Genomic DNA, 144,179 nt, shown 5'->3' on the forward strand with positions numbered 1-144,179 from the left:
AAAGGGCCATCATGGAGTTATAGCTCAATTTAGTGCCATCCAGGCAGTTGAAACTAAGTCTCAGCCGATTCATCCTGAGATGCAACAAATTTTAAATAACCATCTGTCGGTCTTTGACAAGCCTCATGAGCTTCTACCCTCGAGAGGGGAACATGATCATAGCATCACCCTGGTTCCAGGGGCCCAACCCCCAAATGTGCGCCCATACAGATATCCGTTCACCCAAAAGAATGAAATAGAAAAAATAATCAAGGACCTTTTGGAAGCAGGTGTCATTCATCCCAGCATTAGTCCTTATTCATCACCGGTGGTCATGGTGCTCAAGAAAGATGGGGAGTGGCGGATGTGTCCAGACTTTAGGGCCCTCAATAAGTTGAAAGTCAAAGATAAATTTCCCATCCCAGTGGTTGACGATTTGCTGGATGAACTCAATGGGGTTCAATTCTTCACTAAGCTGGATCTTCGCTCAGGCTACCACCAAATTCACATGAAGGAAGTTGACATTCCAAAGACTGCTTTCCGAACTCATGAAGGCCATTATGAGTTCCTGGTCATGCCATTCGATCTTTGGAATTCCTCATCTACTTTTCAGAGCCTTATGAACCACCTTCTCAAACCATATCTCAGGAAATTTTTCCTTGTCTTCTTCGATGACATCCTCATCTATAGTTGCACTTGGGCTGCACATCTTCAGCATGTAGATCTACTCTTGCAACTGCTCCACAAGCATAAATTATTTGTCAAGATGTCCAAGTGTTAGTTTGGCATGGAAGAAGTTGAGTATTTGGGCCACATTGTGGGGCGTGAAGGTGTCAAGGTGGACCCCAAAAAGATCCAGGCAATGCAAGATTGGCCTCAACCTAAGACCTTGAAGAGCCTGAGAGGATTTTTGGGTCTCACAGGCTATTATCGCAAATTTGTTCGCAATTATGGTCGCATAACGAAGCCCCTCACTCAACGCCTGAAGAAAAATTCATTCTTCTGGAATGAGGACGCACAACAGGCATTTACAGCTCTAAAAAATTCCATGTGTTCCACTCCAGTCTTAGCACTACCTGACTTCACCAAATCTTTTGTCATTGAATGTGATGCTTCGGGTACGGGTATTGGGGCGGTCTTAATACAGGAAGGGCGACCTTTGGCCTTCACAAGCCAACAACTAAGTGGGAAGAATCTGGGCCAATCTACCTATGAGAAGGAAATGATGGCCATTTTACATGCAGTAGAGACCTGGCGACCTTACTTATTGGGGCGACGTTTACAAATCCGCACAGACCATCATAGTCTTAAATATTTTTTGGAGCAACGCCTATCCTCCCCACAACAAAATAAATGGCTCGCCAAAATGCTGGGATATGATTATGAGATCATTTACAAGAAAGGGCAAGAAAATAGTGTAGCAGATGCATTATCTCGCCAATTTGAGGAGGGAAGTACCCTGCTAGCAATTTCCCTTCCCATTCCAGAATGGATTGAAGAAGCTCGTAGGGAATGGTTTTCACATCCCGGGCTCTCCCAACTCATTTCTCAATTGCAGGTGGATCCAAATTCCACCAAGGGCTACTCGTGGTAGGATGAGATTCTTCGCTACAGGGACAGAGTCGTAATATCACCAACGTCCACCCTCAAAAGTCGCATTTTGGCGGAATTGCACTCATCCCCCATTACAGGACATTTAGGCTTTCAGAAGACATATGCTCGCACCAGAAGATCATTTTTTTGGACAGACATGAAAAAGGACATCCTCACTTTAGTAGCAGAATGCGATGTCTGTCAACACCACAAAGGGGAGACTGTCAAAGCACTAGGCACATTACAACCGTTGCCCATCCTGGCAGCAATATGGATGGAGGTTTCTATGGATTTCATTACAGGTCTTCCAAAGTCAGGAAACAAGTCAGTCATCATGGTGGTTGTGGACAAACTTGCGAAGTATGCTCATTTCTGCGCCTTACCCCACCCGTTTACACCGACTTTGGTCGCTCAATCTTTCATGGATCAGATCTTCAAATTGCATGGCATGCCCACTTCTATTATGTCCGATTGCGACCCGATCTTCACCAGTAATTTTTGGCAAGAACTCTTCAGGCTACAAGGCACCCAACTAAAAATCAGTACTTCTTATCATCCACAAACGGATGGTCAAACGGAAGGCATCAACAAATGTCTGGAAACCTACCTTAGGTGTTTCACTTCAGAAAAGTAACATCTTTGGGTACAATGGTTACCTCTGGCTGAATGGTGGTATAACACCAACTATCATGCCACCACCAAAATGACTCCCTAAGAAGCAGTATATGGTCAACTCCCTCCTTCCCCTACTTCTTATATCAAGGGGGGCTCAAAGGTACAAGCAGTGGATCAACTCCTACAAAACTGCGCAACCATGCTCGCCCATCTTAGAGAGAATCTTCATCAAGCTCAAAACCGCATGAAGCAACAGGTAGACCAGCATCGCTTAGAGCGCCAATTTCAAGAAGGGGATCAGGTCTTTGTTGAGGCTGCAACCATATAAGCAAACATCACTCAAAGACAAGGGTTGTCAGAAACTATCTCCAAAATTCTACGGACCATATCAAGTACTTCAGCGCATTAGAGAAGTAGCCTACAAGCTGGCTTTGCCGCCTACTGCAAAAATCCATCCAGTTTTCCATGTCTCATGCCTCAAGAAAGTGATTGGGAACAATTGCAGAATTCAAACCAGTCTACCTGAATTGCATGAGGAAGGGTCAATCTGCCTCCAACCTGAATAGGTCCTAGACACACAAGAAAGGCATCTACGTGGCCGCATGATTAGGGAAGTTCTCGTCAAGTGGAAAGACACCTCTCTGGAAGATGCAACTTGGGAACTAGCCACTATTCTTCAGTAGTTTCTGCAGCTTCAGCTTTGAGGACAAGGCTATTCTTAAGGGGGAGGGCATGTTAGGGTCCCACCCTAACCCCCTTATTTATGTAGTGGGATCGAGTCATAGTAAAGAGTCAATAAAGCCCATATTAATAATTATAAGTAGTTAACCCGCAGTTAATGACGAGACCACAGTTAGTTGCAAATGGGCCATGGTATTAGATAGATGGTATTAATAAAACCCATCGTATTGATCCATGGTATTGCATGTATGAGTCATATATAAAGGATAGAGACTCCCTGGAGGAGCATCATGTCTTATTTTTGTATCGAGATTTGCTCTATTGGAGGTTGCCCCCTTGAAGAGGCCAATGAACATTGCTTTCTGAATAATAAAATATTTGTTGTTGTCTCTCACTATTCTATGTTCTGGGTATCTTTCTTCGCATATTCTGTATTTGGGTATCTTTTGCAGGTTAAGAGCATAACATGCCATGCATAGAGACTATTGAATAGATCCTGCAAAATATTGATACAGATTCGTGGACGGTCAGAGACCACAAATGGGCATCCTTGGTTGCAATCTCCCCTATAGACATTGCCCCTACTACAAACTCCTGAAGAAACATGAGACCTTCAATACCAAGTGGCTCTCAGGTTTTGTAACCCCAGTCAAAGATATCCTGAGGGAATGGTGGCAGGACCCGTCAAAGTTCCGAGTTAGATCAAATCAGACATACAAGACAGAGGGGTTACAAAATGTATTCCAATTAATTTCCACTATGATGTGCCGCTTGTATGGTAAGGCAGACTGCGATGTATTCTATGGCACCTGGGTACCTCTCATGCACATTGTCGCCACTCGGGGAACTATTTTCAATTGGGAAAACATCCTGGCCTCATCTTTGAAAACAAACATAGTTGCAACTAAGCACCCACAACTAGAACAACCTCCAAAATTTTACATGGCTTCGTACCTCCTAGACGTTGTTTGCGCAAGATTCAATTTGAGGGCTAGAGCAATACCTGGGATACATCAGCAACCGACCCTGTGCATTGCCACTATAAGGTTTTATGGGGCACTGCCTACAGAGGTATATTAGATGTAATTTTAGAATCCTTTATCACCCGCTATACCAGCTGCTATTTGGTGACGAACCACCATGAATGTCAAAGAGGGCTATGGAGACAATGGTCAAGGTGGCACATTGGTTCCCCATCTAGGACGAAACTTTCATCAAAGGGTTCGGTACCCATAAGGACCCCCATTCCCTACCTAGTTTCATCATGGACAGGACACTCCTATGAGAATTCTGCTACCAAATATCAAAGGTACTGAACCAAGGAAAGAAGAAACCATGGCCTTCCTTTCCTCTCACCATTAGAGCATATGTCGTGGAAAACATCAAACAAGTGGAAACAGAGGTTGAAGCATTGAAGGGCAACCATTTTGTAAGTCTCAACTGCTAGATGTACGATCCCGAGAGAGTCATGGCCACCCACTGTAAGATAAAAAATTTTAGCTAGTCATATTCGCACACCAGACAAGATCATCAAGACGGAGTGAAATTTTTTTATAACGTCGCAAGGGAACTTAGTTTGAGTGAGTAGCAAGCTAGGGATGAGAAGCTCCTCAAGGATTCCTAGGAAAATGTTAATCTTAAAGAAAGAGCCTCCACTATCAAGAAAAAATAGTAGGAGACACAGAGCGGCACCGGGGAATCCGACAAGCAAAAGGGGAAAGAGGTTGAAGATATTTTGAGCGACCTCGAAGAGGAAGACATCAATGAAACACTGGAACAAAGAAATGCCACCTTGGCAAGGAAAAATCAAGAGCTTAAGAGAAGAAGAGAGATAGAGATCAAACAGTCTCAAGATTCCAGCAACCAAGGCCAACTCGAGAAGAGGAGGCGACAAGAAGAGCAGGAAAAGGAGAAACAACTACAAGAAAAGTTGTAGGAGGAAAGAAGGGCTCAAGAAGAGGCAGAGAAGAAAAAATAGGAGGAGGAGTGCAAGGCTAGGGAAGAAGAGGAGAAAAGGAGATTAGTGCAGGAGCTAAAAAATATGGAAGATGAGCTCAAGAGGCAACAAGCGCTCGTAGAGCAAGAAAGAAAGCAGAAGGAGGAAGAACTAAGGAAGAGAAAAGAAAAGGAAACCAGGGAAATTGAGTGAGGAGAGGCTAGTAAAATAGCTGAACTATATAAAAGAATAGTGAGTTTCCCCCATTGGATGTGCCTCCTTCTACTCCCCTCACTAGCAGACACCTTCCCTTGAAAGAACTGGGTTTCTTGGAAGGACAAGAAGAGGAAGTCCTAGATTTCACAAGGCTCACCTTCAATGAAGTCAACGTCAAAATTGTGTAAGAAAGGAAAAGGTATTGTGCCAAGAATCCAACTGAGCCCTTATCCGTCACTCCGGCCAAGGAGATTATGAAAAACATCACTGTGAACCTAGAAATGATTGCCTCGGTTGCGACAACTTTCGTTGTTGCTACGAAACACAATGTGGCCTGGATGAGCAAGTGGATTATAGAACTTCAGAATAGGCTTTATACGTCTTAGCAAAGGCCCAGCACTACAGAGCAAGAGAGAAAGAGAATAGAGGAAGAGAACACAGCTCTTTGCTTAGTTCACTCAAGCACATCAAAATTTCAAGCAATGATCAAAGGAGAGGCCAAGACCCTTGGGGAATCCATGGCGATGGTCTACGAAGAGATGTCTAAACTACATCACACAGTGGCCCCAATATTGGAAATACAAGCTCACACAAAGGAAAGAGTCGCAATGCTAAAGGAGGCTGTGATTGCTCTAGATAAAATACATGAATGGTTCGTTAAGTACCTGGGAGCACCAACAGTGGTCCCTAAGAAAGATTGGATCACCATGCAGAACACCAAGGTTCAACTCTGCATCAAGATTCAATCGAAAGACAAATTAACCAAAGATGTGGATAGGGTATTAGCTTCCTACAAACATCTTTTCAGCGGCCTAGAATCTATGATCCAACTTCATGGGGTCCCTTCTATCAGAGAAGTTGGGCAAGTGAGGAGGCAGGAGGATATCTCAAAGGAAGTACATGTTTTTGTGGATACATATAAACAAGTAGCCCATGCAGAGGACATGCTGGTCACCAAAGAAAATATCACATGTTATGTGGTAGAACTAGTAAGGATTTACACCAAACTGGTGACCTTGAATAACTAGGTGAATGCCAAACAAACCACCCTCATCCTAGACGCACTCGAGTGCCTGCACATACATGATGAATATCAGTCACAGATCACTTCTATCGCAGCTTAGTACAACCTATGGTGCACCTATTTGACATAACAACTCAATCTGGACATTCCGGAACTTGCTATTGTTAAGTTGATGAATTAGGTTAATAGCTTATTTCTGTGATGTATGTACTTCGGTAGGATAAGACATTATGGAATGCGAAAGGTCAGAAGGGAGACCAAGGGTCATCAGGTAGATGAAGAGTCATGAGGAAGTTCAAGAGTCAAGGGTAGGCCATGAGTCACCCTCACTCTATAAATACACCCTCATGACACATTTGTAAAGGCCTTTTGGCTGAGGACATTTTGAGATATATGTCTTAGGAAAACTTATGCTCTTCTAATTGATACAAGGAGTGATTGTAATATTCCACTAATGGATTTCTCAAATCTTTTATGTCATAATACCACGAGTATTTTCTTCGCTTGATGGATCAAATGTTCCTAAGATTGCTTTTATGTGCGGTCTTTTCATGTTTTGTCTCATACTTTGAACTTTGTGTTGCTTCGCATGGTCGGTATATGAATCACTAACTCTAGGCTTGTGCTGATGAATTGTTTCATTGGTATTGGTAAAATCTATTATAGACTATACATTTACTTATGCTCATAGATGTTTTATTATTGTGAACTACTTTATAGTTGTTAAATGCCTTATCCTGTAAAACATGAATCTTATTTGAAGTCTGCTAATAGTTAATTTATGTAAGGTTTATATCGTTAATAGTCTCACTATTCATGGTATGCATGTTATAAGATATGTGTCAATTATTTCCTTGTGTTTATTGAATTTCATGCTTTCAATTGAGCCCATTTTCCACCTTCATCTGAAGGAATATCAACACAGCTGAACGATAGTCGGGCCTAAATACCAGAAGGAATTGTCATGTGGAAAGAGTCAATTTTGCGGACAAAACCGACCTCCCTAGAAGCTAAGGCTTTCTAGTGACAAACAAGACAAGTAAGCACTACCTTTCTCTAAATATGCATTTAGAATACAAGTAATCAGGTGTTTATAACATACCTTTAGTCCAACGCTTTGTAGTAGTCCAACCTCGTCGATTCGGATGAGCTCCTCCTTCTCTTCGAAACCTGCATTCACTAACAAGCCAAAAGATTAAATAGCACCTGAATAACTTATAAAGTAAAACATATTCATCATACAGACCAAGGAGTATATGAAACAAATCATGTATAACAATCTGTTGAGAAAAGTGAGCTTATTTGTATTAAGTGGAAACAAAAGAAACCATTACAACCTGAGCCTTGGTGTTGTGCAGGTCCCTCCTAGGGTCCAGCAAGATTTTTCCTTTACTTTGATTAGCTCACCCACTTCCAAATAAGGCTATGAAAGGATGGGAATCTCTCCTCTCAAGCTCTATAGGGGAGTCCTAATTCCAGCAGCATCTACCCTTAGGAATGTTCAGCTTTCAACCTCCCCTCCCTCTGGCCCAATGCCTGTATTTATAGTGCTTTAGAGGAAGTTAATCAGGTCCACCATCAATGGGATAAGCCCCTCTTTGAATGGGATAGCTCCCCTCTTGATGGGATAAGTTCCTCTTTCATAGGGATACATGAACCATCTTGAGGCGCTCAATACACGTCAAACAAGCTTCTAGAATGCTCTAAAAATGACCACAAGTAACTTTTTTGAAGTGAAACTTGCACCTTTTGACCTTTACAGGAGTACGCGCCCACCCCTTTACAGACAGAGCGTACAAGTACGCAGGTATTGTGAACTTGAGGTGCGTACACGCAGGTAAGGCTAAGAGAAATTGTGTACCCAGAGATATATAGATTTTTAAAGACTTTCTCTCTTTCTTGGAGTTTGACATGAAGAGCAGAGGTATAAGACTTGCCAAGGAGGATAGTATGACAGTTGATGGAGCCATACTAACTGCAAATAGTCATGGTGAAAAATTTTAGTGTAACAGATTGCCCCCTAAAGTGCGAAGCCTGTAGTAGATTAGGGTTTCATATCATCTAGGAAGGGTGAAGTACTTTATCATTTCAAGGATTATCTTGTGGAGAGCCCGGTCGGAACCTGCAAATATTCAACACAAAATACATATATAAGATCATATCATCGCTGAGGTAGGCATTCCCATACTCAGATTGAAAACTTTAACTAACAAACTAACTACTACTCTGATACAGGAATGATTTCGCAGTACATCATAATCATAGACTCTTGTAGACACAGTATGGACGCAACCATCTGTTTATGATTAGTCTACTGTATAATGAGTACAAAACTCCTCGCAGCCTGGATGGCGGAAACTAGATCCAGGGTCTTCATTTCTACTTCCCGAAAAGGTACGATTCTATCCATGTGAATAAATGAGTTGATGTCGAACATGGTAGAAACCACTTGATTACCAGTCAATGATGTAAACTGTTAACAAGTGTGAGAGAGACCACCAGTGATGTCAATGGTTCTCAAAGTACCTAGTACAATCCATGACAATGGACCCAATAGTTAATACCCGGAACCGGTTTGAAGATTTTCAATGTGGTTTGATTCAACTGTTAGGCAAAGGATTTCCGAACCCAGGTGAATGAAAAGTGTCGTGTTCAAGAGTGGTGATAAGGCTTCTTCTGAGACAAAGGATAACAAATAGGCTCATTTTCCTCTCTTTTCCCCCACCATTTCTGGCAAGTACCTCTTTATTTTTTACAAGCTTGAGGAGGATAACATATGCTTGATTATAAGCTCATCCTTCGGATGAGTCCAACTTAGTTTTGATTCGAACCCTAAGAAGGAGTGGTCTGTTCCTGTTTGTAATCGAACAAGTCCTTTACTGTGAAATTTTAACGAGTCCAGTATAGGAGAAACTCGACATTTTTCAATTTTAGAGAGTCTGAAAAAACGTAAGAAAACTCCAGGTTTGAACTTTTTCGTAAATTTGTGTCTCCCAAGCCCGAAAAAGTATAAAATAATATTTGAGAGAACCGCTTGATCTTGCGACCAAGGAGTACTTTCATGATTAGTGTCTTTGACCTAAAAAGTAAAAAGCGATCAAGGACACGTCGTTTTATTTCCAGTATCGAATTTGAAACGACAAAAATCCGGCAATCTTTTCCTGTTTTTACGGTCAGAAAAGGGATATAAGGGGACCGTCTTTTAATTCCGTTTTAACGAGTGTAAAAGAAACACTCGGCAATCTTTTCATGTTTTAGGAGTCTGAAAAGGGCTTAAAAGAGAACTCCAAGGTTTCACTTTTTCGTAAGTTTTAACGAGTTCGAAAAAATGATAAAAATGTACTCATGGTTTTCACTTTTTCGTAAGCTTTAATGAGTTTGAAAAAATGATAAAAATGTACTCATATGGCCGACTTTCAATTTAATTTACGAGCAGGAAAAGACAGAAAGAACTCGGCATTTTCATTTGTTTTACGAGAATGAAAGATAGCAAAATAATCTCGGTATTTTCATGAGTTTAACAAGTCTTGAAAATAACTGAAATTGACTCGAGATAAGTTTCATTTTTACAAAAGCTTGAAACAGAGAAAAACTATGCTTCAAAGTAGTTTCATTTTTAACACAAGCTTGAAATAGAGAGAAAACTGTGCTTGATGCCCCCTAAGCATAACTGCTAGAGCACATGCCCCCTAGCTTCATTTCATTCAACCATTTGGATGAAATGAAGGTTCAGTTACGAGATCATTTGAAAGACTCGACCTAAAATTGTAAGAAAATTATGCAAAAAACTAACCTAAATATACAACTTAACATTTATGAGATCTATTCAAATTATCGACTTAATTAGAGGAGGATTTGTTTCATTTTTTAACGATCTTGACACAGGAAAAGAACTATGCTCGGATTCCGTTTCATGTTTACGCAAGCTTGAAACGAAAAACATGCTTGTTATAAGTTCACATGCCCCCAACACAATGACGCAAAACGAGGTACATGCCCCCCAAGCTTCATTGCATTCAACGAGGTGGATGGAATGAAGCTTTACTTTCAAGATCTTGGAAAGACTTGTGGGAGTTGTTTCATTTTTTAGTGATCTTGACACAGGAAAAGAACTATGCTCATAACTACTCTCTACAATCTACCTAACTAAAACTTTACTCTAAAAACCTTGATTCATTTTTTAACGAGCTTGACACAAGACAAGGAACTATGCTCTAAAATCCTTGATTTATTTTTTAATGAGCTTGACACAAGACAAGGAAATATGCTCTAAAAACCTTGATTCATTTTTAACGAGCTTGACACAAGACAAGGAACTATGCTCATGACAGCCTGTTTCATTTTTTAACAAGGTTGATACAGGAAAAAAATATCCTCGTTACAGCCTGTTTCATTTTTTAACGAGGTTGATACAGGAAAAAACTATCCTCGCAGAGACCTGTTTCATTTTTTAACGAGGTTGGCACAGGAAAAGGAACTATCCTCGCTTAACTGATTCATTTTTTAACGAGGTTGACATAGGAAAAGAACTATCCTCATAGCAGTCTGTTTCATTTTTTAACGAGGTTGATACAGGAAAAAACTATCCTCGTGCTAGCCTGTTTCATTTTTTAATGAGGTTGATACAGGAAAAAACTATCCTCACACTCACTGATCATGGCTTCCAACTGGAAGAAAGACATGTCAATGGACACACCTTGATCATGGCTTCCAAGAGATCTTCATCAGAAGGAAGAATAGTTCTCTGGAAGGAACACATGTCAAGGGACTCAAAAGGGATAAGAACATCGCGTTCAAGTAATCCCATAGAGTTTTCCATGTCAATTACCGGATCTAAATCAAAGGAAGATGAGCAAATAGTGAGAGGCTCACTTACATCGGTAACTGAAAACATGGGACCAGTTGCCACATAATTAACCCGTGGCAGGGTAGATACCACTTGGGAATCAGGAACATTTAGGGCTGTCATATTATTGGTAGTTGAGACAAGACTAGGGAACGAAAGTTGGTCTACAGTCACAATACTGCCATTGTGAGGGAAAGACATCACGCGAAAGAGTGTCGATACGACAGCTTTCATTGTATAAACATAGTCTCGCCCAAGGAGTAAATTGAAATCCAAGGGACCTCGAACTACCATAAGATCAATACAGACAGTTTTACCTTCCAAGGTAATAGAAAACTTAGGAAGGATCCCTAAAGGTTCACTAATGGTTCTGTTAAAAGCTTTCAGATTCTGCGTAATAGGCGCAAGCTGAGGGGAACCCAAAGCTTTCCAAACAGTTGAGGATAAAATACTAACAGAAGCACCTTCATCTACCTGAGTACGATGTATGTCCCTACCACCAGCCTTGAGAATGATTTGGAAAGGGATGGAGGAAGGAAGACGAGGTTCTGTCAGTCTATTCCAATCAAAGGAAAAGACCTCAGTGCTTGGAGGGGGTTCTGTAGAAACAGGTGAAATGCCCCCTGGCATAGAAGAATCTGATGTAACAAGAAGAACCTGAGTCGCCATTTTGTCATGCGGAAAGAGTCAATTTTGCGGACAAAACCGACCTCCCTAGAAGCTAAGGCTTTCTAGTGACAAACAAGACAAGTAAACACTACCTTTCTCTAAATATGCATTTAGAATACAAGTAATCAGGTGTTTATAACATACCTTTAGTCCAACGCTTTGTAGTAGTCCAGCCTCGCCGATCCGGATGAGCTCCTCCTTCTCTTCGAAACCTGCATTCACTAACAAGCCAAAAGATTAAATAGCACCTGAATAACTTATAAAATAAAACATATTCATCATACAGACCAAGGAGTATATGAAACAAATCATGTATAACAATCTGTTGAGAAAAGTGAGCTTATTTGTATTAAGTGGAAACAAAAGAAACCATTACAACCCGAGCCTTGGTGTTGTGCAGGTCCCTCCTAGGGTCCAGCAAGAGTTTTCCTTTACTTTGATCAGCTCACCCACTTCCAAATAAGGCTATGAAAGGATGGAATCTCTCCTCTCAAGCTCTATAGGGGAGTCCTAATTCCAGTAGCATCTACCCTTAGGAATGTTCAACTTTCAACCTCCCCTCCCTCTGGCCCAATGCCTGTATTTATAGTGCTTTAGAGGAAGTTAATCAGGTCCACCATCAATGGGATAAGCCCCTCTTTGAATGGGATAGCTCCCCTCTTGATGGGATAAGTTCCTCTTTCATAGGGATACATGAACCATCTGGAGGCGCTCAATACACGTCAAACAAGCTTCTAGAATGCTCTAGAAATGACCACAAGTAACTTTTTTGAAGTGAAACTTGCGCCTTTTGACCTTTACAGGAGTATGCACCCACCCCTTTACAGACAGAGCGTACAAGTATGCAGGTATTGTGAACTTGAGGTGCGTACACGCAGGTAAGGCTAAAAGAAACTGCGTACCCAGAGATATATAGATTTTTAAAGACTTTCTCTCTTTCTTGGAGTTTGACATGAAGAGCAAAGGTATAAGACTTGCCAAGGAGGATAGTATGACAGTTGATGGAGCCATACTAACTGCAAATAGTCATGGTGACAAATTTTAGTGTAACAAGAATCCCTAAAGAAAATGGTGCAGACTCTAGTTGGGAACCTACACCAGGGAAATCCCCTTTGCTGTTGGCGGAAAATTACAGCTCGTCAACAGATTTGGTGCTAGAAGGATGGCCATGGAAAGTACAAATCCACACCCTCTCACTGAAACTTCTCATCAAGCTAGTAACCAACCCCATCCTCCCACGCCTCCTGAGATACCATACATTCTCCCTTAAGGCCCGGTTTCATGATTCCGCATCAAGAAGAGTCCCAACTTCCCCCTCCTGAAGATTCCCCAGAAGGAGAAGAACTTTCCCTGTTAAAAGTCACCAACGAACAACTTAGGGCCATGCGCCCTATTAATCAACAGTTCACCAGGGGTTTGAAATTCATTCCCACTACTAACTCCCTATCCAACCCATGCACATCCATGCCTCATCACACACGTCAAGACATCCTCGTTAAATCCACATCGCAGTTAATCGACATAACACTTGATGACTATGCAGATGTTGTTGAGAGGTTGTCCATCGAGGGTTTGGACAGTTATCCTGAAGATGAGAGAGGTGACCCTAAGAATAACTTCACCAGCGAAAAGAATCAGTCACAATGGAGAGAGACACATGGAAATGATCGATGCCTCACATAGGATACCCCAATCAACAATCAACCTCTAACGGGAAATACAGAGGGGACCTTGGGCAGGGAACTGAGGAATACCTTAGAGATCGTATAAACTTTTAAAAAAATTAGCTTGTCACTTGTTCCCTCACACTCTCGAGAATAAGGCAACCACCTGGTATCGGTCATTGCCCGTTGCCTCCATCCGAACTTGGGATGAGTTCCAGAAAACCTTTCTCGATAAGTTTTCAGAAAACAAGACACCTTCTATGCTCCTTACCGAGCTTAGCCCACTGAAGTGTCACAAGAAGGAGAAGGTGAAAGATTTTAACCAATGATTCACCACCATTTTGAATAAGTTCCTGATGGACATGGCCCTTGATGATTCCATCACGATTGATTATTACACTAGGGCCTTGCCATGGGATATTGTTGTGTTCGTTAAACATGAAGCAAAACTCACCCTGGTAGAGAACTTTGCTACACCACTCGAGGTCGAAAAGGATCTTCTTTCCACCAGTGCCCTAGGGCATGAGTCCCGCGAGGAGGCAAAACCCACTGATAAGAAAAATCAAGCCTCATCAAGTAAAACTGCGAATAAAGACAAAGATTCCTTCGATTTCGAAGGATTGGCCAAATCTGTAAAGAAATTGACTAACGAAGTATTCGAATTGAAGGGAAAGACCAGTGATATTTCAGGAGGAGGAAATCCCGTTGAACCCTTTTTCTGGAAAAATAACAATCCCCCCCTAGAGCATCACAGGCATCGAGTTCGTACTTCAATGTGGAAGAGCTAGGAAAGGATAACTTCTGCACTTTCCATCATGCTTCTCACTATGAGAATACCTATCCACGATGGCTCCATAACATGACCACCGTAGTCATCCAAATTTTAGAAGACCAGGCCATAAGAGAGGGTGAAGAAGAAACTAATGACCCAGAAGAGGACAACTCCCCTCTGAGCGATGATGCTCCATCTGCCATGTTAACTTTCAAAGTCATCCGTGGGGGGGAGGTATTGACCGCTCAAGAGGCTATTGTAGGAGATTCTCCCCCCAAAACCCCAAAAATCTACAACCTTAGGAGTAAAGGTCTCATGTTGGATGCTACACTGGAAGATAAAAAAGGGCTTTGTTAAGAAGGATTATACCACCCACTAATACCAGCCAACCATCCATCCCCTCCCCCAATGGGACGAATGATAAAATCTCTAAGGAGTCCCCAACTGGCGCGAGAGGTGACTCATCCACACCCAAAAGTTTGACCAAAGGAGTGACAACTAAAACTACCTCGTTAACGCAACACTCGATGCAAGAAGCTTCATCCATTGACTTGGATTGCAATATCGTCGAGGACATGAAGAAGACTTGAGCTAATATTTCATTGTACGAGTTACGCAAGTTGACCAGTCAACATGAGTTGATTGTCAAAACCTTTGTCACCTCTCCTGCTCTTTCAAAAACCTCCTCATTGAGTAGGACGAACTCCTCAAGCCGATCCCTAGCCTTGATTGACCTTCAAGCCATAGTAAATGCCGCAAACGCAAAATCAAGAGGTTCGACACCTCCTTTCCTCTTAAGCTTCAAGATATTAAAATATAATGTACACAAATGCCTCGTCGACTCTGGTGCGTCAACCAACGTCATGCCATGGTCAGTATGCAAAAAGATAAAAATCCAACCAGAGAAAACTAACGCTAAAATTATCCAACCTGATAGATCCCAAGTTTCGGTTGTGGGAGAGTTAAATAAGGTTATTATTCGGTTGTCTTTTGATTCTCGGGTTCATCAATGCATTGAACTAATTGTCATAGACATTCCAGAAGCCTATGGTTTACTCCTTAGTAGAGATTGGTCTTACAAGCTTCAAGGCTACTTCTCCATAGACTGGTCCCACTTATGGTTTCCCTACAAGGGAAGGAATAACCAGATTAGGGTTAATAGTGAGCCCTACATGAAACACACCATAAGCAACCTTAAGGGCTCTAATGAACCAATCAGCTATACCCAACAACAACTACGGGTGTGTCTCCTCGAGACCCTGTTTGGTTGCTATTAGCCTCAGACATCAACCATTCCCCCGGATACCCAGTTGGAACTTCCAATGCAAACCCCAAGCCATAATAATGAAATCTGTGCCTTAAACTTGCATACTCCAGATCCCCCTTCCCTTAGTGCGGTGATATGGACGTTATACTATGATAGATCCAAGACTCATGATGGAGCTGGAGCAGGTTGTGTCTTGCTAGACCCCAAAGGAAATAGATTCTTGATTTCTTGCAGATTAGAGTTCCAATGCACCAACAACACTGCAGAGTATGAGGCATTGGTCCTCGACCTCAAAAAATCCATCGATCTAAAAGTAGATTGTCTGAAGGTAATTAGGGATTCTGAAATCATTACGAGGCAAGTACGTAATACAATTCACTGTTTGTCCCCTCACCTCAAGAATTACCAGCAAGAGGTATGGTGTTTGATAAACTCGTTTAAAGCTTTCAATATCATTTATGTTCCTAGATTTAATAATGTCACTGATAACACTTTAGCTAATGCAATAGATAGATTCACACTCCTTAGGGACGGATTTTCTATTGAAATTATGTCCGGCAATACACGATAACATAACTAACTTGCGAGTTTTCAATGATGACCAACAGATTCTAGTGTTCATCACAAGTGCGGAAGTGTTTAAAGGCGTAGTCATTGATGAAGAAGAAAATGAGAGGTCCCTATAAGAAGAAGTAGACTAGCAGAAAGGAAACTCGATACCTAAAGAGGTGGTCATGTTAGAGAAGTTGTTAGACCTACATAACCGTTTCTGAGCCCTGCCAAACACAAAGACTCATAGTTCCACTCTCTCGCATGAACAGATCAATCTTGGGACCGAAGCTAACCCCAAGTGTGTCAACATTGGGCTAGGATGCACCCTTGAAGAAAGGAAGGGACTCATCAGCCTATTCAAAAGATATCATGACATTTTCGCTTGGACATATGATGACCTGAAAACATATGATACTCAAATTATCCAACATGTCATCCCAACAAAAGAAGAGGCCAAACCATTTAAACAAAAATTGAGGAAAGTGCATCCCGCATTAGAACCCCTCATCCAAAAGGAACTCAAGAAACTCTTAGATGCTCACATCATCTTCAAGGTCAAACACTCTACTTGGGTATCCATTCTGGTTCCAATACAAAAGAAGTCCAGAGAAATACGTTTGTGCTTTGCTTTCTAGAACCTCAATCGGGCATCAGATAAAGAGAACTACCCGATTCCCTCCATGGAGTAGATTCTCCGGTCCATCTCAGGATTGGAAGTCTTCTCCTTGTTAGATGGCTTCTCTGGCTACAATCAAGTCGTGGTACCTGAACCTAATAGGATCAAAGCAACTTTCCGAACAAAGTGGGGCACAATTTCATTTCGCTGTATGCCCTTCAGACTGATAAATGCTAGGGCAACATTCCAAAGAGTAATGGATATCACATTTCGAGTTTTAATGGGTCAGTGCATATTTTTCTACCTTGACGATGTCACCGTTTTCTCGAAGAAAAGGGTTGACCACCTTCACCATTTGAAACATATTTTCGAACGATGCCAGAAATATGGAATCTCTCTCAACCCAAAAAATAGCATATTCGTGGTTTTCGAGGGCCATCTCAGACACATTATCACCAAAGATGGAATCACCGTATACCTCAAACGCGTGAAAGCTATAACACAGATTCCTCAGCCAAGCACCAAAAAAGGTATGCAATCTTTCCTTCGTAAAATTAATTTTATTCATAAATTTATTTCAGATTTTGTGAAAATTGTCAAGCCTTTACAAAATATGATAAAGACATATGAAGTGTTCAAATGGAATTAAGAAGAAAAAGAATATTTTTACCGCATCAAAGGAGCGATCACTGAGACCCCTTCCCTTTTTAGCCTATATTTAAGTAGGGACTTCATCTTATACACTTTCTCCTCAGACTCATCCTTGGTCGCGGTCCTCACACAAAAGGTTGTGACCACGATGAATGTCCTATATCATTCATGAGTACAGGGATACAAGGCATAGAACTAAATTACCTTGACATCGATAAGAAGACATATGCAGTCTATAAAGTGATGAAACGCTTTAGACCATACATCCTAAAAAACCGCGTCACGGTAATGGTCCGACACCCGGTCATCAAATCACTCTTTCTCCAACAGGAGTTGGGTGAGAAGGCATGGGCTCTGTAAAATAACCGCCAAGGCGGTAGATCAACAGGTTCCAGAGGTAGATCAACTGGTTTTGGAGGTAGAAGTTTGGGAACAAGAGATTGAAATGTACCAGAACGAACTACTCGGATCACATGACTCCTCTTCTTGGTACTCCAACTTGAGGAAATATCTAGTGTTAGTCTCTCTAGCCGAGACCATGTCCGCCAAGCAGAAGAGATTCGTCAGGCTTAAGGCTGCCTCATATCAAATGGTTCAGGGAAACCTTTTCAGAAAGCACCACATCGACATAATACTAAGATGTTTGGAATATGATGAGGCTCAGCAAGTGCTGAAAGATCTACATGATGGACCCGTAGGAGGTCATTATGCGGGTGACACCACTGCCCATAAGATCATGTGGGCAAGTTTCTATTGGCCCACACTGTTCAAGGAAGGGCACGCCTAAGCCTGAAAATGTCACATCTGCTAGAAGCACACGGGAAAACAGGCGAGATCATCCACTCCACTCCAACCCATAGCAGTGGAAGATCCTTTCCAGCAATGGGGGTTGGATGTCATACTCATCTAAACAACACAAGTACATACTCATGACTATCGAATATTTCATTATGTGGGTAGAATCAATTCCGTCATTGAAATTAAACGATGATGAGGTAATATATTTCATTAATCAGTACATCATAGCCAAGTTTGGTGTCCCAACCTCACTTGTCTTTGATAATGCTACATATTTTTCATCTTTAAAATTGTATGATTTTGCTTTGGAAAACAATATAGTGTTAAAGCATTCAACCAACTACTACCCTTAGGGGAATGGCCTAGCAGAATCTACCAATAAAAACCTTATATGCATCCTTAAGAAAACCCTGCTTTCTCGTCAAAGGAACTGGCACAATGCACTCAGCAACACCCTATGGGCTGACTGGGTTACCCCCAAACCATCCATTGGCACATCCCCTTACTTACTGGTTTATGGGAAGGAAACCATATTTCCACCTAACCTATACCTCCCAACCCTCAAACTAGCTCAAGAGTCACAAGGCTCCCCGTTCCTTGCCATTCAGAGCTGTATTCACACACTTATAGGATTGGAAGAGGAGAGACTAAAGACCAATGCGAAATTTGTCGTTCAACAAGCCCATATTAAAAGGTGGTTTGACAAGAAGTCTCTAGGGATTTTTGAAATTAGTGTGGGGAATTTGGTTCTCAAATGGGATCAAGGCCACGAGGATAGGGGAAAACACACCAAGTTCCAAGTTTTGTGGATTGGACCTTTCCAAATCAAAGAGAAAATTGGCCAGCACACCTTTAAGTTGCAAACCCTAGGAGGGCAAGTTGAAACCCTCCCTGTGAATGACCAAGACCTGAAGTTCTATTTTACCTAGCAGCTCCAAGGTTGCTAGTCTCTTCTTCTACGATAGCTTCCTTGTTGTTTTCTTATATAGTTGTCACTATGTTTTCCATATAGTTTGATGTTCATTTCCTTTCAGAATAAAAGTTTGGGATGGCATGGAGAGGCTAGAACGACCCTACACATTGGCTTCTGCGGATGCTCTACAGAACCATTTGATGATTGAACCTTAAGCCATGGCCAAGATATAGTATGCAAGATTGGCAGTAATGGGGAACTCAATGACACACGTGACCTCCTTTCTTGTTCGAATCGGTCTATCCAAGCTGCTTGCATGGCTGATGAGTTTGAATTGTTTTAGCTCACTTGTGGTTCTAGGAATGAAGGGGGGGACTAAAGAAACCTTTTGAGCATACAAACATTTTGGGAAAACAATAAGGTCTCTGAAAAACCAGAAACAACCTCTTTTCAAGTCAAATAAGTTGGGATCCCTCGTCTGCCCAAGCTTTAAGCCACCATCAAATAAGTGCACATAAGCATAGACAAATAAGTGCCAATGAGCACATCCAACTACTCATAATAAGGGCTAAAGGACGAGAAAGGATTCTTGCGCAAAGAGGTAAGGCAACGACTCCATCAGGGTACTGACCAGGCTCACTGGCAGTGGAGAAACGTTGATGATGTCTAGGCAGTGACTCCGTCGGGGTGTTATTCAGGCTCGCTGGCAGTGGAACAACACCAGAGTACCATGACCATTATATTGGAAAAAAATTTAAGCTCATATCATAACTTCAGTTTCCCTTTTCCTTCCTAGGAAAGCAGGAGGTAGCACCTTACTTTGTGAGATAAACGTTGATTTTGATAGATTAGGACAGTCGACCAATTTGAAGGAGAGGCCCGAGTACCATTAGCGGGAACCACAACTCAACATCGAGATCAAATCTGACCCCAAGTGTGTCAATATTGGGTTGGGATGCACCCCTGAAGAAAGGCAGACACTCGTCAACCTATTCAAAATATATCGTGACATTTTCGCTTGGACATATGATGACCTAAAAACATATGATACTCGAATTATCCAACATGTCATCCATACAAAAGAAGGGGCTAAACCATTTCAACAAAAACTGAGGAAATTGCATCTTGCATTAGAACCCCTCATCCAAAAGGAACTCAAGAAACCCGTAGATGCTCGCATCATCTTCAAGGTCAAACACTCTACTCCAGTATCCAATTTGGTTCCAATACAAAAGAAGTCTGGAGAAATACATCTGTGTGTCAATTTTTGGAACCTCAATCGGGCATCAGATAAAGACAACTACCTGATTCCCTCCATGGAGCAGATTCTCTAAACCGTCTCGAGATCGAAAGTCTTCTCCTTGTTAGATGGCTTCTTTGGCTACAATCAAGTCATGGTCGCTGAATCTGATAGGATCAAAACATCTTTCCAAAAAAAGTGAGGAATGTTTGCATTTTAGTGTATGCCCTTCGCACTGATAAATGTTGGCACAACATTCGAGAGAACAATGGATATCGCATTTTGAGGTTTAATGGGTCAGAGCGTAGTTGTCTACCTTGACGATGTCACCATTTTCTTGAAGAAAAGGATTGACCACCTTCGAAAATATGGAATCTCTCTCAACCCCAAAAAGAGCATATTCGTGATTTCCGAGGGCAACCTGCTCATACACATTATCACCAAAGACGGAATCATCGTAGACCCCGACCGCGTGAAAGCTATAGCACAGATTCCTCAGCCAAGCACCAAAAAAGGTATGCAATCTTTCCTTGGTAAAATTAATTTTCTTCATAAATTTATTTTAGATTTTGCGCAAATTTTCAAAACTTTACAGAATATGATAAAGAAAGATGTTGTGTTCAAATGCAATTAAGAAGAAAAAGAATATTTTGATCGCATAAAAGTAGCGGTCGTTTATGCCCCTTCCCTTTTTAGCCCAGATTTCAGTAAGGACTTCATCTTATATACTTTCACCTTAGACTCGTCCTTGGCCGCGGTCCTCACACAACAGGATTGTGACCACGATGAACATCCTATATCTTTCATGACTACAGGGATATAAGGCACGAAACTAAATTACGGGGACATCAATAAGCATGCATATGCAGTCTATAAAGCAGTGAAACAATTTAGACCATACATCCTAAAAAACTGCATCACAGTAATGGTCCCACACCCGACCGTTAGATCACTCTTCGTCCAACATGAGCTGGGTGAGAGGAGAGACAACTAGATGACCTCCATCCAAGAGTATGATTTGGATTTCAAACCCTCTCACATCGTGAAAGGACACGGGATCTGTAAAATAACCACTAAGGCGACAGATCAACAGGTTCCGGAGGAAGATCAACTAGTTTCGGAGGCAGAAGTTTGGGAACATGAGATTGAAATGTACTAGAACAAACTACTCGGATCATATGACTCCTCTTCGTGGTACTCCAACTTGAGGCAATACTTAGTGCTAGGATATCTACCCTAGATCATGTCCACCAAGAAGAAGAGAGTCGTCAGGCTTAAGGCTGGCTCATATCAAATGGTTCAGGGAAACCTTTTCAGAAAGCACCAACTTGGCATACTATTAAGATGTTTGGAATATGATGAGGCTCAGCGAGTGTTAAAAGATCTACATGATGGACCCGTAGGAGGTCATTATGCGGGTGACACCACTCCCCACAAGATCATGCAGGCAAGTTTCAACTAACCCACACTGTTCAAGGACATGCACGCCTATTCCCAGAAATGTCTCATCTGGCTGAAGCACGCAAGAAGGCAAGTGAGATCATCCACTCCACTCCAACTTATAGAAGTGGAAGAGCCTTTCCAGCAATGGGGGTTTGATTTCATAGGTGAGATCATGCCAAACTCATCTAAACATCACACGTACATACTCACGGCCATCGACTATTTCACTAGGTACGTAGAAGTAATTTCGTTATGGAAAGTCAATGATGATGAGGTAATATCTTTCATTAATCAGTACATCTTAGCCAAGTTTGGTGTCCCAACCTCACTTGTCTTTGATAATGCTACGTATTTTTCATCTTTAAAATTGTATGATTTTGCTTTGGAAAACTATATCGTGTTAAAGCATTCCAACTAATACCCTTAGGGGAATGGCCTAATAGAATCTACCAATAAAAATCTCATCCACATCCTTAATAAAACCCTACTTTCTAATCAAAAGAACTGACACAACACACTCAGCAACGCCCTATGGTCTAACCAGGTTACCCCCGAACCATCCATTGGCACATCCCCCTACTTCCCGGTTTATGGGAAAGAAGCCATATTGGCACCTAACCTGTACCTATTGGCCCTCAAAATAGCTTAAGAGTCACAAGTCTCCCCATGTCCTGCCATTCAGAGTCATATTCACACACTTATGGGATTGGAAGAGGAGAGACTAAAGACCAAGGAGAAATTTATCGTTCACCAAGCCCGAATTAAAAGGTGGTTTGACAAGAAGTCTCTAGGGACTAGTGAATTTAGTGTGGGGGATTTGGTTCTCAAATGGGATCAAGCCCACGAGGATAGGGGAAAACACACCAAGTTCCATGCTTTGTGGATTGGCCCTTTCCAAATCAAAGAGAAAATTGGCTAGCACACCTTTAAGTTGCAAACCCTAGGAGGACGAGTTGAACCCCTCCCTGTGAATGACCAAGACCTGAAGTTCTATTTTACCTAGCAGCCCCAAGGTTGCTAGCCCCTTCTTGTATAATAGCTTCCTTGTTGTTTCCTTATATAGTCATCACTATGTTTTCTATATAGTTTGATGTTCATTTCCTTTCAGAATAAAAGTTTGGGATGACAGGTAGAGGCTAGAACGAGCTTGCACATTGGCTTCCGGGAATGCTCTACATAACCATTTTCTGACTAAACCTTAAGCCACAACCAAGAGATAGTATGAAATATTGGAAGTAGCGGGGAACTCAATGGCACACATGACCTCCTTTCCTATTTGCATCGGTCTGTCCCAACTGCTTGCATGGCCAATGAGTTTGAATTGTTTTAGCTCACCTATGGTTCTGGGAATGAAGGGGGGGACTAAAGAAACCTTTTTATCATACATACATTTTTGGAAAACAATAAGGTCTCTGAAAAACCAAAAACAACCTCTTTTCATGTCAAATAAGGCTTCTATGGGAACAACAGGAGAAAAGGATACAGAGAAATATGGGTCTAGATTAGGTATGTAGGATATGGGGGCATTTAACAAATTTATTCTTTTTGAAATGGGTTGTGCTCATACAGGTTACATGATGGAATATTATCACTATAGTTCCCAAGCCACTTATTAGATTTATCTCATATTATTAGAATTGTTTTAAGGCTTAGTACTTATCCATATGAGAAAGAAGTTGTTGAGCTGATTTTTTTTATAATTACATATATAACAAAATATCAAGATTATTACTACTTTTGTTTGAAATATGCACACTCCTACATTTGTTTGCATTCTTTCTCATTCCCCATGTCCCACCAAAGTACATTAATTCATTCTTGTTTACATAAGTGCATATCCCTTAGCGTTTTGTCTTTTTCTAGGGCCTTGAATTGAGAGATTTCCTTGATATTTCGTTTTGACATAATGGAAGCATCCCCTCTATCATTAACTGATAACCTCGATAAAATTTGTGCGCCTATGATTCTACCAGGTTTATAATTGTAGGACCTCTTTGATGATGCCTCAAACTTCTCTATTTGGTTTGATTAAGGGAAAAAAGTGTGAAGTCTCACATTATTTTCCAAGTGTGAATTTTTTGAAAGCATACTGTTGCATTCTTATTGACCAAAATTTGACTAAATATCTATTTTGGGGTTATCACTAGCATGCTTACATGTTTAAGCATGAAGCAACTCATGGGGTATAGAAAGGGAGCTTGAAAATGGTTGATGGTATGACTCTTAAAATTGATGGTCACAAAATTACTATCAATTCTATAATGTATGCCCCTTAACATTAACTAATGTGTAAATAAACTGTGATAATTATGATTTCAAATATATGAATATCTTGGATTTTATAAGTTTTTCATTTTTCCTTTGAACATCTAATGCAAGTGATTTTTTTTGTCTTTGAGGTTTCTGCAAGTTTCTTCATTCTGGAACCATCGTTGTTGGTTCGAAACATCGACTATAAACAAACTGAATGCGATGTATCTGGAAGATATGCTATAGAAGCAAGTGAATTTGATGTATTTTGTTATCTTGGTTGTTTGAAATAGGACAATTTACATGTGTGAATTCATGGGTAATGCCATAATTTTTCTTAACAATTCCTAATGTCAACTTCTTGTAATTTCATCTCTAATTGTGCATTATGAGATCACTCTGTGTCCACTTTTGCAATTGCATCTCTAGTAAAATTGCATTTTACTTTCGAATATCTAATGCTAGCGAATTTGATGTATTTTGTTGCCTTGGCTATAAAAAATATGGCAACTTACTTGTGTGAATTCATGGGAATTCCTAATGTCAACTATCTGCAATTGCATCTCTAATGGTGCATTCTGAGATCACTATGTGTCACTTGCGCACACACCTTTTTGTTACTATAGCACCTTGGTATATCATGCAACTACCATTGTCTACTTTACCCATGCGACAATGTACATGTACATCTTTTAGATTAAATTGGTTGATCCCATGATGGTGCCCTATTTCTTTGAAGTTTTTAAGCTAATTTACTATCAACTTTTCCTCTGTTCCAGAATTTATTCAGTTGCTGACGTACCTAATTAATTACTACTCAAAAATTTTATTTTGTTGTTTAACAAGTAGTTCTTTAATATTTATTTTAACATTTTTTCTTAACTCGCATCACACACAATATTTCTCTATGTGCTAGTCTCTTATCATTACCTTCCTTTATAGGTATTGGGTCAACAAAAAACCATAATTCATCAATTATCTACCACAACATATATCTCATAATTTAAAGTTTCTATGTTTTGTGTAGTTGTATTAGCTAAATAATTCATGCCCTTTGACATTAACATCTAATTTATAGATAATTTATTTGTTCTTCCTTTTTCATTATCTTGAAGGGACCATAGTACAGAGCCTTGATTTTCTTACTAGGGCTCTGTAGCATCTCCTTGTTCAACTGTAATTATACTTTATCTCCTATCTTGAGTGAATTCTATTATGTGATGATCATGCATGGCCTTATTCTTTTACTGTGAATTTTGCAGTGTCTGCAATACTTGTGTATGGATTTTCCTGTTTTTTTCTATAAATCTTTCTACCCTTAAGGCATCTTTTATAAGATCTGCCTCACTCCTCCTTGTTGCCCATATGCATTATCTAAAGGTGAAGGTGGAAAATATCTAAAATAAGTTTCAAATGGGGACTTACTAGTAGAAGTGTGGTCTTCTCTATTATAAAAGTTTTGCATATATACTATATTTTCATCCTAGGTATTTATATGCTTCTGGTCGTAACCCATCAAAAGCTACAACGAAGTCTTGTTGACTACTCTTGTCTACCCATTTGTCTTTAGATGGAATGTTGTAGACCTCTTATACATTGATGGAAAATATTGACCATGACCAATATTAAGGAAATCACCTGTTAGGGCCCCAATTAGACCCTTCTCTATTTGGAATGGTGATTTTGACTGATTATGGGCCCGATTGCCTCAACCTAAAACTAAGCTAAGCTAAAATCCTAATCTAACCTAAAATTAATATAAGTACACAAATCTAATTCTAACCCTAACTTTTACTTACTGGTGTATGTTGTTATTTGTTGGTATTAACAAGAAAAGGAAAGATTTTCCCTTTTGTGGCCACTTGAAAGAGGAAGTCTCTTAAATGGGCTGAAATAAGGGCTCAACTAGGCCACTGAGAAGCTTGCTTCTGCATAAGGAAATTTTTATTTAAAATGAAAATCAAATCCAAAGCTAAATGTAGTGCTAAATAATAATGCAAAAGACAAATAAAACTATTCTAACTTGGAAAATAGGAAGCATATCCTAGATACCAAATGTAATGGTTTAAAAATTAGGATTAAACATGTGATTTATGATTAATATAGAATTACAAAAACAGATATGACAACTAATATTATTTAATCTCATTCATGCTTTGTTTGAAGAACTATTATAACATGGAAATGATCAAAAAATTGGGATTAAACATATGATTTACAATTAATATATAATTACAAAAATAAATATGACAACTAATATTATTTAATCTCATTCATGCTTGATTTGAAGAACTATTATAACATGGAAATGATCAAGAATGAATCATTAAATTTGAGAAATAGTTCTCATAATAAAATGATTTTTAAACCAATGTATATAAGTAAATATCCAAGTAAACAATTACCAGACATTCAATTACATACATGATCACATTCAAGAATAATTGACAAACTTCTTCAAGCATACACACAAATAGACAATTGTATAAAAGACATCCATATAATTCACAATAGTGTGAAAACGTACAAGTTCCAAAAGAAACTAGTCAACACCAAAAGTCTATGATTGCATTCAAACAAATATAGCATTCATATTTAAATACATTACATAAACCCTTCTACTTTGAGTGTTTCTTTAGGCTGGAAATTCTTTAGAAAATTCTTACTAGACTCTACAACTTTTCCATCTGAACAGATGGATCTACAATAATGCTCAATCTCTATCCTCTCATCTAGTAATTAAAAGTCCAAAAGGCAATCCACAAAACTCAGATTTGAGCCTAACATATTGTATAGAAGATATTTCCCTTTACAATAGTGCAAAGAGTATTATCTTTTGTAGAGAAATGGAACCCCTAGCTCATTTATAGAGCTCTCTTTTAAAATTATACAATTCATATCTAGGCAATTCCCCTTTCTCTTTGTAGCTCTGTAGTAGATGTAACTTGCAAATATATGATAATAGAAATATGCTAAAAATAACAAGATCTGAATATAGAAATGCTTCTCTTTATTAATCAAAACCCTTAAGGTAGGGTAACACCATACAATCACTCCTGAAGGAAGGAGAACATTCCACAATCCATATGCTTGCCAATACAATAATCCTTGACATTTTTCAATGGAGAGTCTCTAGCCTCTATATAGGATTCATATATACAATACGAGGGGTCATTACCATGGTTCTCTCAATACCATATATCTAATACAATGAGCTTTTCACATTATTGCTAACTACTTATGGTCCTTTACATGATGTGTGTTAACCACTTTATTTATTAACTATGCCCCATCACATTATTACAATATTCCCTTGGGTACCTCCCTCCATACCCCATAATATCCCAAGGTATACTAGAAACTCCAATCCCAAAAATTTCAGACTCTTGGTCATGATTTCGTTCAACAACTCTACAAATATTAACAATATTGTTATTTAAAAAATATCAAAGTTGCAAACAAAACCATAATCAAAACATTTGAAACAAACATTATAATAAAAATATAATTTAATTAATTAATAAAAACTAAATCTAACCTTCTCATTACTTCGTATTATGACATTCCCAACCAACAGTGAATCTGGAAATGAAATCTCAACAAAAAAAAATGTTATGGCTATTAAATTTTTCCAAAAACCGCTTAAAATACTCAATCATTGATAATTTCACAACCTTTTTTCTTCTAAATTTTTGGAGTGTTTCATTCCCATATTTGGTTAAATTGATGACTCCATATTATTTTCCTTTGAATTACCTTTCCTATAAGTCCTCCTGGGTCTAATTTTGTGCCCTAAGTCTCCAGATATGACTCTTTAAACTATAGCCATTTAAGTATATATGGGAAATGGTATGGGCTTGTTTTTGGGTTAATTAATTACAAACTAAAAATAATAACTCTGGATATAGGTGAATACAGAGCATTATATTCATTGAAGATTTAATAGATATTAAAAATTAAGTCTACCAGCCACTCTACGGTTGATAAGCCATATCTTGTCTCCCATCCATAATATGCCATAAGGCATGAATCAATTTTTTTTTTTAATTAAATTTAGGTCGGATTTTTTACGACATAGGATTTATAGGAAGAATTAAAAAAATTAAAGGATGCTTTTATTCAATTATTTCAAAATATTTTCATTTTAGATAATTTTGTTTATATTTTAACATATCATCTCATGATGATGATGATGGTGGTGGTTAACGTTTACTCAAAAATAATTTATTGAAATCTTTATATAAAATTGAGTGTTTTTAGTTTGTAATTGAGTATATATATCATATTGTTCTATAGAGTGTTTCATTGTAGTTTAGGGGATTGTTCTTTTTCTAGAAAGCTATATAAATTCTTGCTATATTTTGATTAAATCTTGTAGAGATTTTTGTACATCCAAGTTATAGTTGTCAAAATTCAAGACTTTAGGTATTCCAAAAGTTTTTGATCGTGCTGAATCTATTTCCACCATCAAAAACATGATTCAAACACTTTCTCTACAAGATTTTTTGAAATTTTTTTGCTCGGATTCCGACCACTTTTAGCCGTCTGGGCAATTCCTCCGCCTCCGTAGAGGATTCGTGTTTTTAGTTTGTAATTGAATATTTATGTCATATTTGTTATAGATAGTAGGAATTTGACTTGGATTTTACATTATATATTATAGAAATTGATGTAATTGTAAGTGAATATCGAGTGAACTTTACATTGACATTTATATTAAAATTTCATTATTTAAATAGAAATATTTCATTTTGAACTGTAATCTTTATTTTATATATATATATATATATATATTGGATTGATATATATATATATATATATATATATATCAATAGTTGGATTGAAGGGCTACTTAGTATAGAACTCAAGGGACTCAAGGGAGGTAAGGTTTCATGAAAGGGTGAGGCTAATAGGGTTTTTACATGTAGTTTCATAAACCCTATTACATGTAGTTTCATAAAGAGATGTCTATTGTGTATGGATTTCTCAAGAAGCATAAGAAACCCTACAATTATATAGGGATGAGAAGAAAAAAATTGTTTTGAGTGACCGTAGAGGGTGATTAAATGATGCTAGATTACGCTATGTGCGGTTACATTTGTGGGTGAAAACCCTTTTATTCAAAGATGGGGCTTAAGGTAAATGAAGTATGGGGAAAGTTTGTTTCTTAGAAGTTTAAAATATTTTGTTTTAAGAGGTCTTTTTTCCTCTTTTATTCTCAAAATATTAGAGGATTGTTAAGTCATTTTAAGTTAAGGTCCTTGGTGCTATGATAATGTTGATTTGGTTGTATTTCCTTGTTTGGAACATTTTGGTTCTTTGGCGGTGAAACAATTTCAATTATTATGGGTGTGTTCTATGTGTTTGTTTCACAAGTTTGGTGTTGCGAAGTCTTGAGGGATATTAAGGACTCATTGATCAAATTTTAGAAAGCTATTCTAGAAACCATCAATCCTAAATAGGGAAGCGATTTCCATTATTCGAGTTCTATTGAAATCGAATGGTGGATTACTAGAAAAATAATCTCTAAAGTATTGGAAGAACAAATAGAATTTAGAACTAGACTACGAGATCATTCCATTTATATGTATATTTTGTCACATAGCTAGTCATATTTTGTGGGATTTCTTGAGGAGGTCTTTAGCGACAAAAGGTGGATGGCAGTTAGTTTTGTTCCCTCCTCTCTTTCACAAAAGGAAATAATGAGAGTATTTTAGTCTCTTTAATGCTATGAGGGATGCTACTAAAAACTCTTGGGGTGTGGGATTATCTACTGGTCATAAGCACAATGATTTTCTAGGCATGGGTATAGATCCATCCTCAAACATGACCATTCTCCATCCAAAAGTCATTGTCGCATTTTAATTCCTAGAGTGAATACTCTAGTTGTCAATTTTTTTGGTGGATCTATCTTAGACCATTTCCATTCCTTATCCTTTTCATTTATTATCTAAGATTATAGAGGATTTTGAAATAATACTAAAGCTATGGTTTGACACTATGTTGGTTTCATTGATGACTAGAGAGGGTTCTCCTTTAGGATTTTATGTGCTCTGCAAGGGCATGCTCATGGTAATTACGTATTTTCTTTAATGGAAGGACAAATTTAAGATGGATAAAGGGGTGTGGGTGGATGGCCCCTTTTCTAGTACTTTAGCTAAATTTTCAAGTGGATTGGATTTTCAATCAACTGAGGGTTGTCTTTAGGTTGTACTGTCAACATCGTTGGTGTCCATGCAGAAGATTGAGGAAATATGGGTCCTAAAATTAACTATGTTCCTCCATTCGATGGAGGTTTTAATTTTAGGATACATGTTTAAATGCTTTAACATTCACCCATTGAGCATTGGGGTTTGATGAGACCTTTTGCCATTTTTGTATCCTCTCTTTATAAGGACTATTTACTATGTCAATTACGATAGGTTTCTCAATGAAAATATGTTTTCTACTATGTTAAGGTAACAAAAAAAGATACATTAATCTCCTGGGACATTTTCCTTTCATCCTCATAGCTCAGATTTTGTACCGTTAACTAGTGCATTTATTAATTCTTAGTGGAATATGAAGTTACATAGTTTTTTTTTAAACATATATTATAAATTGACATAATACTTTTGTTTTTAATTATAAAATGCATATTTCTTTTTGCATCATAGAATAAGATGATTATATTGACTAGTAGTTAGTTTTTGAAGTATGTCATTTTTCTTTAATTGTTTTTAGAAAAAGAATGTTCTTGTCTTGCTCCAATATTATTATTAGTTTTTTCTATTTTATTTAAATTTTTATCATTTATAAATATCATTAATATTTGTATCATTTATAAGTACCATTAATTTGATAATAAGATTCTTATATAAAAAAATGTACCCTCCACATGTTTAATTCACACTTTCATATTTTATTAAAAAAATTGTATCAAAAATAATAATAATAATAATTTTTTGTTATCACATTTCCTTGAAATTTCCTCACTGTATAACATATAATCTCATTTAATATTTTTTAAGAAAACATATAAAAACTAAATTATACTAACTTAATAATGAATAATATATTATAATATATTAAAATAAATAAATAATATATCCAATAAAATACTTTTTTCTTGCATATGATTATTTACAAATTTGAATATCCATATTCTTCACAAATTCACAACATCATTTCAAAAAATGTCCATAATAATTTTCATATATATAAAAGGTAACAAAATTTGAATATCCACATGCCTCCCAAATTCAAAGCATCATTTCAAAATATTTCAATAATATTTTTCTTTTAAGAACTAACCCTTTAGAATGACTATTAAGATTGGTAAAACCCTATTCGTGAGGTTTATTTGTAAGTATTTAGATGTGCTAAATAGCTATTACAAATAAGCATGATGTTGGTATCAAATCTCTCCTTTATAAAAGAAGAGATTTAGATCATATGCTTAGATCACATATACCTGATAAAGATGGCTTTCCATGTTCTGTCGAGTTGGTATGGACTTGAATCTGATATCTCTGAAACTGCTGGTATATGTTGGTATTATATATATATATATATATATATATATATATGTTATGTATTATTTTGGAATTTGAATATAATGTTTTTTTCAAATTGGAAAAAAAAAATATAAATGTTTTTATAGTTTTTTTATTAAGGTGAAATTTTTTAATTAAAAATATTATTTATATTATTTATTATTTTTGTATTATATATATATATATATATATATATATATATTCAAAATTATTGATATTTTTAAATCAACATTATTATAAATATTAATATTATTTATTTTTGTGAAAATGGAGCATTGCTATTTTTTTAAGAAAATGATTGATATTTATAAATGAACAAACTTTTTCAAATAACACAACAAAGTATAAATGTTATAATGTTAATATATAAGGACAATGCATGCATGTTTCTAGTTTCCCATAACTTGAGAGAGTCTTTTTTATAGCTATTTGATGGTTTAATATTCTAAGGATAAAATATAAAAAATTAAGGATGGAATCAAGGTTTTTCATTTATGCAAAAAGATTATATTAATGAGTCGGTGGCATGGTGGGAAATCTCTTTGAGAATCTCATGTCCACATTCATTCGCCCCATCGGGAAATCTCCATTACTCTCTAGAATTCTATATAACTAATATGACCAATTGAAATGGATTTATTGAGACCACGAAGAGGTGAAGTTTAGATCACATTCTTGGCTTCCAAAGTTTGCTAACAGAAAAATATAGTTGATATCGATAGAAACTGGCACTATGTTCTAAATTGTTTCTTGTCACACAATATGTCTAATCAAATCCACGAAAAATCCTAGAAGTATACATTTTACAACATCCCTTTGCACCATGGAGGAAATTTGGTAGTGTATTCCTTTTTTGACGATTGTTAGGATGGCCCTAGTTGCCACCACCACCTCTTATTGCAATGACTAATGTAACGCTAGGGCATATTAAGAATTTTGTTGTATGAATGGTATAATATTATTCTACATACCAATACTTATATATATTTACAATGTGTATCACTAAACTACATATGAGTTACTTTAACAATATTCCACTTCAACCATGGTGATTTTAATTTTAAAATATATGATGGTTGTTAAGACAATTTATATGAGTAGGATTGCCAATATTTAGCATGGTGTGAGCACCTCCATTTGTGAGTGGAGCATCGTACTCACTAAGGACATAACTTAGGGTAGATTCCTAGCCTATACAATATCTAGCACAATAATAAAACTATATGGCTAAATGACCTCAACCTAAATAATGCACCATGTACAAGGAGGGAGGGTTGTTGGAGACAAATAACTTGCATTTCTACCACAAATAATTGAGGGAGATGATCACAAGAAGATGTGTCTTAGTGTTAGAGAATGGAATGAGAGAAATATGAACTTTTATAGTAGAGTCATCAAGAATTCCCCTTGAAAAGGTATACAATCTGAGCCATTTTTTGGTGTTAGTTGTGTTTTGTATTCATAGTGTATTATTATTTCTACATGGGAAACAAAGTACATAGATAAAGTCCCTCTATTTAAACTTGGATTGAGGGAAGTTATATCTGTGTCCTAATCATTTGAACTTAGACATAGTATTGAAGTGAGTTTTCAAGGGGTATCTAGTGAACAATGGCTTGAGGGAAGGTATTGGACTTCCATTCCTAGCTTGAGGGAGGATATAAGAGATATTATATTTCCCTTGTACTTATCAGTGATGCCTTGCATATAGAGAAGAATAACCTCATTTAAGCTCATTATTTTATCATGATAACAGAACCTTGGTTGATAACATATATTGGAGAAGGATTTACCAATATACCCATTGGTCTCTTATAACCATTTGGAGATGCTCTCTTTTTTTATTTATGTGTTTAGCACCCAAGATGATGGAATCCCTTGAGTGTTAAGGATTCCAAACTTCCAAAAGAGGTAACCTTGGGATTTTGCACTAGGCTCTTCTATATATAGAACCAATGGCCAAGGTATCCATCCAATTTATGATAAATTGATACATATTGAAATGATACATGTTTTTCTTCTCATACATTCATGGTGAACTTCACATGATTTGACTAAGAGTTGTGATGTTCATCGAATTTATTTATGTTTGACTTTCCATGTGGAAAATTAATGCTATGTCATGCATGTATCTAAATAATGGTTTATGTTTCATAGGGTAACCCTGATGACCCTATGGAAACACCACTTTCCCCTATCATAAATAAATTGATACAAACTAAGGAATATATGTTTTACAAAATATCTAAAACATGACCTAAAATATGAGACCACTAAGCACTAAGGTGCATACAAATATATTTTTAGCATCATTTTAAGACCGTATATTCCTCTGGATGAAAACCAAAGCATAACCAAGGGGCCCAAAACTTGTAATATGAGATTAAAATGCAAACTCAAATAATCCTGAGTACTTTGAGAATGAAGATAGATTTTGACATTTCACTCTATGATTTATGGTTCTAACTGTTCAAAAAAGAATCATTAATATTTTCTAGGTTTATAATGTGATGGTGCAACTACTAATTATGTGATGATTGTGATGGTGATTTTGCTTATATATGCATGTGTATATTAGATTATCTTGGCTTTTTTTTTTTTTAAATGCATTGAATTATAATTAACAACAATTTTTAACCTAGCTCTTAATTATTGGGACACCATAATGAATTCCCTAGGAAATTTGTTGAGATTCAATTAAAAAAATAAAACTCACCAAGTGTGTTTCCTCCTTATTAATAACTTTGACTATCAAGTAGTCTCTCCTTACAGTCTCATAGAGAAACCATTGGTTTAGATGGTGGTGTAAGAAATCATAATGGAAACATGTAATGCTGAGCTCATAAACATTGAATTGAGCATGAAGGTGTCATTAAGGGATATAATTTAATCCTATATAGGTAGCATCGGTCATGTTTATAAATGGAAAGGTATAGAAAAATATCAGGCTCATGAATAATTCAATGAGATTAGAAAGTGCCTATAACCTATCTAAAAATAAACATCAATTTAAAAGAGGGAATATGTGTGGAATTTAAGATGGGAGTGTGTTGGAAATCAAATGAGGTGGACAATAGGGGCACAATAATAATAATAATAATAATAAGTGGTACAATGACAATAGTAATGGGGGAATTACTAGTATTATAAGGACCTAACATGCCCCTCTCCTTCAAAAAAGTGTTTTCCTCAATGCTTGAGTAGTTATGTATGCTTCTGTATAACATTATCATCCTCCCATGTGGAATCTTCAGTAGGTAAGTTCTTCCACTTGATGAGTTACTCTGAAATTGATCGATTTTGGAGTTGTCACGTTATTGTTTATGTGACTACTTCAGCTTCCAATACAATTTTTCCTTCCTCGTCAAGTTCTGAAAATATTGTTTTAACTAGGAGCTTGTCACCTATAACCATTTTTAAACATGAAACATTGAAAACTGGTTGCAATTGAGAAGCTGTAGGAAGCTCCAATTTGTATGCCATAGTACCAATATTTTTCAACAACTTGTATGGACCATAATACTTTGGTGATAATTTATTATCCTTATTAGCTTGCTTGAGGGACATTTGTCTATATGGTTGTAGTCGTAGGAATACCAAGTCACCTACATCAAAACTTCTTTCGCTACGATGTTGATATGCCTGTTGTTTCATTGTATTATGTGCCAAACTGAGGTTATCCTTTGAGAGTTAGAGAACTTGTTATTGATGCTCGATGTGATCTTCCACTGCTTGAACCTTAGAATTTTCTCTTAAATATGATGTGATGGATGGTGGATGATATCCATAAAGTGCCATAAATGGGGTCATTTTTTCTGCAGTATGGAAGGAAGTGTTATACCACCATTCAGCCAGAGGCAACCACTTGACCCATTGTGCCTGTTTATCAAAGACAAAGAAATGAAGATATCCTTCCAAACATTTGTTTACTATCTCAGTTTTCCCATCAGATTGAGGATGATAAGATGAGTTATGAGCTAACTGAGTACCGAGACAAGAAAATAATTATGTCCAAAAATTTCCAGTGAAAATGGGATCTCTGTCGCTTACAATAATCTTTGGGTTTCCATGTAGCTTTTGAATTGTTTCCATGTAGCTTTTGAATTGTTTCCATAAATGTAGTAGAAACTGTACTGACTTTAAATGGATGAGATAATACACAAAAATGTACATACTTGGTAAGTCTGTCAACTACCACCATGATGACACTCTTTCCTTCGAACTTGGGTAAACATGTGACAAAATACATTGAAACCTCCTCCCAATGTTGGATTGGAATGGATAAAGGTTGCAATAGACCAAGGGTCTTAATTGTTTCAACTTTATCTTTTTGGAAAACCAAACATTCTGCCACAAACTTTTGAATATCCGATTTAAGGCCATCCCAAAAAAAATCCTTCTTAGCCTCGCGGTAAGTTTTTTAAAATATTGAGTGCCCTCCTAAGGGAGAAGTGTGCATTCCATAAGAATCTTTTGTTTGAGTTGGGAATTCTTACATAGGTATAAGCGATCTTTATACCATAACGAATCATTTTTTCAGCTAAATGTATCAGATTTACTGGGATCTTGTTTTAACTTTTGAATGAGTGCCTACACTTCTTCGTCATTCTTCCATTCATCCTTTGCTTCGTTTATCCAATCTAGTTGGATAATGGAAATGGTGCAAAACAATGCTTCCACATCCTCATCCTTTCTTGAGAGTGCATCTGCCAAAACATTTTGGTTCCCTTTTTGTAGATGATTTCAAAGTCATAACCCAACATCTTTGTGACCCATTTTTTCTGCTCTTATGAAGATATTTTTTTTTCTAAAAAGTATTTAAGACTATCATGATCAGTTTTTACCTTGAAGTGTCTTCCCATTAGGCATGGTCGCCATTTCTTAAGTGCATGTAGTATTGCAAACATTTTCTTTTCATAAATAGCTTTGTATAAATAATTTCCTTTGATTGGACGACTTTCGAAAGCAATGGGTCTTTCTTCTTGCATTAAAACAACATCAATTCCATTTCCCGAGGCATCACATTCCACAATAAAGGTTTTTGTAAAGTCTGGCGTAGCTAAGACCAACGCTTGACACATTGCCTCTTTAAGATTTTCAAAGGCCTTTGTTACTTTTGGAGACCATGAAAATTCATCTTTCTTCAATAATGTTGTTAGAAGTGCTACTATTCTCCCATAATTCTTAACAAACTTGAAATAATACCTTGTCAACCCGAGAAATCCTCAAAGATGCTTATGGATGTGGGGATTTTCCATTCCTTAATGGCTTTCATTTTGCTAGGGTCTACCTTAACACCTTCATGAGATACAATATGACCCAGATATTCCACGTCTTGTACTCCAAAGAAACATTTGGAGCTTTTTGCATATAATTATTTCTCCTCCAATAGTTTGAGCACCCTGTCGACATGTTGAACATGATCCTTCCAAGACTTACTGTAGATTAGTATATCATCAAAAAATACTAACACAAATTTTGTAAGGAAGGGTTTGAAAATAGAATTCATCAAACATTGAAATGTAGAAGGTGCATTGGTAAGGCCAAAAGGCATGACCAAAAATTCATAATGACCCTCATGAGTTCTAAATGTTGTTTTTGGAATGTTAATGGAATTGATGTTAATTCATCCAATAATTCATCAATGACAAGAATGGGAAATTTATCTTTAATAGTGAGTTTGTTGAGCTCCCTATAATCCAGACACATGTACCATGATTCATCCTTCTTGTGCACCAATACTGCTGGAGCAAAGAAATAACTTTGACTAAGTTGAATTATACCATCCTCTATCATTTCGGCAACCATATGTTAAATTTCACTCTTTTGGGCATAGGGATATTTGTAAGGCCTGATTTTTTGAGGAACACTTATTGGAATCAAATGAATAACATGATCATGATCACGAATAGGTGGGAGGCCTTTGGGAGTCTCAAATACCTTTGAATGATTGTCTAAGACTTTTTGGAGATCTGGAGAAATAGATTATTTCGATGTGGGAACCTCTAGCGAACATAATTATGCAAATACACCTCATTGTTCTTTCTTTAGAAGATTTTCCATTCTGTTAGATCTGATTATCTTTCCCGGTTTCCCTGCGATACCCCTTAATTCAACTTCCTTTCCTTCTGAACAAAATTTCATGAAAAGTTATTGAAAATTAAAAGCTGTTGTACTCAAGGATTGTAGCCATTGGACTCCTAATACAACATCAACACCACCCATTGGAATGGAAAGTATTGGGCTATTCAATACATATTCTCCCATGGATAGCTTTATATTATGGCACTTTCTAGAGCAATTTATGGTTCCTCCACTTGAAACCATCACTTGACACTATGGTGCTGGATATAGGAAGCAATTCAATTCCTTGGCTATCTTACAATGAATAAAATTATGGGTACTGCCCAAATAAATCAACACTATTACCTTTTTCTTCTTGATATGTCCTTCTATCTTGATAGTTCGAGGAGTGCAAATTCCAGCTAATGCATTACAAGATATGGTTGAATTCATTTCTTCTTTATCTAGGGTTTGTTCTTGGTGTATATTGTCTTCTTTTGACTTTTATTTTTCCTTTTATTCCTCCTCTTCACAATCTATGTCAAATAATTTCTTTTCATCACACTTATGACCTTTAGTGTATTTGTTATCACAACTATAACAAAGCCCTTTTTCTCTTTTTCCTTCCAATTTTTGTGGTATCATCCTTGTAGGTTGTGGAAGGCTAGGGGCAACAACACTTCCATCTTTATAGTTGGGAGTGGTAGGCTTCGTGGTTTCCATAATTTTTCTTTCCATTTTTCTTGCCAACCTGAATGCCTTCTCCAATGAATCAAGTTCCCAAAGGCAAACCTCATGTTGGATGTTATCATTTGAAGTCCCTATGAACACATCAATCCTATGCTCCTCTGGAATATATTTTACCCTTATATTCAATTTTTGGAATTCCTCAATGTGCTTCATCATTGAACCCTTTTGTTTGATATTTATCAGTTGGCTAAAAAAGGTGTTTCTTTTTGTATCCTCATAATGTACTATCATTTCTTCCATAAAAATTTCCCAAGTGACAATTTGTTTACGAGAGAAAAGCCATCAATACTGTTGAAAATAGCGATAAGAAATGCTAAATATAAAAGTGATAAATTTAGAACTGCTATGAATAGCATTTTGGGATACTTTCCTATTTTAGTTAGTCCCTGAATTAAAATAGAGAAGTAAAAATTCGAATTTGATCTTAGCGACTGTTTGTAAAATAAGTCATTAATTCATCTTGAGTTAATTAGTTGTAGAAAATCAAACATGAAGTCTATGTGAAGACATGCAACAGTTTCTCTATTGATTGAGGAATTTATCCATCAGTTAAAGAGATAAGGATGAATTGTAATATTGAGTTGTAATTAGTTGGCTCAGTTAACTGAGTCAAGTCTAGTTAGATTAGTTCAAATAGTTTGTTGAACTAATTGTGAGTTCAGTTAGTTAATGCATGCATGCATGTAACTGCTACACTTCAGATAACTGAATATTCTCTCATAAATAACTCATGCATGTCAGTTCAGAAAGAGACCCAGTTGAGATGAGATGATGGGACAGTGTACTATCAGTTGTAGGAATATTCCTTGGAGGATATCTCTTGCATGTAGAAGGAATTCATTCCTTGGAGATTGCACAATTACTTCGTCAGTTTAGTGAGTGTGTGATGAGGTCAATCACACAAGTGGCATCATTGGACCCCAAGAAAAACTGTGAAAGGAAATAGGAGGCTTGGAGGGCTAAGGGAAGGCATATCTAGTGTCTATTCAGTTTGTGAGCTGTATTGTTTGATTACAGAGAGAGCAGGATAGCTTGTGAGCTGATTCTTTTTGTAATAATGAACATATTTCCACTTGTATGATAATACAGAGATTGGGGTTTTAGGTTGAGGCTTTCCTTGGGTTATTCTTCTATGTGCACGTGTGATTGAATTCTCACTCTCGGTTATATGTGTTCTATTTGATCTTGCTCATATTCGATTAAGCTTCCACAAGTTTGTTGTAGAAGTAGATCTTGTATTTTGCTTTAGTATATTGCATAATCTGTTGATCTATAGCCAAAATTTCTACATGGTATCAGAGCAAAGGTATCAAAGGTGAAGAACATTATACAAGGAGGGAGAAGTTTGAAGTTTAAGGTTCCTGAATATAGAAATCGAGTTCTTATCACATCTCAATTTCACCAACGACGTTCAATGGTTTAAGACTCGAGTATGCCCTTGATGGCAGCTCGAATTATATAGCCTGGAAGGATCGCATGGAAGCAGTATTAGAGGATAACTGTCTAAAGGACTTCATTGATCAAGAATTCCCCAAGCCCGCAACATCTGATGCTACAGAATTGGCGGAATGGAAGAAATTTGTGGCTAGAGCAAGGAAAATCCTCCTGGAGGGAGTTTGAGATCACATAGTCTCGAGCCTCCATGGGAAGGAGACACCGTTTTTGATGTGGAAAACATTGAAAGATCTATATCAGAACAACAACGATCAGAGGAAGCTGGTGCTGAAAGACAAGCTTTGGAAATTCAAGTGTGAAAAGGGCAACACGATCTCTACATATCTGAACAAGCTCACGAGTTGCAGGGATGAGCTTGGAAGTGTATGGATCATGACAGTTGATGATGGCATGGTGTGTCTTGCACTCCTCGGTCTTCCTAAGAGTTGGCATAACTACCAAGACTTGGTTAATTGAAGAGAAAAACTGCTATATTGGGAACAACATTGGTAGGATTTGATGCAGGAGGAGATAAGAAGAAACACCAAAGATGGATCCTCATCAAAGCAATATGATGAGGAAAACCATATAACCTTAGAAAGTAAGGCAAAGAAGGGGAAAGGGAAGGCATCCCATTCCAAATCTATTTCTTCCCATGGTTGGAAGAAGTTTGAAAAATCGAAAGTGCGATGCTTTCATTGTCATGAAGTGGGCCATTATGCTAAGAATTGTCCACAGAAGAAATCCAAGAAGGGATCTGATGGTGAGGCACTGGCCTCACAGTTTGAGTTGGATTTCTCTCTTATCGCATGCATGGTTTCATCCATGGTGGGATGTGTGTGGTACCTAGACAGTGGAGCTTCATTCCACGTGTCAGGTGACAAGAATCTCTTCAGTACCTTGGAGGAGAAGGATCTCCAGATGTGGATCAAGATGGGCGATGATGGAAAGTATCATGTTTCAGGTGAAGGTATGGTTGTGTTTCAGAGGGAGCATGGAGATCCTCTTGCCCTGACTGATGTAAAGTATGTACCAGGTCTGAAGAAGAATCTTGTGTCTGTTGCTATGCTAGAAGATAAAGGCTATGATGTAGTCTTTAGTAAAGGAATGGTATTCCTGAGGCATATGGGCACTGGACAGACCAAGCGAATTGGGATTCGAGTAAAGAATCTCTACAAGCTGGAGGTAGATGACTATGATGCATTGAGTTCCGAAGATGAGATGGTGTAGAGCCAAGATGTTAGTGAGCTATGTCATAGAAGATTGGGCCACTTGCACCATGGAGCCTTGAAGATCATGCAATAGATTTCTACTAGACTTCCCAAGGGAAAATTTGAGTATAAAAATACATGAAAAGGTTGTACCTTAGGTAATTATGTGAAATCTTCCTTTCCGAATCAAGACAGTAGAGCTGGAGCAATCCGGGAGTGAGTTCACTCAAATGTTTGTGGACCATTCTCTACAGCCTCCAGTGCTAAACAAAGATAATATATTATTTTTATTGATGATTTTTCTCGTAGATATTAGATCTACTTTATGCAAAAGAATGATTAGACCTTCTTGAGGTTTTGTGAGTTTAAAGCCTTGGTAGAGAAAGAATATAAAAAGAAAATAAAAGCCTTGCATAGCGACAATGGTGGAGAGTATGTCTCCCAAAATTTTAAGGACTTTTGCGCTACAAAAGGAATTAAATGGGAGTTGACTGCACCCCATAACCCACAACAGAATGGGGTGGCCGAAAGGAAGAACAGATCGATTGTGGGAGCAACTTGAGCGATGTTGCATGACCAAAGCCTACCACTGCATTTGTGGGTTGAGGCATGCAATACAATAGTATATTTGCAGAACAGAAGTCTGCACCATATACAAGGAATGGAGGCCTTTTCCGGGAAGTGACCAGATGTGAGTCACTTCTGAATCTTTGGATCATCAGTTTACTGTCATGTGACCAAAGATGCCGGAAGAAGCTAGATCCAACAACTGAGTTGGGAATACTTGCGGGGTACATGGATACACCCCACAACTATCAGGTGTACTTGCCTACCAGTCAAAAGACAGTGGCACGTAGGGATCTGAAGTTCGACGAGAAGAAATCCATGCGAATATAACTTGAGAGGGATCTCAAGTTACATACAGAGGAGGAACTTTCAGTTCCTAAGGAGGAGGAGCCTCAGATTGATGCGGAGCAGCCGCATGCAGAGGATCTGAGAGTGGATACATCCACTCATGCTAAAACTTCCAGAGATGGGCTGAAACGCTCAAGGGAAGCTGACAGGTTGATGCTAGATGCGCGGGAGAATTTGGGACAACCATTTTCTCAACGCAGATAGAGGAGGTCGCCGGAGCAGTACACTGGGTACATGGCCCTAGTTGGGCATTGTATAGTGTCTGAACCTTCTTCATTCGAGGAGGCAGTGCAACAACAAATCTGGGTTGATGCAATGGTAGAGGAGTACGACTCTATCATTCGGAACAGTGTGTGGGATGTTGTCCCAAGACCTCAGGGCAAGTTAGTGGTGAGTTCCAGATGGCTTTACAAGGTAAAGCAGGCAGTTGATGGAAATGTTGAGAAACATAAGGTAAGGTTTGTTGTCCGAGGTTTCTCACAAGTCGAGGGGATCAACTACGATGAAACCTTTGCTCTTGTAGCAAGGTACTCATCTATCAGATCGATGTTGGCACTATCAGTTCAGATGGGTTGGAAGATCCATCAGATGGATGTGAAGACAACATTCCTCAATGGGAAGATTGAGGAGGAGGTGTACATTGAGTAGCCAAAGGGTTTCAAGACCTTCGATCGTGAGTCAGATGTGTGTCGACTCAAGAGGGCTCTGTATGGGCTGAAGCAAGAACCCCGTGCTTGGTACACTAGGATCGACAACTATTTCACCAGGTTGGGCTTCACTAAGAGTGAAGCAGATGCGAATCTTTACCACGTCATGGTAGAAGGTAAGCCATTGATCATTATTCTTTATGTCGATGATTTGATTTTGATAGGTGATGATTAGTTGATCTAGTCTTGCAAGGAGGACCTTGCAAGAGAGTTCAAAATGAAAGACATGGGTCTTATGCACTACTTTCTAGGCATGGAGGTGTGGCAGAAAGATGGTGAAGTATTTGTGTCTCAGGAAAGTATGCGAATGAGATACTTAGGCGCTTTCACATGGAGAAGTGCAAGCCCATGCAGACTCCTCTAGCTGGGAACTGGAGGAAGGAGGATGCTACTTTAGGTGAGCTAGTAGCTGCTACTATTTATCGGCAACTGGTGGGTTCACTTATGTATCTGGTGAACAAACGACCCGACTTATGCTTTGCGGTGAACCAGCTGAGTCAAGCTATGGTTCAACCTAGTAAGCTGTTTTGGAAGGCAGAGAAGCAAGTGCTGAGATACCTTAGAGGCACATCTCAGTTTGGATTGTGGTATAGACAGACAGAGGGAGTGAAGCTTCAGGGCTTCACAGATGCGGATTGGGCAGGGAGTCCATCAGACTAGAAGAGCACTTTTGGAGGAATCTTCAACCTTGGTTCAACTACACTTTCTTGGTATAGCAGGAAACATAGATCAGTTGCACTTAGCTCAATAGAGGCTAAATACATGGATGCTAGTCAGTCTACATGTAAGGCCATGTGGATGCGGAAGATTCTAGTGGGATTGTTTGGTCAGAGGATGGATCTAACTGTGATCTACTACAATAATCAGAGTTGTATCAAACTCTATGAGAATCCAGTTTTTCATGACAGGTCCAAGCACATTGATATCTGGTATCACCATCTTCGAGACTGTGTGGTTAAAGGATCATGTTGTTGTTGTATGTTTCGACTGAGGAACAGGATGTAGATATTTTGATGAAGGCATTGTCAAAATGGAAGTTTGAGTTCCACAGAGACAAGATTGGGGTTACTGACAATCCATTTCTTGTTGAGAGGGAGTGTTGAAAATAGCAGCAAGAAATGCTAAATATAGAAGTGCTAAATTTTGCACTACTATAAATAGCATTTCGGGATACCTTCCTATTTTAGTTAGTCCCTGAACTAAAATAGAGAAGTAAAAATTCAAATTTGATCTTAACAGTTGTTTGTAAAATAATTAATTAATTCATCTCGAGTTAATTAGTTGTAGAAAATCAAACATGAAGTCTATGTGAAGTAATGCAACGATTTCTCCATTGATTGAGGAATTTATCCATCAGTTAAAAAGATAAGGATGAGTTGTAATATTGAGTTGTAATTAGTTGGCTCAGTTAACTGAGTCGAGTCTAGTTAGATTAGTTCAAATAGTTTGTTGAACTAATTGTGAGTTCAGTTAGTTAATGCATGCATGCATGTAACTGCTACACTTCAGATAACTGAATATTCTCTCATAAATAACTCATGCATGTCAGTTTAGATAGAGACGCAGTTGAGATCAGATGATGGGATAATGTACTATCAATTGCACGAATATTCCTTGGAGGATATCTCTTGCATGCAGAAGAAATTCATTCCTTGGAGATTGCGCAATTACTTCTTCAGTTTAGTGAGTGTGCGATGAGTCCAATCACACAAGTGACATCATTGGACCCCAAGAAAAACTATGCATGGAAATAGGAGGCTTGGAGGGCTAAGAGAAGGCATATCTAGTGTCTATTCAGTGTGTGAGTTGTATTGTTTGATTGCAGAGAGAGCATGATAGCTTGTGAGTTGATTCTCTTTGTAATACTGAACATATTTCCACTTGTATGATAATACAGAGATTGGGGTTTTAGGCTGAGGCTTTCCCTGGGTTATTTTTTTGTGTTCATGTGTGATTGAATTCTCATTCTTAGTTATATGTGTTCTATTTGATCTTGCTCATATTCGATTAAGCTTCTGCAAGTTTGTTGTAGAAGTAGATCTTGTATTTTACTTTAGTATATTGCATAATCTGTTGATCTATAATGGGAATTTATACAAATACCATATAAACTGATTTGGTTCCAAATATAAAGTTGCAATGCGTACCTTTTGTGTGTTTTACACATTATGGAGATCGAAATATTGCTCCATCTGTAGTATCCATGTTACGTGATCCTTGCCATCAAAATTCCTCATATTGATCTTTGGAACATGGTGGGTCTTCAATCCAACGTTAGAGTCTATGAAATCATGATTAACATTTCTTTTGTTCTCATCATGAGTTTATTTTACTACCCCTTCACCATTAGTAAACATTTCTTGTAGCAACTTTGTCAAATCTGTCTTTAGATCTTCAATTTTTCCTTCCATCTTAGCTTCCACTTCATTCATCTTAGCTTCCACACCTTTATTTAAACCATCCATCTTAGCTTCCACATCATTCATCTTAGATTCCATGCCTTTTTTTAAACCATCCATCTTAGCTTCCATGCCTTTCTTTAAACCATCAATCTTAGATTCTGTTACTTTTTGTGAGAGTGAATTTTGGTGCAATTGGTCTCGTAATTTTGATATATCATGTTGCATTTCTTCCTTTTCTTCATGAATCATGCTAGAGCTTTCAAGTTTCTTACTAGGTGTTTCCATTTTCTTTCTTCGGGGCATCACTTAATGATAATTATGCTTCAATATTCCCTTTGAATTCCTTCAAACTAATTTTTAAAACCAAACTTATGCATAATTTAAAAAAAACTGCACACCTTTTTTCACTTTGTAGGATCTTGATATTGAACCTGATGTATCTCTGAGATTTCAGATCTCCTAGGTCTGAAATTGTGAACTGTGGTATCCCTCTGAGTCCACTTTACAACGCCACCAGTTTATCGAATTGGATTCTCCAATTTTGATATAGTTGTGCCCAATCTCCCAAGATGACCTAATTATACACTTTTTCAGTAGAGCGGACTTGTACGAAGTGCCACATGTCATTGTTTCAACCTTCGGACCTAAAAATGGTGCACGGAAAACTATAATTTGTCCTCTTTATGTAACTTCTTCCTTCCTTAGATCATATCTCCAAAAATATAGCGAGACAAGCTCTGAAATTCAAACCCGAGGATCCTCGAGATTTCGTCTCAAATGGGGTTTTTTAGCTTTTGAAACATCGCAGAAAAATATTTATAGCGAAAAGGCCACAATGAACTGTTTAGAGCAGCGAAACCCTAGAATCCAAAGCTATGATACCAAATGTTATGAACAAGCTCACAAAAATATAGAAAAGATAGATCAAGGACTTCAAAATCAGCCTCTTCGAGGGGGAAACCTCCTTCACATTACACAAATTAAAAATTCTTGGCTGATACAAATGACTAAACCTTCTTTCTATATATAGGAGTCTAAGGGGTCACAATATAATCAAAGCCGACATAACAGTAATATAAGGGCACAACAATAACAATAGTGGGCTTCTATGGGGGACACTAATAATAATATGGGCACAATAATAACAATAAGGGCTACAATGACAATAGTAATGGGGGAATCACTATTATTATAGGGACCTAACAATGCGCATATACGGAAGATATGCACATGTATGGAAGATATTTTCATATATATAGAAGAAGTACATATATGGAAGATATGTGCATATGCAAAAGTTGTGCATATACAGAAGACATGCACATATATGAAAAATGTTCTTATATGGAAGTAGATGCACATATATAGAATTTGTGCATAAATGGGAGATATGCATATATACAATTTATGCACAACTTCAACCATTGTATATGTGCAACATCTATATATGCGCAATTTCTGTATATGCACAATTTTTGTATAATTTGTGCATATATAGAATATATGCACATATAGGAAAGTTGCACATATACAGAGGTTAAAATTCTGCACAAATTCTCTATATGCACAACTTTTGTATATGCACATATCTTCCATATATGGGCATATCTTCCATATATGCGTATATCTTCCTTATATGCGCATATCTTTCGTATATGTGCAACTTCCTTATATGCACATATCTTCTATATATGAGCAACTTTTGTATATGCACATATATAGAAGCTACACATATACAGAAGATATGCACATATACAAAAGATGCACATATACAGAAGATATCTGCATACACGAAAGTTGTGCATATATGAAATATATGCACATATATGAAATATGTGCATACACGGAAATCACACAACTTCTATACATGTGCATATTTTGTATCACATATCTTCTGTATATGCGTATATCTTCCGTATGTATGAAACTTTTGTATGTGTATATACAGAAGTGCACATATGGAAGATATGTGCTTATATGGAGGTTGAAGTTGTGCATAGGTATGTGCATATACGAAAGATATCTTAATATATGGAATTTGCACATATTCGGAAGATATGCACATATACAAAAGTTGCGCGTATACGGAAGATATGCACATATACGAAATATGTGCATATATGGAAGTCACACAACTTTTATATATGTGTGTCTTCTATATTTCATATTGTCCATATATGCACAACTTTTGTATATGTGCATATATGAAAATTTCACATATATGAAAGATGTGTGCATATACGGAAGATATGCGCAGATACAAAATTTGTGAACATACGAAATATTTACACGCAAATTGTATATGAAATTAATTGAATCACATAACCTTCTCTACTCTTTGAGCACCGAGTCACTTTCAGTGTTAGGGGTGTTACTAAGAACATATAGTAAGAGAGGCCTGTCCAAAATTTCCCTCTATGGCTCTTAATGTAGCAGGAATGTCTTCCATGTGAAACATGTAGATGGAACATACTACATATTAAAAATGTGGACATGCAGTTGACATTATGGCATTGATTAATATGTCAACTCCAAGTCCACATGTTTAATATGTAGGATGTTCCATCTACATGTCTCACATGGAAGACGTTCCTTCTATGTTAAGAGCCACAAAGGGAAAGTTTGGATAGACCTCTCTTACCATATGTTCTTAGTAACACCCATAGCACTAAAAGTGACTCAGTGCTCAAAGAGTATAGAAGGAGATGTGATTCAAATAATTTCATACATGATTTGGAAGTACATATTTTATATATTCGCAACATATGTATATGCACATATCTTTCGTATATGCACATATATTTCATATATGCACAATTTATAGAACAAAATTCTTAATATGCCCTAGTGTTACATGGTCATTGCAATAAGAAGTGATGATGGTGACTAAGACCATCCTAATAATCATCGAAAAATGAATACACTACCAAATTTCCTCCATGGTGCAAAGGAGTGTTATTAAAATGCATGGTTTTATGACTTTTTATGGATTTGATTAGACATATTGTGTGACAAGAAACAATCTAGAACATAGTGTTATTTTCTATCGATATCAATTATCTTTTTCTGTTAGCAAACTTGGGAAGCCAAGAATGTCATCTAAACTTCACCTCTTCCCGGTCTCTGCAAATCCACTTCAATTGGTCATATTAGTTATATAGAATTCTAGAGAGTAATGGATCTTCCCCGATGGGGGTGAATGAATGTGGACATGAGGGCCTTGGGGAGGTTTCCAGCCACCCCACCAACTCCTCGATGTAATATTTTCACGTAAATGAAAAACCTTGATTCCATCCTTAATTTTTTATATTCCACCCTTAAAATTTTAAACCATTAAATAGCTATAAAAAACTCTCTCAAGTTATGGGAAACTAGAAACATATATGTCTATATAATTAAAGGCATGCATTATCCTTATATATATAAGGTTATAACATCTATACTTTGTTGTGTTAGTTTAAAGAGTTTATTCATATGTAAATATCAATCATTTCTTTAAGAATATTATAAATATTATAAATAAAAATATTAATATTTATAATAATGTTGATTTAAAAATATTAACCATTTTGAAAATAAGACACAAGAAAAAATATTATATTTTCAGATAATTAAAAAAAATAAATTTAAAAATGTAAAAATAAAATAATAAATAATATAAAAAATAATTTTAATAAAAAAATTCAATATTAATAAAAAACTATAAAAACATTTATAAATAAGTGTTTTGATACCAAAATCATGCTTATTAGTCCCTGTTGTTGCAGGACTATAGCGATCGATAGATGTTTGACCACACATAAATTTCGAGTTTGACTGCACATTTTATGGTCTTGTCGAATGTTTAACCTAACAAAATATTATTTCACATTTTTATAATTAAAAAAATGTGTTATTACAAATCTGATTGGACAATGATATTGGAGGTCTTAATGTGGGCTTTGAATTTTTTAATGCAAATTTTGCTTCTAAAGTTTGGATAAGAGAAAGTTTGGCAAACCGTCCGAAAAATGATATCGTAAAACTTCGCATAAGAGAGTTTGCCAACCCGGGCAAACCTTGGATAAGAGAAAGTTTGGCAAATGGTAGGAAAATTGATATGGTAAAACTTTGCATAAGATAGTTTGCCAACTCGGGCAAGCTAATAGGGGGAACTTTGCATTAAAAAAGTGTGAACCCTGACGAACCGATACTGTCACAATATTATATCTTTCATGGATATATTCCATGCAAAGTTTGAATTAAAAAAAAGTTGGGAAAAGCAACATAAGTATGAATTAAAACAATGTTCAACAACTTTTGGTTTTAAAAGTCTGGTCAACAGCTTGGGCATTGCCACATGGCTTCCTCTACTCTCAACACTGCTTCTTTTACTCTTCTATATACTCGACACCGCTTCTTCTACTCTTCTTTGCACAACGTCCTACTCCTCTACACAGCTTCCTGTGCTCCTCTTCTTCACTCTTCTCTTCTACCTTTCTTTGCAAAAATATTTATTTTACTCTATTGTATAGACATAATTCATAGAGATACATCTGATTGGCAATTAAGAAGAGGGACTATGTTTCAAAAACTACCGTAAAACAACAACTGGTAAGTGAGCTTTGAACTGCTCTGATTTTTCTAAATAAATATTTCTTGTTAATTCTCTAAAATCCTCTGATTTTGAGCTCTAAACTACTCTGATTTTTCTAAATGAAGATTTCTTGTTAATTCTCTAAAATCTTCTAATTTTCTAGTTATAGACTTTTTGATAATGCTCCTCCTAGCAATTCCCCTGAATGTGAGTCCTTTGTTCTTTCTTCCAGTTGTAAAAGAAGGCAAAGCCAACCTAGCTTCTCAACCTAACTAGCTTTTCATGGTTGTTGGCAAGTGGGAGTGAGCTACACTTTCCCTGGGTGGGTGGGGGGGATTTGATCCCATCAAAAAATCCATAAACACCAACACCAACGCCAAACCTTAGCCAATAATCTCAGGTGCCCTGCTTGTGGTAGCAAGATTCCAATATCCATCCCCCGACTCGCTATATCTGGATGAGACAGTTCATCAGCATGCCATGGAACTTTGCATTGAGCATAATGCCCAATATAAAAAAAAATTACACTGATAGGGATTTAGGAAATCCTTCCTATTTCTGGAAATTGCTCTTGAAGAAGCTTTACACCTGATACATGTTTGAGAGAATCCCGGTTGGTTGGTTCCTCTATGCTGATGACTAGTTCAAAGGCTGGTGTGAAAGACCACTGCCTGCTTATGCAGACCATATGGATTGCACATGACATTCCACTATCCACCCACCAAGGAAGAATTACAAATTACAACACAAATCTATAACAAAGACACAGGTAGAAACACCAGCAAAACGTGAGACAAAGCTCACATGAATTCATCAATTAATTTGCTCAATTACATCACACTTATATATGAAACTCACAACTAATTCTGGCAACCAATTCCTAACTAATTCATAACTAATTCTGTTCAACCAATTCATAACTAATTCTATTTCTGCATTATTCTCACATCCTCCCTTAATGGAGAAATGGATTTTCTACAATACCTAACTGACTTCTAAAAACTTCAAATTTGATTTTACCAAGGGGCTTAGTAAATATATCAGCCACATTATCCTTGGTGTTACAAAATATCAATCCAATTTCTTTTGACTCAATTTTCTCACGTACAAAGTGGTACTGTAACTCAACGTGTTTTGTTCTAGCATGGTAAACTGGATTATGTGCTAACTTGATAGCACTCTGATTATCACAATTGATACATGTTGCACCACTTTGCGCTTCTTCAAGATCAGCAAGAACTCTCCGCAACCAAATAGCTTCACAGGTGGCATTGGTCAAAGCTTTGTACTCTGATTCTGTTGATGATAAAGAAACAGTTGGCTGTTTCTTACTGCTCCAAGATACGACCCCTGATCCAATATGGAATGCATAGCCAGAGGTAGATCGTCTGTCATCTGGATTTCCTGCCCAATCTGAATCAGAAAAACCTGTCAGTGAAACATCAGATTCATCAGTATACAAAATACCAAGATTCACTGTTCCCTTTAAGTATCGGAGAACTTTCTTTGCAGCATTCCAGTGATTTCCTGAAGGCTTAGCCATGAACTGACTAAGGATACTGACTGAGTATGCAATGTCTGGCCTCGTAGTGGTGAGATAGTTCAAACTTCCCACTAACTGACGATATAATGTTCCATCTGCCTCTTTCGAACCATCTTCTTTGTACAACTTTGCATTCTGTTCTAAGGGAGTTGACATAGCTTTACAATCTGTCATATTGAACTTTTTAAGAATCTCCTTTGTATATTTGCTTTGAGTGATCAATGTTTTACCAGTTTCTCTCCATACCTCAATGCCTAAACAGTAATGCATTTCACCCAAATCTTTCATTTCAAAAACCTGTGACAACTGAACTTTAATTTCTTCAATTAACTTATGAGCACTGCCTGTTATAATGAGATCATCCACATATAAAGATATTAAAGCAACATTTCCTTTTTCATCTTTCTTAACATACAAGTTAGGATCATTTTTGCTTTTCACAAACTCATTCTGAAGAAAGAAAGTATCAATCTTTACATACCATGATCTTGGTGCCTCTTTCAAACCATACAATGCCTTTCTTAACCTGCAAACCAAATGCTCCTGTCCCTGTTTGACAAACCCTTCAGGTTGAACCAAATAAACTTCTTCCTGTAAATCACCATTTAGAAAAGCAGATTTGACATCCATTTTGATAGATAGCAGCTTTGTTTTTAAAAATAAAATACGGTTTGCATTAGAAGTTTCATACAAACCTTTGAGAGTGTCCCATGTTGCCTTTGAAGTTTCACAGTCCCGAATGTGTGGAATAATATTGTCCTTCACTGACATGCGTAGCAGCACCCTTGCTTTTATTTCACGCTTCTCCCAATCTTGAGTGTTAGTAGGAGGTTGAGGCTTGGTCTCGTCACCTTTTACAATCGGCCAGAGATTGTATGCCTCCAGTACTGTGATGATCTTAAATTTCAAATTTACATAGTTTTCTCCATCAAGTTTTGAAGACTCATTTAAATATGAATCTGCAAGGGGATTAGCCATTTCTCCACCAATGACCAAATTCAATCCAACAGAAAAATAAAACTCTGTCTATCTTTTAAAAACTGAACAACCTCTGCTATCAAGTAATTACAAGATTCGGCAAACCCTTTCAGAATTAAAAAAAAAACGATACCGATTCTGTGGTAATAATGTGCCCTCGGGTCAATAATGTCCGGGTTACTTATGCCCTCGACCTGGGTTCTTGTTTGTAATCACTAGAGACTATAACACTTGTATTCCCATTCGATAATAGGCTCTAGTTAACAAGGGATGTTAATTAAATGATTAATTACACCAGTTCTTTGTGGCTGTAAGGTTCGGCTTTTGCCGTGACTGTTATAATTATAAATTCAGTCAAAACACAAAACTTTTACAACAGTTCCCTTTTTGTTTTAAAAATACCCAGAACAACTTGCTCCAAAAACCCAACCGAAGCGATTTATGACAAAAACGTGGAAGGAGACCTTCCAAAAAAAACAAACCACAAGTCTGTTCAAAAGAACAAACCTACCGAAGCAATCACAAGTCTTTTCAACAAAACCAACCGAACCGCGTGTGAATCTTTTGGGGCTGCAGAAGAATAGAGTAAGAATGCTTCCTTCAGCAGTGAAAGAGCCAGTTTCCCTTTTACAGCGTTGCTGTGCAAGAAGTCGCATAAAACACAGAACCGATCACGTATCAGCACGCTCACCGCATCAACAGTTTAAAAACCGGCTCCACGCAACCTTTCTTGAGGTCTCTTCACGCACCCGCTTAAGCTCCAGTGCACACTCTAATGGCAGAGTCACTCACTGCCCACGAAGAGAAGAGAGGCGCAAACAAAAGAGCTCTGTGCTCTGATACCAAATTACAAATTACAACACAAATCTATAACAAAGACATAGGTAGAAACACCAGCAAAACGTGAGACAAAGCTCACATGACTTCATCAATTAATTTGCTCAATTACATCACACTTATATATGAAACTCACAACTAATTCTGGCAACCAATTCCTAACTAATTCATAACTAATTCTGTTCAACCAATTCATAACTAATTCTATTTCTGCATTATTCTCACAGGAAGAACCCTAGGAAAATTTAGTTATACATGCCTAACCCAGGACTTTGAAGCAGCAACAGATTCATAATTTAATTGAACTGATGAAATCAGCCAACATGTCCTTAGTAAGCCACTTACCTAATGAAAAATGCACAACAGATACCATGGTGGATGGAATATGACTCGACCCATTACAACAACGTGTTTGATAGCCCTAAAATCGCATTTCAGACACTTTTCCTAATTCCACTAAGAACCCAACCTCCATGGTATCAATTGCTTGATCAGATCAGGGAGGGCTGGACAGGGAGGGAAAGCTGGATGGATTTTCGAGTAGTAGAGGATCTTTTTGTTATATCATGCTTCCATCAGGATGATTCACCTGAGAGCCCATGTTTGAGAGCTCTTCAATTGCAATTTGATACGTTTTTTGGATTGACCGGAACCACCCGACCTGGATGCTTTCATACAGAACCTAAAATTAGGCACAAGATTTCACAAGCCCTATTTAAGTGTCGAAATTCATAAAGTAAGTTTGAGATAAAATAATGTGGGTTCCATACCCAGCCGTGGATTACTATTACTCAGAACCCTGTGAAATTCTCTTTATTAGAACATCAAGCAAAAGATTTTTCAAAGTTACGGAACAACCCAACCTGGGTGCCCTAAACCTAGTTCCTTTATATGGAGCCCCCAATATGGTATGACATGCATGCTGTTAACAGGCCCGAAAGCATGATGAATTTCCCTCGAATATTCGTAGGTGAATGATTGTTTCTCCATTGTTGCTGTGAACAGGCCCAAATGCAGGACGACTTTCCCTCGAATATTTGTAGGTGAATGATGGTTTTTCCATCATTGCTAGGCTCTGTGAAATGCACATTAATGACAGAGAGGGCAGGAAAATGACTAAAAATCTAATAAAGTATATGTCATTAGGCCTGGATTATGGTAAGGAGGCGATTGTTGGACCTTCTCTTGGACCTATCAAGAGCATTTGATAAGAGGCAGATGTAATACATGCATGAATGATGCATGTTATATTTGAATGACAAGTATAAAGTCATCAATCAACTTGTATATTTTATTTAATTTAATTAAATATCAATCACCAATACAACTCTGTGGGCCCACATTTTTACCACTTGTTTATCTTTCCATAACTCCAAAATGCATGTCAAATTTTAGATAATCATGTTATGGTGGATGCATAATTTAATTATGCAGATAGGCGACGGAAGAACTTTTCTTATGACTTGTTTATCTTGCTATAACTCCAAAATGCATGTCAAATTTCAGATAATCGTGAATCCTGTGGATGCATAATTTACTTATGCAGGTCGGCCATTGCATGATTTTTTCTCTAGATTTTGGTTAGTAAGTCAATATCAGTTTTCACTCTGAATTCATGATTCAATTATCCTATGAGCTCAAGCTGAAAATATATGCCTATCTACTTTCAATGTTCACTCTAAATTTATGTTAGGATAATGCTGAAAACACATGCCAAGCTGTTTTCAATGTATATATCCTTTGACATTTTTGTTGATTCATAATTTAATTAATGTCCTCAATATTAATTTATGTTGTTATTTAGGATTGATTTAGCTTTACCATTTTGATTGCCAAACACTTTCATGGATTAATGTATTTCATACCATTAACATACAAAAGGTTGAACACAAGTTGAATAGGCGCTCCGGTAGTTACTTGATACAAAAGGTTGAACACAAGTTGAACAGGCACTCCAGTTTGTTGAGGTTGTTACTTGATACAAGAGGTTAAACATAAGTTGAACAGGCACTCCAGTTTGCTAAGGCTGTTACTTGATACAAAAGGTTGAACACAAGTTGAACAAGCGCTCTAGTTTGCGAAGGTTGTTACTTGATATAGCTTTGTTTATGCTGAATGACAGTAATACTTCATTTTATTATTCTAATTTTGTTTTTCCCTTTGAATATTTTAGTTTGTGTTGTTTCTACAGATTAATTTTCACAATCTTTTAACATTTCTATTTTATTTTCTGAAAACATAGAATTTTACAAGGAAATGATATACACTTGCGAAGTTGTGAAGTTAGATTTAGAATAAAAAATGATATTGGCTTTTTATTCGCTAAAACATTTTCCTTTGAAATTTCAAAAGTTTCTTTAATATTCCCATGTTTGGTCATTGTCTCCCACATCATGTACTTGTCACTTGAGCTTGGATATTCTTGACTCTGTTGTTTTTAGTCCTCATCATCAGATTGACCTTGGCCTCAAAGGTCAGGTAGGAATTATAAATACCATGGACATTTTCTTTCTTGTACAAGAAGCTAGAAGATTTCCTCACAAGCTAGAAGATGTCCTCCATTGTGGCATCTTGACTACAATATCCTCTTATTATTTCTTCCCTTTTGGTACTCCAGCCTCCTCCTGTACCTGTCGAGTCAATTTAGCTCCCAATTTTTTTTACGAGGTTACCAACCAGGAACCAAAATTTGGCTTATTGTAGCACTAGAAAAAATGTGTTTCTATCAATGGATTACTTGCATGTCTTTCACATGTACACCAACAAACAAACATGTGCTAAATATATTAAATATTAAATGGATATGTTGCACGTGCACACGGTAGTCAGTCTTTTTATCTCCTTGTTTCCATGGCATTAGTATTAATACATATTTGCTTGAATCTACTCTGCTATGTGGATCTCTAGTGAAAGCAATTTTCAATATCCACAACATAAGATTATGTGAACTGTGCAAATGGTCAATCGTCATCTAGACTAATTCATTGAGATTGTAGTTAAAAGGAATTCTGAATAACAATACTAGTGTGAATTCCAGGAACTATGAGCTACCCCAGATATTTGTATTTCACCAACCAGTTCATGCATTTAGCTTCCCAAAAACTTCTTCTGCTGTTGGGGTTTTATTTGTATCTATTTCTGGGTATGGATCTGTCAGGTCAAGATTTGGGTCTCTATCTGGATCATAAGGTTGTCATTTCAATTCTGTAATCTCCACCCCCAAAAGAAATCCTACTAGGATATTGTGATTTTGCTTCCAGCCCAATACCCCATTTTTCACAGGGCGGGTGCAACTGTTGGCTGGATGGGCCAGGCAACAAATTACACTTTCAGAATTTATAAAATACGGGTAGCTGAGAAATTCGCTAATGAAAACCTGGTGCTAAATTAAAGAGTAAGAAAGTGGCGTATTGAGATGATAGAGAGTTATGGGAAATAGAGAGTTCTGGGAAAGAGTACAGATAAATGAGCCTCATAATGTTTGTCGCCTGAGGAAAGAGGGCGGAGTCTGTCCATTTTCCACTTTGCAACATGCATACCATCTTAGGCCAATCAAAATGAGCCTTAGGGAATGTGTGTCCCCTAGAGAAGGAGAGGGGAGGTTGTTGTCCTCTAAAGCAACTCTCCTACCATCCAAGGCTAAAGCAAAGAAACTATAAATAAAATATTGGCTAATTAGCAGCAATAGAATAAGAGATGGAACACATAAACACACTTACAATGACAAGTAGGAAACACACCATCAACACAATAATCCACAAGAATCCACAATGATGTCTGCAAAACCGTGGCCTTCCTTTTTCTCAAATTGCAGAGATACAAGTAAAATATACAATAGGAGCTTCTCCCTCAAGAGTCCAACCATGAAAATGATCAAGAGAAGGCATAATATAGATCATCTAACTCCTTTCCCCACCTCTAGGGGTCGAGCTCAGCTTCCTAGGAGCAGTTTGAACTAATTCTAAACTGAGCACTAGATAATAGGCAGTCAAAACAACTTGCCTCTAAAACTTAGGTAACCCATCCATGCATTTAATATTCACTATTTACATCAAGGAAACTTCTAGAAGTGTTAAAGGAGAGTAAATGTATCCATGTGCCATGAAAATTACCCAACAATCCATCATTTACATACATCAAAAGTCAACCAAAGTAAAAACAGTGTTTTGCAGGCCGAAATAGTCAAAATGGTGAAATTTCCCTGAGTGGTCGCGCCCCTCCCTTGGAGTGGTCACGCACATTGGAAGCTATGTTTGAAGGCCTTCCTGGTGTCCAAATCAGGTGCAAGATAGCTTGTTGGAAAGGTATATGAGTCTAATTTCCCACCCCACTGGAATTTCTGAATTTGGAGTTGATTTGACCCCTCAAAAGTCATTTCTCCCAAGGCAGCTTTCTGCAACTCAAAAAAGGGGCAGAAAGTCAAAATTTGCATGTATTTTGAGCTTTTGGAAGTCCAAATCTCCATAAAATTTTAATTCCATCCATAGGAAAGTGTATTTTTGCATGGAAATTCCAAAAATGTAGAGTTTTCCCCGTTCTGAGCTGTCCCCATGAGTGGTCGCGCGCGGGGTGAGACCACTCCAATGGCCAAAACCTGTAAAATTCTCAAAAATGCCAAAAATGCCTCAAAATTCTCAAAATTTCTTGAGTTTGCTGCCAGGAGGAGGCTAATGAGTATCATGGTGAGTAAGAGAGGCCTCGGCCAAGATACGGAGTGGGTTGGTCTTCTTTTTCCGTTTTTTGTCCCTTGGCCAAACTCCTTGGATCCAGCGATTGTAGTTTTGGCATTTCTCTAAAAATATGACACCTGTGCAAAAAGTGAAAGAGGTTTTTCTTCTTTGGAATGTTCTAGACAAAAACCTCTCTCAGTTTTCCAAAATTCATCTTTTATTGCTCTGAAACATCATTTGAGTGCGACTTGTCCCGATGTGTGAAACAAGGAATTTTGCCGAAATGAAGCGAAATGAAGGGGATAAGGGGCTTCTAAATTCTTGGGGAAATTTTTGGAAGTAGGGAGGGATGTTAGGAAGTAGGGGAAAGTGGAATCTCAGATATTGAGTGAGGGGAAGGGGTCCAAAAGGGCAAAACACAGGCCAAACCTAGAAAATTGCCAGATTGTAGCTAGAAACTAGGGTTTGTGCAAAAATGAGCAATTTGGCAGATCTAAGGGATGGGAAGTGTTTTATAAGGTACTTTAAGGATAGGGGAAGGTGTATGAACATTAGGATATGAGTTTTGCCGATTATTTAGCCACCCAAGAGAAATTGGCTTCAAAACCCTAGGAGAGGGAAATGACCTTGCCTAGGTGCAACTGAAGCATGAACAAGGTGTGAAATGACTCATTAGACACTAACATAATAATGAAAACCCTATGAATGATGATAAAATCAGCTGAATGGTGACATGGACTGACATTTGGGCAAACCTTAGACCTAATGCCTAGTGACCAAATTTTGCTTGAAGACTCACTGAAATGACAAAATTTGACCTTGACACTTCAAAATCACTTTGTAAGAGCATATTTGATCACTGGAGGAAGGCTGGAAAGACTGACACTAACAGGACCTATATTTCCTCATTATGTTCCCTCTAGTCCAAGAACTTGGAGGAGATAGATTCAAAGGAAAATTCCTCGCATCATTACCTTTACACAAACAAGATGCCACCTTGTGAAGCTTCAAGCCAACCATACCTTTAAAGATATTTTTCTCAAAAATAGAACTAACTATGAAGGATAGAAATGAATCCACAACAATTAAGTGAGTGAGTGATAAGATCTCATATTTAGAGAAATCTACAAGCAATCTACTACCATCCCAAAAAGTACATTAATCCTGCATTATATGAGAAAGATATAGATCATTAGAAGAAGTATAGTCAATCTTCTCCATTGACACCAACGATGTGGACAATGAAACCTAAAGACAACCCTCAGTTGATTGACAATCCAATCCACTTGAATATTTAGCTAAAGCTAGAAAAGGGGCCATCCACCCACACCCCTTGATCCATTTTAAAGTTATCCTTCCACTAAAGAAAATACAAAATGACCATGAGCATACCCTGTTGAGAGCACATAAAATCCTAAAGTAGAACCCTCTCTAGTCATCAATGACACCAAAATAGTGTCAAACCATAGCTTTAGTATTATTTCAAAATCCTCTATAATCTTAGGTAATAAAGGAAAATGATAAGGGAAATGGTCTAACAGATATCCACTAAAAAATTGACAACTAGAGTATTCACTCTAGGAATTAAAATTCCACAATGACTTTTGGATGGAGAATGGTCATGTTTGGGGATGGATCTATACCCATGCCTAGAAAATCATTGTGCTTATGACCAATAGATAATCCCACACAACAAGAGTTTTTAGTAACATCCCTCAGAGCATTAAAGAGACTAAAATACGCTCATTATTTCCTTTTGTGGAAGCGTGGAGGAAACAAAACTAACTTCCATCCACCTTTTGTCGCTAAAGACCTCCTTAAGAAATCCCACAAAATATGACTAGCTACATGAAAAAATATACATATAAATGGAATGATCACGTAGTCTAGTTATAAAGTCTATTCATTCTTCCAATAATTTAGGGATATTTTTTCTAGTAATCCACCACTCAATTTCAATAGAAATCGAATATTTGAAACCTCTTCCCTATTTAGGATTGATGGCTTCTAGAATAACATTCTAAAATTTAATCATCCCTCAATACTTCTCAACATTGAAGGTGTGAAACAAACACATCGAACACACCCATAATCACTGAAAATGTGTCACCGCAAAAGAACCAAAATGTTCCAAATAAGGAAAGGAAACCAAATAAACATTACAAAACCGCCAACGACCTTAAGTTAAAATGACTTTACAATCCTCTAATATTTTGAAAATAAAAGAGGAAAAAATCCCTCTTGAAACAAAATATTTTAAACTTCATAGAAACAAACTTTCCCCGTACTTCATTTACTTTAAGCCCCATCTTTGAGTAAAAGAGTTTTCACCCACAAATGTAATCACACATAGTGTAGTATAACATCATTTAATCACCCTCTATGTTCACTCAAAACAAGTTTTTTATCATCCCTATATGATTGCAGGGTTTCTTATACTTCTATAGAAATCTATACACCATAGACATATCGTTGTGACACCACATGTAGAAACCCTATTAGCGTCACCCTTCAATCCAACTATATATATATATATATATACATATATATATATATATATATATATCTGACCTACCAGACATGTTTTCTTGTATTGCGTAGACCATGTAAAGGTTTGGTACCATAATGTAGTTTCAAGATGTGCAATTTTAGCATATTTGTCTACAATCTAATTCACTCCCTATATTTCGTTATAGGTGAAATAGTGTTGTTTTCTGTCATCCTTCCCAATCCCATGGAATATTGGGAATCTAAGGTACCATCTCACTTTATTGTAGGAAATTTTATGTTTGATCCACTTATTAGTTGTCCACAAAATACCTATTTTCTTCCTGGATGAACCTTCTTGTCCCTAAGTTGCTTTGAAATATCAAATTCTATTCATGTGTTAGTCTTAGTTTTCCCTAAACTCTCACCTAACTCCTCAAATATTCTACCCTCTAAATGATTTTATTTTTCACCTCCTACTTTATTATATGCTTTATGTTGAAAATTTTCTCATGCTAGAATGCATAGGGGTGATTCCAGGGTCACTTTATCCATCTTGATATTCCATATTTATGAATCCAAAATATCCTCCAAAACTTAACTACACAAGCCTTCTAAATTTTATCAAGGTCCATTAATTTTATGTATTTAGTTCTCCTTCGTTACTTCCTGTATTATGATCCCTACTTTCCTCGTTTTCTACCTCATCAAACTCCATCCACTTTCTTAATTTCCATTGAAATTCCATAGCTACATTCCATTCCTTTTTTCCATCTCTACAAGCTTCATATAAGGGTCTATTTCCTGCTCCAAATATTTTGAATAACCTCTCCTCTCCCACTGAGATGTAAACAATCGTGGATGTTCTAATGGACATTTCATCACAACCAATCTACTTAAATATATTACAAAATATGAAATCTATAATATGAAGGTTAATTTCTCCTTATATTTTTGTTAATTTATTTTTGCATATGCATGAAAATTAAAATAATATAGAAAAAATAAAAATATAATCACTCATACCCATAATAACACAAGAAATGACATATGAAAACTTTTTGGGAAAAACCTAGTTGGAAGGTGACATTTCTCTGCTCTTTCTTTCTCTAAATGAAAATGGATGCAAGTAAAAGTGAGTGAGACTTGTGGCCCATGGGATGCTACAACATGTAAACTATCTATGTTTTCTCTCCTATATCCACTATCAACCCATTTTCCTTATAGTGGGCATGTTATAACACAAATTGATAGCCTGCTAGTGGTTAAGTTTGTCTCCTTCAACTCTCAATTATAGTTACAATATGCACCCTTCTCAAGCATCTTCATCATGATCACATGGCTAGCCACAATTCCCTGAATAATGGGGAAAGACATGGTATCCTCTCCAATCATGGTGGAAACAATAAGAAGGTCAAATTTTGGGTGGCATAACATTTACATATGGACTCTGATTGTGGTAATTATTGGAGGATCCATGTCTATAATAGTGCTATTGTGTACCACCCTTAAGTGAAAAAGTCTTATTGCTATAAAAAATTATTTTATTCCTAAAAGCGCTTCCAAAAGTTTTTAGGCCCTAATTTGGAAAATAGGGACCCACCAATAAAAATGGTCACGTGAGTTGATTCCTCCACACTTTCCACTCTAAAAGCATAAATATGGATGCAAGATAATATAATTATCCAATCTAGATCATACCCCCTCATTTTGGGAGGAGTTTGATCCCCAAAAAAATTTACTAAGTGAGGTGAGAAAATTTTTCCTCTACCTTCTCTGTGGAGTACAATTTATCCTTGCATGGAAGTTGTCTTCCTAATTTTCCAAATGTTGTGCTACCCCTATCTTTTAGTTTTGGATCTATTCTACAAAATTGTACATATCACTTTTCAACTCTACTTGAATATACAAAATGAGGGCTTATTAGGGGATTAATACCATACCACGTGCATTCAAATTGGAGGATATATACTGATGAAAAAATGAAATATATAATTTGAGCATATAACATGGGATAAAGGGTTTTTTAATTGGTAGGTATAAAAAATGGATTTCAAAGTTAATGAAAAAATATAATGGAGTATAAAAACGTTAATGCAAAAATGGATACCTATAATATCTAGTGAAAGTAAGGGTTTTTAAATTGGTAAGGTGTATTGGGTCCGTATTGGTATGGGGTTAAATAGTGTGATTTTTATAGGTATTTTCCAATATGTAGTCAAATTAAGGCTATTGTTTAGTATGCCATGAATGCACGTGTTATGTCAAAGGTTCATTGAGTGAAGCCCCCGTGGCATCTAGTGCCAAATCCTCTATAGAAGGTAAGACATTTTCTTCTTATTGATCTAACATAGAAGGCTCATAGAGTTTTAGATTCTCTGCATTCACCATTGAGTAAATGTGCATGTACGGGGGTAGACTAAGTCTATAGGTGTTAACTCCCACCTTTTATAGCATCGCAAATGGACCATATCATAGATTTTTGATATTCTTACCAAGAGCCTGTAGGTTTTACTTATTCAACTATAACCATACTTTGTCTCCCACCTTGAATTGATTCTCTATTTTGTGTTGATGATGCCTGAACCTATATTTTTTTGTGACTCATACAATGTCTCATGTACTTGTAGATGGATTTTCCTAATATTCTCAACATTTTTTTCTTCCCATAAGGAATCCCCTATAATATCCTCCCTTACACCTCATTGCTTCCCATTTGTAATGTCCAAAGGTGATGGTGTAAAATATCCAAAAAAGGTTTCAAATGGCAACTTACTAGTAGAAGTGTGACTGCTATGCTATAAGAGTGATGTATGTATACCCATTTTTCACCTCAATTCTTTGAATGCTTCTAATTTTAACCCCTCAAAAGCTACACCAAAGTATTATTGACTAGTTCTATTTTCCCATATGTTTGTGGATGAAATGTTGTATACCTCAGATTTGTGTCCATCTTCTCCCACAACCTAGTCCAAAATGCACTGAGAAATATTGTGTCCCTATATAAAATAATGCTCCTTGGTATTCCAAAGTGCACCCAAATTTGTCCAAAGAAAAAGTTTGATACTTATTTTGATACATATTTATGAAATAACAAAATGAAATATAGATGAAATACAGATTTAAATATAAACATAGATCTACAACAAAAACTCAACTTCAATTCATTGATAACAAATTAAAGAACATTGTTTACATGGAAAATGGAAATAAACTAGCTCAGGTGATGGTAGTTTATCTCTGAGAAGAGATGTGGCAGCTACTGCCTCTGAAATGTGTCACAATGACGCTAAAAGGCCTATTTATTATTGATAAACAATGGAAAGCCCCTAAAAATCCAAAAGCCTAACCCTAGGAGATGAAGTTCTAAACGTTTGTGGGCCCCATTGGGGTAAATTGGTATATCAACTTACCGAGGTCATAACTTTGGCATACGATACCTATTTGACGTGTAAAATACATCGTTAGAAATATCTATCTTAGGAATACAACTTTTGATTGCAAAAACTTGTCATAGCCTATGGGTTTTCTCATTTTCTAAAAGAAATGCCATTGATGGCCTCAAAATGACTTCAGAAGTTTAGGACCTAAAAAACTACATAGTAAATTGTGCTACAATTAAGGAAACTGAAAGAACAATGGTGGAGGTCCAAGTGGAATAGCGTTGGTGGCCACTAATGTCCACCTTGATCATTTTTTCTGTTGATGGTATTTTTACAGGGCATTAGAACACACATATCATTGAATCTATCAACTACCATGAATAGGTAGTCATCATGTACCTTCTTAGTTGTTGGTAAACCCCCCACAAAGTCCATGGAAATGTTTTCCCAAGGGTGACTCAGTACAAGAAAGGTATGATAGTGACCCTCTCTCCTATTACTAGGTTTTCTAGTACAGCAAAGCATGGATCCTCTTATGTACCTATCTACCTCTTCTTGCATCCTAAACCAATACATATACCTATACAAGTTGGACATTGACTTCCCTATACCAAATTTCCCTACAACCTTGGAGATGTGAGCCCCTTTGATCCACCAAATTCACTCATCTTTAGGAGTACATATCTTATCTAACATGTAGAGTAACCCATTATGGAGGTGGTATTTAAGCTTGTTGTCACCATCATGTAAATGAATCTAGCTCTGGAACTACTGAAACACCTCCTTGAAGTAGTCATCCTCTATGTATGTCATAATGGGTGAAAGGTTCCATGTGTATAAGAGTTCCCAATTCTATGATATTTGATGTGGGTGGCCTTCAAAGCATGTTGGAAAAATTGTTTGTGTTTCCCTTCTTATACTTGATCACTAAATGAAGGTGTTGTAAGAACCCCATCCACTTGCAATGTATGGTTTGCCTACAAGTATTGTAGTGACTCGTGACTTGTGTGTATTGTTGTCTCCTTTCCTATTAGATATTGTTTCTACTTATTCATTTCTTTCACTAGGTCATAAAGATACTTTCTATAGGTAAGGTAGTTGATAGCAACCTTGCGAAATACTTCAGAATGGTAGCATACAAACTGATGAGCCCCAATTTTTGGTAACAATTTGGGCTCATTTCGCCTACTTACCTTGCTCAACCCTTCATCTTTTATCACTTATGCATTCATTTCTTGGTATATTCGTGTTATTTGTAGGAAGAAGAGCAGGCATTATATCTATGTGGCTAATACGTGATGATTTCAGGTTTTTTTGGCATTAAAGGGAGCAAAGACCACGCAGAAGGAGACAAGGAGACAAAAAAGGTGGCATTGCAGGTTTATAGGGAGGTTGTCTACAGCCGTAAATGACCTCCCTCGTGATCTCCACCCTAACTCCGAGCTCCAACAACTCTCCCCACCGAGCTTAAAGGCAGCCAACGGATTCTACAGGAACAACAGTTTACAGCAGTTTACTTTTAGTTGGACAACCGAGCTCCACTAATTGAGGAAGCCAGCTTGATCCTCATCATGTATAAATATTAAGGTCGTGGCCTTCGATAGGAGCTTTTTGAACTTTTGAACTACTGTTGCAATTTCTAAGCACGAGCTACAGCTCGATTTTTGCTTTTTGTAAGCCAGTTTTGGCATGATGTTAGACTCATGATTATTCAATAAAGGCAGGCAGCTTTGGATTCAATTCTTAGTTTTTAAGGGAGCTATAGCTCTCAGGTTAGGGACCAACCTGAGAGCAATAGATCTCCTTTTCCTTGTATTGTTATTTGTCTTTCCTTTCAGCACTTTATTCCTTTGTTTTGACATGCATTTGGAAATTACAGTCTGCTGATTTGATTTCTTTTATGTGATTGAGTAGGATTAGTTTACGGTTCAAGTGCTTTTAGTTGCTTAGATTAGATTAGGAGGATTAGCATTCATTTAGAGCTCCAAGAAAAGGTTGACAGTGCACTCACTGCCATCTCTGTTTAGCGATTGGGGGTGTAGACCGTACCAACCACCAAAAAAAACGCAGTCTCATACTTTCATTCAAGCTGCAACACAGTCATTTCAATTGTAGATCCATCCATGCATTCTAATCTTGAGCAGTACTTCTTCATTCCAACTCCATGCACGATTTTTCTCTGAAGTTTACATTGTTGTTCGTTGATTTAATAACACAGTTAGGATAGGTTGATGAATTCTCGGTTTTGTGCAGATTTGTTTCCTTTACACTGCGTTGCATCACTCTGTTATATTCTTCTTCTTCTCAACGCGCTCAAGTCACCTACCCAACCTCTGTTCAGCTCGTTTGCCTTCCAACACTTCTACTGTTCACGTAGCTCCACCTTTTTGGACTTTTCAATGCTTCCACCCTTCTATCCACCAACCAACTGTACCCACTCTTTCCTCATCTCATATCTCTGTCCCTGAGCCATCATAGGCTCCCTTTCCATTCTACATATCCACCGATACAACTCCTCCACTCCTCCATCACCCAAAACTCCAACCATAGCACATCCTGTAGAAGTTAGCAGACTTCCTGTAGAAATCCCGAGCTTCCTGTAGGATCCCCTGCAGACATCCTGTAGAAACCTGTAACCTCGGTTGTCAAGCATCTGAATGTTGTGGAATCTGTGGAATGATGTTAGGGATCCCCTGGAACCTCTCCTAGCCCTCCTGACCTTTCCCAAGCTTTCTTTCCCTTCGAACTACCCCTGCACAGTCAAACCCTAATAAGAAACAAAATCATAATAACTCCAACCACTTAAGCAAAAATACAAAAACAATGTTCTTTTCAGTAGAAGTAGCTTAAATTCAAGCATCTCATATCACTAGAATTAATGGCATCATTTCTAGAAATTTGCACTCCCACCATTGCATCATAGAGATTAGACTAGTAAAATTAGGGTTTACTAGGGTTTCCATGTTTTGTTGGCTTTCAATTCATTCTTGCAAAGTAGGTTAATTTCCTTTCAGATAGCCTGCGTCCATCATTTAGAAAGCTTCTTCTAAGAACATATAGAAGTTGGCTTGAGCCCTAGCGGACTTATGCCAGCTGACCAAGTGACAGCTGCGACAAGAGCTAGTACTTGTGCATACAGCACCGTCGCTTCCAAGTTTGTTACAAACTACCAGGTTGATAAAATTAGAAATAGGAAGCTCCAGGAGTTGTAGCATTATTCCTACAATACTGGAGCCCACCATCTTTTTGGCGTCGTTGCCGGGGAAGCGTCAGAGTATTAGTAATTGTTGCTTTTCTTCTATTTTCTTACTCTTGCCTTCTGCGAAGTAGTTTATCTCATTTCCATTCTGCAAAAGTAGCATAGACATTTCCTGCTTTCATAGATTAGCATTTCCTGCTTTCATAGATTAGCATTTCAATTATTCCATTTCATTTCTGCAAGCGTAGATTAGTGTTTCAATTCTGCAAGCGTAGACTAGCATTTCCATTCCTGCAATTTCATTTGAGCAAAGTAGATTAGTTGTTTCCTGCTTTCAATTTAATTCTGCATCTTCATTTCAGTAAGATAGTTAGTTGTAGATCAATCTGTTTCAGTTTTGCAGGTACCAAATAAAAAAGACAAAAGCAATCAAAAAAGTCTTTCCATTTCATGCCTCGTAGGAATCGAGATAAAACAGGCAAATTCTTACCCAACACCCCCACCACATCACTGAGTCACCCTTCTCTCTTCTTCGGTGACAATGATCCAGAAGAACCTATAGGTGAACCTCCTGAGATATACGAAGATCCTATAGCAGAAGAAGAATTAGAGACCATCCCATCTGAAGCTATGGCTGACAATAGAAGAGAAGATGAGAGAATAGAAGGTGCCTTCCCCATCCGAGAGACCAATGGAGAGATGAAAATGAAGAACATTAGCCCCTCCGCTTTACCTCACTTCCATGGACTGACTACTGAAGATCCTGATACCTTCCTGTTTGATTTTGTTGTCCTTTGTAGAACCTATGACTATATTGAAGATGAGCAGAAGCTGAAACTCTTCCCTTCAACTCTTAAGGATGCAGCATTACGCTGGTTCATGGGCTTACCTGGGAATAGTATCACCACTTGGGCTCAGATGCAACAAGCTTTCAATACCAAGTATCGGGATTACTGTAGGTCCAAGGAAACCAAGGGAGAAATCTTTCGGATGACCATGGGAAATGATGAGTCCTTAGAGGATTATGAGGAGAGGTTCCAACTTAGCTATAAGCGGGCCAGGTGCACACTTGACCCTGAATCCCTCAAGTTGGTCCTGCTTCGAGAAGTCCCTGAAGACCTCTTAGATACCCTTCACATGTTAGCTGGGGGGGACATTTACCAACTGCCTTATGAGGACATCAAGACTATGTTTAGAAACCAATCCAGGGTAGCTCGGAAACGAGGTAGAGAAAACCTCCTCTCAACTGGTGTCCCTTTCTCCAAACATGAGTTTGCAAATCAACTGGAAGATCTTAAGAGTGAGGTGAGACAGACCATTGCCATGCAGCTGGACACATTCAAGATCCAGCAGAAGAAGGAAGAAGCTGAGAGAGCCTTGGCTATCTTCTGCCCTAGATGTACCAGGAGACACCCTAAGAACGAATGTCCATTGCATTCGGTTGAAGTGTGTTTCGTTTTTGAGGAGGACCATCCCACAAACCAATGTCCAACCTTACCTGGATTTAAAGCCATGTACCAAGTGACAGAAGCTCCCACTGAACCCCTCTATTACCTCAACCAAAGGAGGCCACAAGGACCTACACCTTACCAGCAGGGGATGCAAGGGGCACCTCAAGCTTATTACAGCACCAACCAATCGACTCCTATGCATTCCTGGGGTCCCCCTGCTCATCCTTCCTGGTCTATGCCTCCTCCATGGTCTTATCCACCTCAGTACCCTACTCAACCCACTACTCATTCTTATCATTCACATGCCCAGCCACAACCTCAGTGGAATGCACCGCAGTCGGGGTGGAGGCCCCAATACAACACTCCTCCTACCATTTTTCCTCCATCACCAGTTCAAGCTCAACCCTTACCTCCTGCTCCTCCAAGGCAACCTCAAATACCTGCTCAACCGAACCCGAACCCCAACAATAGACAGGCCGAACAGGTATACACTGGGGAAACATCATGCCCTACTTATGCTATGGAGATCCAGGAGATCAATCTTCGATCTGGAAAGACTCTTCTGGATTGCCAACCTCCTCCCCCAGAGGATGAGGAAGATAAACAGGAAAGTGAACCACAAGCTATTCCACCCTTTCCTGAGAGACTAACAGCCACCACACAACCCAACCCAGAGGAGGATGAGCTCCTGGGTGAGCTCAAGCAGTTGTGTGTGAAATTACCACTTCTCCAAGCCATCAAGGATGTGCCAATATACAACAAACTGGTTAAGGAAAAGTGTTTTAAACACCCAGGCAGGCGAAAGAGAGATGCTTCAACCATCAATGTCTTAGGACAACTGTCTGACCTTATGTTAGGACAAGTCATCTGCCCAAAGTATCTAGATCCTGGGAGTGCTGTAGTAGATGTCCACATCAATGGCACCATCATACCTCACACCTTGATTGATCTGGGGGCTGCCATTAATGTGATGACCAGAGATACCATGCTCAAACTCAATCTTCAGGGTTCCTTGAGGAAGACCTCGACAGTTCTGCAACTATCAGATCGCTCCACTGTGACTCCCGAAGGGATTGTGGAGGATGTCTTGGTCTCTGTCGACTCTTGGGAATACCCTGCAGATTTCTTGGTTCTGCAACCCAAGGAAAAGCTTACTGGATATCCTCTTATTTTGGGAAGGCCTTGGTTAGCCACTGCAGATGCTTACATAAGTTGTCGTGCAGGAAACATGACCATAAAAAATGGTCCTAGGTCCAAGCAGCTAGTCCTATACCCTCCTGCCCAACCTTCCTCAGAGCATGACTTACCACTTTGGTTGGAGGAAGGAGAAGAGGATGAAGTGTACTCAGCACCTCTGTGCACCCTAGATGCCACTAGAAGAGACCCCCCAACCGAGGATGACTTGATTGAGACCTTGATCCAGAATCCACCTTCCAGTGCACTATCCTTAGAGAAATTGGTGGAGGATGCCCAAGCCAGCACCTCAGTGGATCTTTGTACGACCAACCCTGTCACTCCCAGAGTCAAGAATGTGGAGTTCGGCCCTGAGAGAATGTTAAAGATCAGCTCCTCCCTATCTCTTTCCCGGGAAAAGGAGTTGTGTAGCCTGTTGGCCAGTCACCTAGATGCTTTTGCTTGGAGCTATAAGGATATGAAAGGAGTCCATCCCTCGGTCTGTACCCATCACATATACATCAAAGAGGGTTGTAAACCGGTTAGGCAACCTCAGAGGAGAATGAATCCAGCCCTTAAGGACATTTTCAAGGAAGAATTGCAAAAACTGTTGGATGCCGGATTCATTTACCCCATCTCAGATAGTGAATGGGTGTCCCCTCTGGTGTTGGTTCCCAAGAAGAATGGGAAATGGAGAATCTGTGTGGACTACCAAGAACTGAACAAAGCTACCAAGAAATACCATTTCCCTCTACCTTTCATAGATCAAGTGTTGGATGGACTGGCAGGAAAGAAGTTCTTCTCTTTCCTGGATGGGTTTAGCGGGTACAACCAAATCCAAATCAGCTCGGAAGACGAAGATAAGACCACCTTCACTTGTCCTTGCGGTACCTTTGCCTACCGAGTTCTTCCCTTTTGGCTATGCAATGCTCCTGCTACCTTCCAGAGAGCTGTCTTGAGCATCTTCTCGGAGCTGGTCCATGATGCAGTGGAAATCTATATGGATGACTTCACTCCTTATGGGGCCAACTTTCAGGGAGCATTGTCCAATCTGGGAAAAGTCCTAACCAAATGCATTGAGATGAACCTGTCCCTTAGTCCTGAAAAATGTGAATTCCTGATGACTGAAGGGACCGTGCTAGGCCATACCATTTCTTGCCAAGGGTTATAGGTGGATCCTAACAAAATTGCTCTCATCAAGAAGGTTCCACCTCCTCAAAAGGTAAGGGATGTTCGGAGTTTCTTAGGATTAGCAGGGTATTACAGGAGATTCATTAAGGACTTCAGCAAGCTAGCCTCGCCATTGTTTGTCCTATTGGCAAAAGATGTGGAGTTTAAGTGGACTGATGATTGTCAAAGGGATTTGAATGAATTAAAGGACAAGTTGGTGTTAACCCCAATCCTGAGAGGTCCAAACTGGGCCCTACCTTTCCACATCCACACTGATGCCTCAAAAAAAGCCATAGGTGCAGCTTTAGGAAAAGTTGAACAAAAACTTCCATATGCCATTTACTTTGTTAGTAAAAACTTGTCCAAAGCTGAGCTGAATTACATTGTAACTGAGAAAGAGTTTTTGGTTGTGGTCCATGCACTGAACAAGTTCCGACATTATATCACTGGCTATCAAACATTTGTACATACTGACCATGCTGCAATTAGATATTTAATGAATAAACCAGATGTGAATGCTCATATTATTAGATGGTTACTTTTGTTGCAGCAGTTTGATTTGACCATTGTTGACAAACCAGGTAAAGAAAATGTTGTTGCTGACTTTTTATCTAGATTGGATTTGTTTGCAGATGGGGATGGAACAGTGGATGACCAGATGCCCGATGAACATCTGTTTGCTATCTCAGCACTCTCTCCATGGTTTGCTGATATAGCAAACTACCTTGTTTCAGCACAGTTCCCTCCACACCTATCTTCAAGAGAGAAGAGCAGAATCATCAGAAAAAGTGCCTAATTTACTTGGATCGGGGGCAATCTGTTCAAGCTTGGCCCTGATCAGATCTTAAGGCGTTGTGTAAGGGAGGAGGAAGTCTTTGATATCCTCCTCACCTGTCATGATGGGCCTTGTGGAGGACATTTTGCAGCAAAGAGGACTGCCTTCAAAATCCTGCAGGCAGGCTACTATTGGCCCACACTTCATCAAGATGTCAGAAGATATATCAGCCAATGTGACCAATGCCAAAGAATGGGAAAACCGACTCAAAGGGATGAGATGCCTCTCCAAACTCAAGTGACTCTTGAGCCATTTGAGAAGTGGGGTATGGACTTTGTGGGTCCAATCAACCCTCCTTCCAGGCAAAGGTCTTACATCATTGTGTGTACTGACTACCTGACAAAGTGGGCAGAGACTAAAGAAATCAAAGCAGCAACAGAAGAAAAGGTGGCCGAGTTCTTAAGAGAAAACATCTTCTACAAGTTTGGCTACCCAAGAGAGCTAGTCACCGATCAAGGAAGCGAGTTCACATCCAACCTAGTTGAAGATCTACTAGCTCATCACAAGATCAAGCATAGGACTTCCACCCCCTATCACCCTCAAGCAAACGGGCAGGTGGAAGTCACCAATAGAGCATTAGAAGGGATCTTGACTAAGGTGGTGAGCAGTAGCAGAAAGGACTGGGCAGATCGCCTGGTTGAGGCCACATGGGCTTACAACACAACCTAGAAGACCACCACCGGCTTCACACCTTATGAGCTGGTCTATGGGAAGAAAGCTTTGTTGTCCATTGAGTTCGAGTACAACACTTTGAGGATGGCAGCTCAGCTAGATCTAGATCTCAGCCATGCACAACAAGAAAGGTTATTGCAGCTGAATGGACTGGACGAGCACCGGATGCAGGCCCTCCTTTACTCGGAAGTGGTTCAACTTCAGAGAAAGGTGTGGCATGACCAACATCTCCATGACAAGCAATTTCAGCCGGGAGATTGGGCATTGTTGTATGACTCTAGATACAAATATTTCAAGGGGAAGCTAAGAACCAGATGGCTAGGACCATACGTAGTGGAAAAATGTCATGACAATGGATCTGTCCTTATTCGGACCATTGATGAGGAAGCCATCCCCATGCTTGTCAATGGGCATCGATTGAAGATCTACAGGAAACCTCTCTCAAGACAAGAGTTCATCAAAACTATGGAGAAATCAGTGTTGGTCATAGAGAAGGGTTCTGCCTCTCCTTTGGGCATACCCTGAAAGATCTAAAACAAAAAAAAAAAAAAAGAAAAAATAATAAAGATCCTTGGGTGAAAACCTTTCTGAGGCGCCCAAGGCAGGTGGTAGGGGTGAAAACCTCATTGAGGCGCCCCTATTCTCTTTCAAAAAAAAGAGATTTGAAAAAAGATCCTTGAGTGAAAACCTCTCTGAGGCGCTTAAGGCAGATGGCAAGGGTGAAAACCTCATTGAGGCGCCCCTGTTATCTTTCAAAAAAAGAAAGAAAAAACAATAAGAAAAAAAAACAAGGTCAGAAAATTCATAATGTAAAGTTGCATGCAGGTTGCAGGTGTTCTATGGAGGAGAGGAAGCCTCTCAACTCAAAGCCAAGGATCCTTATCATGATGTCAGGAGACCTCACCAGCACCTCCTCCAAGAATACTCATTTTCTCCAAGGTATGTGCAATTTTATCACGGCTTGAGTCTTCTACAGGAAGACACAGATTTTTCTACAGGAAGATGCAGATTTTCTACAGGAAGGTGCAGACTCTCTACAGGAAACGCAACCTTTCTACAGGAAGCTCTGTATTTCTACAGGAAACTTCCTGTAGAAGTTCACAACGGCCCAGAATCCATTTTATGAGAATATCTAACGACTAAGGATCGGTTTGGACGCATGCAAGCTATTGTTATCTCCCTTGCACATTGTTGTCACCTCGTCTTGCCATCCTTGTCGACATGCAACGAAGTTACCTGCACCAGCAAAGCAGATCGATGAGTTATCAAGAAAAAGCAATTTTTAAATAAAAAACGCTGAGATCTCATACCATATCCATCCCAGTCATCCAGAAGCCCTTGTAGCGTGTTCGGGAGGCCAAATCCTTTGTCGTGCAGCATGCACCCAAGGAGGAAGAACTGTTACAAGACATCCCGCGGGAGTCCTGTAACAGTTAAGCCCGCTAGAGTGTATACTATTCACAGCACTGGCCATATGAATGGAAACGCAGACGCATGCATCCAAGCTTCAACTCCATCGTCGGCAGCCTGTAAACGTGAACCTTCGGGCCTGTGCAAATTCACCAGCAGCAGATAGATCCATTCATCATCGTCCAAAACCCGAAAAATCGTGTTGCAGCCGCGCAGGTAAGTGTCTCCACCCTTTCTTCCATCAGATTGCATGAATTTTCCTTTAAATTGTTTACAAAGTTTGAAGTGAATGGGTTGAGCGGCTGTATGGCCAGTTGACTGGCCACGTCGACCGGTTAATGGTCCAGTTGGATGTTTGGGTGGCGGCCGTGACAAAAGGAATGGGCAGCACACACGTGAGAACAATCCCCGTCGGGAAAAACGGATTTAGCAGAAGAAACGACGACGGATCTGCTGGAGGGATGATGCAGTAGTAAGTGAACTCGCAGACAAATGATGGAACGACGTCATCCAACGGTCCGGCGGGGACAGCTCACCCCCGCGCCACGGATTCCGCCAATTCAAATCTAATCGGCTAGATTGCCCGCATGCATTTATCATTCACCGTCACCGTTTGAAGCTCGAGTGAACATTTGTATCCCTCTGCAGTTCGAAACTCCGAGCCCTTGGCTATCAGAACGGCTGTGAAGCAACACCGAGAGCGCAGACCAACTGCAGTCTTCCCCAGGAATCACGCGCTGCTCCTACAGGAAAGCTGTTTCTACAGGAAGGCGGGTTCCTCACGTAAAAAGGTGGCAGATAAAAAGGTAACCCTGAACTCTCCATGCAATTGGTTTTTAAAGGTGGCAGAATCGTCGTCTACAGTCTGGTCGTAAGAAATGGTTGCAATTGTTGTCTGCCATACATAAACTGTCGTTCTACAGGATGTCAGTGTAATTAAACTGTGTTAAGGTCCTCAAGGATAAGTTTCATGGATTATGTGCACGACAGAAGCGTAATTCTACTCTCTGCCTCAGTAGGCCAAATTTCTTCCGCATTCGCCACCTCTAGCAACAGTTTTTATCATGCCGGGTGGGTTTATTAGACGGGAACCCACTGATTCATCGAAATTAAGAGAAAACCAGGAGGTGGTGGAGCTCTTCACGCGGGTGCAATGGATATCCTTTTGTGACAAGTTGCAGGGTTATGACGACGAAGTGGCAGAAGAATTTTTACAAGCTTTGAGGCCGAAATCCAAAACACTGGCCACCGTGAACTTCAGGGGCCTAAGCCTCAAGCTCACCCCACAATATATTAGTCGAATTACTGAACTTCCAATGGATTTGCCATGGGAAAAGGAAGAAAGGAAGATAAGCCAACAGGCAAAGAAAGAATTCTTTCCACCTGAGGAGGAATTCTCGGAGGACAAAAATGGGGTGCGTAGAACCAGTTTGTTGCCACCATGGAATGAAGTTAGCCTACAGATCATGAAGTATATAACCTGTGAAGGCCATTTTAGCATTGTGTACGGGTATCACTTTCGGTTGCTCACTAAATTGAGGCACCAGATTGATCTTCCTGTAGAAAATAAACTGAGCATCCCTTATTTCCTGCTACAGTCTCTAATTGAGTGCGCCACAAAGTTACAATAAGGCATACCAGATCAGGTAGCCCACCATGGATTGATCAAACTTCTCGTGGAGGATGCGCTTCATTCATATAAGGTTCCCCTCTCATGGGAAGCATTCAGGAATTTGACAAGAGATGGAGACATAAGGATGTTGATCGAGGAAAGTGGTTCCTCCAGCAGTGAGGAGAAAGAAACAGTGGCCGCGGGAAAGAAAGAAACAGGCCAGAAGACCCCGACCACAATGCAGAAGAAAAAGCAAAAGAAGAAACAAAATAAAAAGGATGTTGAGGAAAAAGGTGACACACCCATCTTGTCAGCAAGAGATAAAAGGTTGCAGAGCAGAACCGACAAAGATGAGAAGGTCCACATCAGCACAAGTACCTCATCAGCACCCGCAACCAAACCAAAAAGAAAAACCCATGCAGCAAAGCAAGCCAAGGTGATGAAAACTGTATCTACAGGAAAGCAGAAACAAGATTCTACAGGAAGCCTGAAGATTATTGAAAAAGGGTCTTCTACAGGAAGCCCGAAAATTACCAAAACAGGGTTTTCTACAGGAAGCCCTGAAAAAGTGAAACCCAAGGAGAAGAAAGTTGATATTCGTGAAAGGGAGGCAGCAGCTGTGCTGGCCACCCTCAGCACGCCACCTAAGCCAAAAGAGAAGAGAAAGAGGGAGACCCCTCTATACTTTAAAGCTCGAAGAAGTGTCCGAATAAAGACGGGCAAACCACAACCTTCGTCCAGCAGCCCGATTGTCATTGAAGATACCCCTACTTCTCCCAAGGAAAAGTCCCCCTCAAGGATAACAGTCACCTATGAGAAGGGGAGCCCAAAGAAAACTAAGTGGCAAGAAAGGTTAGACCTGTTGACTGAAAAAGCTCGGCTACAGGAGGCTGAAAATGTTCTACAGGAAACTCTGACCCGGCTACAGGAAACAGAGAGGAGGGAAGAAGAAGGACCCTCATCACCACCAAGGGAGGGTGAGGTAGAGCCACCTAAAGAGGCAGAAAAAGAACATATACCAGAACCCAGCCCTCAGCCTAGTCTGAGTTCATACTACACCTTTTTAGAGGCGGGCAAAATCATACCGCAAAAATTTACTGTACCCCTGTTTTTTGCATTAGAGGAAGAAAGAGTCCGTACACACACGTGGATGAAGATCGCCAAGTCAAAGGGTGTGGCGGACATAGGTCCCTTCAAGAGCAACTCAAGGAGGTCAAGAGTGAATTAGCCATGGCTAAACGTGTGGCTAATTGCCAAAGAGTGTACCTACAGGAAGAAAACCAGAAGCTAAGATTGCAGCTACAGGAGCTGAGGGCAGGGGCAGGTACATCCTCCAAAGACACCACAAAAGAACAAAAAGGCAAAAAGGAGCTGACCATCGGTCTTGAGGAGCCAATGACACTTCTACAGGAAGAAGAACAACAAGCACAAATTGAAGTGCAAGCTCTAAAAGAACAATTGCAGCTAAAGGAAGCACAATTGGCCTGCATGGCCAGTTGGGCCATGGAGGCAATACAGTGTAGACAACCTGCAAAATCCTATGGTTTGTACTTGAAAGACCAATGGCTGCAGTTCCAAATAAATACCTTCGCAGAAAGAGGTATTTCTCAGATCCAAGACCCATAACAATTTTCTGAGTTGTGCAGTACTAGTTCATCAGAAGATAAATCCAAATTAGCAGAGTTCTACCTCCACAATTTGGCCTTGCCTAATGAAGTTTCCTGGGATCCCAATACTGCCTTGGGTGATATGCAATTGATGGTGTTCGCTTCATGGTTGAACCATGAGGATCAAAGAGCAGCTGAAGCAAAATCGGTCATGAACCGAGAATTGAACGAGCCATTAATCATTCGAGCAGAACCAGAGGATCCAGTTGCACTCATCTCAGCACACCAACACTTGTCTACTGATCCCACAGCTTCCTTAAGATATATGGATCAACAAGCCAAGGCCATAGCTCATTTTGAAGACATGGAAAGACTTTTAGGAGAAAATGATGTCCAAGCATGCACACGCAGGTGGAATACATTGGCACAAAGTTTGAAAATCCGAGAGTACCATACCCCAACTCGGATGAGGGAAGCTTTGGTAAGGGTAGAACTTTACAAGAAATCCATGCAAAGCCTCCAGGCCAGCTGGATTGGCCTTAAACTCAGCCCACCACTGCTGCTAGGATTGACTGAAGGCAACATAGAGAAGGATGACAGTGAACAATGGGAAGAGGTGAATAGGAAAGCTGGGTTTCATATCAATAAGGAGGACACTACCACAGAGGCTTGGGATGTAAGGGTAGCAGTAAAAGCAATGAAGGATGAAGATTTGGACTAAGTTGCTCAAGGATGAGCAAATATTTTAGCTGGGGGGTGATGATGAGCCCCAATTTTTGGTAAAAATTTGGGCTCATTTGGCCTACTTACCTTGCTCAACCCTTCATCTTTTATCACTTATGCATTCATTTCTTGGTATATTAGTGTTATTTGTAGGAAGAAGGGCAGGCATTATATCTATGTGGCTAATACATGATGATTTCAGGTTTTTTTGGCATTAAAGGGAGCAAAGACCACGCAGAAGGAGACAAGGAGACAGAAAAGGTGGCATTGCAGGTTTATAGGGAGGTTGTCTACAGCCTTAAATGACCACCCTCGTGATCTCCACCCTAACTACGAGCTCCAACAGCTCTCCCCACCGAGCTTAAAGGCAGCCAACGGATTCTACAGGAACAACAGTTTACAACAGTTTACTTTTAGTTGGACAGTCGAGCTCCACTAATTGAGGAAGCCAGCTTGATACTCATCATGTATAAATATTAAGGTCGTGGCCTTTGATAAGAGCTTTTTGAAGTTTTGAACTACTGTTGCAATTTCTAAGCACGAGCTACAGCTCGGTTTTTGCTTTTTGTAAGCCAATTTTGGCATGATGTTAGACTCATGATTATTCAATAAAGGCAGGCAGCTTTGGATTCAATTCTGAGTTTTTAAGGGAGCTATAGCTCTTAGGTTAGGGCCCAACCTGAGAGCAATAGATCTCCTTTTCCTTGTATTGTTACTTGTCTTTCCTTTCAGCACTTTATTCCTCTGTTTTGACATGCATTTGGAAATTACAGTATGCTGATTTGATTTCTTTTATGTGATTGAGTAGGATTAGTTTACGGTTCAAGTGCTTTTAGTTGATTAGATTAGAGTAGGAGGATTAGCATTCATTTAAAGCTCCAAGAAAAGGTTGACAGTGCACTCACTGCCATCTCTGTTTAGAGATTGGGGGTGTAGACCGTACCAACCACCAAAAACAACGCAGTCTCATACTTTCATTCAAGCTGCAACACAGTCATTTCAATTGTAGATCCATCCATGCATTCTGATCTTGAGCAGTACTTCTTCATTCCAACTCCATGCACGATTTTTATCTGAATTTTACATTGTTGTTCGTTGATTTAATAACACATTTAGGATAGGTTGATGAATTCTCGGTTTTGTGTAGATTTGTTTCCTTTACACTGCGTTGCATCACTCTGTTATCTTCTTCTTCTTCTCAATGCGCCCAAGTCACCTACCCAACCTCTGTTCAGCTCGTTTGCCTTCCAACACTTCTACTGTTCACGTAGCTCCACCTTTTTGGACTTTTCATTGCTTCCACCCTTCTATCCACCAACCAACTGTACCCACTCTTTCCTCATCTCATATCTCTGTCCCTGAGCCATCATAGGCTCCCTTTCCATTCTACCGATCCACCCATACAACTCCTCCACTCCTCCATCACCCAAAACTCCAACCATAGCACATCCTGTAGAAGTTAGCAGACTTCCTGTAGAAATCCCGAGCTTCCTGTAGGATCCCCTGCAGACATCCTGTAGAAACCTGTAACCTCGGTTGCCAAGCATCTGAATGTTGTGGACTTCTGTGGAACGACATTAGGGATCCCCTGGAACCTCTCCTAGCCCTCCTGACCTTTCCCAAGCTTTCTTTCCCTTCGAACTACCCCTGCACAGTCAAACCCTAATAAGAAACAAAATCATAATAACTCCAACCACTTAAGCAAAAATACAAAAACAATGTTCTTTTCAATAGAAGTAGCTTAAATTCATGCATCTCATATCACTAGAAGTAATGGCATCATTTCTAGAAGTTTTCACTCCCACCATTGCATCATAGAGATTAGACTAGTCAGATTAGGGTTTACTAGGGTTTCCATGTTTTGTTGGCTTTCAGTTCATTCTTGCAAAGTAGGTTAATTTCCTTTCAGATAGCCTTTTTCCATCATTTAGAAAGCTTCTTCTGAGAACATATAGAAGTTGGCTTGAGCCCTAGCGGACTTGTGCCAGTTGACCAAGTGACAGCTGCGACAAGAGCTAGTACTTGTGCATACAGCACCGTCGCTTCCAAGTTTGTTACGAACTACCGGGTTGATAAAATTAGAGATAGGAAGCTCCAGGAGTTGTAGCATTATTGCTACAATACTGGAGCCCACCATCTTTTTGGCGCCGTTGCCGGGGAAGCGTCAGAGTATTAGTAATTGTTGCTTTTCTTCTATTTTCTTACTCTTGCCTTCTGCCAAGTAGTTTATTTCATTTCCATTCTGCAAAAGTAGCATAGACATTTCTTGCTTTCATAGATTAGCATTTCAATTCTGCCATTTCATTTCTGCAAGTGTATATTAGTGTTTCAATTCTGCAAGCGTAGACTAGCATTTCCATTCCTGCAATTTCATTTGAGCAAAGTAGATTAGTTCTTTCCTACTTTCAATTTAATTCTGCATCTTCATTTCAGTAAGATAGTTAGTTGTAGATCAATCTGTTTCAATTTTGCAGGTACCAAAGAAAAAAGACAAAAGCAATCAAAAAAGACTTTCCATTTCATGCCTCGTAGGAATCGAGATAAAACAGGCAAATTCTTACCCAACACCCCCACCACATCACTGAGTCACCCTTCTCTCTTCTTCGGTGACAGTGATCCAAAAGAACCTATAGGTGAACCTCCTGAGATATACGAAGATCCTATAGCAGAAGAAGAATTAGAGACCATCCCATCTGAAGCTATGGCTGACAATAGAAGAGAAGATGAGAGAATAGAAGGTGCCTTCCCCATCCGAGAGACCAATGGAGAGATGAAAATGAAGAAAATTAGCCCCTCCGCTTTACCTCACTTCCATGGACTGACTACTGAAGATCATGATACCTTCCTGTTTGAGTTTGTTGTCCTTTGTAGAACCTATGACTATACTGAAGATGAGCAGAAGCTGAAACTCTTCCCTTCAACTCTTAAGGATGCAACATTACGCTGGTTCATGGGCTTACCTGGGAATAGTATCACCACTTGGGCTCAGATGCAGCAAGCTTTCAATACCAAGTACCGGGATTACTGTAGGTCCAAGGAAACCAAGGGAGAAATCTTTCGCATGACCATGGGAAGTGATGAGTCCTTAGAGGATTATGAGGAGAGGTTCCAACTTAGCTATAAGCGGGCCAGGTGCACACTTGACCCTGAATCCCTCAAGTTGGTCCTGCTCCGAGGAGTCCCTGAAGACCTCTTAGATACCCTTCACATGTTAGCTGGGGGGGACATTTACCAACTGCCTTATGAGGACATCAAGACTGTGTTTAGAAACCACTCCAGGGCAGCTCGGAAATGAGGTAGAGGAAACCTCCTCTCAACTGGTGTCCCTTTCTCCAAACATGAGTTTGCAAATCAATTGGAAGATCTTAAGAGTGAGGTGAGACAGACCATTGCCATGCAGCTGGACACATTCAGGATCCAGCAGAAGAAGGAAGAAGCTGAGAGAGCCTTGGCTATCTTCTGCCCTAGATGTACCAGGGGACACCCTAAGAACGAATGTCCATTGCATTCGGTTGAAGTGTGTTTCGTTTGTGAGGAGGACCATCCCACAAACCAATGTCCAACCTTACCTGGATTTAAATCCATGTACCAAGGGACAGAAGCTCCCACTGAACCCCTCTATTACCTCAACCAAAGGAGGCCACAAGGACCTAGACCTTACCAGCAGGGGATGCAAGGGGCACCTCAAGCTTATTACAGCCCCAACCAATCGACTCCTATGCCTTCCTGGGGTCCCCCTGCTCATCCTTCCTGGTCTATGCCTCCTCCATGGTCTTATCCACCTCAGTACCCTACTCAACCCACTACTCATTCTTATCATTCACATGCCCAGCCACAGCCTCAGTGGAATGCACCTCAGTCGGGGTGGAGGCCCCAATACAACACTCCTCCTGCCATTTTGCCTCCACCACCAGTTCAACCTCAACCCTTACCTCCTGCTCCTCCAAGGCAACCTCAAATACCTGCTCAACCGAACCCGAACCCCAACAATAGACAGGCCCAGCAGGTATACACTGGGGAAAAATCATGCCCTACTTATGCTGTGGAGATCCAGGAGATCAATCTTCGATCTGGAAAGACTATTCCGGATCGCCAACCTCCTCCCCCAGAGGATGAGGAAGATAAACAGGAAAGTGAACCACAAGCTATTCCACCCTTTCCTGAGAGACTAACAGCCACCACACAACCCAACCCAGAGGAGGATGAGCTCCTGGGTGAGCTCAAGCAGTTGTGTGTGAAAATACCACTTCTCCAAGCCATCAAGGATGTGCCAATATACAACAAACTGGTTAAGGAAAAGTGTTTTAAACACCCAGGCAGGCGAAAGAGAGATGCTTCAACCATCAATGTCTTAGGACAACTGTCTGACCTTATCTTAGGACAAGTCATCTGCCCAAAGTATCTAGATCCTAGGAGTCCTGTAGTAGATGTCCACATCAATGGCACCATCATACCTCACACCTTGATTGATCTGGGGGCTGCCATTAATGTGATGACCAGAGATACCATGCTCAAACTCAATCTTCAGGGTTCCTTGAGGAAGACCTCGACAGTTCTGCAACTAGCAGATCACTCCATTGTGACTCCCGAAGGGATTGTGGAGGATGTCTTGGTCTCTGTCGACTCTTGCGAATACCCTGTAGTTTTCTTGGTTTTGCAACCCAAGGCAAAGCTTACTGGATATCCTCTTATTTTTGGAAGGCCTTGGTTAGCCACTACAGATGCTTACATAAGTTGTCGTGCAGGAAACATGACCATCAAAAATGGTCCTAGGTCCAAGCAGCTAGTCCTATACCCTCCTGCCCAACCTTCCTTAGAGCATGACTTACCACTTTGGTTGGAGGAAGGAGAAGAGGATGAAGTGTACTCAGCACCTTTGTGCACCCTAGATACCACTAGAAGAGACCCCCCAACCGAGGATGACTTGATTGAGACCTTGATCCAGAATCCACCTTCCAGTGCACTATCCTTAGAGAAATTGGTGGAGGATGCCTAAGCCAACACCTCAGTGGATCTTTGTACGACCAACCCTGTCAATCCCAGAGTCAAGAATGTGGAGTTCGGCCCGGAGAGAACGTTAAAGATCAGCTCCTCCCTATCTCCTTCCCAGGAAAAGGAGCTGTGTAGCCTGTTGGCCAGTCACCTAGATGCTTTTGCTTGGAGCTATAAGGAGATGAAAGGAGTCCATCCCTCGGTCTGTACCCATCACATATACATCAAAGAGGGTTGTAAACCGGTTAGGCAACCTCAGAGGAGAATGAATCCAGCCCTTAATGACATTGTCAAGGAAGAATTGCAAAAACTGTTGGATGCCAGATTCATTTACCCCATCTCAGATAGTGAATGGGTGTCCCCTCTGGTGTTGGTTCCCAAGAAGAATGGGAAATGGAGAATCTGTGTGCACTACCGAGAACTAAACAAAGCTACCAAGAAAGACCATTTCCCTCTACCTTTCATAGATCAAGTGTTGGATGGACTGGCAGGAAAGAAGTTCTTCTCTTTCCTGGATGGGTTTAGCGGGTACAACCAAATCCAAATCAGCCCGGAAGACCAAGATAAGACCACCTTCAATTGTCCTTGGGGTACCTTTGCCTACCGAGTTCTTCCCTTTGGGCTATGCAATGCTCCTGCTACCTTCTAGAGAGCTGTCTTGAGCATCTTCTCGGAGCTGGTCCATGATGCAGTGGAAATCTATATGGATGACTTCACTCCTTATGGGGCCAACTTCCAGGAAGCATTGTCCAATCTGGGAAAAGTCCTAACCAAATGCATTGAGATGAACCTGTCCCTTAGTCCTGAAAAATGTGAATTCCTGATGACTGAAGGGACCGTGCTAGGCCATACCATTTCTTGCTAAGGGTTACAGGTGGATCCTAACAAAATTGCTCTCATCAAGAAGGTTCCACCTCCTCAAAAGGTAAGGGATGTTCGGAGTTTCTTAGGATTAGCAGGGTATTATAGGAGATTCATTATGGACTTCAGCAAGCTAGCCTCGTCATTGTTTGGCCTGTTGGCAAAAGATGTGGAGTTTCAGTGGACTGATGATTGTCAGAGGGATTTGAATGAATTGAAGGACAAGTTGGTGTCAGCTCCAATCCTGAGAGGTCCAAACTGGGCCCTATCTTTCCACATCCACACTGGTGCCTCAAACAAAGCCATAGGTGCAGCTTTAGGACAAGTTGAACAAAAACTTTCATATGCCATTTACTTTGTTAGTAAAAACTTTTCCAAAGTTGAGCTGAATTACACTGTAACCGAGAAAGAGTTTTTGGCTGTGGTCCATGCACTGAACAAGTTCCGACATTATATCACTGGCTATCAAACATTTGTACATACTGACCATGCTGCAATTAGATATTTAATGAATAAACCAGATGTGAATGCTCGTATTATTAGATGGTTACTTTTGTTGCAGCAGTTTGATTTGACCATTGTTGACAAACCAGGTAAAGAAAATGTTGTTGCTGACTTTTTATCTAGATTGGATTTGTATGCAGATGAGGATGGAACAGTGGATGACCAGATGCCCGATGAACATCTATTTGCTATCTCAGCACTCTCTCCATGGTTTGCTGATATAGCAAACTACCTTGTTTCAGCACAGTTCCCTCCGCACCTATCTTCAAGAGAGAAGAGCAGAATCATCAAAAGAAGTGCCTCATTTACTTGGATCGGGGGCAATCTGTTCAAGCTTGGCCCTGATCAGATCTTAAGGCGTTGTGTAAGGGAGGAGGAAGTCTTTGATATCCTCCTCACCTGTCATGATGGGCCTTATGGAGGACATTTTGCAGCAAAGAGGACTGCCTTCAAATTCCTGCAGGCAGGCTACTATTGGCCCACACTTCATCAAGATGTCAGAAGATATATCAACCAATGTGACCAATGCCAAAGAATGGGAAACCGACTCAAAGGGATGAGATGCCTCTCCAACCTCAAGTGACTCTTGAGCCATTTGAGAAGTGGGGTATGGACTTTGTGGGTCCAATCAACCCTCCTTCGAGGCAAAGGTCTTACATCATTGTGTGTACTGACTACCTGACAAAGTGGGCAGAGACTAAAGCAATCAAAGCAGTAACAGAAGAAAAGGTGGCCGAGTTCTTAAGAGAAAACATCTTCTACAAGTTTGGCTACCCAAGAGAGCTAGTCACCGATCAAGGAAGCCAGTTCACATCCAACCTAGTTGAAGATCTACTAGCTCATCACAAGATCAAGCATAGGACTTCAACCCCCTATCACCCTCAAGAAAATGGGCAGGTGGAAGTCACCAATAGAGCATTAGAAGGGATCTTGACTAAGGTGGTGAGCAGCAGCAGAAAGGACTGGGCAGATCGCCTGGTTGAGGCCACATGGGCTTACAACACAACCTGGAAGACCACCACCGGCTTCACACGTTATGAGCTGGTCTATGGGAAGAAAGCTTTGCTGTCCATTGAGTTCGAGTACAACACTTTGAGGATGGCAGCTCAGCTAGATCTAGATCTCAACCATGCACAACAAGAAAGGTTATTGCAGCTGAATGGACTGGACGAGCACCGGATGCAGGCCCTACTTCACTCGGAAGTGGTTCAACTTCAGAGAAAGGTGTGGCATGACCAACATCTCCATGACAAGAAATTTTAGTCGGGAGATTGGGCCTTGTTGTATGACTCCAGATACAAAGATTTCAAGGGGAAGCTGAGAACCAGATGGCTAGGACCATATGCAGTGGAAAAATGTCATGACAATGGATCTGTCCTTATTCGGACCATTGATGAGGAAGCCATCCCCATGCTTGTCAATGGGCATCGATTGAAGATCTACAGGAAACCTCTCTCAAGACAAGAATTCATCAAAACTATGGAGAAATCAGTGTTGGTCATAGAGAAGGGTTCTGCCTCTCCTTTGGGCATACCCTGAAAGATCTAAAAATAATAATAATAATAATAATAAAGATCCTTGGGTGAAAACCTTTCTGAGGCGCCTACGGCAGGTGGTAGGGGTGAAAACCTCATTGAGGCGCCCCTATTGTCTTTCAAAAAAAAAGAGATTTGAAAAAAGATCCTTGAGTGAAAACCTCTCTAGGGCGCTTAAGGCAGATGGAAAGGGTGAAAACCTCATTGAGGCGCCCCTGTTATCTTTCAAAAAAAAGAAGAAAAAACAATAAGAAAAAAAAAACAAGGTCAGCGAATTCATAATGTAAAGTTGCATGCAGGTTGCAGGTGTTCTATGGAGGAGAGGAAGCCTCTCAACTCAAAGCCAAGGATCCTTATCATGCTGTCAGGAGACCTCACCAGCACCTCCTCCAAGAATACTCATTTTCTCCAAGGTATGTGCAATTTTATCATGGCTTGATTCTTCTACAGGAAGACACAGATTTTTCTACAAGAAGATGCAGATTTTCTACAGGAAGGTGCAGACTCTCTACAGGAAACACAACCTTTCTACTGGAAGCTCTGTATTTCTACAGGAAACTTCCTGTAGAAGTTCATGATGGCCCATAATCCATTTTATGAGGAGATCTAACGACTAAGGATCGGTTTGGATGCATGCAAGCTATTGTTATCTCCCTTGCACATTGTTGTCAGCTCGTCCTGCCATCCCTGTCGACATGCAACGAAGTTACCTGCACCAGCAAAGCAGATCGATGAGTTATCAAGAAAAAGCAATTTTTAAATAAAAAAACGTTGAGATCTCATACCATATCCATCCCAGTCATCCAGAAGCCCTAGGAGCGTGATCGGGAGGCCAAATCCTTCGTCGTGCAGCATGCACCCAAGGAGGAAGAACTGTTACAAGACATCCCGCGGGAGTCCAGTAACAGTTAAACCCGCTAGAGTGTATACTATTCACAGCGCTGGCCATATGAATGGAAACGCGGACGCATGCAGCCAAGCATCAACTCCATCTTCGGCAGCCTGTAAACGTGAACCTCCGGGCCTGTGCAAATTTACCAGCAGCAGATAGATCCATTCATCATCGTCCAAAACCCGAAAAATCGTGTTGCAGCCGCGCAGGTAAGTGTCTTGACCCTTTCTTCCGTCAGATTGCATGAATTTTACTTTGAATTGTTTGCAAAGTGTGAAGTGAATGGGTTGAGCGACTGTATGGCTAGTTGACTGGCCACGTCGACCGGTTAATGGTCCAGTCGGATGTTTGGGTGGTGGCCGTGACAAAAGGAATGGGCAGCAGAAGAAACGACGGCGGATCTGCTGGAGGGATGATGCGGTAGTAAGTGAACTCGCAGACAAATGATGGAACGACGTCATCCAACGGTCCGGCGGGGACAGCTCACCCCCACGCCACGGATTCTGCCGATTCAAATCTAATCGGCTAGATTGCCCGCATGCATTTATCATTCACCGTCACCGTTTGAAGCTCGAGTGAACATTCGGATCCCTCTGCAGTTCGAAACTCCGAGCCCTTGGCTATCAGAACGGCTGTGAAGCAACACCGAGAGCGCAGACCAACTGCGGTCTCCCCAGGAATCACACGCTGCTCCTACAGGAAAGCTGTTTCTACAGGAAGGCGGGTTCCTCACGTAAAAAGGTGGCAGATAAAAAGGTAACCCTGAACTCTCCATGCAATTGGTTTTTAAAGGTGGCAGAATCGTCGTCTACAGTCTGGTCATAATAAATGGTTGCAATTGTTGTCTGCCATACATAAACTGTCGTTCTACAGGATGTCAGTGTAATTAAACTGTGTTAAGGTCCTCAGGGATAAGTTTCAAGGATTATGTGCACGACAAAAGCATAATTCTACGCTCTGCCTCAGTAGGCCAAATTTCTTCCGCATTCGCCACCTCTAGCAACAGTTTTTATCATGCCGGGTGGGTTTATTAGACGGGAACCCACTGATTCATCGAAATTAAGAGAAAACCAGGAGGTGGTGGAGCTCTTCACGCGGGTGCAATGGATATCCTTTTGTGAAAAGTTGCAGGGTTATGACGACGAAGTGGCAGAAGAATTTTTACAAGCTTTGAGGCCGAAATCCAAAACACTGGCCACCGTGAACTTCAGGGGCCTAAGCCTCAAGCTCACCCCACAATATATCAGTCGAATTACTAAACTTCCAATGGGTTTGCCATGGGAAAAGGAAGAAAGGAAGTTAAGCCAATAGGCAAAGAAAGAATTCTTTCCACCTGAGGAGGAATTCTCGGAGGACAAAAATGGGGTGCGTAGAACCAGTTTGCTGCCACCATGGAATGAAGTTAGCCTACAGATCATGAAGTATATAACCTGTGAAGGCCGTTTTAGCATTGTGTACGGGTATTACATTCGGTTGCTCACTGAATTGAGGCACCAGATTGATCTTCCTGTAGAAAATAAACTGAGCCTCCCTTATTTCTTGCTACAGTCTCTAATTGAGTGTGCCACAAAGTTAAAAGAAGGCATACCAGATCAGGTAGCCCACCATGGATTGATCAAAATTCTCGTGGAGGATGCGCTTCATTCATATAAGGTTCCCCTCTCAAGGGAAGCATTCAGGAATTTGACAAGAGATGGAGACATAAGGATGTTGACCGAGGAAAGTGGTTCCTCCAGCAGTGAGGAGAAAGAAACAGTGGCCGCGGGAAAGAAAGAAACAGGCCAGAAGACCCCAACCATAGTGCAGAAGAAAAAGAAAGAGAAGAAACAAAAGAAAAAGGATGTTGAGGAAAAAGGTGACACACCCATCTTGTCAGCGAGAGAGAAAAGGTTGCAGAGAAGAACGGACAAAGCTGAGAAGGTCCACATCAGCACAATTACCTCATCAGCACCTGCAACCAAACCAAAAAGAAAAACCCATGCAACAAAGCAAGCCAAGGTGATGACACCTGTGTCTACAAGAAAGCAGAAGGGGAGCCCAAAGAAAACTAAGTGGCAAGAAAGGTTAGACCTGTTGACTGAAAAAGCTCGGCTACAGGAGGCTGAAAATGTTCTACAGGAAACTCTGACCCGGCTACAGGAAACAGAGAGGAGGGAAGAAGAAGGACCCTCATCACCACCAAAGGAGGGTGAGGTAGAGCCACCTAGAGAGGCAGAAAAAAAACATATACCAGAACCCATCCCTCAGCCTAGTCTGAGTTCATACTACACCTTTTTAGAGGCGGGCAAAATCATACCGCAAAAATTTACTGTACCCCTGTTTTTTGCATTAGAGGAAGAAAGAGTCCGTACACACACGTGGATGAAGATCGCCAAGTCAAAGGGTGTGGCGGACATAGGTCCCTTACAAGAGCAACTCAAGGAGGTCAGGAGTGAATTAGCCATGGCTAAACATGTGGCTAATTGCCAAAGAGTGTACCTACATGAAGAAAACCAGAAGCTAAGATTGCAGCTACAGGAGCTGAGGGCAGGGGCAGGTACATCCTCCAAAGACACCACAGAAGAACAACAAGGAAAAAAGGAGCTGACCACCGGTCTTGAGGAGCCAATGACACTTCTACAGGAAGCAGAACAGCAAGCACAAATTGAAGTGCAAGCTCTAAAAGAATAGCTGCAGCTAAAGGAAGCACAATTGGCCTGCATGGCCAGTTGGGCCATGGAGGCAATACAGTGCAGACAACCTGCAAAATCCTATGGTTTGTACTTGAAAGACCAATGGCTGCAGTTCCAAATAAATACCTTGGCACAAAGAGGTATTTCTCATATCCAAGACCCACAACAATTTTCTGAGTTGTGCAGTACTAGTTCGTCAGAAGATAAAGCCAAATTAGCAGAGTTCTACCTCCACAATTTGGCCTTGCCTAATGAAGTTTCCTAGGATCCCAATACTGCCTTGGGTGATGTGCAATTGATGGCGTTCGCTTCATGGTTGAACCATGAGGATCAAAGAGCAACTGAAGCAAAATCGGTCATGAACCGAGAATTGAACGAGCCATTGTTCATTCGAGCAGAACCAGAGGATCAAGTTGCACTCGTCTCAGCACACCAACACTTTTCTACTAATCCCACAGCTTCCTTGAGATATATGGATCAACAGGCGCAAGCCATAGCTCATTTTGAAGACATGGAAAGACTGTTATGAGAAAATGTTGCGCAAGCATGCACACGCAGGTGGAATACATTGGCACATAGTTTGAAAATCCGAGAGTACCATACCCCAACTCGGATGAGGGAAGCTTTGGTAAGGGTAGACTTTTACAAGAAATCCATGCAAAGCCTCCAGGCCAGCTGGATTGGCCTTAAACTCAGCCCACCACTGCTGCTAGGATTGACTGAAGGCAGCACAGAGAAGGATGACAGTGAACAATGGGAAGAGGTGAACAAGAAAGCTGGGTTTCATATCAATAAGGAGGACACTACCACAGAGGCTTGGGATGTAAGGGTAGCAGTAAAAGCAATGAAGGATGAAGATTTGGACTAAGTTGCTCAAGGATGAGCAAATATTTTAGCTGGGGGGTGATGATGAGCCCCAATTTTTGGTAACAATTTGGGCTCATTTGGCCTACTTACCTTGCTCAACCCTTCATCTTTTATCACTTATGCATTCATTTCTTGGTATATTCGTGTTATTTGTAGGAAGAAGGGCAGGCATTATATCTATGTGGCTAATACATGATGATTTCAGGTTTTTTTGGCATTAAAGGGAGCAAAGACCACGCAGAAGGAGACAAGGAGACAACAAAGGTGGCATTGCAGGTTTATAGGGAGGTTGTCTATAGCCTTAAATGACCTCCCTCGTGATCTCCACCCTAACTCCGAGCTCCAACAACTCTCCCCACCGAGCTTAAAGGTAGCCAACGGATTCTACAGGAACAGCAGTTTACAGCAGTTTACTTTTAGTTGGACAGCCGAGCTCCACTAATTGAGGAAGCCAGCTTGATCCTCATCATGTATAAATATTAAGGCCATGGCCTTTGATAGGAGCTTTTTGAACTTTTGAACTACTGTTGCAATTTCTAAGCACGAGCTACAGCTCGGTTTTTGCTTTTTGTAAGCCAGTTTTGGCATGATGTTAGACTCATGATTATTCAATAAAGGCAGGCATCTTTGGATTCAATTCTGAGTTTTTAAGGGAGCTATAGCTCTCAAGTTAGGGCCCAACCTAAGAGCAATAGATTTCCTTTTCCTTGTATTGTTACTTGTCTTTCCTTTCAGCACTTTATTCCTCTGTTTTGACATGCATTTGGAAATTACAGTCTGCTGATTTGATTTCTTTTATGTGATTGAGTAGGATTAGTTTACGGTTCAAGTGCTTTTAGTTGCTTAGATTAGAGTAGGAGGATTAGCATTCATTTAGAGCTCCAAGAAAAGGTTGACAGTGCACTCACTGCCATCTCTGTTTAGAGATTGGGGGTGTAGACCGTACCAACCACCAAAAAAAACGCAGTCTTATACTTTCATTCAAGCTGCAACACAGTCATTTCAATTGTAGATCCATCCATGCATTCTGATCTTGAGCAGTACTTCTTCATTCCAACTCCATGCACGATTTTTCTCTGAAGTTTACATTGTTGTTCGTTGATTTAATAACACAGTTAGGATAGGTTGATGAATTCTCGGTTTTGTGCAGATTTGTTTCCTTTACACTGCGTTGCATCACTCTGTTATCTTCTTCTTCTTCTCAACGCACCCAAGTCACCTACCCAACCTTTGTTCAGCTCGTTTTCCTTCCAACACTTATACTGTTCACGTAGCTCCACCTTTTTGGACTTTTCATTGCTTCCACCCTTCTATCCACCAACCAATTGTACCCACTCTTTCCTCATCTCATATCTCTGCCCCTGAGCCATCATAGGCTCCCTTTCCATTCTACCTATCCACCCATACAACTCCTCCACTCCTCCATCACCCAAAACTCCAACCATAGCACATCCTGTAGAAGTTAGCAGACTTCCTGTAGAAATCTCGAGCTTCCTGTAGGATCCCCTGCAGACATCCTGTAGAAACCTGTAACCTCGGTTTCCAAGCATCTGAATGTTGTGGACTTCTGTGGAACGACGTTAGGGATCCCCTGGAACCTCTCCTAACCCTCCTGACCTTTCCCAAGCTTTCTTTCCCTTCGAACTACCCCTGCACACTCAAACCCTAATAAGAAACAAAATCATAATAACTCCAACCACTTAAGCAAAAATACAAAAACAATGTTCTTTTCAGTAGAAGTAGCTTAAATTCATGCATCTCATATCACTAGAAGTAATGGCATCATTTCTAGAAGTTTTCACTCCCACCATTGCATCATAGAGATTAGACTAGTCAGATTAGGGTTTACTAGGGTTTCCATGTTTTGTTGGCTTTCAGTTCATTCTTGCAAAGTAGGTTAATTTCCTTTCAGATAGCCTTCATCCATCATTTAGAAAGCTTCTTCTGAGAACATATAGAAGTTGGCTTGAGCCCTAGCGGACTTGTGCTAGCTGACCAAGTGACAGCTGCGACAAGAGCTAGTACTTGTGCATACAGCACCGTCGCTTCCAAGTTTGTTACCAACTACCGGGTTGATAAAATTAGAGATAGGAAGCTCCAGGAGTTGTAGCATTATTGCTACAATACTGGAGCCCACCACAAACCTTCATCCCTACATTAAGAGTACTCTCATATCATGCCCTCTCACACCTATCTCCACTTCAAAGGGTTGATACAATTTTGACAATGCTAGAATTGATGGTTAAATGATGTTATTCTTTAACTCCTCAAATGCCCTCTACTGACCCTTTCCCAACTAGAAAATATTGTCTCTTGTTGTTATGTCATGGAGTGGTGTTGACACTACTGAAAGAAAAGCCATGAATTTCCTCATGAATTATGCTACCCCAATGAAATCATTGAGCTCAAAAGCATTAGTTGGCACTGTCCATTTCTTGATGGCATCCAACTTGGCATGATATATCATAATCTCTCCCCCATGTATCACATATCCAAAATACACCAAATACTATTTTAAAAACTCCCACTTCTTAGTATATTCTAGTGGTTGGTGCTTCTTCAATGTCCCTAGCTCATGCATCATATGTGAGATGTGCTCCTCCCATGTAGCATTATACAATAGTATATCATCCAAATAAAAATACCAATGAAACTATAAAATGGTGCAATATATCATTCATTAATCTCATTAATGTAATTAGTGCATTACATAAGCTAAATGACATGACTAATCACTCATACAAACTAGTCTTCTAGGCATCTTCTTTTTTGACCCAAACGTAGTGATATCTTGACTTTAAGTCTAGAATGGTGAAGTATTTGGCTTGGTACAATTGATTCGACAAATCAGATATCTTGGGCAGGCAGTACCTATTCTTGATTTTATTATTTTTAAGACCTTGTAATCAATGCACATCCTTAAAGCCCATCCTTATTAAGCACAATTATAATGTGTGACCCACATGGTGAGGTACTTGGTTGAATAATAACTCATTCTAATAGTTTCTACAACTAATTCTTCACCTCATTTTTTTATATAATGGTTTGCTTGTACAACAAAATTTTTGGAAACAGATACTCAAAAAATAGCTGGATCTCCTACTCCACTTCCCCCTTGGGTGGTAATCCTTTGGGCTCTTGGAACACACCCTTTTACACCTATAGAAACTGTTCTAGTTCTTATTTATATTCCTTAGTACACCCCTCTAAAGATGAATTAACTCACATAAAACTTATATAGACTAATTTTTTTCTTAAAAACAACAAAACACATTTCTTGTTAGAATTGATGAACTTTTTTTCTTGGTTCACACTTACCAGTGAAATACTCAACTTTCCCTTGTGCATGTTGATCATGGAGGATTTACCATCCTTGATGAGGAGGTACTCATTATCTATTTGCATGAATATCACATCTCACATGTATGTATAGGGACTCCCAAACACAACTCCACATACATCAAGTCATGAACTACATCCAGCTCTACTTCATTAATAAAGTAAACAATGATAGAACTTTTGATTCAACACTATTTGGTTACTTTTACCTCTGCCTCCTTGTTGTACCATCCTAATGGATATGGTCTAAGATAGTAATGAGTCTCCAGTCCTAATTTCTTAACTAGATCTACTACTATGAGATTCACATGTGAAGTGAGTTGAATAGAGCATCGATTTTTGTCTTCTTGACTTATATTTTTACATGGAAGAGTCTTTTCATTTCATTCTCTTCATATTTCTAAAGACTACTATGATTCACCTCTTTCTGCATTGATGTGCATACATTCTTGTCATCCATGTTTGAGATGATTTCCACAAGGTTTCTCAAGTTAGTTCCACGAGAGTTTTCTTCTTAGCATTTTTATTTTTATTCTTCAGGTTGAGCTCTAGATGCAACTTCCAACACTTCTCCTTTGTATGATTATCGATTTTATGGTGGTTACAATGGTTTCTAGGATCTTTGCATTGGTGTATTGTGGGTGTTATATTTTTTTCTTTTTCCCCTTTCCACTTCTTCTTCCCCTCCCTTGAAGCTTCTTGGTGTAGGCCTACTTTGATCCACATGGCCTCCCTTTCTTCTAGCGTTTGTTCTCCATGTACTATTCCTATACAAAAGCCTCATCCACCCTAATAGGTTTGAATGTGGTGTACTCCTCTACATTTTTCCCTTTCCTCTGCTCAAAAAAATGCCACTAGATCCACTTGTCCTCTATATACCCAATAGGGTAAAAAGTGACTTTATTGTAGGTTTTAATCCTGTATAGAAATTACGTGCAAATGAATTCTTAAAAACAAAAAATAAAAAATGGCGAGAGAATAAAACCTAACACATATATACACAAAGCTTTTCCCCTGGATCCCAAAACCGGGACTACCAGATTGACTTTTTTCATTATATTCCTTTCAATGTTACAATACATATATATACATGTTGAAGAATCTATAAACCCCAATCCATTAATCCTAGATTAGAACATAGCCGTAGTTCCCTTGACCGAATCTACAAAATTCCATGGGCAAAAAACCATCATGCCCAAAACCATGTGTGAAATCCATGCACAAAACCATAGGTAGGTATGCCCACCTACTATAGGGTCCAAAACAAAAATTTCCAAGGGTGTTGCCTCAGACCCTAATGGGGGGGGGGGGAGGGGGGTTGACGCCCCCCTGTCACCCCCCCACTATGCTTGGCGCAAGGAAGGGATGGTTGGTCACACCCCCCCAACCCCCCGGCTTCGCCCATGGGGCTAGTCATGGAAAGAATATAACACACACCCAACATTCTCCCACTTGTTGTTTTCTTTTCCACACAGGGGGTCACAGGAGAGCTTAGTCATTGGTCCAACCGTGCAACACCCATTGTTTCTCTACACGAAGAAAGCTTCTCAGTACTCACAGACTTCGACAATGCATCTACAACATTATTCAAAGTATCCACCTTTACCAACAACACCCTTTTTTCCTCAACCATATCCCTCACAAAGTGGTACTAAACATCAATGTGCATTGTATTTGAATGATAAGAAGGGTTCTTTTTCAAGAAAAGCATACTTTGACTGCCACAATCTATCCTTATAGCTCGTTGTACTAACCCCATACTTGACACAATATTTCAACCAAACTGTCTCCTTGCTTTCATTAATGGTTGCCATGTATTTTTATTTTGTAGTTGAAAGTGCCACTACAATCTGTCTCTTGCTCATCCAACTGAATGCACCTTTAAATAGGTTAAAAACATACTCACTTGTAGATCTTCTCTGATCCAAATCTCCAACCCAATCTGCATCAACAAAGACACAGATGTCCAAAACTTTTTCCAATCCTGGTCTACCTTGGTAGCACAAACCATAATCACTCATGCCATGTAAATACCTGAAAGCCCACTTCATTGTTGTCCAATGCTCCTTTCCTATTATTGACATAAACCTTCTCAATACTCCCATTGCATGTGCAATGTCTGGTCTAATACAAACCATTTCATACATTAGGCTACCAACTGCACTTGCATATGGAACATGGGGAATTTTCTCTTCCTCTTCTTGTGTCTTGGTACATTGTTCAACATATAACTTTACCTACAAGAATAGGAACCTTCACTAGTTTACTATCCTGCATATTAAACCTCTGCAGTATTGTCTTGACATACTTTCTCTGGTTCAACCAGAGATTCCTTTTTGCCTGATCCCATTTAATTTCTATGCTAAAACATAGTTTGCAGCACTAAGGTCCTTCATGTCAAATTTATAGGACAATTGGGTCTTCAAATCCCGGATAATTTCTTTGTCATTTCCAATCAGCAACATATCATCCACATATAAGACCAAATAAATAACACAGTCACCAATTAAATTAAAAGTAAAAACAGTGATCTGCTTTGCTTCTGGTGAAACCAAGTCCCCATATAAATGTATCAAATTTCTGATACCACATCCTTGGTCACTGTTTTAACCCATACAAAGACTTTTTTGATCCAGGTGGATATTGGTGGCCACCTGCCAGGTCCACCTGGACCCCCACCATTGTCTTTCTCAGCATTTTCAGTTTCCTTAATTGTAGCACAGTTTACTATTGTTAGCAGTTTTTCGGGTCCTGAACTTCCGGAGCCGTTTTGAGGCCCTAAACGACGTGTTTTTGGAATCCTGGGGAGACCGAGCCCTATGTTGCCTCCCAAAGTGGTAGTACTCGGATAGATCTTTCTAACGAGCTATCGTACGTGTCAAACGGAGATCGTATGCCAAAGTTACGACCCCGGGAAATTGATGTACCAATTTACCCAAACGGGGCCCACAATTTGGCGTTTCATCTTCTAGGGTTAGGTTTCGGTATGTGAAGGGATTTCCATTGTTTCTCAACAATAAATAGGCCTTCGAGCCTCATTGTAATACAGTTCAGAACAGTTCAGAGGCATGTAGCCATCACATCTCTTCTCAGAGATAAGCTACCATCGCCCTAGCTAGTTTATTGCCATTTCTGTTTGTAAGCATATGTCAGTATTTTCCATTAATGAAATGAAGTATTATTTCCGCTGCATCTTTGTGTATATGGTTATCTCTGTAATTTGTTGCGTTGCTGCTTAAATCTGGATCAGTGGTATCAGAGCGGTCTGCTTTTTCTCTGTTTTTCTTTGCATGTCCCCAACAAGGTCGGGATATAAGGAGTTAGGGCTTGAACTGGTTGAACCTTTGCAAGACCAGCCTCGCAAATCCCGACGGCCTCCCATGGCGGACGAGAAGAAAGACGAGGGAGCAGGAGATCCCATCAAAATCTTGCTCAAAGAAGCGCTCGAGCGACAACGGAACGCGATGATGGACAGCTTTGCGCAGATCCTTCAGCGGCTACCCAGAAGCGGCGCATCGGCTTCCAGCAGCTCCTCTGGAAACGCCACACCCTTTAAGGTACAAGTTAATTTTGAAATCCCCATATTCGAGGGTCAGATAGACACCGATGCCATAGATAAATGGTTAAATCTGCTAGAGGGTTATTTTTCTGTTCATGAATTTTCGAGTCGGGAAAAGATTGTTTTTGCTCTTCTCAAAGCAGCCCCCCACGCCAAGGACTGGTGGGAAACCTACTGCGAGCAGAAGGATGAAAGTACTGGCTCACTATTTTCAGCCGCACCCACCTGGGATTCGTTCCGGGATGCCATCAAGGAGCAATACTACCCTGTCGGAAGCTATGAGGATGAATACATAAAGTGGACCACGCTGCGGCAGGGAAGGGACCAAGATGTGCCGGAGTTCACCAATCTTTTCCATACCCTTCGCACAAAGTTGGGTATCAAGGATTCGGAGCAACATTTGATACTCAAATACCGTGGCTGCCTGCACAAGTACATCCAGAAGAAATACAGTTCCTAAACATCCCCTCGCTCGGCGCAGCACACCGGTATGCCGTCAAAGTCGAGCAGAAGTTTAAACAAAAGAAGCGAGACTTTGGATCTGCGAATCCAAAGCAGGGGAAAGGTGCCCCTAAACCACAGAACAAAGGACAAAGCCAAGGCGGGATAGCCCAAGACAACCAGCTGAAGCTGCAAGCAAAGAGCAACGCCGCGAAGCCGAGAAAGGACACTGGAAAATGGTGCGAGTTCCATAAGAGCTCCACTCACAACACAAGTGAGTGTCGAGCCAAACAGTCACTGGTGGCTGAGCTAAAGGTTTCAGAATCAGATGCATGTTCCGACTCTGAGTCAGAACCCGATAAGGGGTATGAAAAAGGGAAGCAGATCATTGATGCGGATCCCAGCGCCACTGTTGCTACCGCAAAGATCCAGAAAAATGAACCCGAAGATCCAGAGGAGGAGGAGCGTCTCTTCCACTCCCAGATGTGGGTCAAGGGCTCCCCGATACAGTTCATTGTTGATAGCGGGAGTCAAAAGAACCTCATTTCGGCAGAGGTCGTGAAGCGGTTGGGCTTACCGACCACAGCACATCCACAACCATACACCATTGGGTCGCTTTACCAAGGGCGAGATCTTCGCATGAGCCAGCAGTGTCGCCTTCCATACAACATCAAGCCCTTCACGGATGAGGTATTGTGTGACATTGCTCCCCTTGAAGTTTGTGATGTATTACTAGGACAACCATACTTGTGGAAGCGACATGCTGTGTATGAATCAAGGCCCCATGCTGTTATTATTACATTGGGAAATAAGTTGTTCAGGATACCAGAGGTACCACCAGCTGCCGCCATCTCTTTGATTACTGCAAAAAAATGCAGTAAGATCATTTCCAAAACCAGGAAATTTGTTTTCCTGATGATACGCCCTCAAGGGAAGAAGAAGACAGTGGCCGCGGCCTCCAAACGAGGTCCCTCTGCACGGCAGCTACAAATGGACAAGATTGTGGAGGAGTACAAAGACATCTTCACCTCCCCGGCAGGGGTTCCTCTGCACTGTCAAGTCAAGCACTCCATTGATCTGACCCCAGGTGCGCTGCTACCCAATGGACCAATTTATCGGCGCTCCGTTCTGGAGAACAATGAAATCAAGAGGCAGATTCTGGAGCTCCTACAGAAAGGTCACATCCGTCCGAGTTCTTCGCCCTGTGGGAGCCCGATAGTGTTGGTACAGAAGAAGGATGGGACGTGGAGACTCTGTATTGACTATCGGGCGTTGAACAAGATCACTGTCCGTAATAGGTACCCGATCTCGCGGATTGATGACCTCCTAGACCAACTAAAGGGGGCGAAATATTTCAGCAAGATCGATCTGAAGTCAGGATATCACCAGGTACCAATTGAACCCTCAGATGTGTGGAAGACTGCCTTCAAATCCAAGGAGGGCCTCTTCGAATGGTTGGTCATGCCTTTCGGATTGACGAATGCTCCTGCAACCTTTATGAGGCTAATGGATGACATCTTGCGGCCATTCACCAACTCCTTTGTAGTAGTATACTTGGATGACATTCTGATCTTCAGCCAGAGTTGGGAAGAGCACCTCCACCACATCCGACAGGTTCTCCAAACACTGCGGCAACACAAGCTATGTGCCAATTTGGAGAAATGCACTTTTGGCATGACCGAGGTCCAGTATCTGGGATACATCATTGATGAACAGGGGGTGCATGTCGATCCAGCCAAGGTCCAAGTCATTTGGGATTGGCCCTCTCCAACCACTCTAACAGAGCTCCGCAGCTTTCTAGGTCTTGCCAACTTCTACCGCAGGTTTGTGTTGGGATTTTCTCATATTTCTTGGCCCTTGAGTCAAGTCACCAAGGGCGGGGCGAAAGCAAAATTCTTTTGGTCTGAATCTCAACAGAAGGCATTCAGGGAGTTGAAGGATCGCCTCTGCACGGCACCAGTGCTCGCGTTACCAGATTTACAACAACCATTTGAGGTCGAGACAGATGCCTCTGACTATGCTATTGGGGCAGTCCTTACTCAACATGGACATCCAGTGGCATATCACAGTGAAACACTTTCAGACACAGTCCGGAAGTACCCCACTTATGATAAAGAGATGTATTCCATTGTACAGGCCTGCCGACAATGGAAGCATTACATTTTGGGGAAGGAAACGGTCATCCACACAGACCACCGACCTCTGCAATTCATACATACCCAAGGGAAATTGCAGAATGATCGCCATCAGAAGTTGTCTACATACCTGCAACAGTTTCACTTGAATATCAAGTATAAAAAGGGCAGCACCAATAATGTTGCAGATTGCCTCAGTCGACCACCGATCATGGCGCTAACCACCGTGCTCAACTCTTGCGGGCACGAGACTTCTGATTGGCCACTTCTCTACAAAAGCGACCCAGAATTCGGCCACACATACCAGACACTCTTGGAGGGTCGGCAGGTTGCAGATTTTCACCTCCAGGATGCCCTATTATGCCACCTCGGTCACCTTTGTGTTCCTTCAAGCGAGCGTGCCAAGATGATTTGGGAAGCACACTACAGTCGGGCTGCTGGGCATTTCGGGGTCGAGAAAACAGTGGCAGTACTGCAAAACTATTTCTATTGGCCGAATCTTCGACAGGATGTTGGGAAGTACATCCGATCATGTAATGCCTGTGCCATTGCCAAACCGACCATTAAGAAGCAAGGCCTCTATACCCCGTTGCCTACCCCTAGTCGACCTTGGGAATCCATCTCCATGGATTACATGTCAGGCCTTCCTTCCACTAAGCATGGAAATGACTGTGTTTTTGTGGTCGTCGACAGGTTCTCAAAGATGGCCATTATGATGGCCTGCAAGAAGAATATCACAGCAGAAGCCACTGCTAAACTCTTCTTTGAACGAGTGTGGGTGCACTTTGGGATCCCACAGTCTATCATCTCAGATCGGGACAGTCGGTTTCTCAGCACATTTTGGTCCAGTCTCTGGTCAATGCTGGACACCAAACTCACGAAGTCCACAGCCTTCCATCCTAAAACTGATGGCCAGACAGAGGTTGTCAACAGGATGATTGTGCACATTCTGCGCATGTATAACTCAAAGCATCCACGCACATGGGACGAGAGCCTCCCCTATGTTCAGCACAGCTACAACCGAGCTCTTCACAGCTCCACTGGCCATAGCCCTTTTCAGGTGGGTTTAGGATTCCAGCCACTATGCCCCATTGATGTGGCCATGCCACTTGCAGCTACTCACATGAATTCAGCTCATGTCCAGTCCGAAACAGATAAGGCCACCAGCTTCATTGAGCGCATCCAACATATTCGCCAGCAGGTCCATGACATTCTTGAGAAATCAAATGCCAAGTACAAGCAGCGACATGATCAACACTGGGTGCCACACAAGTTTCAGGTGGGCGACAAAGTCTGGTTGCATTTGCAAAAGGAATGCCTTACTGGATCCTATCGGAAATTGAGACCACTTCGATATGGTCCTTACACCATTACTAAGGCTATGGGAGACAATGCATTTGAGCTCAGCATTCCCCCATTCCTTGGCCTACACCCAGTGTTCAATGTGGACCGCCTTCGGCCATACTTTCCACCATTGCTAGACACATCCAACATTGCAGAACAGCTCAAACCCACAGAATTAAATCCAGATTGCATGGAACAAGCTGCAACTGATCGGATCATGGACACACAGATCAAGAACACTCGCCAACAGCATATCCAACTGTATCGAGTTGTCAAAGCAGGCCAACTCCTTCAGCAGGGCAAGTGGCTCACCAGGGAACAAGTTCAGCAAAGGTTTCCTCATCTCATGGAGGAGCTCAACGCAATGGGGACCATTGCTTCCTAAGGGGGGAGGAATGATCCAGGTGGATATTGGTGGCCACCTGCCAGGTCCACCTAGACCCCCACCATTGTCTTTCTCAGCATTTTCAGTTTCCTTAATTGTAGCACAGTTTACTATTGTTAGCAGTTTTTCGGGTCCTGAACTTCCGGAGCCGTTTTGAGGCCCTAAACGACGTGTTTTTGGAATCCTGGGGCGACCGAGCCCTATGTTGCCTCCCAAAGTGGTAGTACTCGGATAGATCTTTCTAACGAGCTATCGTACGCGTCAAACGGAGATCGTATGCCAAAGTTACGACCCCGGGAAATTGATGTACCAATTTACCCAAACGGGGCCCACAATTTGGCGTTTCATCTTCTAGGGTTAGGTTTTGGTATGTGAAGGGTTTTCCATTGTTTCTCAACAATAAATAGGCCTTCGAGCCTCATTGTAATACAGTTTAGAACAGTTCAGAGGCATGTAGCCATCACATCTCTTCTCAGAGATAAGCTACCATCGCCCTAGCTAGTTTATTGCCATTTCTGTTTGTAAGCATATGTCAGTATTTTCCATTAATGAAATGAAGTATTATTTCCGCTGCATCTTTGTGTATATGGTTATCTCTGTAATTTTTTGCGTTCCTACTTAAATCTGGATCATTTTTTAACCTACCTACTAGTTCTTTCTTACCCTTCACCGCAAATCCTTCAGGTTGCTTCACGCATATCTCTTCTTCTAGATCCTCCTGAAGAAGTTATGTCTTCACATCCATCTGTTCTACCTCAAAATAAAAAACAACAACAACAGATAAAAGTACTCTAATAGAAGTTACCTCGGAAACAGGAGAAACAAATATCACCAAAATTGATTCCCAACACCTGGGAATAACCTTTTTCTACCAACCGAGCTTTTTATTTCTCCACCTTGCCTTATGCATTCATCTTCTTCTTAAACAACCATTTTCTTCCAATGAGTTTCCTTCCAGCCGACAACTCCACCAGATCCCAAGCCTCATTTTTGTGCAAAGATACCATTACATCAACCATGGCCTCTTTCCAAAGTTTGCCATGCTTTGAATCTACTCCTTCCTTGATAGTTCTGAGATCATCATCAGTAATAGATAAAACAAAATTTGAACAAAAAGTAGATGAACTATACCTTTCTAATTTCCTTCTTTCTCGAACTGATCTTCTCACAACTGGAGTTTGTGACTCTTCATGTTTTGATTCTTCTTCTACTATAGAGTATGATTCTTCCTCCTATAGCTAAAACTCTATCTTCTCAAATTCCTTTTGTAGGAATTCATGTTTAATAACATATTTCACCTCTCTAAACACCACATCTCAATTGTACACAACCTTCCTTGTTTATGGGATCCAAAGCTTATAACCTTTTAAACCATCCTGATACCCAATAAAGATGCACCTTTCAGATTTAATATCCAACTTGGTTCTTTTCTCCTTTGGAACATGTACATATGAATCACAACCAAATACACTCAAAAGTGAAAGAGAGGGTTTCTTGCTAGTCCATACCTCTCGTGGATACTTATCCTCCAACGTTGATGAAGGTGATCTATTAACCAGGAAACCTGCAGTCTCCATCGCCTATACCTTGAATTCCTATCCTAACGCGACACCATTGAGCATGCTTCTTGCATTTTCCATCAATGTCATGTTCATTCTTTCTGCAACTTGATTTGTTTGAGGTGTGTATGGAGTAGTCTTCTACTGTGCTATACCACACTTCTTACAAAACTCTTCAAATTCCTTCTTGTAGAACTCTCCACCATTATCTGTCCTCAACACCTTTATCTTCTTCTTTGTCTAGTTTTTCACCAGAGCCTTAAATTATTTAACTTGTCAAAGACTTTAGATTTCTTCTTGAGGAAATATATCGATGTATTCCTTGATAATTCATCTATAAATGATACATAGTACATAAACTTACCTAGTGATGAAACCGACATAGGTCCAAACACATCACTATGCACAAGCTCTAATATCATTTTTTCCCTCTTAGCACGACAGGGGAAACTCATCCGTTTTTGCTTCCCATATCACAAAAATTGAAATCCAGAGACAAATTAGATATACTTTCTACCATACCATTACCATGAAGTATTTGAAGGCCCTTCTCTCCAATATGTCTAAGCCTTTGATGTCATAGCATGGTCTTTTCTCCAGAGACCACAAGGTTTTATGCTCCACTTTCAGGAACCACAGAACTGTTGCGCCCATCAATAACAACACTACCAAGAAGCTTGTACATAGTTCCAATCTGAAGTCCCTGCATCAATACCAGTGCTCCCCGAACCATCTTGTCGGTATCTTTCTCAAACACTGTTTTTACACCTGCATCATCTATCTTGCTTACATAAATCAGATTTCTGGCCAATGCAGGAATATGCAGAATGCCCAGAAGTGTTTTAATCCTTCCACCTTGCAAGTTCAACTTAATTTTTCCATGACCAGTGATTCTAGCCTTCTTGTCATCCCCTAAGAAGACATCACCACCATCATATTTATCATATTCGTAGAACCACTTCCTGTGGGGAGTGAAGTGAAAGTATGCACATGAATCAATTAACCATTCCTCATAATCTACATGTGTACCTGAAGAAGAAGCCAAGTACACATCCCCAACTTCATTTGAGGTTGTTTTCACCTTTGCAGAAGGAGCATCATCGGATCCCTTTCCTTTCTTAGGAGATTTAGATCTACAATCCTTTTTGAAGTGCCTTCCTTCCCACATTTCCATCACACCTTTACAAGTTTTCCTAGAGATTTAGATCTCCCTCTAGATTTATATCTCCCACTCGAGGACTTATTTTATTTTTCTTATGGGACCGCCCTTGTACAGATAAGGCATCTCCATTTTGTCCCTCCATATTTTTCTGTCTCATCTCCTCCGACAACAAGGATGAGGCTATTTTATCAAACTTCAAGGTAGTTCTATTGCTACCTATTGCAATAACCAGACTATCCCATGAATCTAGTAGAGAACACAACAAACTGATGCACTTATCATCATCTGAAATTTTAATATAAACATATAACAACTGGCTTACCACAGTATTGAGGGAATTCAGATGCTTTGTCACCAAGTCTCCATCCTTCATCCTTAGGTTATACAACGTTTTTCGGAGGAACATTTTATTCACTAGAGACTTAGATTGGTACAAAGTCCATAACATGTCCCACAAAGCCTTTGTTGTAGCTTCCCATCATACCTTCAGCAATATTGAATTTGGGATACACAACCATATTGTGCTCTTTGCCTTTCGATCCAACTTCGTATAGTATTCATCTAATGTTGGCATTGGTTTAATACCTGGATCTACTATAGTCCAACGATCTTTATCCACCAGCAAATCCCCTATCTTGAGTTTCCACAACTCAAAACTCTGACCATTAAATTTCTCGATCTCTATCTTTCCACTGCTCACCATCTTATTTCACCGCAAGAATCGATCCCACAGATCTCCCACTCAACAGGGCCTACCACATGCCTGAGAAAAACTCCTCACTAGAAAAGGCATCCTCTTGAAGCCAAAATAACTTTCATACCAAATGTAGGTTTCAACCCTGTACATAAATTAGCTGCAAAAAAATTCTTAAAAACAGAAAAATAAGCAATGGCGAGAGTATATACACAAATATTTTCCCCTCGATCCCAAAGTCTGGACTACCAAATTTATTTTTTCATTATATTCCTTTCAATGTTATAATACATATATATACATGCCAAAGCATCCATAAACCTCAATTCATTAACCCTGGATTAGAACATAACCATTGTTCCCTTGACCAAATCTACAAAATGCCATGGGCAAAAAACCAGCATGCCCTAACCATCTGCAAAATCTATGCACAAAACCATAAGTAGGTTTACCCACCTAATATAGGGTCCAAAAAAAAATTCCCGGGACATTGCCCCTGACCCTGTATAGGGGGCCTACCACCCCCTATAAATCCCCAGATAGGGGGGGCTAGCCACCCCCTGGCTTCACATGTGGGGCTAGTCATGGAAAGAATATTACACACACCCAACATTTATGAGAGTTTTGAAATCCCCCACTTAGTCAATGGAGGTTTCCCTCCAACCTTTGGGTTTCTATGTGGCTTTTCCACCAAGTCAGGGTATGGTCCCTCTAGTTTCAAATGAGAAAATGAAATTTTTTGTTCTCTCTCTATATAATGAATACTCAAATAAAAATCTAACTCAGAATGGAGGTTTCTCTGATTCATGATTATCAAGAAAAACTCTTTCGAATAGATCACATCAGTTTTTTGGATCGATGTGTTTCAAACCCCTATCGAGGTTCATCATCAGGAAAGGAAATGAATGATTTAACTTCAAAAATTCATTCTCACCTTTATATGGCTTGATGTTGACCTTCACTTCCATCTTGAATAGGGAATGTGAATGGTTCACGATACTTAAACTGGATTGATCCTTTTTTAGTTCTTTATTACTGTTGGACACCTAATCCTAAATGGGTTAGTGTGGAAGCTGAATAGACTAAGTAGTCCAAGAGACCTTGGGATGTGAAACCCAATGGTCACAACAATGTACTATAAATGTATATCAATTGTTAATAAAATTTGTATTGCATGTTTTATCTTTCATATTTTCTGGTTGCCCATGTGTGTTTAACATGGTATCGGAGCGGGCGATTGTTGGTCCTGCTCCAATTTAAGCCACTTGTTTTGTGGTCTCTATATATATGTCAGTTCTGCGTTACCTGACCTCTGACTTTGCCTTATTCCCCTCAGACTTGAGATAACCTGCCTCTGCCAGCGCTGTCCTCTGTCTTTCTTAACTAATCCACTGAGCAATGTCCCTCTGTCTATGTTTTTTCAGTGAATTGGTATGCGTTTAACATTTTTTACCCAGTAAGTCATGCATTCTCTGCCATATTCCTCTGCCCTTTGTTGGTGCGTTGAAGGCTGATGCATTGATGCATTGAATAGCGTTGAATACGTTTGAATATTAATGTTGTGCATTCAACTAGCCTGACATGCTGATAATTGAACGCTGGTATGAGCGTTGTTTTGAACGTTGTTGTATATTAAATCATAACACTGTTGTTTCCAGTTTTAGTGCTGAGGCTGACACGCCACCATCGATGAAGGTCCAGCTTCTGGTATGCGTTGTTGAATGGTATGCGTATGATTCAAGTTTGAATGTGTTATGGTTCGAAGTTGAATGCGTTTGGTAACGTTGTCTAGTGGTAATGCTGTGAGTGGTATCGACATTTGGTTTATTGAATGAGTTTGTATCAGAATCTGTATATGCGTTCATTCCATATGCCTGTGCGTTTGAATGGATTGAATATTAACGTTTGAATCATTTGAACGCTGTGGGTTTATACATATGCCCATCCGAGTTTGTCTTTGCATTGAACTACAGTGGTATTGCGTGGGGTATACACAAAGACCCAGCTGTGTGGGAACACCCCCGACAATTCGAGCCGGAAAGGTTTATCAACAGTTCGGTAGACGTGAATGGGCATGATTTCAAATATATACCATTTTGTTATGGGAGAAGGGCATGTGGGTAGCCATGCGAATGCTTCTGCTTACTGTGGGAAGACTGTTGCAGAGTTTCGATTGGAGGCGGCCATCAGGCCCCATCTTCCTCACCATCTGTATTGAGTCATTGCCCCCTCTGATCTGATCTGTGACGTTAATGAATTGAGAAAAAGAGGTACGTTGTTCTCACATCACTAAATTTGATCTTTGGGGTTAGCTACCATTTCGGCTGACCATCCAGACTCGTATTGTTAGTGTAGGAGCCGTCCTTTCCCAAACCGTCCGATATGGCTACGGACCTATGTTCTGTCGATTCTCTATCTCAGACCTTCACATTTGATTTTTTCAATCCTCCTTCAAGTACTCCTTCAGCTGAAGTTCAGTCAGGTTGATGGCGTGATTCTCGCAAAGTACTAATCACAATTTCAGGGATGGAGCTATAGTCAATGATCATTTCAGGTGTTGTTTAGACTTGTTTGAAAAAGACAAACTGCTGGGGAAACTTATTGGTTACATGTAGTAATTTACTGTCACAAACTTATGGTGCACAACTAACTATTGAGCTGTTGCAAGAGGATTCGATACATTGCACTCTAGATTCTTGCCAATATATGTTTCATTTGATTCCTACGCCAGCAGGAAGCTACTATGTTTTTAATGATATATTCCAGCTAAATTATGCATAACTATGTTGATTAGTCTACTTTGGGGAATAAGTTTTTTGGATGGTAGTTTGATAAACAGTAGGATTAGGTTTGGAAGAATTTTTGGTTGAAAGTTCTACTAGAATGGATGGATTATGGATTATTTTTGTCATTGTAATGGGCGAACACGGTTTTCATCAGTCATGATATTGTGAAGGTTGTAAAATGAATGGAACTTGTCTTTAGTTACATTGATTAAATTTACCAGGGGAAGTTATTTATGATTATTCTCAGGTATTACCATTAAAAAAAAAAAAAGGAGAAAAGTGATAACGTCCATGGGCTTCTTTATGGATGATCTTTAAAGACGAAGAACCCTTCAAATTGATCTTATTGAACTAAGCCAAGTATCTGATTGCTGCTCATGATAGCGCTAACGGCTACTAAACTTTGATTCCTTGAATCCTTGCGGTCTTTATTCCAGACTTTTATACTTGAGAGATGACATTGAGATTAATTTGTATAAGGTATTTTCTGTGGTTGTTTGGGAAAATTTCCAGTTAAAAGAGGTCGTGTTTCCACCTGTGTAAACTGTTGGTTGAGAATCTTTCTAGTTGAGTCTAATCAATAGTGCAGAAAGGGGCTAATTCCCTTTAGTCTCTTTGTTATACGAATCACCCTTGTTGTGCGTCGAAGGTTCCAACTGTTGTGTTCACACCAATATTCAATCCAAGTTCCAAGCAAGTTTGCAGTTGTTGTTTCCCCAGTTGTGGTATTAAAACTCATTATAGTGCATTCGACTGCTGCATAAAGAGTTTGGTGGGATGATTGTAATCTTTTACGGAGAAAAGTTTTGTCGGTTGCTGGTCATGAGTAAACTCTTATTTTAATGTAATGGATTGTAATCGGTGCTTGCTAGTTGAACTCTGATCATTTGCTGCACATGTATAAAGGATATTATTGTGTACTGTGAGTAGGTATTACTTTTCTGCACTGAGTAGTAGTTGTAAGGTGTAAATCTGACATTGAAAAAAAAAATTGGCTAGAATAAGTGAAGTATTAGAGTTCCTCAAAACTCTAATGTCGTCTACTACTCATGATATATTAAAAGTCAGCAAAGTTTCTCTCACAGATATTCAGGTCTGTCTACAAAATGCACAGGAAAAGATTATTTTTTGCAGCTTGAATCACAGCTACAGTAAGAAGAGCTACATCAAAATAGACATCATTTTGAACCTGTTGAGACAACCACCCATCAGCAGCAAGTCAATAATGTTACAGTTCATTCAAATAAAGAAGAAGTTGTACATGCAGATGTAGAAACTCAGTCTGCACTTCCCAAGCCCATCATCAGACCTTGGGAATAGCTTGTCCACAACAAGCACAGAACTGGTCTTGGATATGACAAGGACTTGTCCTTTCATATTCCAAACTATGCCAAGCCCATTCAGTTTCAGAGTGCTGGATTCATTCATGACAGTTCACTTGCTCCTCATGACAGTTCACCTCCAGCTATTCCAGACTCTGCCTCTTTTCCACAACAACAACAACAACAACAGATCGTGAAATGCCAACACTGTGACCGAGTTGGCCATTTGAAAGATCACTGTTTTGATCTTCATCCATGTAAGCACTGTCATAAAACCAGTCATTCTTCACACAGATGCTTCAGAAACAAACGTCCTGCAAGAACAAAAATTCATCTTGGATGGATCGCTTCTTGGCAATGGGCATCAACAGCCAAGAAGATATTCCAAACACATGTCAGAACTTGTTCCCGAGTATTGAATAGTCTTGCAGTTGAGTTTTCTCCATCATCTCACCTTGTATCTGATAGGGGGGAAATGATGGTCATCTACAAGATTCTAAGTCACATCAAGCGAGCCTGAGCCACAACCTGCCACACCAGTTTCAGAGTTGTAGCCAGAAACAAAGATGCCTGTAAACATGCCTTAAGTTGGCAATCTGGGACACTTCCTCTAGTAGAAGACTTCAGCTTCTTGCCAGTTTTAGAAGAATTCCAGGAACAAAATTGAGAACACTTCCTCTAGCAGAAGACTCCAACTTCTTGCCATTTTTGGAAGAGTTCTAGGAATTGCATTAAGCATTCCAGAGTTGTTGGTCATCCTTAAACCATCACAGGTTGAGACTTCCCTTTTGAGGTTGAATTTCTCCCTTTTATGTGGGGTGAGACCTCCCTTTCATGGTTGAAGGTTTCCCTCTTTAAAACAATAGGATCACTTCCTCTAGCAGAAGACTTCAGCTTCTTGCAGTTTTGGAAGAGTTCCGGGAACTGCACTAAGCGTTCTAGTGTTGGTGGTCATCCTTAAACCACTGCCCTTTATACCAACATTTCATAGAGCACATTTAGCCTAGTGCTGCCATGCATTTTTTGCACATTTTGTATTATAGGTCTCTTCTTGGACTCATACATAACCCTTTGGATTAGGGGGGTAATGTTGGACACCTAATCCTAAATGGGTTAGTGTGGAAGCTGAATAGACTAAGTAGTCCAAGAGACCTTGGGATGTGAAACCCAATGGTCACAACAATGTACTATAAATGTATATCAGTTGTTAATAAAATTTGTATTTCATGTTTTATCTTTCATATTTTCTGGTTGCCCGTGTGTGTTTAACAATTACACTCCCTCTTTGATTCTTCTTGATATTTCGATCTCCCCCCTACTCTAACTTCTACATTAGAAACTCCATCTTCACTAGATATATCAAGCTTACTAGTTTTTAGGGTCTTATAATATAGGTAATCAAAGTTTGTCTGTCTAGTTATTTATTTTGGGAATACACAGACAAAATTTAGCCTATAAATTCACCAGGTATTACAGTCTAAATTGTCTTTGTACTAAGGTCTCAAATTTCTCAAGTCATTAAAAATATGTGTGTCAAAAGAGGTCCATTAGTCTTGATTTGAATTGTAGGTCCCTAAGGGGTCATCAGTGAATTTTCATGAGTGAATGTTGGAAAATTGATGGTGGTTGTGCTAGTATTGTACATGAATGTTGGCACTGATTTCAACAATATTGGAAAGAATGTGTGCTACAGTGCCTGGCTTAGAATGATTCATATGGTAGATGCAGGCTTCATGTAGAGGATCATCATGGTGGGTGTGATTTCAGTTGTCCAAAGAGAAAATGAGAAGAGAAGTTTGTATTCATTTTCTAAGAAGAGGAAGGACTTAAAACCTATATTAGACCCTCTCCATTGGAATTTTTTCTGAACAAGCTTTCCAAAAGTATGTGGAAGTCCAAAAATGGACTCCTGGATCAAAAGATATGGATTTTTGAAGTTTAAGGGTTTGAAGCCTTTGAAAGAAAGGGATATCGGAGGTCTAGGGCACATCGGTGATCGCATATCGGTGAACCAAAGCATATTGGAGGTTCGGGGCACATTGGCGATCAACGATCATAGGTCTAGAGCATAATGGTGTTCAACGATCAGAGGTCCAGATCATATCGGTGATCGGAGGTCTAGAGCATATCAACATTCGGCGATCGACGATCAGAGGTCCAAGGCATATCGATGATCGAAGAATTGAAAATCAATGAATCGGAGAATGTTGTGATATGTAAAGTGTCAATAGTGTTAAAAATTTGGGGAAAGCACTAAAATGTTAAACCATTGGGGAACATTGAAACATGTTAACAAATGATTTCATTGCAAAAACAAAGGTGGACGGGCCCTTTCTCTCTCATCTAGTGGGACATGTGGCAAAATATTATTGGTTCCAATAAAGCTACGTCGCATCTGACGTGGTGGTATGGAAGGACACATGACAAGTAGTTTTGGTGTTTTGAGGGGTCCTAAGGGGGAAAATCTAGGTGACACATGTCACCACTCATGAGGTGCCACGTGGAAGTGATGAAATCATATCGAAGATCGCATATCATAGGTTGAGGAATATCACAACTCCAAAGTAAATCTTATGATTGAAAAGTTCTGATGAGAGGGGGCTCCAATATTGGGGCTGGCACATGGTCATAAGATTTTAAAAGAAACTCAGACATTAAAGCACTTAGCAAAGGAAAATATCACCTGGCAGCGAACAAAATTCCTTAGCACCTCAAGGCTAGGTGGTAGATCACAACCCTCAGTCTTATGGCAAAGAAATGGGGGAAGGGGCTAAAGCAAAAGGAGCCAAAACAAATGTGAAATTCACATTAAATTACATTATAAAGGGCTTTTGATATGGAGTTAACCCAATAGTAATTGGCCGGATTTTACAATTAAATAAAGGCCAAAGGAGCAAAGCGCAAGGGGCTGATGAATATTTGTGAAAAAATAAAGCTTGAAATTTCTTCGATATGGCCATATAGAGAGTGAAAGGCTTATGAGTCGGCAGTTGTTGAATCACAGGAAAAGAGGGGATGGTAGTTTGAAATGGACAGTCAACAAGTATATGCAAAAACAACTTCATCCACTCCAGTTTTCAAAGGCAGAGGATCAACATCAATAAAACAATTTCCAGTTTTGAAGGCTAAATATTTTCCCAACAGTTCTAGATTTCTTGCACTTCTCCAGTGATCCTTTTTATTTTTTAAGTGTATTGTTCAATTATTTTTTTTCTAGACAATCAACAATAAATTTCCTTTAAATATTCAACATAACAACCAAATTATCTAGAATTATTAATATTTAGTTTTGTTTTAGAAATATCTACATGTTTTTACTATATATTATTTTTGTAATAAGTTTTATTTGAAGTCCGAATTTATTCGGGAAAATTTATAAATATTTTGTAATAAGACTTAGAAATGGTTGGATTATGTATGAAGAAAGGAGCTTTACATTAACATAAGCCATGGATTGTACTCAAAGTGATCAATTTTCAAAAATACATAGGCAGTTTTGTTCCAGGATTCTTGTGTCGAACAAATGGTGATGTGCTTTCTTATGATAATTTGTTTTCCTTTCTCAGTTTCCATATGAATTTCCCTTCCATGATTGTTGCAAGAAGATTAAGAAATGAATTTACTTAAATGTACTTAGATCGGGCTTGTTAATAAACAATCTTAATGTCTTCTTCTGAGATTTAAGTATAGAATTCATTTGTGTATGCTATATATTTAAATTGATCCTACCCTGCCCTGTTACAGCTACTTTGTAAAATTGTAGTTGATTACTAACAAGTCTTATGACTCCATGCCCAATGGACTTTTCATGCATCTTTCAACCAAACTTTTGAAAAACCCAACTTAAACTTTAATAGCTAGCCTAAGATCTTAAAAATAGAAATCTAAATCAAATAGAGAGAGCCCTGTCTGAAGCTGGAAGGGCTAGATCCCAGCTTTAAAAGTGGTTTGTGCTTACCTCTGGGTTTGTCTCCTTAGCCTAGGGAAATTACAGAGTGATAACACTAGTCAAGGTTTCCATGAGGAGGTTCACATTACAATTTATATCTGTAACTTGTGCTTCTAGCTACATAAACCTCTCCTCTATGGGATCATCAGGGTTATTAACAAATTCATTGGCCATGGCTAGGGTTTATGAATTTTGTCTTAACTGGATGTTAACACAATCTGATAGCCTACAAGTGGTTAAGTTTGACTCCTTCAACTCTTAACTATAGTTACAATATGTACTCTTCTAGATTCTTCTTGATCATGATCATGTGGTTAGCCCATTTTCCATGAATAATGGTGTCTGGCGTGGCATCCTCTAAAATCATGGTGGTCAAAATAGGAAGGTTATCTTCCAAGTGGAATAATGTTCACGTACAAACTTTGATTGAGGTGATTCTTGTGTTGTTCGAAAGGTAAATTTCTAGAATAACACTAGGGAGTGCCAAATTTAAGAGGAAACTTTTACCCCTAAAAATTGTCATTTAATGTCTCAAACTACTTCCAAAATGTTCCAAACCCAAATACACTAAACTGGGGCCCTTCGATAAAAATGGTCCTATGAGCTCCCTTTCCCTACCATCTCTCTTATTTCCATATTTTCTTGAATTATTAGCTCCATGATATAGAATCTTCTAACAACTCTCTCTTCCCTTCCCAAGCATTGCTCTTCTAGATCCATCTTTTGTTTTTCCTACTTGTCCTACCTCATATTATCATCCTTCTCTTCATCCCTATGGGGTTTACTCCTCCATATGGCTGAGTTCCATCCTCATCAATTTTTCTCTAAAAATAACATCTTAAGCCATAACAGAATGGTAGTTAAAAACTTACCTCACGGACTAGCTTTAAATTTCATTTCAGTTTTACTTGAAGATTCACTACAGTCCAAAACAAATTTGACTAGGTAGCCTTTCTTAACTTTCCCATCGGAAAATTATGGCTTTAATCCACTTGTTATCAAGTTATTTAACCTTGCAACTATTTATTGGTTCCAGATTATTAGTCCTTGAAGTTTTTGCATTGAATTAAGGGCTACTTGTTGTTTTATCCACCCATGAACTAGACAGGGAAATTATAAAAATAAAATCTTGTATCCATTAGTGTAAATATACTTATGTTTCCACTTTTCAAGATCAGTCTCTAGATGAGAAAAATTGTCTTCTTTTACTAAAAACTAGTCACAAATATCCTTTCTTGATGGTCTCCACATCATGAAATCATCATCTTGCAAAGATCACAATCTTCAAGGTCCTATCAATTGAACCATCTATTGGCATGGGGATTAAACCCAAGGTTCAATTCCTTGGCCAATAAAACCTTGCAAGCATTAACGCTTTCAATATACATGGTATGGAGAAGGTATCACTTTAGGCACTCACAACACTTGAAAAAATTTATAGAAAGACCATGCAGGACAAACAAATAAATAAACATGGAAACAAGGCATTCTTTTTTCATTCATATAAGAAATACTCATTAATGATTCATCAAAGAGCGCAATAAACAACTAAATATTACAATAAAAATCACATATAAGATAGAGAGAGTACAAATTTATGGATATGTTTCATTAATTCATCATAATACTATGATATTTATATGAAAAAAATCCCACTAGTACAATATCCATTATGATGCAAGAGCATCTGGCACTCTTCATCAAATTCGGAATCCAAAGCGGAGCAAGGAAGAGGACGTGGACCATCGGAGTAAACAGGGGACAAATTTGTTTAAAAAAGAGTAAATGATGGAATGGATAAAGTCTCTCGAAGACTTAATTAATGTAATTTAATTTGCCATATGTGTGCATAACGGGAGATTAGGGAGTTTTTATTGATTTGTTAGAGGAGATTAAGGAGAGGATTGATCGGATCCTTTCAATGATCCGATCCAATGTTTCTTAGAAATTGATGAACCTGTGTGTTCTATATATATCTAATGAGACAGAGATAGAGAGGATATAGAGCGATTGATAAAGATTTGTAGAAACAGAGATAGACACAATGTAGTCGAAGGGGGACTTGTTCTAAGGCTGAAATGCCTTAGGCTGTAATAGAAGTCTGTATATGTATAATAGAAATATGCATGTTGTGTGGATTTCTGCATGTCTGTGTATTTTACGCCTTTTTTAGTTATACTGTGTATATATGCATTGGTGTCTTGAATCCCGTTTGTATGTGTATTGATTGACCATCGGTCATTGTAGGATCGGTGGCGATCCAAAGATATATATTAATGAATGTTGTGCATGTCGTAGCAGAGTATGGAAGAAACCGTGTTAAGTGTAGAAATCCATCGAAGACAAGCCGAATTTTAGTTACACTAAGAAACAGCAAAAACATAGTCCGAGTTTGAAATTTAGACATGAAATTTTATAGACGGGACCTACACCCTTATCGGGTCCGGAAGGCATATCAGGTCGACGCATTGAACTAATCAGAATAGGCCTTGAATGATTGCGATCACGATGATGCGATGGAACATGGACCATTGGATCAGAAGCTAGATCAACGATCCATATCTAATCGTTGATTGAAATCGGGGAGGTCAAAGGGCTAACAATGATGGATGTTGCGATAGCGCTGATGTGGTGGAACATCGATACGCTCATAGCGATAAATCGGCGATCAGAGGTCGGGAGATAGGAGCATCGGACAGGGTCAAAGCAAAGAGCAGACCCGATGGATATATAGATCCAGGTGAATTGTTTTTGAAGTCTGAACAAAGGGTTCGGAGTGGAGTTTCCATGTGTTTCTATGCATTCCTGTGTATTGCGATAAAGTGGTTGTCCCAGGTTTTTTTTTTTTTTATAGCTAGAGTGCATAATCACACTCCCAATAGTGTAATGGGCTTGGATAAGTTGAATGGACCCAAATTCTGAAGCTCAAACACATATTTAATGCTCCCGATAGGCTTATGGGCTCATAACCCATAGGTCCCAGGATCGAATTTTATAAGGAAAGGGGTTTTGGCCTTAACCCAAAATCACTTTTCATCAAGTGGTATCAGAGCCAGGTTAGGATTTTCTGCGAGAAGGGAGAAGAGTGAAAGCAGAAGGAGAAGGAGGTATAGTTGTGGTGAAGACCGAAGAGTTTATGGTCTTACAGTCGTGCAAAGAACGATAGCGGAAGGTGAGAAGACTTGCAGCAACCTAGAGCAAGGTGTGCTCAATTGGTTCTAGAGAAGAGAACCAGAAGGATGCCAAAATATTGAGTGAGGAGGGCTTGGTGAGGTATCATGTAGTAGAGGAAGACTGTTACTGCAGAGGTTGGTTGCAGCTCACAGAAAATCATGAAGGCAGTTCCATTGAGAAGTGGGTAGAATTACTAAGGATAAGGAGAAGCATATGACCAGGAGGTCATAAAATTTTGTGCCTCAGGAGTCTAATGTAGGAGCATCTAGCACTCTTCATCAAATTCGGAATTTGAAGCGGAGCAAGGAAGAGGACGTGGACCATCAGAGTAAACAGGGGACAAATCTGTTTAAAATAGAGTAAATGATGGAATGGATAAAGTCTCTTGAAGACTTAATTAATGTAATTTAATCTGCCATATGTGTGCATAACGGGAGATTAGGGAGTTGTTAGTGATTTGTTAGAGGATATTAACGAGAGGATTTATCGGATCCTTTCAGTGATCCGATCCAATGTTTCTTAGAAACTGATGAACCTGCGTGTTCTATATATATGTAATGAGACAGAGATAGAGAGGATATAGAGCGATTGATAAATATTTGTAGAAACAGAGATAGACACAATGTAGTCGAAGGGGGACTTTTTCTAAGGCTGAAACACCTTAGGCTGTAATAGAAGTTTGTATATGTATAATAGAAATATGCGTGTTGTGTGGATTTCCACATGTCTGTGTATTTCACGCCTTTTCCAATTATACTGTGTATATATGCATTGGTGTCTTGAATCCCGTTTGTATGCGTGTTGGTCGACCATCAATCACTGTAAGATTGATGGCGATCCAAAGATATATATTAATGAATGTTATGTGTGTCATAGCAGAGTATAGCGGAAACCATGTTAAGTGCAGAAATCCATTGAAGGCAAGCCGAATTCCATTTACACTAAGAAACAACAAAAACATAGTCCGAGTTTGAAATCCGGACCTGAAATTTTATGGACGGGATCTATACCCTTATTGGGTCCGGAAGGCATATTGGGTCGGTGCATTGAACTGATCGGAACGGACCTTGAATGATTGCGATTGCGATGATGTGATGGAACATGGATCGTCGGATCGGAAGCCATATCAATGGTCCATATTTAATCGTTGATCGCAATCGGGGAGGTCAAAGGGTTAACAGTAATGGATGTTGCGATAGCGCCGATGTAGTGGAACGTCGATACGCCGATAGCGATAAATTGACGATCGAAGGTTGGGAGATCAGAGCATTAGAAAGGGTTGGAGTGAAGAGCAGACTCGACAGATATATAGATCCAAGTGAATTGTTTTTGAAGTCCAAACAAAGGATTCAGAGCGGAGTTTCGATGTGTTTCTATGCATTCCTGTGTATTGCAATAAAGTGGTCATCCCAGGTTTTTTTTTTTATATAACTACAATGCATAATCACTCTCCCGATAGTGTAATGGGCTCCGATAAGTTGAATGGACCTAGATTCTGAAGCTTAAACACATATTTAACGCTTCCGATAGACTTATGGGCTCATAACCCATAGGTCCCAGGATCGACTTTTATAAGGAAAGGGGTTTTGGCCTTACCCCAAAATCGTTTTTCATCACATTACAAAGCTTGATAGATTTCACAAATTCTAGACACTTCTTCTCTCCCATGTTTCTTCACCATAAGTTCTAGATTACAATTCTCTCTGCAACTCTAGAATACTATACTACCACTATGTTTATCCTCTTAAACCCCCCTTATATAGTGTGTTGCCTATGGGACCACATCATCCAGTAAGGCCATTACATGAATATACATTTACATGAATTCACATTCCCACTACCTACACTACAGTGTTAGCTCTAGTGCGCAAAATTTCCATCGCATTTTTCCTCTTCAACACAACATTTGTCTTATAAAAAATTTATATTGTAGTCCTTACCAAGTGCCATTATATGTTATGCTTGACACCTAAGTTGTATGGAATAACATGCGATCTCTACACTTTCTATATATTTCATTCATCATATGCATGTTTATTGTATCTCATCAATGAACCATATTCAATATGTTATCATTCATTTTTTAAGGATTAATACTTAGTTTTTCCATGATATTTATTTTTCACAAACTAAACCTCCCAAAAACATTGATTTGGCTCTTTGTCTTCCTCTCATCCTGAGGCTTGTACTTTAGAAAATAGTCCTCCATTATTTTACACATCAAGTAGAAAACTTTTGCATATGTTCCACCATGGCAAGGAAACTAGCCAAATTATTACTAAAAAATAATGCAAAATCAATGGTTTTCTCAACTCAAATGTATGAATGGATTTCAAGCAACAAGCAATAATCCTCTCATTAATTTTCAGGTAGTAAGGTTATCCAACCTATATGATAATTTGACCACCAATACCATGAATCAACCAAATGATTGCAATATTAAGAGATTCAACCAAGCAAGATCAAAGTTAAATTAGGTAAGTGAATTAAGTCACCCAAGTAAAAGAAAATTTGGTAATGTGTTGAGTCACCCTAGTAAGTGAAATTTGCATTCTAGAGAGAAGAAAATGGAAATTCCCAATAAGAAAAAATTTGAGAGAGAGAGAGAGAGCATATGACTCTATGGAAGAGGAACACACCAAGGGAGACAATCAATGGCTTGAGAGAGGATGAGGGTTGGAATTAGAAAGTTAACTGATAAAACTCAATATATTTTTTCTTGCAACCATAGATTTCAATTTTGTGTGCAAATCCATTGGTGGGCATCATTGAGCTATTTGATATTTTCAATTGCTAATAGAAAATCAAATTTTAAGTGATTTAACAAACTTGTAATTGGGGAAATACTATGATGCAATTAAGGTAAACATCCAGAGAGAGCACTACTTCCAATCACTCTCACATACTATTTATCATGGCACACAAAATCAAACACACCGATAATACAAAGATATTTCCTTGGAAACCCAAATGGGAAAACCAACTTCAAAATGAAAGCTCAAATTTTCATTTGGGAAAAAGTTGGTAAAATGTAACACTTGTTTCTCCATGCATCTTTTTCTCTTGGCCAACAAAACACCCTTTCAAAGTGAAAATAATGGAAGATTTTCCTTCTCTTTTCTTCTATTTTTCTTTTCTCTTTTTTTTTGCTTAAGCAAGTATGGATCCTTCTATATCATTGAGTCAAAAAATATTGTACAGCATAAACCACCGTCCTCTCATCGACGAAGAGATAGAAAGGAAAAAAAACAAAAGCCTCCAAGGGCTACCCACTACAACATTACATATAAAGAATTAAGTCTAAGGCATTATTGACAAGACCCCCGACCAACCTATGGAAAGCCCGCCAGCTATCACGCGGCCTCCCTCCGGAAAACCCCTGTCCAACAAACTGACCCATCAGAACAAGAAGATCGATGGCCGAGAAAAAGACACGTTTCAAAAGAGCCCGAATTATACCAGCCCTGCCCCACTAAGTTGCACTTTGTCGGACCACCGTTGATTCGCAGCCCCCGAATCCAACGGATGAGAAGGATATCGCGACTGATAACAAGGAGGAAAGATAGTCCATGATGGAGGGCGGTTTTTTGCCCCCCCTCCCTGCCACATGTCGCCGATTGAATGGGATCGCTGCGAAAACGCGAAAACCATTCCCACTCTGAGTTCTGTGCAATTAGCCCGAAACCACCTGGGAGGTGGTTTTGCAAACTGGACGCCGTAAACTGAAACCCCTAGTTGCCAAAAGACCTGGTTCCTTTGGAAAATGCCGAACTATCTCACCTTGGATTAGGAAAAAGCCAGGGTGAATGTGTTCCATCGGGTCGAGACTTAAGAAAAACATCTGAGATCTGCACCACCCATACACCTTAAGTCTGGTCTACCAGACAGGGTTCTGTTTCATCCGCCAACATTACCCAAATAGAAGGTTTACCCACAGGAAATTCAAATCGAGCTATTCCCCATGGTATTGAGTCTAAACACCTGCCAATCATCTTTCGCCTGATCACAGCATAGAGCTTTCAGTCTGCTAGGTCTCAAATCCTGCCACTTTGTCAACCCATTTTTCCTTGTGCAGTTGACCCCCTGGTTGGCTAGAATATCCGCTAGCTTGTTTGCCTTTCTACGAACGTGGTGGAAACTGATAGTGCGCAGGCCCTGAAGATGGCTTTGAATTCTTTGGCAAACACAGGTTAGTTTCCAATGTTTAGAGACTTTATCCGGTGCGATTCCATTGTGAATTTTTTGCACAGTGTTGATAATTAACTCTGAATCTGCCTTTATCATGACATTTTGACAGTTATCATGCTTCTGCAATTCCAGGCATTGTTCCATAGCCATAAGCTCGGCCATGTTATTGGTGGTTGTACCTAGGTGGTAATGAAAGATGCTAAGAATACTTCCCTCTGAATTTCTTAGTACACCTTCATACCCTATTTTTCCTGGGTTCCCCTTTGAGGCCCCATCAATATTGTATTTTAAATAGCCTTCCGGAGGAGGATGCCAAAATTCCTTTTCTGTATTCGACGAAATGATCCTCCTGTCAATGCCTAGGAGTGTAAGCCTCTGTAACCCCAGATCCCTGAGAATCTTTAAATCTGCGTATGATGGGGGGTTTTTGGGGAGGGTGTGAACAGTGGTACTTACAGTCTCCTTGAGCTGTTTCAGGATTAACTCCAACAAGTGTTGAGGGGTTTTCCTTTCACCCTTAAAAATTATTTTTTTCCTCTCCTTCCACAAGTTCCATATGATGAAGCTTGGAATAAGAGCCCACGCTAAGTTAAGAATTACATTATCCGAAAAAAATTTCCTCCAATTTGTGAGGGTATTAATGATGCTCCTTCTATCCCTATCAGAATGTTGAAAGATTGCAGCAAATAAATCCCATAACTAGGATGTGAAAATGCAATTATTGAGTCAATTTTCCAAGGTTTCTTCTTGAGCTTCACATAACAGGCATCTTGAAGGCCCCTGTACACCTCTCTTTCTTAGGTTATCCCAAGTCAGAATTTTCTTGTGATAAACAACCCACATGAAGAGTTTGATTTTCATCCAGCCTAGATGTTTCCAAAGGTTTTGCTAGATTTTATCTGGAACCAGGGGATCTAGCTCAAGGAGAATGTTTTTTGCTTCCTTAATATTGAAGGTGCCCTCTTTATTATCTCCCCATCTCAGTTGGTCTTGTCCCTCTGCCACTAAGATCTTTCTGTGTTCTATAATTTTCCTGAGCTCCTCTGCTTTAGCTTTCAGGAGAATGTTATTGCTGCAATCTATGTTTCTCGAGATTCTCCACTTTTCTATATGTTGATAATGTATCCAGAAATCCTTAACCTTTATTAAACCTTGTGAATCTGACTCCTATTTAAGATCTAGGAAATATTCTTTTACAAGAATTGATTCTTGTTGCCATTTATCTTCCTAGAAAAGAGCAAGATCTCCATCTCTAGTTTCCCAGAAGCTATTCTCTTGTACTATTCTTCTATTTTCCCAGGATTTGTTCCAAATATAAGAACCTTTTATAATTCCCGACATTCTTATAAGATCATTGTTCTGCTAGGAATTAACATATTTTTCTTTCCATATCTTTGCCCATTGAGTATCTAGTTGCTGAACCCAGCACCACCAAAGTTTGGCCCCTAGAGCCTTACTGAAAATCTCCTGATCATCCAGTCCTAGCCCTCCATGGTTCTTGGGCTTACAGATTTTATCCCATGACACCAAGGGCCATTTCCTCTTAGTTTCCTCCCTACCCCAAAGGAAGTTTCTTTGAATATCCCTAAGTTGCTGAAGGACCCCTTTTGGGGCTGGGAGGGCTGATAACATGAAGATGGGGATTGCTTGAAGCACTGCTTTTGTAAGAACTAGTCTACCCGCAAGGTTTAAAGATTTGATGGTCCATTTACTGACATTATCCTATAACTTGTTGATCAAAGGTTCCCATATACTTTTGTGTAATGGTTTTTCCGTTAAAGGGACTCCTAAATATTTTGAAGGAAGGGAATCCCTTTGGAAGCCAACAATTCTAGAGATATTTTTCTGAATAGCAATATTGGTATTGAAGAAAAATATTTTTGATTTGGAGAGATTTACTTCCATACTTGAAGCCGAGGCAAAAAGATTCAGAATTATTTTGTAGTTAGAAGCTTCTTGGACTATGGGGAGTCCCTGAAGGATGGTATCATCCACAAATTGTTGGTGTGTCAGAGCTTGCCCATTATCAGTAAGCTTCAGGCCTTTAATCTTACCTGAAGATTGCACCTGCTTAATAGCTCTCCCCAGCCCTTCCATCAAGATAATAAAAAGAAAGGGGGATAGCGGGTCTCCCTGTCTGAGGCCTCTAGAAGGACTGAAAATCTCTGAGGGGGAGCCATTGACCAAAATAGAAAAGCTGGAGGAGGTTACCAGAGCCATTACCCATCTAACCCAGATATGATCAAATCCAAAAGCGATCAACATTTTCTTAAGGTAGACCCAGTTTACCTTGTCATAAGCCTTGGCAATATCTAATTGCATGATCATACCCGCCTGCTTCTTGCTAGTTAAAGAGTGCACCACTTCTTGCGCTTGAATGATGTTATCCAGAATTTATCTGCCTTCCACATAGCCTGATTACTCCCTAGAAACTAGGACTGGAAGCAAAGGTTTGAGTCTATTAGCCACAACCTTTGATATAATCTTGTAGATTGCGTTGCATAGGGCTATGGGTCTGTATTTATCCGGAGTAAGAGTATTCTCTTGTTTGGGGATCAAGGCTATGAAGGAAGTATTAAGGGATTTCAAAATGGTTTTATTTGACCTAGAGTCCTCTGCCACATTCAATATGTCCTGCTTAACAATGTTCCAACAAGCTTTGAAAAAGTCCACATTGAAACCGTCCGGGCCCGGTGCTTTGCCATTCTGCATGTCTTTGATTACATCTTTTAACTCCCCTTCCGTTACTGGTCTATTGAGGTTGAAGTTGTCCTCCCTGGAAACCAGTTTCGGTATGTTTCTAGTAATCTCCCTGATAGCTTGCTCTCTGTCTGAAATATTTTCCTGTGTTATACCTTGGAAGTGGTGGATTAACACAGCTTCTATAGCTTTATGGGATATCTGAAGTTCCCTTGCTTCATTCTTGATTGAAGAGATATTATTGTGAACTCTATTGGCCATGGTGGTTTTATGAAAGAACTTAGTGTTGCGCTCTCCTTCTTTTAACCATTGAACTCTGGATTTTTGTCTCCAAAATATTTCCTCTTGTTTACATAGATCCTCCCATTTTTGATAGGGTTTATCCGCTTGTTCACTGATATTTTTATCAAAGCCTTCCTTGATTAGAGTCTGGTTAAGAGCTTGCATTTTGTTTTCCACTACTCTCTTTTCTTCAAAAATATTACCAAAATCCTTCCTATTCCATTCCTTAAGTCGGCATTTTATGTGCTTTAGTCTCTTGTGGAGAAGATACATTCTGGTTCCCTGAACCTGCAAGTCCTCTGACCACCATTTCTCAATGTTGCTTGTGAACTCTGGCTATGACAGCCAAATATTTTCAAATCTGAAGGGTTTATTTCTAGGAGTACCTATACCCTTGATTTCCAATTGGATGGGCCAATGATCTGAGCCTCCAAAGGGAAGAACTTGTGTTGTTACCTCTTTCCCATCTAGCATAAGATTTTCAGAGATGAAGAATCTATCAAGCTTTGAGGCGACTAGGGCATCCTATCCTCTCCTGTTATTCCAAGTAAATAGGCCAGTATTCCAATTAGTATCAACAAGTTTTATGTTGTCAGAAAAAGTTTGGAAGGCCATGGAGTCTTTACTTAGATATCTTGTTCCTCCTTTTTTCTCTGAAAGGGACTTAATCATGTTAAAATCCCCTCCCATGATCCAGGGTATATCTGTATGTCTGCTCCTGAGATCCACCAGGGTATCCAAAAAGTTAAGTTTGTCATCTATTCTCTGAGGACCATAAAAATTTGTGACCAGTAAGGTATCCCTTTCTCCTACTGGTTGAATGACAATCAACAAGTAATTTCTGGATGCCTCAACATCCAAAATGCCAATTTTGTGGGGATTCCAAAGAGTAAGTAAACCCCCTGCTGTATTCTCTGCTTTTACTTCGAGAAACTCATAGTTGCTAAGCCATTTACTATGGATATGTCTTACCTTTTGAATGGAACATTTTATTTCTTGGATAAACATTATATCCGGTGTTTCTTGTTTCATTCTGTTGCTAAGCATTCTTTGCTTTCTCTTACTCCCTAGACCTCTAATATTCCAAGATGTCAACTTCATTATAAAAGATTTGTAAAGGAGTAGCTGGCTAGATATTTCATCTTACCTGAATCAATCATCAGCTTTCCACACTCCATCAAGAGTTCATTCTTCTTTTTCCTTCCTCTTTTCTTGCATGGGTTTCTATTAACTGGTCCCAGTGTAGTTTTCATCGTTTTCGTTGTCCTGCTTGTCTATGTTGTTACATCGCTCTGACTTCCCAGTCTGCGATCTCCATAGAAACAATTGTTGTATTATGTTGAGTTCCTCTTGAGGTAGCGAATCCACTCCCCTCGTGGTACCCTGCCTCAAGAAGCCTTCTAGGTCTAGGTTTTCTTTGTCAAGAATTTCTAGTAGTTCATGGTCCTCTGGGTCCGTATCATTCTGGGTCATTTCCTGATCTATTTCCTGTTCCACATCGCTCATAGTGGCTTCTTTTTGGTTCCCCTCATTTTGGGTTTGTTTTAGGTTTTTCCTTTCCTCCTTTTCTACAGAACTCCCTTCCATAGCTTGATCTTCTTTAGTAATCTCTTCCTCTTCCTGAAGCACCTGAAAATTGTTCTGCCTAAACTGCTGTCCTTCGCGCTGCTGATTTTTCGGCCCTCTTTTACTTCCTTTACTTCGGTTAACCACTTTCTGAAAGCCATCTGATTCTTTCATTGTATTACTTCTGCTTTTATTTATTTCTTTGTTGAGCAGACAGTCTCTGAAGAGATGTCCATGTTCATGGCATTTGCGACATCTGAATGGAATGTGCTCATAATCTACTGTTTGCACCCATTCTTCATCAAAAACTTCCAGGATTATCTCCTCCGGCAAAGCTCCTGATAGATCCATTTCCACACATATTCTAGCAAAGGAAGTATATTTTCCTCTTCTAGTGGCTTTATAGGCTTTAACTTAGCGACCTAATTTATTCCCTATGGCAGCTAACAATTCATTTTGCCAGTAATCAAGAGGTAGAGAGTAGAGCCTTACCCAGACCGGAACTGAGGTGAAAGTCTCCTTTTCTGGGACAAAGTTCATTATCCATGGTCTCATGTAGAGCCCTGCAGCAGTAAAGAAGTAGGGCCCTCCTTCAAATATTTTGTCCTTGTCTTCAATATTTGTGAACACCACCGTGAAGAAACCCTTGGACCCAAGATGAAGCTCTATGCCTCCTTTAGGTTTCCAGTGGTATTTGATCCATGACTGTAGGGATTTTTCAGTGGGCCATAGTCCCATGAACTTACAGATGATGGCATATGTCCCCATGTGTTCCCTGTACGCCTGCAGCTCTGGATTATTTAAAATCACCCTGGGAGTTATATCTGTTTTGGGTTTGCAGGGTCCCTTGTGTTTTTTGTCTTTAGTTTCCTGTTCTTTGTCTTCTACCTCCTTGTCTTTTGTGCCATATTGATCCTTTTCTATGGGTTCTTCTATTCCCTCTTCCATGATTTTTTTTCCTTCCACCCCTGTTTCCCTAACATTTTGTAGAGGCTTCTTTCCCCTACTGGCCAAGGCCTCCTTGTAGGAGGGAATGGAGCCCCCTCCTCTGCCACCCTTCATAGGGTTCTTTGTCTGCCACTGCGTGCGCTAAACTCTGTGCGCTCTTCCCTGTTCACGCTCCCAGCGTCAACCCGTCGTCAAGTTCTTTCCTTCTATTTTACTTTTCTCACTTGTTTCTTTTTTCCCTTTTTTTGTGTGACTCACTTTTACATTTACATAAATTTTCATAGTTTGCTCAGTTTTATAAATTGTTGAATTATATTGTAAGTGTTAAGTCTTACAACTATTCAAGTGTTTGGGTCCATTTCAAATCATCTAGTAATGTTGAATCAATACAATGCCTCTATTCATTGCTTTGGATAAATTGTTTATATTTCCTTCACAATTGTCAATAAATACAAAACATGCATTGAAATTGACCACCACTTTGCTATTAGAAGGCTTAGTTTATGATTTAATCAACTAATGAGTTTAAAAGTATTTTCTTAAATACCTGTAAACTTTTTAATTATCCTATTATTAAGTACATCATTCCATCTTCTTTTGCAAAATTTGGCACTCACATATCCACTTAGAATATCATCCAATAATCCTTTGTCATGATTTGGTTTCATAAAAAAGTACTAACATAAGCCAATTATAAGCTTACCTTTAGTATAAAAAAATAACTATATAACCTTATGTAGATAAAGAAAATAACCACCCTTATGTGGGTGTTTCTTACTACAAGTGTCCCATAGCTCCAATTTTTACAAGAGTCAAAGATAAAGAAAATATAATGTATTCTTGACAACAATTTAGTCACATTTTTCTTCACATTCGAAGAGATGCAAAAGAAGGGAAATTAAAAAGACATTAATCCTTATGACTTCAACAAATAGACTTTAATGTTTATGAATTAATGAAAAATATAGTTAACCTTAGTGTTTCCACAACTATAAATATTATAATGTACAAAGTAGAGATTGATTAGAACATGAAGGATTACTTCCAAATAAGTCAAATAGTGCTACCAAATTTGTCTTTAAGACATTCTTAAGAATTATACAACATTAACTTAAATTTAGTGAAAAATTTATATATTACAAAATTTATAATATAATCATTAAAACATTGATTTTATATTTATCTTATAATTATTAAGGCATTAATTTTATATTTATCTTAGATTATTTAATACCATTCACATAATTTGCTGTAATATAGAATTTTTTAACAAAACTATATTTTATTCCTATTAAATTTTCAATCTCAACCTTAAAATTATAAAACAAAATGATGAATATATATAGAATACTTGCCATCTTTATTAACCATTTATACAATATTTAACATTTCATATAATTTTTTAATAGTTTAATAAGTGAAGCTTTCCCATGTCTACAGAAAGCAATGAAGCCCCAAAAAAAACGATATGGCCATTTAGAATTGGAATTATTACTTTATTTTTCCCATTATCATTTCGTACTTTTAAAACTTAAATATTGATTATAATATACAGCTACTAACACACAAAATTTTACTCCACCTACAAAATAAAAACCTCCAATTTCACAATATAATTCATAATCAGATTTCTATTACAGGCATATTTAACTATTTACAATGTCAAAGCACACTTCTTCTTACACCTTCACGAAGACTTGCTGGTCTATATTCTTCTACACATGTCATGGGAAGGGCTGCATTGTGACCTGGTAGGATTGCGTTGTGACATGGTAGCAAACCATGATTCTAAATGTTAAACATTTTTACTTTTATTTGTCAACAAGAAATTCTCTTCAACACGAGAAGAATAAGATATTTACTTGATAAATTGGCATGCAATTTATTACATGGTATGCAACCAGAACGAATTGGGCGGACTTGGCAAGCTCTCGCATGCAATTCAAGTGAGAAATGGTCACAGATTCAGCCTCAATATTTAAGCAAGACAGAAACATAAATTAAAAGTCATACAAACATTTACAAAGCCGTAAAAGTCCATACATGGAAACTTCATATATTTTGGAAAGTTACATGGAGACTTCATACATTTTGGAAAAGTCGATACAATTCAAGGATTTCTTATTTCCATGGCTTCCAGACTGTCAGATCAGAAATTCCCTTCATTTAGTCCAAGTCTTGGGGTTAAGGGTAACTGCAGAATAAGGTCGAATCCATTTACCGATATTGATGAAACTCAAATCTATAAATGGCTGTGCTTGTTGAGGTGTAAGCAGCCTTGTCGATTTAGATTTCATGGCAATCTCTGCACCAGGCCCTTTGCACTGGTACATACCATAAAATGAAGTACTGAAAGCAATAGAGACACAAGCTTCATTAATTCATGCAAGCCTTTCATTCCCAGAGATGAAAAGAGACCAGGTTAAACACTTTAGTGAAGATGAAATAAAATTAGGGTTTGTGCATTGATACACATGAAAATGAAATAAAATTAGGGTTTGTGAACTGATGCATATGAAAATTAGGGTTTGTGCATTGATACACATGAAAATGAAATAAAATTAGGGTTTGTGAACTGATGCATATGAAGAAAAAATAAAATTAGGGTTTGTCCACTGATTCATACGAAGATGAAATAAAAATTAGGATTTGTGCACTAATGCATATGAAGATGAATAAAAATTAGGGTTTATGCATTCATACCTATGAAGATGAAATATGCACTGATGCATATGAAGATGAAATAAAAATTAGGGTTTATGCATTCATACATATGAAGATGAAATAAAATTAGGGTTTATGAATTGTTTAAATATAATACCTTTGACGTTCGGGATGTCCAAAGTACGCCCAGGTGTCTGGCTCTAAACCGATGGTGAAGTCTGTGCGAATGTAAACAACTCGAGAGAAGTCACCCCATGAACGACCAAGTAATGGATGGCCAGACCCACTTATTCGACAATTCACAAATGCAAATCCTGTTGGATCGTTAGGATCAGCACGGGCCTGAGCTGTTATGGATCCATACCTGGTCAGTGCACGTACTACACTGCGCTGCATGGGCATTATCAACAATATATGAGAAATAATACAATCTTTTACGTGGGCAAGTTTAATTCGTTAAAAAATGATTTTTTATATTTTATCTAGATTATATAATTTCCCACGCTCTGTTACACTGCTATTGAATCAAAATGGTCTGCTAGTTTAGTGAAAATCTCTATAATTAATGCAGAGATATTCATTAAGGATTAGAGATGAATTTATATAAAAACCTCGTATACAGATTTGCCATTGCCAAAGATAAAATCCACTGAACCCTTAATGGTGCAATTGTAGAAATAATGGCGACCGCTAGAATCGAAGAGGGTATCCTGGTGACCCAAAGCCCCAACGTTGTAGAACATAGCCATGTCTCCTGAGATTCTCAGCGCTACCGCTTGTCTATACTTATTGGCCGTATTGGGATCAGACTCGAAATTCTGTACAACACAAGTAATTAATCACGAGAATGATCACCTATTGAAAAATAAAATTATAATTATATCTTATCACATTAATAATTATATCTTATCACATTATTGATTATTAATATCTTATCACATTATTGAGTTTTGGTTTATTTTCGGAACTAATTAATGTAGTTTATTTTCATTTAGGATTAATCATATCATTAAATTTTGGTCTAAGTGTCGAACTAATTAACATGGTTTATCCTCAAAAACTATATTAATTGGTTCCACAGAGACCAAAATTCAATAATGTTATTAATCAGAAAGACAATATCATTATCAATATGGATCACAAAAGTCTAAAATTAATATATTATAATGAATATCAAAATAATTGATTTATAATACATCTGAAATAAATTTTAAAAACTAATTAAACTACTATTATTATTATTATTATTATATATAAATTAAAAAAAATTAACATGATTTTTAATTATGAGATTTATTCTCATTTTACTAAAAACATATCTTTTAGTTTGTAAATGAGTTTTGTTACAATGTTACGAGTAAATACTATGACTTATTAATACCACATGCCTAAACCACAATAACTCATATTACCTTACACTTATCTATATAACATTAAAAAACAAATCAATTTAATTAAAAAATTATTATCATAAACAAATCTCAAATTTCTATTTGTGTATACTATTTTAAAAAATACTAATTTATTTAAAATGATAAAATATCATAATTTATAAAAAATAAGTCTCAAGCTTTATTTAATGCATATTATTATAAATATTTTAAAATATTATGTAGAAGTTAAATCCCTATCATTTAATTGATAAATATAATAATTAAATTAAAATTCTAAAAATTGTATTCCAAAATGAACCTGCCTAGGTAACAATTTAAACATACATCAAAATAAAATAAACTCAGGAAAAAATAAACAATATACAAAATAATTAAATATATACACTAAATATATATATAGTAAATTTAAAAATATTTTAGAGATTTTATAGATACAAACTTAATTTTAAAATCTAAAATATATCAGAAACTACAGTCTACTTATATTTAACATTAATAAAAAAATATAATTGTGTATATATACATACACAACACTCAACATTAATTAAAAAAATATAATTGTGTATATATACATACCTGGAATGAAATATCTGCAGCAACAAAATTATCTGCTTCTATAGCAGCAGTTGCACTCTTGTAAATGCCAATGGGCCTCCCAGTGTTATCCAATGTGAATGCGTCATCATTCCACGATACCATGGTTGTACGTTTACCTTGTCCCTGTAAAGTAATGAATGGTTTCGTCGCAGGGACTATAATTTTCTCCCTGCAATGGTAACAGTCTCATTAACCAAGATTCATACAATTTCACAGATTCTTATAGAATCAAAATCATAGTCAAATTTCGAGCTGGATCAAAAAAAAGTTGCATAAATACAAAATTCAAATTATGATTACAAATACTTTCAATAGTCATAGCTGTGCTGAATTTGATTGTAGATTTAGAGAATATTTTAGAATCACGTAAACAGGAGTGAGTAAAAATTCAACTCACTCCTCTGCTTCTTATTTCCAAATGTCTTAGTCTAAAAATTATGCTATGGAAATTCTAGCTATATTTTGAAAAAATCAGGTAAGGATTTTTGTAAATCCAAGTAAAAGTAAAGGTTGTCAAAATTCTTAATTTTAGGTGCCTTAGAGGTTTTTGATGATGCTGAATCCATTTCCACCATCAAGAACATGATTCAAACACTGCATTTACAATATTTTTTGAATTTTTTTTGCCTGGATTCTGACCACTTTTAACGGAGCAATACATCAGCCTCCTAAACTACTCCTTTCCAAATCCATGACATTCAAAATCATTTTATTTTATTTTTTCCACAATTTTCCATAATTCAATCTATTTCAAATATTGGCTTAGCTTTTGTCTATAATTTTTAAAAATATCTAAAATTTACCAACCAAATGGAGTAAGGATAACCATTAAAGCATCTCCAAGACTAAACTAATTATTACATCAGGGATAAGGATGCCCATTGCAGATATTGTAAATATCTTAGAATCAGACAGCTAGGTCAAAGGTCAATTGTTTGACCATTCTCTATTCAGATTCTTAGATATCTCTAAAATATGCAATTCACACAAAGTCAATTATTTGACCTCTCTTTATCAGATTTCTAGATATTCCTAAAATCTGCAATTCACACATGTTCAATTATGACAATCATTGCAGATTCCGTAAATATCTCATAATAAAACAGCCAAGAAAAAGTCAATTGTTTGACCCCTCTCCATCAAATTCCTAAATGTTTCCAAAATCTGTAATCCTAATTATACCATCCAAATCCATTTTCCAAATTCTAAACTATTCCCCAAATATGTAATCCTCATCTTCTCAATTATACCATCCACATCCATTTTTCTTTCTAGAGACAAATTTGACACACAGATAAGTTGACATAGAAACAAATTTGACACACAGATAGTTGAAACTTACAGCAACAGGACTGAAATTTTGAAAGAATCAAACTCACTTGTAAATCCCACCCTGTATATAGATGATAACTCTCTCAAGATTGTTGTCAGGAACTGAGTTTATAGCATCTTGTATCCGCCGAAATTGTGCAATTCCCGTCTGGGCAACTGTTATTATTCTGAGTGGACCATCTGCAGTTCCAGTTTCGTATGACGTTGCATTCGGAAACCTGGCAGAATCGTTAAATCTACCCAAGATGGATTCTCGCTGTACCGATTCCAGCCAATTTTCAAAACCACGTTCTCCCTGGTTCTGTTTGGCATCACTGCCATCAGAATTACGTCTACCAGTGCCATTTTCAAAAGCAGCACTGCTTGAAAACTGACCAGTGCCTTTTTCAGAAGAAGTACTGCCTGAAAACTCACCAGTGCCTTTTCCAAAAGCAGTACTGCCTGAAACCTCACCAGCGCCAAATTTTCCAAAATTAGTTCTCCCTGGAACTTCACCAGCGCCAATTTTTCCAAAATTAGTTCTTCCTGGAACCTCACTAGCGCCAAAATTTCCCTCACCAGCGCTATTTTGAAAAGCAGTAAACTCACCAGCACCCTGTTTAAAAGTAGTGCTGCCTGAAAACTCAGCAGCGCCATTTTCAAAACCAGTACTGCTCGAAATTGGAATATTGGCGCCAAGAGCGATGAAAAGGAAAAATACCAAGATGGTTCCAATCCCCATTATTGAAACTTTATCCCGTCTCCTGAAGCTGTGAATATGTATTTTCAGATATGGCTGAGGAGAGCTGAACTAACAAATATTGCGCTGCTAGTACATCGGCATTGATATTTCCTAATGTTCTCAGTGTTTTTGTTATTGCTGTTTGCTGCACTTATATGGAAGATGAACTGCCCGACCGTTGTGATCAAGCCGATTCTCAGCCTAACTATGCTCGGGAAAAGGGGATCAGGCTCAGATTCTAAGGGTGCGGAATGGATTTTTACAACCCACCCTTCAAAAAAAATCGGCCAATATCACTAATTTTGGTCTGTTGGGGTGCTCCCAGCTGTTCGTCAAGCAGGAATTGTCTCCTTGGTACCATGGATCCAGTTGGATCTTGTATTTATTCTTTGTCAAGATGGATCAAGAACATTGGATTCTTAAAAAATGGAGTTTCAAACTTCGGTTATAGTTAAAAGGGATATATATGGAGTAGGCCAATGTTTTTAATGTGGCCAATTTGTTGATAGATCTCAAGAGTGGTTGGTGTTATAGTCTATGGAAATCCAACATAAAGATCTGTTAATATAAAAATGGTGTATAACATCATCTAAAGAAGATTGGCTTGGCCTTTTATTAATGTGGGGAGGGGCGTTATAGACAAAGATACCAAGGGAAAGATATTATTAGGAAAAGAATATCCCTTTTTTTACCATGTGTTTAGAATGTGTATATTGATCAAATAATTGTGCATTTAATTGATTTTTTTAAATGGTTTGATTTAAAATAAATTTAAATTTAAATATTTGTTTTTTTAATTATAAATAATAATTTTAAATAAATAAGTTTTTAGGGTTAATTTAATTGGTTAAGTCTTTATAGTTAATGCACCTTGTTATTGAAAAGTTACGAGTTCAATTTTTTGGACATCATCATGGTTAGGTTCCATAGTTGAGCCTATAGAAAGTGATCCCTATGGGTGGATCTCCCTGGTACAAATATTCCATAGACCTATGAGTCACCGATCTCTAGTTGGTGAACCACATAGAAAAAAGATTAAATAAATAAAAATACATTTTTTAATTATAAAGTATTATATAATTTATGAAGTTTTTCATGGGATGTCATACATTATTGAAGGGACATTTCTCATGTTAATTTGATGCATGTTTGAGTAATGTGATAGAGAAGAAGAGAAGGAGAAGGGTGAATGCATCATGCACCATCATGAAACATATAGGGATTTAGTTGTTTCAAGCCTTGGTTGATTGAAAAAGCTTAAGATTTATGCTAGTAAGTGTAGCTTCAAAATATGACAATGACAATGGTCTCCTTATCTTTGAAATTGTCAATCAATTATCTTGCTCCAAACTCCATGCTCTCTATTTCAACCCTGATTAGTTTTATTGCCTTGGTTTTTCTTCTGTAAGTGCTTAGTATCATTTCCTTCTCTCAAGTGCCAAGTCTCCCTCCTAATGTTGCTCTTTTTAACACCTCTCTAACTCAATCTCCCTCAATTTTTTCAATTTGATACTCCTTTCATTTGTTTCCCTTACTACTCTAGACCCTTTTCCTCTTGTAGCTCTTGAAAATGACAAAAGTGAGTAGTGTAATAAGCATGGAATTTGGTAAGAGAGGTCTCTAAGGGGAGTCCACATAGCAAACCAAAAATCCTACCTCTTAAAATCCCTATGATATTTCACTAATGCCCAAAAGGATACCATGAAGGAAGCCAACGATTTCCACAAAAGATTCTCTCCTTAAGTAAAAGAAGAGATAGCACAATTGTAGAACTCTGTGCTACCAAAGATAAAAAAGGTTGATTGAATTTGAGTTTTGAGAAATGGATCCGTGATGTGGGTTTCTATCACACGATGAAAAATAAAATAGGTTCACTACACTTCATTGGTTCAACAAAGAATTTATATCTCAAATTGTGGAGGAAAAACAATTTCAACAAGTCATCCTCCATAAATTGCACTCATTAGACAAACAATTTGAAGCTATCTTTAAAATAGCCTTTGGCATTGATATCATAATCTCTAGTTGAGTGGGTAATGACAATGATCCTTTGATAAATCATGCGCATACTCAAGGTCAAATGACATCTTCCAACTCAATTTTCATTAATGAAAATCTCATGTTACTAGAATATGCACAAGAAGAAACAAAAAGAATATTGAGCTAGGTAGCCTACTAACCTATTTTTTTTAGATACCAACCTAGATCCATCTTAACTCCGGATATACCAAGCACCAAGAGGGATCAAATATAATTTCACTCTAAAAAAGTTTGCATCTCAAGAGATTTCATCCCTATGGGTGCTTGGTAGTTCCAGAGTTAAGATGGATCTAGGCTAGTTATTATACCAATAATAATATATAAGGAAATGACATGTTAAAGAAATTATAGTGAGTTAACTTTACATTATAGACAAATCAATTTCTTGTGATCAAATTGGTAGCTCCATACCTTACATTTTACATTACATTACATTTTACAATTTAAATTACTTTACATCTTAGTATTTACATTTTACTTTTTACATTTTGTATTACATTATATTTTACATTTTACATTTATATATGTTTTAATTTGAATATTAATTGAAACATATGAAGCACATTTAGTTTTGCTATATATATATATATATATATATATATATATATATATATATATATATATATATATATATGCGCTAAATCTTCTCAAGTTGAGAGGAAGGCATACCCTCTCCATTCTCACATTGGTCACTCAAAGGAAGCTCCAATAAGAGGAGGTGTAGCCATCGAATCACCTTTTGTAGGACAAGTAGGTAGAAAATTGAACCATTTTAAAGCTCTAAATAAGGCACATGAGGATATTTAAAGAGGAAAACAGATCACCATTGATAAGGCGCTTAGAGTGAAAGGCCCCAATAGGGGCACCAAATGAAGGTCATGTCACTAAATTTATGGGGCTTTGGGGGTGCCCCCAAAAAGCTCGCCCTCAAGAGGCTTATCCACAAAAATAAGCCTGATGTTATCATGATCCAAGAATTTTCTGACATAGTGAAAGCTAAAGATATTATGTCTTCATGGTTACATAATTGTTCTTTCCTGACCATTGACTCATAGGGCCAGTTCGGTGATAGGGCTCATACAGTGAAGGGCCCCACTAGGGGCACCAAATGAAGATCATGTCACTAAATTTATGGGGGTTTGGGGGTGCCCCTAAAAGACTTACTCTCAAGAGGCTTATCCCCAAAAATAAGCCTGATGTTATCTTGATATAGGAATCCGTGTCTAGTAGAGAGAAAGCTAAATATATTATATTTCCATGATTATGAAACTGGTCTTTCTTGACTGTTGACTCACAATCCAATTGGATCTTGTATTTATTCTTTGTCAAGATGGATCAAGAACATTGGATTCTAAAAAAATGAAGTTTCAAACTTCTGTCCTAGGTAAAAGGGATATATATGGAGTAGGCCAATGCTTTTAATGTGGTCAATTTGTTGATAGATCTCAAGGGCAGTTAGTATTATAGTCTATGGAAATCCAACATAAATATTTGTTAATATAAAAATGGTGTATAACATCATCTAAAGAAGATTGGCTTGGACTTTTATTAATGTGGCGAGAGGCGCTATACAAGGCAACAAAGATACCAAGGGAAAGATATTATTAGGAAAAGAATATCCCTTTTTTATACCATGTGTTTAGAATGTGTATATTGATAAAATAATTTTACATTTAATTGATTTTTTTAAATAGTTTGATTTAAAATGAATTTAAATTAAAATATTTGTTTTTTAATTATAAATAATAATTTTAAATAAATAAGTTTTCAGGGTTAGTTTAATTGCTTAAGTCATTATAGTTAATGCACTTTTGTTATTGAAAGGTCACTGGTTGAATTTTTCGGACACCATGGGTTAGGCTCCATAGTTGAACCTATAGGAAGTGATCCCTATGGGTGGATCTCCCTAGTAGTCACTGATCTCTAGTTGGTGAATCACATAGAAAAAATATTAAATAAATAAAAATAATAAAAATACATTTTTTTAATTATAAAGTATTATATAATTTATGAAGTTTTTGATGGGATTTCATACATTATTGAAGGGACACTTCTCATGTTAATTTGATGCATGTTTGAGTAAGGTGATAGAGAAGAAGAGAAGAAGGGTGAATGCATCATGCACCATCATGAAACATATAGGGATTTAGTTGTTTCAAGCCTTGGTTGATTGAAAAAGCTTATCTTTCAAATTGTCCATCAATTTTCTGGCTCTAAACTCCATGCTCTCTATTTCAACCCTAATTAGTTTTATTGCCTTGGTTTTTCTTCTGCAAGTGCTTGAGTGTTGAGTGTCGTTTCCTTATCTCAAGTGCCAAGTCTCCCTCCTAATGTTGATCTTTTTAACACCTCTCTAACTCAATCTCCCTCAATTTTTTCCATCTAAGACTCCTTTCATTTGTTTCCCTTACTACTCTAGACTTTTTTCCTCTTGTGGCCCTTGAATATAACAAAAGTGAGTAGTGTAATAGTCATGGAATTTGGTAAGAGAGGTATCTAAAGGGAGTCCACATAGCAAACCAAAAATACTACCTTTTAAAATCCCTATTATATGTCACTAATGCCCAAATGGATACCATGAGGGAAGCTAAGGATTTCCACTCTCCCTAAGTAAAAGAAGAGATGGCACAGTTGTAGAACTCTTTGCTACCAAAGATAAAAAGGGTTTATTGAATTTGAGTTTTGAGGAATGGATCTGTGATGTGGGTTTCTATCACACAATGAAAAAATAAAATAGGTTCACTACACTTCATTGGTTCAACAAAGAATTTATATCTAAATTGTGGAGGAAAAACAATTTCAACAAGCCATCCTCCATAAATTTCACTCATTAGACAAACAATTTGAAGCTATCTTTAAAAACAGCCTTTTGCATTGATATCATAATCTCTATTTGACTGGGTAATGAAAATGATCCTTTGATAAATCATGAGCATCCTCAAGGTCAAATGACATCTTCCAACTCAATTTTCATTAATGAAAATCTCATGTTACTAGAATATGCACAAGAAGAAACGAAAATAATATTGAGCTAGGTAGCCTACTAACCTAATTTTTTTAGATACCAACCTAGATCCATCTTAACTCCAGATATACCAATCACCAAGAGGGATCAAATATATTTTCACTCTAAAAAATTTTGCATCTCAAGAGATTTTATCCCTATGGGCGCTTGGTAGATCCAGAGTTAAGATGGATCTAGGCCAGTTATTATACCAATAGTAATATATAAGGAAATGACATGTTAAAGAAATTATAGTAAGTTAACTTTACATTATAGACAAATCAATTTCTTGTGATCAAATTGGTAGCTCCATGCGTTATATTTTACATTTTACATTACATTACATTTTACACTTTAAATTACTTTACATTTTAGTATTTACATTTTACTTTTACATTTTGTATTACATTATACATTATATTTTACATTTTACATTTATATATGTTTTAATTTGAATATTAATTAAAACATATGAAGCGCATTTAGTTTTTTTATATATATATATATATATATATATATTCTCAAGTTGAGAGGAAGGCATACCCTCTCCATTCTCACATTGGTCACTCAAAGGAAGCTACAATAAGAGGAGGTGTAGCCATTAAATCACCTTTTGTAGGACAAGTAGGCAAAAAATTGAACCTTTCTAAAGCTCAAAATAAGGCACGTGATGATATTTAAAGAGAAAAATAGGTACCATTGGCAATGCACCTAGAGTGAAAGGCCCCAATAGGGTCACCAAATGAATTTCATGTCACTAAATTAATTAGGCTTTAAGGGCACCCCCAAAAGACTTGCCCTCAAGAGGCTTATCCACAAAAATAAGCCTGATGTTATCATGACCCAAGAATTTTCTGACAGAGGGAAAGCTAAAGAGATTATGTCTCCATTGTTACACAACTGTTCTTTTCTGACCATTGACTCATAGTGCCAGTCCAGTTATAGGGCTCATACAATGAAAGGGCCCACTAGGGGCACCGAATGAAGATTGTGTCACTAAATTTACAAGTCTTTGGGGGTGCCCCCAAAATACTTACTCTCAAGAGGCTTATCCACTAAAATAAGCCTGATGTTATCATGATCCAGGAATCCATGTTTGGTAGAAACAAAGCTAAATATATTATGTCTCTATGATTATGAAACTATTCTTTCCTTATTGTTGACTCACAATCTAGTTGTCTAGTCACTGCATGGAACCCTTCTTTCATCATTTATTTGTCGACATTAACAACATGATGTATTCTCATCAATTTGGAGATTCTTGAATTTTTTCTCAAGATTATACTTTTAAATGTTTATGAACCATATGCGGATCATCGACCCTTTTGGATAGTTTGATCAATTCAGGTTCTCTCAGTGTTCATCCTTTAATCCTATGGGGAGATTTGAATTTTACAATCTCACTTAGGGAATTCTAGGGCATTGTTGCAAGAAAGAACCCCTTGGAAGATTTTTTCACTCATCTTATTAGCTCCTTCAACCTCATCAATCTTGAACCTATCAATCTCACTCCCACTTAGAGGAATTTCAAAGCCAATGTGGATGCCATAGCCAAAAGGTTAGATCACTTCCTTATATTTGATTCTTTCTTTTCTTTGACTCTCAAAACTAAAAATTTTGTGGAATATGGTGGTCTATTGGATCATTATCTGATCTTCCATGAGATGTTCGTTGATGATTTAAAATCCCCTATCCCCTTCCAATTGAATCATGTCTAGCTCCACGAAGAGGAATATATCAAATTGATCAAAGACTCGTGGGCCCCTCTTAGTTAATCTAGCAATGGATCTTATATATTTCAAATGGTAGAAAACTTGAAACTTATTAAAAATAAATCTAGAGAGTGGGAAAGGGAATATAATGCAAAGGAAGAGGTAGGTCTTAAACAATTGGAAAGTTAGATTCATGACATATTCTCATCAAACCCTATAGATACATTCTTCATAGATGTCATTGAAAATTTTCATAACTTGGAATGTAGAAAGAGGGAGCTTCTTGCCAAAGAGGAGGAAATTTGGCACTTAAGAATTTGGGAAATATGGATTAAGGAGAGAGATAATAATACAAAGTTTTTTTGGAGTCAAGAAAATATGAGAAAAAAAACTTAAATACAATATGGTCTAGAAAGGATCATAATGGATCCTCTTTCTCTTCTTTACAAGACATTTCTAGGATTAGAACACGTCATTTTAAATCCATCTTCTCCCAACCTGATGGTTTTCTTATCCAAGAAATGTTGGAGACAAAGTCCTTATTTCCCTGTGCCATCTCAGAGGAAATGAATGAATCTTTGTTTTTTGATGTTTCGATGGGTGAACTTTTGTCTGCAATCACAAGCATGCAAAAAGGGAAGTGTCTAAGATTGGATGGACTAATGGTTGAATTTTTCTTTGGGTTTTACGATATCATCAAAGAGGATCTTCTTAAGGTAATTAGAGAATCCCAAACATTGGGAAGGGTTTTGGGGGCTTTGAATTCCACTTTCATTGCACTTATTCTAAAAGTATAAAATGTTGAACCATTCAACAAATTTCACCTCGTATCATGTTATAATGTGATGTATAAATTAATTACTAAAATAATTTCAAATAATTTAAAGTTAGCTCTTAGTGAATTATCTCAGAAGAGAAATTTGGGTTTCTTCACAATAGACAAATTCATGATGTGGTTTCGTTAGCCCAAGAAGCTCTCCATTTTATGAAGACTAAGAACCTTAGTGCAAAAACCATTAAGATATACCTCTCTAAAGAATATGAAAATGTTAATTGGATGTTCATAAGGCTTGTGTTGATTCAACTTGGAATGAATGTTAAGATAGTTAACTTGATCATGGGATGTATTCAATCAACAAGTTTTGTGATTCTGATCAATGGTCATCCCTCCCCATTTTTTAATGCCTCCAAAGGACTCAGGTAGGGATGTTAATATATATAAAAAAATGATTATATATATATATATATATATATATATATATATATATATATATATATATATATATATATATATTGTTGGGTGCGGGATCCCCCCAAAGCAAGTTTTGGGGCTTAAAGCCCAAGTTTTGACTAAGTCCGACGTAAAGACTCTGTGATTTGTGGGCGCAGAGCACAAAGTTGTAATTAATTCATAGGGTTGTCTGCCCTTACTTTTGTAATGTAGTGTCAGCTTGAGATTTCTACCCATGGTTCACGAACCATGGGATTGTATAAATAGAGTGAGGCTTTAAGTGTAAATAGATAGCTAAGGGATCGAAGATAGGAAGATCTAATGAGGAAGCATTAAGTCAAAAGTGTAAAGTCATGTCTTTGGGTCGTAGAGTAGGAGAAGGCTGTGCAGTTGAGTGCGCGAACCCCTGCAGTTGGGTGCGCAGGGCAGGTTGAGTCTGTAACCAATTGAAGCATTAATAAAGAGAAGTTTTACATTATTTCTGTGTATCTTTTCTTATTTGTGCATTGAAGTATATTGGGTATGAATTGCAAGTTTATTGTTTATTTGATGCGTGAACTTATATGAATGTGTTGAATAAGTGAATATAAGATAAAGTATCTGTTTACGTGAAGATAACTAACTGTTATAAGAAGATAAGTAGGATCCGTGGTGTAACTGGGGGAAATAGCGCAGATCGCTGCTTTAGCAACGCGAAAGCTCCTCAGCCCCTGGTAGGGTTGTGTAAAGGTAGGTACAACAGAGCACGAAGGCCTCGCAGGTCGGGATAGTGCGCAAAGTGACTTGTGCGAGGGTATTCGCAGTTGGACTAAATCGACCCCTCAGACATCTCAAGGGTGCAGAAACTTGGTTCCAGCATCCCCCCCCATATTGCTTCGGGTGAGACCTCAGTCCGCGCTCCATGGACTGTTGCCAAAAGGGCTAGTAGTACAGGGATTTGTTTGGCTAAATAACTCTAAACCTAGGTCAGCCCTCATCAAGCCAACAAATGGTTCTGTTGCTGAGACCAGAATTTGCATAGAGATATCTGATGTCGTATCATTGGAATCCAACTAAGAAAGAAATTGAAGGTTGGTTGGATAGGAGGATTCACAAGTTTGCGGCGCAAGAGAACATGAATATGCAAATATCAAAGGAAGAGTGGTTAGACTACTACCTGTACACAGATATCCACGAAATTTTCTTCGCATCTTTCCCTACTAAGTTGTACGAGTGGATCACGAAGCTAGAAGATAGCTAAGGAAGGTGGAAGCTTGATAATCCTATTGTGTGGACCCCAGAGTTGGTGTACAGATTGGAAGCATCGAAGGATAAGATCATGCGCATTGTTGATCACTGGCTCAATTTGATTATAAGAGGATTCATTACTGAGTTCGTGGTAAATACTTTAGTCAGCTATAGCGAGGCAGAGTGACGCTTTCTCAAAGGAATGCGAGGTAAGTGCGTAAAGTCTCTAAATACTTGGATTAAAATGTTGTTGTGTGAAAATATGGTTATGCAATTACCTTGTGTCTGGAGCCACGCGAAGTGGAAAAACCTACAGAAATGAAGGAAGTAAGTGACCAGAGAATAGCCCTTTGATTTCACCTCCATGAGGGGACGAGGAAGAGCTTGCGAAGGTCTCGCCACTAAGTGCGATCAATTTGATAAGGCATAGGATTCTGCGCATACCACCTCCACCCACACCACCACCAGCTTCACCACCTTCACCTCCATCTTTGCTCATACCACCTCCGCCACCACTGCGAGTCAATATGGCAAGCGCGATAAAGTTGCCTGTGTTCAAGGGAGTAGGAAATGAAGATTCGAACCAATTTTGGTTCATGATAAGAGCCGCATGGGAAGTGCAGGGAGTTATAGATGATAATATAAAGAAAGAAACGCAGGTCAACACTCTGTAGGATCGCGTGCTAACTTGGTATATTAAGCATTCTAATGACAATCCGAATGCGAGGATCGCGGATATCCAAATTGCGTTGAAGAGAGAATTTAGTAGGCCAAAGTTAGAGACGCAGTCGATCATCAGATTCAAGGAGATCACAATGCTACCAAGCAAGACTCCTTGGGATTTGGATTAGAGACTGAAGTGCACAATTCGCGAAGCTAATATGACTTTGACGGATGGACAGCACCGCGAATGGTTTGTAGCATCGTTAATGCCGCATTTGAGAAACGCGTTGTCGCAATAGAGGTTAATGACTCGAGCAAAGGCCTTGGAGATTGCGATGAGGCTGCATGAAACCCTGATACAGGATCCTAACTTGGGAGTTCAGTAGATCCACGCACAGTTGAAAAACTTATGCCTTGAGATGCAGAGTTTGAAACAGGACAGAACAGTCCGACTATAAGTGCGCAAAGAGGTATGGTGCGTTAAATGTAAGGGTCAAGGTCATGACAAGGACCACTAGCCAGTTTTCATGAATTACCTTGCGGGAGGAGGACCGATGCCGTTAATACCGGAGGCACAAGCAGGACCTAGCGCGGCGCTTCTTTTTGGTGCATGATTTGTCAAATAGGAGGAAATCATGCTATAGACAACTGCCATTTGTTATAGAAGTACACACAAAATTTGCAACAGTTGTTATGTGATTTTTTTAGATCGGTTGGACACAATGACCGCACCTGTAGAAGCTATGAGCTGATGATGGATAGGAATCCCACCTACAGAGTTCAGGCTAAAATGCGGCCCCTTGACCAGAATGCAGGAGTGACACGAATTGGATTTCAAGGGCGCGGATGAGGCCGAGGTGGAGGAGGACCTAGAAGAGGTCGCAGACAGTTGATCTGTTATAATTGCGAAGGGCCAAGACATTATGCTTGTGATTGTACAAATCCAACGTGTCCATCATGTTTGTATTGTACCTTTTTTGATCATGAGATGGAGGATTGTACCATGCTGATAGCTAGGTTGTGCGACAAGGGAACACTCCAACCTCCCTCAACTTAGAACCTGCAGATGATGAGGTCTGAGCCACACGAGGAAGATCCAAATGTGAACATTGTGCTCTGAAGTGGAATTACGACAGGAGATGATAAAGGCAAATAGCCTGAAGATAGTACTTGGGTTCGCAAGGCTCCGACGAAAGAACCAAAGTTTGATTTGGAGCGCGTTAAGGAAACCTTCATGGAAGCTAAGAAGATCTTTGTTGATGCCTCCACTTCAGGAAGCAAAGATAGATTGGAGCCAAAATTGGACCCATCTATGCTTACGATGTTCCTATAAACATGCATGAAGCTACTGCACGACAGTAAGGTTGTTAAGGAATTGTAGGAACTCATTAACAGATGCGCTAGGACCGCGTCAGGAGGATCGCACGTAGTTCAGAAGATTGGAAAACATGCAACGAGGATGGGAAGATAAATGAGGTTGACCACACATATTAGAGAATATGAGATGGACCAAGTAATCTTGGACACAGGATCGGACACGAACGTTCTACCGAAGCAGACATGGGAGAGCATGGGAAGGCCTACACTGCAATGGTCTCCTATCCAGTTGCGAATGGTGAACCAGCAAAAGATAATACCTATGGGGAGATTGCAGGGAATCACCGTGGATATTGAAGGAGTGAGCACGCTAGCAGAATTGAAGTGATAGAGATTGTTGATGACAGCAATCCCTACCCCATGCTCTTAGGAATCGATTGGGCCACTGACATGAATGGCATGATAATCTGAAGAAGCACAAGATGATTTTTGAGAAAAATTCTCTGCGCGTAGTCGTACCTTTGGACCTTGCAGAAGCATCGCGCTACACAGAGTCGGTGCGCGACTATGAAAGCGATGACAATTTGGACTGCATCTACAAGATAACCACGCGATAACAAGACTGGGTAAATCTCATGGTAGCACAAAAGCTCCTGTATGTCGGATTTGGATGAAGAGATAGATCGATGGCATAACCAGTTACACGAGGTAACCATGATGAATTGTAACATGATGACAAGATCGTTGCACTGCGTATCGACAGAAGTGAGAGATTTTCCTACTTGTGATCAACTAGGTGAGGTAGATGCTTTCTTGGATAGATTTGAAAGCGAGGTGCTAGAAAAACAATGTTTTGAAGCCTTGAATTGGGTACTGCATGCTACGCCCATGAGGTGGTGGGGTACGCACCAAGAAAGCTTTGAGGACTGGCACTAATGTAGGAGAATGATGTGCATGCGTTTTGGGAAGCCTAAGATGCGACTAACAGATAAATACAATGTATGGGATGGTCAGTGCATGCATTTTTCCAAGTGGGTACATGCATATGGTAAACAACCTACACAGATGCACATGGACTTCGCGTTGGGGAACATGGTCAATAAGCATGTGTTGGGGAGGCAATTGCACAAACGATCCCTCGAGTTGGAACAATAGAGTGTGGAAAGAACGAGTGCGTAGAAGGTTACCCACACAGAAGCATTTAACAAAGTATGAGAAGCACTGAACAGGGTATATAATGCGCAGCGAAGTGATTGGGACCTGTGCATACCAGTAATTTTGTGGCTTATAGAAAAACATGCAAGAAACTGACAGGAAAAATTCCTTCTAGGCTGATGTATGGAGCAAATGTTG

The sequence above is a fragment of the Pinus tabuliformis genome, chromosome 4_2, assembly GCF_031772625.1.
Source record: "Pinus tabuliformis cultivar Carrire ecotype Pingquan chromosome 4_2, CPIR1, whole genome shotgun sequence".
Classification (NCBI taxonomy): domain Eukaryota; kingdom Viridiplantae; phylum Streptophyta; class Pinopsida; order Pinales; family Pinaceae; genus Pinus; species Pinus tabuliformis.